This window comes from Condylostylus longicornis, unplaced genomic scaffold (assembly GCF_029603195.1).
Source record: "Condylostylus longicornis isolate FDR11 unplaced genomic scaffold, ASM2960319v2 ptg000027l, whole genome shotgun sequence".
In the NCBI taxonomy this organism is placed as follows: domain Eukaryota; kingdom Metazoa; phylum Arthropoda; class Insecta; order Diptera; family Dolichopodidae; genus Condylostylus; species Condylostylus longicornis.
The window spans coordinates 86713-230891 of record NW_026577996.1 but is presented as its reverse complement, the minus strand read 5'-3'; the positions used below and the strand labels follow the sequence as shown (position 1 = coordinate 230891).

The following is a 144179-nucleotide window of genomic DNA, read 5'->3' as shown; positions in this document are numbered from 1 at the left end:
TCAGAATCAGAAGAAAGAAATATACATTCTTCGATTGTTAAAAATTAAGATGAATTAAGTACATATAAAAGCTTTTACATGTATTATATATTATATAAAATTTATAAGACGAAAATAATCAAAAGTTACATAAATAGTTCAAATAATACTGGAAGCCACATAAGTAGGTAAAAACAAAAGGGAAAGTCTTCGAATGTGAAATCCCCGTTATATTTGTTGAGTAAAACATTATATTATGTTGAAACAAAAAAATTATTTATAATGAAAATTTTGTATATATCAAAATAGGATCAGAAGAGCATAATGAAAAGAATAATAAAAGTAAATTATGATAGCATCTAAATCTGTTGTTTAAAGTAAAAAAAATATGACACAGTTAAATCTTTTTAAATTAACTTTTTAATTTATTTAAAAACAAAGTTAAATAAATTAGACAAAGTAAAAAAACCTAAAAATCCTTAAAAATAATGATTTTTAATTTATAAATAAAATTAAATTAAAAAAACCAACAAAATAAAACAAAATTTAAAAGTAAAGCAAGAAAATATATATTATATCTTAAATTTTATCGAATCAAATTTATAAAACAAAAATCTTGTTTATCTTTAATTATCTTATTAGCGATCTTCAAAAGATAAGAAAAGGTCAAAAGCATCTTTTATCAACAGCCCACCTAAATTTTAATTAAATTTCAATTAAATTGAATTTGCTATGTTTTAAATCTATTTGTTTTTTAAGCCCGCAAAAAGTAGTAAAAACATACTTCTTTCTACATTATCTTAATAAATAATAAAATCTCGTATATAACGTATGTACATAATTTACGAAATACATAAGAAGGTATCACGAACATCTGATACCTTCTGATAAAAAACAGCAACACCAAACATAAAAAACGAATTTCCGTTATATTGCATACGTTGGCGTTAAATTGGTTTAGACTGATAGAAGAATAGAAAAAAAAGACGAAATTTGTAGTCGATCGATTTCTTCAAAAGGGTCGTAGTCATCATCAAGAAATATAAATCAAGAGAATCAAACAATAATAAAAATCAAGAGAACAAGAATAAACAATAAAAATCAGTTAAAAGACGAATTCATCTATACTCATATTAATATGAAAAAATAATAAAACTACTCTTTTCAAAAGAAGATTCTGAGAATAACCTAAACGAAAAAAAAACTTCTCATCAATAAAATCTTACGTGTGCTTATACATATTGTTAAATACAAATTTTTATTATTACTTGGAGTTTTTACTTTGTTTTGATGCCCTTTTGATTTCCTTCTTTCTTCTGTTGAAGCATAATAATTCATACTTGTTATATAGTCATATATGTACACATAATACAAATATTACAAAAAATATAAAGAATATTTCGAAATATACAAGAGCAAACAAAAATAAAAAAAACATAAAGACTGGCGTATAGATAAATGAAATATGTAGGCATTTTTAACTTTATTGAAAAGGCTCAAACTAACACAAAAAGGAAAAACTGAAACAAAACTGAATAATAAGAGTTTGTAAACTAACAGAGGAAAGGAATTAAAAGGATACATCTAACAAAAAAAACAAAGTCGTGCATTATAAAAAGTAGAAAAAAAATCGGAAGCATGTAAAAGGATATTCAAGTTTTTATATACGAGTTTTTTTATTTCGATTTTTCAATGTTTTTATATGCTGGAATTATGTTGACTGCTCATCTAATATGGAAAGAACATTAAAGAAAGAACATAATTCACAACAAAAAATTCTTTTGTTGAATTGGTGATGACCGCTAAACGTCGTGGTGATCAGTTAAGGGACTGCTCTGTAAAATTACCTTTGGATATTCTGTAAGTTTTCTTGCTATACATATTTATTTTTTTGCGAAATATTATAGATGTTTTTGCCTTCTGATAAGCACCCTGTAAATAACTGGAGAGGTAGAATAGAAACAAAGGTTTAGGGTGAAAAGCTCCAAAGTTCAAAGTTTAGGGTGAAAAGCTTCAAAGAACTGAATTAGAATTTTCGGGTCTAGAATAGGAGCCCGCAAACACGTTGTATGGGTTACCTCAAAAAGAAGCTTTAAAGAATTTTTAGCAAATATATTCAGATCGTCATATTGTTGGCTACTGTTCGTCTAATGAGCAGTTACTTAACAAAACGTAGATCCGCGGCTATACAAATATTTTTGAAGATACAGTTCTTAAAATTAGAATTATAAAGTTTTGAAATCTCTACTTTTAATGTGTATACAAAGCGTTGAAAGATTTGCAGTTCTAACCATAAGAGCTGCATTTTCAGAAATACCCAAACTAGTTAGAATATGAAGGTGGCATCGTTACAAAGGTAAAAATTAATAGATGTTTTTACTGTATTTTTATACCCGTACGAACGTATGTTCGAGGGGTATACTAAATTTGCCTTACCGTTTGTAACGCTAAGAAATAACGGTCTTAGACATAGACTCAAGTGTATGTTTTTGATCGGCGTCAAATTCTGCCAGAACCCTATTTAAATTGGACATGATCGGTTAAAGTTGTGGTATTGAAATTTCACACAAACGAATATATTAGTGGGGCCAATGTGTATGATAAAAGTCGTTGAAATTACTTGGCTCCTTCTGGTACCTGCCATACAACTTCAAAAGTTATTTGGCTATATCTCAGAAACTATAAAAGCTATGGTATTAAAATTTCACACAAGCGAATATATTAGTAGGGCTAATTTGTTTGATAAAATTCGTTAAAATTTCTTGGCTCCTTCTGGTAGCTGCCATACAACTTAAATAGTAGTTTGGCACACACAGTATTTTGAAAAACACACAGTACTGAAATTTTGCATAAATTAATATGGTAATACGGCAACTTAAAGTCATAGTCTGCCCCATAGTCAGTTATGGCATCTTTATTTGCACATAGGATAACAAATTCGTACGGGTATCACAGAGTTGACAAGGTCAACTATATTTTTTTTCTCGTTTTTAATGAAATTTATTTTTATTTATACATAGAACAGATCACATATGTACATATTTTATATTCTATCTAGGGACTGTCTCAAGAGTTATATACATAAATTCAAATGTACTCATTATATAGAAAAAAAAATCTGATGTGGTCAGCACATAACCGACCGCATTGTGCATTGTCTAGTTAAGTGAAAGTGTTACAGAATATTATAAAAATGTCTGTTAAATACTTCTTTGCAATTTTTAGGACATTAGTAAGCTTATAGTTAACATACTTAGAAAAATGTAAATTTGGCTCTTAGTAGAGTTTCGCTTTGTGCTACTCGAATTCCCTGAAATGCTCGCCAGTTAGTTTCGGTAACAACCAGAACTCAAATATCAAATTTCAAGAAATTCCATCAATTTGTTCTGTGGATATGGTGAAAAATGTAAAATCGGCCCGCAAATCAGTTCTCGAGCCCTGATCTTTCCAAAAAAGTTATATGTTCATTGCTTTAATAGTTTAATATGAGGAATTCATATATTAAATTTCAATGAAATCGGTTGATTATTTCTCTTTATATACACAAAAGTGTATATTTGGCCCGTAGTAAACGTCTAGTTGCCGATGCCTGATTTTTTCCAAAATATACGAATTTTTGCGGACGGTCGAGCTGAGCTTATATATAAAATTTCAAGTAAATCGGTTGAATATTTTCTTCAAAATGTTCAAAAATGTAAAACAGGCCCGCTAAAAAGTGCAGTTCCCGAGGCCTGATATATACCAAAAGTTGATCGATCCGTACCATGGTGGAAACAAACTTACATATAAAATTTCATCAAAATCGGTTCAGCCGAACTTGAGATACACGCGTGCACACACAGACCGACAGACCGACAGACCGACAGACGGACAGACGGACAGACCGACAGACCGACAGACCGACAGGTTGCTAAAAATAGTTTATTTACACTTCCCTACTATGGAGAAGTACGTTCCCACCGAAAACTCGATATGCAAAATTTGTTGCCATCACATAACCTACCTATTGTTTACACAATACGGTCGGTAAATATAGGCCAACTCTGTAAAGTTCTGCACATAATTTTTAAGGAATTGCATTGATTTGACGACATGATTATCATCTGGCACGTAAATTAATATATATGTATATATATATATATATATATATATATATATATATATATATATATATATATATATATATATATATATATATATATATATATATATACAGGGTGATTCAGAAAGGTATACAATAACATATACCATTGGTTAGAGGGTTGAAAATGGGTAAAACTTTTTTTCCGGAGTAGGTGCGAAATCTCAACGGTTTTCGAGATACAGGGCTTTTAACGAATTTTCACGAAATTTCTATAGTTATCTAAGCTTTTTTGATTATAACTTCCGTTCCGAAAAAGATAGGAGCTTCCTTTGTATTCAGAATTATATTTTTATTTTTAAACTCTTTTTTCCTAATTTTATTTATCTCTTAAATATTAAGAAATATTATGCTCATAAACTGCAAAACCAATATATAATTTTTTAATTATATATAGGAGGAGCTTCAAGCTACATTTTATTAGGGCCCTTAAATTCTTGACATAGAAATAGTTTTCGTGCTATATCTTCTGTACCATAAAAAATTTTCAGCACTTAGTGGCTTAAATTAAAGTTGGGGAGAGTGACCAAAATTCTGTAAAAAAAAATTCGAAGTTTCTAAAATTTTTCGAACGAAATTATCTGATTAGAAAAAACTGAAAAAATAAAAAAGGGGAAAAATTTGATTTTTCCTAAAGTTCGAACAATTGGTATTCCGAAAGTACACAAAATACATAATCAAGCAAGATGTTTATTTTAAGCCCTTCACAGGACCTTTTAGAAACTGTTTCTTGGAAGCTCCTATCTTTTTCGGAACGGAAGTTATAATCAAAAAAGCTTAGATAACTAGAAATTTCGTGAAAATTCGTTAAAATCCCTGTATCTCGAAAACCCTTGAGATTTCGCACCTACTCCGGAACAAAAGTTTTACCCATTTTCGACCCTCTAACCAATGGTATATGTTATTGTATACCTTTCTGAATCACAATGTATATATATATATATATATATATATATATATATATAATTAAAAAATTATATATTGGTTTTGCAGTTTATGAGCATAATATTTCTTAATATTTGAGAGATAAATAAAATTAGGAAAAAAGAGTTTAAAAATGAAAATATAATTCTGAATACAAAGGAATTGTTGAAATAAAGGATAATGTATGTATATATATATGTATATATATTACCTTAAATTGTATATAGATATGAATTTAGGTTCATGTGAAATATACATTAGGTGAAAGTGTTATAAATTCGAATCATGAGGATTTGATATGTCAGGGAATGATATCCGCCACAAGTTTAGCGCTTTTTATTTTAATGGTGAGGCTCAACGTGCCTTTGATACTCTGGAAATTCTCTTATCGTGCTATTTTGGCTTACTTGGATTATTTCGAACCTTTTCTAGTACACTAGTCAAACGCAAGTCATTCAGGCGTAGGTGCTATTTGATTCAAATTCCATTGATGTAACTAGTGTAACGGGTACAATTATTGACACTCTGAAAATTCGGTACAGTTATTGACAATCCAATTAATATAGCGCTTTTCCAGTATTTAGAATTATTAATTACAAAAATTAATTGTGGATTCTAATTATTTGGCATTTTCTTCATTTATTATACAATAAATTTAAATTAATTGGCAGGCTTTTAAATTTAAAAAATAAAAAAGAATATTGCAAATTTATTATAGGCAAAAAACATACTGAATTTTAGTAATTTTTAAAGTTGCTTCGATAATGCTAATGTAACTTGTGTATTTTTTGAATAAATAAGTTTTTAATTTTATGTTTATGAATTAAAAATTATAAAAAAATAATTATCTAAATACAGATAGATAAATATAGTTAAGATACTAGAAGTAATGAATTTAAGATAAGCTTTTTGTTTGTTTATAATTAATTTACAATAGTTATTTACAACAATTATTTTTAATTCATTCTATTTTAAGACAAAAACAATTTTAAAGACAAAAATTCCAGTAGTAATTGAAAATGAATTGTTTAATGAACTATATAAATTTAAAGTATTATATTTATAGCAGTGTAGTCCGGCACTGGTGTCGAAGCTCTCAGAGTTTGATTCAGAATAACCATAAAAGTCGCGAAACGATTGAAGCTAGAGAAACGTGTTGTTTGCGCCGGTATTTGGAGCTAACAAATCTCCATAACGGTAATGTTAAAGGTTGATGTCAGAAATTAACGAATTCTAGCAATAATTACTTAAACGTGAAATTTTGAGTTAAAAACAAAAAATTTTGCGAAAAGCGTTAATTACCTCAAAAACGTTAATAATCTCAACTAAGTTCGCTAATTTTTTTAGTTTTTATTATTATTTCGACATGCTACAACATCCTGTACAACATGGTGATACATAATTTTTATACCATACGTAGCGTTTGTCAAGTAAAGCAATAATTACATCAACAAATTTTTCCCTAAACAACTCCACAAAAATATCCGAAGACAGCTTTGACACCATTTTCTAACAACCCAGCACAGCAAATATAACAGATGTATCTATGTGCAATTTAAAATAAATGTTATTATTAACACTAATAAAAAATATAATGCGGACTTTTTATACAAATATGTATACATATGATATCCTTAACACTCATGTATAAGTGTATAAAATATATACATATGTACATTAAAAAACAAATATTTATACGTACATAGGGTACAATTAAATATTGTTATCTCAAGGACATACGTTTATTTATTCCTTGATTGACGTAAATAAAACTTATTTTTTAAATGTATTACGAGTACTATGAATTTTTTTTTTTTGAAATTATTAAAAGAGTAATATAATAAGTAATTTTGGTAGAAAAATAATAACAAACTTTGTATACATATATAAAGTTTACTTATTATATATACAGTAGTGCAATAATACAAAACATATTTTTAATAAATATGTAATGAATAAACACGTTGGAAAAATCGCAAATCACGAGAATCAATCCCTTGTTGTAATGTTTATTGTCGTTTATTTATGCAACTTTTATGATCACGTGATTAATTCATATTTAATTTTCATAAAATTTCTGTTATCAGGCAATGAACTCCTAACACTATTAGTTAAATTTATGAAGATTTATTTTTATATGGAAACATCACTGCAATTTTAATGCATTCTTTTGTCACTCTTTTCACACTTTTCTAAATAAATTTTTATGCAATTTTAATGAATTCTTTTGTCACTCTTTTGACATTTTTCTAAATAAAATTTGGAAAAAGTGTTTATTAATTTTACTCTGTCCGTTCGTCCGTGAAGATGTTTACGTAAATTCTAAACCAGTGAAGATAAACCTTCTCTAAAATTTAAAAACCACAAAACCCTAAAAATGCCATTTTTAGCACTTTTCCAAAAAATTTTTGAAAAAAAGTGCTTATTAATTTCACTCCGTCCATCCGTCTGTCCGTGTGTCTGTTTACAAAACTTCTACACCCTTGAAGATAGAAACCTGCAATATTATATGTACATAGATCTCTACTAAAAACTAATTTTCATGGAACATAATTTTTACCCATCTCCCCCCCTCTAAACGTTATACCCCCCAAAACCTTAACAGCTTTCAGACATTAATAAAGAGTTCATTTCGTTAAAAGAAAATTTTTTTCCACCTCCACCTCCTCTCAAGTTATCGCCTCTTTAAATTTGTAAAATTTGAATTTTCGGCGCTTTATGTTTGCAAAACTGTAAGGTTTTTCAAATTTTTATAAACGCAAAAAGCTAACGGTAAATTCCATGACATTAAAAAATATAATTATTTTTCTTAACTTACACAATTAACCCCCCAAAACCTTAACAGCTTTCAGACATTAATAAAGAGTTCATTTCGTTAAAAGAACATTTTTTTCCACCTCCACCTCCTTGAAACATTTTTTTCCTCCTTTTTTTCCACCTCCACTTGAAATAGTGTGGTAGGTATACATAGATGGTTTTTCAGAGCAGTATTTTCACTTGTTGAAGGGAAAAGGGCTACAATACAAACCATTGGTTTACCCAACTTTATTTAAATATTTATTGTAGCCAAACCATATTATGCTATTTTCAAATTTTTCAAACGCAAAAAAGTAGTGGCTGGCTTCATCTGGTTCGACATACCACATTTGAGCTCAAATACAAAATGGTTATTAAAATTTACTTTTATCTAAAATCTGTTTTTTACACATTTTTGATATTGTTTTTCTTCTAAGCCACAGGTTGTAGGAGTTTTAAATTTTAGCAGCCTTTCAACACTAATAAATAGTTCAATTCGTTAAAACAATTTTTTTCCACCTCTACTTCTCTTCACAATTTATCGCCTCCTGAAACTTGCAAAGTTCGAATATTTGGCTCCGTATACTGTGTAAATCGCAGGCTTTTTCAAATTTCTATTTATGCAGAAAGCTAAGGGTAGCTTTTTTTGCCTCATCCTAAATGTATGCGAGCTTTGAAATATTTTGACATACGAATGAAAATGTGTAGCATTAATAATGTAGTAGATTGTTTTTAAAGCAGCTTTTTTCTTGTAAAAGGGAATATGCTATAACACAAGCAATTTCGGTTTGGTTATAGCACTTATTACATTATAATTAAAGTTGGTTAAAACACCCAACTTTATTTATGATGTATTTTGTTAAGTCCTAGACACACTTGCAATCAATAAGGTGAGCGTTTTCAACAAATTTCTTGACAACAAATGTAAAGCTTGACAACAACGAAATTATAATGTAAAAAATATTAATATTTTGTGTACCACACTATTTCGATATCACTGCATATCAGTTTTAAAAATTATTCGTATATACGAGTCTGTTTACGTATACTCGTGTATACGAGCATTGGTATATACGAGTTTATGTGTGTATATATAAATTCCGTTTGCGTGTATATAAATACATATATATACATATTTTAAAATAGAAACACTTCCCCATATACTTGTCGTAATGTTGTTATATATTATGTACAATATGTTGTAAGTAAATATATAAATAGTTTTTTCCCATCTGGGTAATTGTTTTAATATATCCTTGGAGAATTGACAGAATCCAAGAAAATGTGGTTTATTATGGTTGCTATGTTACTCTTCATTATATTACTACATGTATACATATATTAAATAAGTAATATTTTTATGTATAAATATAATATATGTATAATATATAAGTATATATAAACATACATATACAGGGTGACTCACCAACAAGTTAGGAGCAATATACCATCGGGTAGAGGGTCGAAATGAGTAAAATTTTTCTTCGGAACATAGTGTTAGATTTAAACCGTTTCTGAGCTACAAGCATTTTAAGAAACTTGACTAGCACTTACTTGACCATCGAATTTAACGAATATGTTAACGCTTCTTTCAATTTTTTTCCTCCTTTTTTTCCACCTCCACTTGAAATAGTGTGGTAGGTATACATAGATGGTTTTTCAGAGCAGTATTTTCACTTGTTGAAGGGAAAAGGGCTACAATACAAACCATTGGTTTACCCAACTTTATTTAAATATTTATTGTAGCCAAACCATATTATGCTATTTTCAAATTTTTCAAACGCAAAAAAGTAGTGGCTGGCTTCATCTGGTTCGACATACCACATTTGAGCTCAAATACAAAATGGTTATTAAAATTTACTTTTATCTAAAATCTGTTTTTTACACATTTTTGATATTGTTTTTCTTCTAAGCCACAGGTTGTAGGAGTTTTAAATTTTAGCAGCCTTTCAACACTAATAAATAGTTCAATTCGTTAAAACAATTTTTTTCCACCTCTACTTCTCTTCACAATTTATCGCCTCCTGAAACTTGCAAAGTTCGAATATTTGGCTCCGTATACTGTGTAAATCGCAGGCTTTTTCAAATTTCTATTTATGCAGAAAGCTAAGGGTAGCTTTTTTTGCCTCATCCTAAATGTATGCGAGCTTTGAAATATTTTGACATACGAATGAAAATGTGTAGCATTAATAATGTAGTAGATTGTTTTTAAAGCAGCTTTTTTCTTGTAAAAGGGAATATGCTATAACACAAGCAATTTCGGTTTGGTTATAGCACTTATTACATTATAATTAAAGTTGGTTAAAACACCCAACTTTATTTATGATGTATTTTGTTAAGTCCTAGACACACTTGCAATCAATAAGGTGAGCGTTTTCAACAAATTTCTTGACAACAAATGTAAAGCTTGACAACAACGAAATTATAATGTAAAAAATATTAATATTTTGTGTACCACACTATTTCGATATCACTGCATATCAGTTTTAAAAATTATTCGTATATACGAGTCTGTTTACGTATACTCGTGTATACGAGCATTGGTATATACGAGTTTATGTGTGTATATATAAATTCCGTTTGCGTGTATATAAATACATATATATACATATTTTAAAATAGAAACACTTCCCCATATACTTGTCGTAATGTTGTTATATATTATGTACAATATGTTGTAAGTAAATATATAAATAGTTTTTTCCCATCTGGGTAATTGTTTTAATATATCCTTGGAGAATTGACAGAATCCAAGAAAATGTGGTTTATTATGGTTGCTATGTTACTCTTCATTATATTACTACATGTATACATATATTAAATAAGTAATATTTTTATGTATAAATATAATATATGTATAATATATAAGTATATATAAACATACATATACAGGGTGACTCACCAACAAGTTAGGAGCAATATACCATCGGGTAGAGGGTCGAAATGAGTAAAATTTTTCTTCGGAACATAGTGTTAGATTTAAACCGTTTCTGAGCTACAAGCATTTTAAGAAACTTGACTAGCACTTACTTGACCATCGAATTTAACGAATATGTTAACGCTTCTTTCAATTTTTTTCTTTTGCTTGTTCTGAATGTGTGCAATATTTGATATATATATTTTGGAATATGAATGAATGTAATTTAGGAATGAATGTAGAATAGATAGTAGATTACTTTAGAAGCACTCGAACAAGGGAAAAGCGCTGCTTTACAAATCTTTAGTTTGATCTAAGTTTATTAATGCATAAATCAAACCCAATAAGTAACAATACTCGTAAATGATTTTTTAAAGTGTTTGTAAAAAAATAATGTAATACATTATTTATAAATTTTAATGTAGTATTTATAAAATTTGAAAAAATTGTATATTAAAATATAAAACTTATAGAGTAAAATTAATGCACAAAACTCATTAGGTACATTTTGTTAATATAAGTATAATATTTTATAATAATAATAATAATGTCGTAATATCGTTCATATGGGTTTTTAACTCTTAAAAAAAAGCTATAAAGTTTTCATCGATTTTGTAGTCAAAACTTTTTTGTTTTTTAATTTTTTTATAATATTTTATTTAATTTTATTGCATTCTCTTTAGTCTTAATAAAAGGAAGGTACGTGTACGTAAAGCTTCCTAATCCAATTTGATTTTTGCAAAGATGACGTGTACCTGGGTAAATATATATATATATATCTACATATATGAACTTGATATTTAAATTAATTAAAATTTATGATTATAAAAAATAATACAAGAGTTTTGCATATACATATGTAATATATATGTATATGTATATGTACATACAAAAATTAAAAATATAAAAAAAAATCTGATACGAAAAAAAACTTCATCAGACGTCCGTCAGATGTATTTTGAAAATTTATTTTTATATGTAAAAGTTATTGGAAAATCGGCCGAAGGTTTAGTTGATAAATAAGAGTTAATGAATTCATCTCATCTCCAAAATAAATTGAGTTATAAATCAAGGCTTGTTCATTCGAAATTGAGATGATCTCGTTTGATACTGGTAAACAGATAACTCCCTAAAAATAGTTTATTTATCTCTATCGCAGAGAAACGGTCGGTTACAGGAAATTGCTGAATAAGGCATCTGAACAGTAATTTAGCATATATTATACTATAAAACTTTGAAAAAGTTTTAAGTTTCTTGAAATTTTATGTTTTCATTGATTTAAAAAAAACCCAAATTGGAAGCTACATATATTAGTTAAGACCAAATAGTACAGAGTATCTTTGTGGATTAAGTACATATTTTTATTATTTAGAAATAACGAACTTAAAATTAAAAGACAAAAGATTGTTTAATTAATTTCATTGTGTATTTTATTCTTATTCTGTTAATAATTTTACAAGTAAACTGTCAAAGAATACTTTTAATTATATTTTAAAAATTTTATAAGTAGCGCACTTTAATAAGAAAATTTGTTGAACAAAAAGTAATTGCTGCACTAAATATGAAATAAACATAAAAATTACATAAATTATAGAGGACTTTTACTTTTTTGATATTTATGTACATATAATTATAATTTATTTTAAATATCTTTTTGAAGTGGAAACTTCAATGAAACATTTTAATGAAAAAACGTATTTTTCAATATGAAATGTCACGCTTATAGTAAAAATATTGTTTTTTATAGTAAATCTCCGTTTTTTTTGTTTTTGCGAACAAAAATTCCAAATGTATTTGTTGAAAATTTCCAGATTATAATTGGATTTTATTTTAAGCTGGAACTCTTATTTAGTTTTTTTCAATATTTCCGAAATTGATGTAAAAAATAAATCGATTTTTTATTAAAATAAAAATATCTAAAGCCTACAAATATGTATATTATAGACTTTTATAAGTATATCTATCGTATATTTTAATCGTTTATTAAAATAACATAATAATGAAACACAAATTAAAATGTTCTTATTATTTATTTTATTCTATAAACAAAGAAAAAGCTCAGTAAATAAAACAGTTTCAGGTTTTAAAGCATTTTTTGATTAGATTTTTAATCTTAAAATAAATTCCGTTTTTTGCATAATTTGAAAATATCCGAAAATATTTTCAGTTCTTTTACAAAATTTCCTCTATATAACAGTTATTGTACGCTTGATTGAAAACTTGACCAGACAAATATCTTCTAAAATTTGTTTGTTTTCGTTTCTCTATCATAGTTTTTTTATATCTAAATTTTATTTAAAATTTAGAGAAAAACTTGTCACCAATAATACACGTATGGAAACAATTTCCCTGCTTGTTTAAGATACTTTAAGAAAGTTATTCAGAAAATGGAAACATAAAAAGCATTTCCTTTTGGTTTAATTTTTCTTTTAATTAAAAATTGTGGTATTCAGCTTTGTTAGTGTCGAAACAAAAAAAAATTATAATGGAGTTGATGAAAATGGATAAAAATTTTCATATGGTTTTCGTTAAATAAAAAACTTAATTTGAAAACCATTCTTTATGTTTGTTTTTTTTTTCTCATCAAACAAACAAAATCGTATCTTTTTTTTTACTTATTTATTTTTTATGCGCTAAAATAATTTAAAAACGAGAAAAAAATAGAGTTGACCTTGTCAACTCTGAGATACCCGTACGAATTTGTTATCCTATGTGCGAATAACTAATGTGCCATAACTAACTATGGGGCAGACTATGACTTTAAGTTGCCGTATTACCATATTAATTTATGCAAAATTTCAGTACTATGTGTTATTCAAAATACTGGTTGTGCCAAACTACTATTGATGTTGTTTGGCAGCTACCAGAAAGAGCCAAGAAATTTTAGTGAATTTTATCAAGCACATCGGCCCTACTAATATACTTACTTGTGTGAAATCTCAATATCACAGCTTTTATAGTTTCTGAGATATAGTCAAATAACTTTTGAAGTTGTATGGCAGGTACCAGAAGAAGCCAAGTAATTTCAACGACTTTTATGAGACACATTGGCCCTACTAATATATTCGTTTGTGTGAAATTTCAATACCATAGCTTTAATAGTTTCTGAAATATAGTCAAACAACTTTTGAAGCTGTATGGCAGGTACCAGAAGGAGCCAAGTAATTTCAACGACTTTTACCAGACACATCGGCCCTGCTAATATATTTACTTGTGTGAAATCTCAACATCACAGCTTTTATAGTTTCTGAGATATAGCCAAATAACTTTTGAAGTTGTATGGCAGGTACCAGAAGGAGCCAAGTAATTTCAACGACTTTTATGGGGCATATTGGCCCTACTAATATATTCGTTTGTGTAAAATTTCAATACCATAACTTTTATAGTTTCTGAGATATAGCCAAATAAATTTTGAAGTTGTATGGCAGCTACCCGAACCGGTACCCCGATCATGTCCAATTTAAATAGGGTTCTGTCACTTGCTACAATAAATCATTTGTGAAAATTTGGTGAACTTAGCTCAATTAGTTTTTGAGTTATCGTTGGGACGGACGGACGGACGGACGGACGGACGGACAGACAAAGCTAAATCAACTCAGAATTTCTTAGCGTTACAAACGGTAAGGCAAATTTAGTATACCCTTCGAACATACGTTCGTACGGGTATAAAAACAAAGCGGTGATGTGTGCTCGGTAAACTTTAGGGTAACAATTTTGAGTTAAATACTAATACTAGAAAATAAGCGTTATACAAAATGGTGAATATCTTTGAAAGATGAATATAAAAAAAGTGTTTAATTAAAGAGATGCGAATCCAGACAAGTAAAATTTACCAAAAAAAATTGGTAAAATGTTATAATAAAGCAAATATTTTATTGGAGGTGAAACATTACTAAGCCTTGGCACTTCATTTTATTTTTAATTTTATAATACAGATTCCACTGGATATAACTTTTGTAAAAATTAATTTTATAATAAATTCTTTACTTTTCGTTTAAATAAATAAGTAAAGAGATTTTATTTAAAATTTTATGCTTTAAAGCGAATAAAAACTATCTAATTGTCAGTTACTTAAGAGCTTCATCTATATATTTAAATTTTTTAGAATTGAATTTTTTTTGAATGCAGGTATAATTCAATCTCATCTTGGTAACATAAACGAAGGAAGTAATATGTTATCTAAAATTAAATACCTACTTAAAAACAGTTCGACACGACATAATAGCAATTTCTTTTAAAACTTTTTTCATAGTCAAAAGCAAAAGAAACAGTTAAACGATGTCAATATAAATTTATAGTGTATACACATATGTATATTACATATTTTTAAATTTATATATTTATATAAAAACAAAAAATAATAATTTGATTACTTTATTTTAATAGTACGTGAATAATAAAATTTCATCCACAGTTATAAAACGTGACCTGAGTCTGTAAAATATGTATATAAGGGAAAAAAGCGAATTCTAGACCTTTTCGAATTACTTTTTTTGTACGTATGTTTGTATTTAAAAAAAGTAAAGAAAAAAGGGGAATAAATTAGAATTAAGTTTGTCCAACTTTCGAATACCCTATTCGCATAAATTTACGATTCATAGTCTGGGTTTATAGCAAATAAATACAATTTCGCGAAATGTTGCATTCACATATTTGGTCATAATTATAAAATTAATTTTTAGTTTTAATATCGCTTGAGCTATAGTAGGGTTGATAAAAACAACTACCAAGCGCTACCTATTCTTAAGTGGTGATTTTAATTTTTTTAATTATTTTTTGAGCATAAGAATGTGTTCAGAAATTAACAAAAATATTGTATAGTATAGTTAAGAGATTTTTTTTTAAAATCGTGGCTGCTAACGTAATATTTCAAAATAAATTAAATAAATTTAGCAATAGATGTATGAGATGAACAATTATACATATTTATTTACAAATGTATTTATTTTTATTTAAGAGTAAGATTCATTAAAATATTGATATTTTTCCCTTAGTTGCAAATGAACAAACAAATTTTTCATATTTTCTATTAATAAATTTGTATACATAAGCGTTACATAAGTATATAATGTCTTATCTATATATTTATGTATATCCTTTGTACAAGCTTATATGTATCTATGCATATACATATGTGTGTGTGTATATGCTAACAAAAGATAAAAAAAACAATATTAAGCGAACAACAAAGCATCAAGGAGAAAAATTTACATTTTCAAAGCTTTCTTGAAATAAATTTCCATTTAAAAACGTAAAGAAAACACAAAAAACAAAATCAAAAATAAAAATGTTTTCAGAATTTTGTTTCTTAACAGAGCCCGTTAAATTCATGTGAGCCCGTATGCTTATTTACATACTGTTTCATTTTATTTCAGAGAAGTATGTATAAAGTAGGCCTGTGAGCCCACTCAATTTTATTATGACGCCCGCGAAAATACTACAAATTATTATTCAAATTGATAATTTTCAGTAAATAAAATAATTTTCCAAATTTAATATGATTAATGAAATTATTTTATTAATTATTTTTGAAGACATCGTTAAAATTAATTTAAAAAATAACAAAATGATAAGTTTGTAATACCCTGGCAATTTCCATATTTTACAAATAATTTAATTAAATTTTTGGTAAATTAAAAGTTTTTCTTTTTTGTTGCTATTATTACATATAGCACACTTATTTACGTCATTTATCGAAACATGAAAAAATACACTTACTATAAACTAATGTAATCTAGTCTTATTCACCATTTTTTTTAATCCGGTCATAGATCTGTAAAAGTTGTACATGTCTGTTCTATACAAACATACGTGCATATATTATATTAATATATATAATTTTTTTAGAAATAAATGTGTATTACTGCTATGCGGTACTCTTTTTAAAGATTTTCATGATTCCCTTTTTTATTTTCATTTATTGTTTTTCCTTCTTCAAATGATTTTCGTTTTCTCGTTAACAACTGAAAATACAAAACTTTTAAACGAAATTTTCTTTATAAAACCAAATAAGAAAGAAGTTTCTTCTTATTTTCCATTATTAGTAAATTTGTAAACTTTTTTATTTTCTCATTTGACCTTGTATGATTTCTCTGAAACTCCTCTGTAATATAATATAACGTAAATGACCATATATACCAATATTGTGATTTGATTGCCTCATATACACAGATACTTGCCTAGTTACAAATAACAATATGTAATATTTTATGTCGAATACGCAATGAAAAAAGAAACCAAAATAACACGACCTTTAATGTTCGCGAAAGTATATGGCATAAAGATAATGACTTTTTAGCACTTTTCCAAAAAATTTTTGAAAAAAAGTGGTTATTAGTTTCACTCTGTCCGTCCGTCCGTCCGTCCGTGTGTCTGTTTACAAAATTTCTACACCCTTGAAGATAGAAAGCTGAAATTTTGTATGTACATAGATCTTTACTAGAAACTTATTTCGTAGAACAAAATTTTTAACTATCTCCCCCTCTCTAGAAGTTATACCCCCTAAAAATGGTCTTTTTTAACTATTTTATACTAATAAGCTTGAAAGAGAAAGAGAAAAGAAAGAGGTGCTTTTAGAGATTACCACATAGTTCATTTCGTTAGAAGAAAATTTTTTTCCATCTCCACCCCCTCTCAAGTTATCGCCTTTTGAAATTTGTAAAATTTGAATTTTTGACACCTTATATTTCCGAAACCGCAAGCTTTTTCAAATTTCTATAAACACAAAAAGCTAACGGTAAATTCCATGACATAAAAAATATAATTATTTTTCTTAACTCACACAATTAACCCTTAAAATCGAGCATTATGTTAACCCCTCTTTATATTAATTTTTGCTTTATTTCAAAGACTGCATGTAAGCATCATCCTTAATATATGCAATCCTAGAAATAGCTTTGTATATGAATGAAAACAATTTTAATAGTGTGATAGGTATACATAGACTGTATTTAAAAGCAGAATTTTCACTTGTTGAAGGGAAAAGTGCTACAATACAAACCATTGGTTTGACCCAACTTTATTGTTATTTTATTCAAAGCCTGTGCATTGTCTTTTGCTGTGTTGTGAACATATTGCATATAATATGTTGAAATGTACTTATTTTTATACAGAGTGATTGGTTACAGTTTATAATAAGTCTTTGATAACGTTCACTTATAAAGAATCTAAAATTTTTAAAAACTAAATGTTAGAAAACTTGGGAATAACATATACTTATTTATAGATGAGCCTATAATAAGAGTCAAAAGTAAAGCTTTAATAATTTTTGGTTTGCTTTGAAATTGTACATCTTTTATAAACTGATTGCAATTTTTAGTTAACGCATTCAATTCGAACTGACGCAATAATTTAGTTGTGTAAAAGTGCGCTTAACTATTTCGTAATTATCCGACTTTATAACTGATATAGTCAGCACATAACTGACCGCAATGTGTATTGTCAAGTTGAGTGAAAGTGTTACAGAATATAATAAAAATGCTTGTTAAATACTTCTTTCCAATTTTTAGAGAATTACCTAGAACCAATTTTTAGAGCATTACCTAGGTATTAACATACCTAGAAAAATGTAAACCTGGCTCTTGGTAAACTTTCGTTTTGTGCTACCCGATTTCACTGACATGCTCGTCAGTAAGTTTCGACAACAGCCAGAATTCAAATATCAAATTTCAAGAAATTCCATCAATTCGTTCCATAGATATGGGAAAAAAATGTAAAATCGGCCCAAAGATCAGTTTTCGAGCCCTGATTTTCCAAAAAATTTATATATTTATTTCTTTGAAACCTCGAATTTAAATATTAAATTTCAATGAAATCGGTTGATTTATATACGCAAAAATGTATGTTTGGCTCATAGTAAACGTCCAGTTGCTGACACCTGATATGGACGAGCGAAGCTTATTTATGTAATTTTAAGAAAATGTGCTAAATATTTTCTTCATAATGATCAAAAATGTAAAACAAGCCCGCTATAAGGTGCAGTTCCCAAGGCCTGATACATCCCAATAGTTGATCACTCCGTGCCATGATCGAAATAAACTTACATATAAAATATTATCAAAATCGGTTCAGTCGAACTTGAGATACACGCGTGCACACACAGACCGACAGACTGACAGACAGGCAGATTGCTAACAATAGTTTATTTACACTTCCCTACGCTTTAGATGTATCATTATATACAATTGGCTGTGCTGGAGAAAAGAAAAGATTTGCTGAAGGTCGATTTTAACTTCCAATAAGATTTAATAATTCAATTTGGCTTTAGCCAAACTACTCTTTATGGTGTTTCAAGTTTTTATTTTGGCAAACTACATGTTATAATTATAACATAAGATTTCTTAGTATGGTGAGAAATTCTCTTTAAAATTTGTTTAGTTTTGTTGATTTTTTATTACTGAATACATTTTTTTTTTAAATTTATTGATTCGTTTATGTTTTATAAATTTAATAAGTATTCGAAATCCTTTTTATTTAATTTGTTATACGTACGAGTATAATCACGCAACTGGTATGTGAATTAATTTGCATTCTGAAAAAAATAATATGATGAAGCAATTAATGTTGAAAGAAGAAATTAAATTTAAACTATTCTAAAAATTTGTAGAATACATTATATATACTCTCTAAAATGACTTCGCCAAAAGACAACATTGCAAACCAAATTTCAAGCTACCAAATTTCGCATGTCGAGTTTAAGGTGGAAACTCATTTCTCCAATGTAGGTAAGCATAAATAAACTATTTTTAGAGAGATGTTAGTCGGTCTGTCTGTCTGTTGTCTGTCTGTAAGTCTGTCTGTGCAGATTAGTATTTGAAGTTCTTCTTATCTTATACAACACTTTAGAAATGCGGTCGGCTATGTGCCATGAACCACGTCACACTTTTATTTTGAAAAAAATTTGAAGTTTTTGTTCAACATTGATCGAGTGATTAAAAATATCTATCAATTCCATTATGATTTAATTCACATAACATTATTCACGATTGGAAGCACTTAACAAATGAAAAGTATCGAAGAATGTGTAGTTTATATGAATAATCTAAAAATTGAGATTTTCAAAAAGTCCTGAGCCACAAAGAATTTGTGTTGTGAAATACGTTGTTTGTATAGTTATAATCATTATTCATATACATATAAATATATACATAAATATATATATACATTTTATATTATTAAAATTCAACTAAATATTTATTTATTTTCAGATGGTTACCCAAATCTGCAATGAGGCCTGTAGGGCCAGATACAGCTCATTCCGACTGTATATTAGTCGTTGGTGTTTCCCGTCCTAAATTGGCAGCAGTATTTTTGACTGTTATGCTGATATCATTGTTTTTAACATTTCATGTATTATATGATAGTGCTGTATATAATATACAAGCAGCTCAAGCTGTATCCGAACAACATCGTTTGTCATTAATAACAAATCGTTTACCAGAAGTTGTTAACCCAGGTGATATGAGTCCAATTAATCATCCAATGGTGTTTCCAAATCGCGTACATTTTCCAAAAACAAGTAGAAGATTACCTCAAGTACGTACACCTATATTTTTTTTTAATTTAATGAACTTTAGTATGATTTAGTCACGATTTACTTGAGTGATCATTTTGTTTTTATTATGATTTTATTACATTTAAACTTACATTAATGTATTTATTTTATTATTACGAGGTTTAGTATTATGTAATTATTTTGAAAGTAAAATTTATGGAAAGGTTTTTTTTATAGACTAATATGTACATAATATTATTTAAATGTTGGTAATATTATAGGCAAAACGTGTGTCAATATGTACGTATATGAATTTGGTTTTTGTGTCTGAAGAATTAAATTAGAGTGGATTTCGTCAAACTTTCGATTAATTTTTCATAGCATACAAGAGTATATTTCCATATATACTTTCCATACGTGTGTATCTCAAGTATCTCCCTCTTTACTTTTGGAAGAAATCAGGCGTTAGCAACTGGATGTTTACTACGGGCCAAATATACATTTTTGCGTATATAAAGAGAAATCATCAACCGATTTCATTGAAATTTAATATTTAAATTTGGAAAGTTAAATACAATGAACATAAATTCTTTGGAACGATCAGGTCTCGGAAACCAAACTGTGGGCCAATTTTACATTTTTTACTATATCTACGGAACAAATTGATGGAATTTCATATCTGCGGAACGAACTGATGGAATATTTGAGCTCTGGTTGTTACCAGAAGTTACTGACAAACTTTTCGTATAATTCGGACGGCATAAAATGAAACTCTACTAAGAGCCAAATTCACATTTTTCTAGGTATGTTAACTAAAAGCTTAAAATTGTAAAGAAGTGTTTAAAACGCAATCTTCTGGAATACTTTTACTAATCTAGACAAAATACATTCCGGGCGGTTATGTGCTAATCACATCAGATGTTTTTTTGTTTGATGTCAGGGATCTTAAAATGAATAATAACTATACACATATTATGAAATGTTATAACATTACCTACGTTCGAATGTTCGTTTAAATGTATGTTCGAAAATAATAAAAGTTTGCAATTGTTTATAAACAAAAACTAGATAGTAGTTTGTAGGACATAAAAAGAAATAAATTAAACTGCATAATTCAAGGTGATCTTGAATGTAATTGCAATACTTATATAAAAAAATTTAAATTGTATATTTCGGAGCTAGTATTACTTGAATCATAAAACCAAGAAAAGTTAACAACTATTGCGAATTCTACCACTTTGATACGACTTCTCATTTCATTGAGACTTCTTTTCAATATTTGGAAGTTCCTTTCTATATTTAAGGTTTGATTAGCTATTTGGAATGTCAAATATTATTATATCGTATTTGTTTATGCCTGCCACATTATTGTCATCTTTCTATTTTCATTGTTGCCATCACTCTCTTTTTTCATCAACCTTCATTCTGCAGTTTTTTTTCAACCTTTGTTTTACATAAACACTTTTCATATTTTGTTCTTATTTACATTGGACAGAATTTGATATGTTTTCGTTTATATGAATTTAAAAATGTTTACAATTTTCATTGATTTACTGAAATTGAATTTCAATATTGTGTATATTTGCGTAACAAAAATAACATTATTATAGCGAATATATAGAATGTTCTTTCTTATAGGATATTTTTCTATTCTTTCGAAGAAATTGAGATTTTTTTTTCCTTTGTATGATGCTTTCTTTGAAAAATAAAAAAAAAGAAGAACAAAATAAATATCATAAACACTTTGCGAAATCCTTTTTAATATTCCATAAAAATAAATCCTTTTGTATAATAATATTTTGTTTAGTTGTATTTTTATTTTTTCAGATTTTTTGTGTATATTTTTCTTTGTTTGAGGGCAATCATAAGGACAACAGATTGTGCAAGAAATATATTGAAAGTTTTTGGAAATTTATTGAATGAGTTTTGATTTCCTTTTAAATTCGTTGCATTTGACGATTTATTCTTAAAAATATAAATGCTGTCAGACTATTTACATAATTTTCTAAAATTTTTCTGGAAAACTAATAAAAAACTTGTTATAGTTGTTTCATGTGTTCAAATATTACGTTATTTATATAGTATATAATATATAAATAACGTTGTATGGAAAGTTACGTTCGCATATTTAGAATTATTCCACTCTTATGTATTTATATATTATATATTTGGGATTTTATTACAAACTCATTAAATAAGAATATAAGACGATAAAGTTAGTTTCTTTAATATTCTTTTGAACTCAAATAAAAGGACCGCCACATTACTTTTCAAGTACAGAAAAGTTTTTAAGCACATTTCAAAAAATCTTTGAAAAAAAGTGCTTATAAGTTTCACTCTGTCCGTCCGTCCATCTGTCTGTCCGTCCATCTGTCTGTCCGTCCGATTAGAAAATTTTTGCACCCTTAAAGATAGAAAGATGAAACTTATTTCCGTAGAAGAAAATTTTTACCTATTTCAAATTTTCAAACTAAAAAATATCTGTAAACACCTATACGTACAAAGTTATTTATGATAAGTACAAATAAATTTCTTACAAAAGGATTATTAAAAGAAATTGATAGTGGTAGTATTCATTATTTTCATATACAAAGTTTCAAGTCTGGATCACTTTCTATAATATAGCACTTATCAGTTTGCTATTTGCAAGTTTGCATAAGAAGCGGCAAGTTTTCTTAAACTATAGTTCATGAAATTTAACCGAAAATTCTTTATTTGAACGCGACGTTTTTAATAAAAATTAAAAGAAAATTAGCAAGCAAAGCAATGTAACTAGCGTTTCTGTCTAATTTTTTAATTATTTTTTGGAAAAAGTGTTAAATGTTAGCCTGAAAAGAATTTGTTATAAGTACGAGTATATGCTCAACACTGAGATTTTAATATAAATATGAATACAGACATATTTTACAGATATTTTTAGTTTTATACATATTTTTAGTTTTATAATAAATACAGTGATGTGAATAAATATAGACTCAAGCAAATTTTTAAGTAAAAAGTTAAAATATTTTCGTCAATATCCATGTATCGAAAATTTAATTTTTTATACATACATACATAGATAAATTTATTCTTCTTTTTCAACAGGCACTCATTGTTGGCGTAAGAAAATGCGGTACAAGGGCACTTTTAGAAATGCTTTATCTACATCCGCGAATACAAAAAGCTGGCGGTGAAGTACATTTTTTTGACCGGGATGAAAATTATATGAAAGGGTTGGAATGGTATCGTAAAAAGATGCCCCATTCATTTCGAGGACAAATAACAATTGAAAAAAGTCCAAGCTATTTTGTATCACCAGAGGTAATTGAAATGATTGTATATTTGTTGAAAATAAGAAAAACATGAGAAAAAAAATAATTTTACTTGGTTTATTTCCAAGTAAATAATTTATTTGCATATTGAGAGTTCTATAGGAACGCATTTCTCCATTGTAGGGAAGTGCAAACAAACTATTTTTACCAACTTGTCGATCTGTCGGTATATGTGTGTACGCGTGTATCTTAGTTCGGCTGAACCGATTTTGATGAAATTTTATATGTAAGTTTATTTCGACTATGGCATGGATTGATCAACGGAACTTTACGGGCCAGTTTTACATTTTTGATCATTTTGAAGAAAATATTCAACAGATTTACTCGAAATTTCATATATATGCTTCATTCGCTTCATTTTTCACTTTTGGAAAAAATTAGGTGTCAGCAACTGGACGTTTACTATAGCCAAAAATTGAATTTTGACGTATATAAAGAGAAATAATCAACCGATTTTATTGAAATTTAATATTTAAATTGGAGGTGTTAAAACAATGAATCTATAAATTTTTAGGAAAGATCACAGCTCGAGAACTGATCTGGGGGCCAATTTTACATTTTTTACCATATCTACGGAACTTTTTGAGCTCTGATTGCTACGAAAAGTTACTGACGAATTTTTCATATAATTCGTTATCTAAAAGCTTATTAGTGTCCTTAAAATGGCAAAGAAGTGTTCAAAACGCATTTTCATAAGTTTCTGGAATAATTTTACTAATCTAAACAATATACAGTGCGGACGGTTATGTGCTGAACATATCAGATCTTTTTTTTCGTTTATTATATAAAAAACATAGACTTTTTTATGGGAAATCTGCTTTTCTATAATATGTTTTATTCATGTTATGGCAAAATATTTGTTTTTTTATCATCTTTCATCCTTTTTTATAAACATGTATTATATATCTATAGATATATATATATATATATATATATATATATATATATATACATATATATATACATATATTACAGTTTTAAATTGACACTTTTATAGAAATGGAAGAGCAATAGAATTTATTAGAATATTCATTAATACTTTATAACACAGTTTTATATGGTTACTATAAGCACTTGGTGTTCTAAAAATTTAGTTACATAAAGTATGGATTAAAAATATATGTATATAGTGTGTAAAATGTTTATAACTGATTAAATTGGTTTATTTTAAAATTCTCTTTAACATACAAACTAATTTTTTTGGAGTATGGGTAGACTTCATTTCCCTTTCCTTATAATCGTTGGTCGGAGTACCCAGGGACTATAAATGATTTGTAGTAATTTGTAAATATGTAGGTAATATATTAACGTGCCTAGAGTGTGGAGAGAAATCGGAGCAGTCTTTGGGCTAAAATCAGATAAAAAAAGTAATGACAGGACTTTTGGCCTTTAGTTTGTTCACTCCTCTAAAGTGCTAAAGGCTACAGGACTGCTGGTTCCGAAGCTATAATCGCTATATAAGCGATTCTAAGAGTTTTTTCTGATCACTGGTAATTCACAGATTTTGCCAATATATGATAATAGGGTGTAGCAAAAATATTTTTGAAGATATTTAAAAAAATCTGGCACTGGAAATTCACAAATTCTACCAATATATGATAATAAAACTTTTAACGCTTTTTCTGACTAAACTAGAAAAGATAGAGCGATTGAAAGTGTTTTTTGTGATCACTGGTAATTCACAGATTCTGCCAATACAGAATGGTTCCGAAGTTATAAGCATTTATTTATATGCAGCAAAAATTCGGTATCTTTTTTTTCAGGATGAGCAATGTATCGGATCATTGAAATAAACCAAAAAAAATTGAAAGACGTGTTTACATAATGCTCGAATTTAAGGGTAAACTGCTTGAGTTAAGAAAAATAATTATTTTTTTTAATGGAATGGGATCTATCTTTAGCTTTCTGCATTTATAGAAATTTGGAAACGTTTATAGTTTTAGGAACATAATTTGCTCAAAATTCAAATTTTACTAATCTCGTGTGGCAATAACTTTAGAGGGGGTGAAGGTGGAAAAAAACTTTTCTTCTAACGAAATAAACAATTTATTAGTGTCTTAAAGTTGCTAAAATTTACGACTCCTACAACCTATAGTGCAGAAGAAAAACGATATCAAAAATTTGGGAAAATCTAGTTTTAGGTAGCGGTAAATTTTGTTTTTCTAAAGTGCAAATAAAGCTCCGGTTTTTCTACAATAATTACTTTTTTAGGACGGAAATAAGTTTCTGGTAAAAATCTATGTACATATATATCCTTTCATTCGAAATTTCAGCTTTATAACTTCAAGGGTTCAAAAAAATCTTAGAAAAGTGCTAAAAATGTATAAGAAAAAAAAAATAAGGTCCCAAAATGCAGTGTTTGCTTTTAAGAGTGTTACTGGGAAACGTTACAGTGAGAGGTGCCGGTTTAATTTTTGTTTGTATAGACGTGTGGTTACGAGCACTCATACCTATTAAGTTAAAGAACAGAAAAAAGTGGTGAGAGAGTGATTAAACCTTATTATTTTTATTTAAATGAATTAGCCGTATGTTTTGAAATTCGCCTACGATTTTAACGCTTAACAACCTTATTATAAAATGCCCAACTTTTTTACATTTAAGGCAGAAAACAACAAAAAAAAATAAAAAAAGAGAATTTTCGATAATTTAGACATTTACTGAAAGTTCTAAATTAAATCCTAAAAGTCACGTTCTTACAAATGTAGGAGCTAAATGTTTTAGTTATGTTGATTTTTATGATAAGTCTAGTTATGTTTTATGATAATTATGTTTTATGTATTATTTAGTTATGTTTTATGATAAGTCTTATCATTATTAATTGTAAAACAGCACAAAAGGTCAAAAGAAAACTTATTCGAATAATTCTTCAATATTCAACATGTTTTAGCTCGTCTTTTAACTTATAACACGTTTGTAATAGTTACATAAAAGTTAAAAATTCCTTTAGGACTTAAAGCAGAAATTTGGTTTTATGGAATGCACTTCATATAAAGACTTAAGTTAAAACTAAATTATGGAAAATCCCCATAAGTAGTTATAATAACTGGAAAATATAAAAACGAGTCAAATGCATTAATAATTTGTAACATTGCATTCTGAAAATTTATAAATAGCATTACCAAAACTTCAAATTTGCTTTGCTTCTTCATATACATAAAAGCTTGAAACTATTGATTTTCTTAATATTCAGATATTGAACGTCCTCCAACATATTGTTTTATTTTTTTATATTTTCAGGAAGTCAATCTTTGTGTAAAAGTAAATAAATTTTTTTAACATACTAATGGAAAACAGTAATGCTTATTTAAGTCATTGAAAACCAACGATGAAGAAACACCGTTTCTCACTCATATTTTCTTGAATCCAAAGAATATCCAAAGTAATAAAATTTCATTACATTATAGTTTTTTAGAAAAAAGAAAGAAATGAAAGTCTAAAACGAAATTTGATGTTTTTTGTTTTCTTGATATTCTTTTCAATTTTCTTTTATTATTAGGTTAAATAATTTTTTTTTTTTAAATTTTCTACTTTAATTTTTCTACCTTATAGGAAATGTTATCACTTTTAAACTATTAAATTGCGCAAATAATAGTTTACATAAAAATTCTGTTTTATGTACACTATAATTTTTCCTTAAGAATTTATTTTAAAGATTTTGATGCATTGGCTGTGATACCGAAATCTTCCTATGCCTCTCCAAGATATAGGAACATTTTTACATAATATGGGTACAAACTTGTGTCCATTTTTATATCCATCCATACATATAAAAAAAAGGGTATAAATCTATAGATACGTCTGTGCAATATAACACAATATTATGTAGTTTTTGTATAAATCACTGCTCCCAGGGATGTTTTTATCTGGAGAATTCTGGCTTTTGTATACTTGTTATACGTACATGCACTTATATAATATATAAAAAAAAATATAAGAAATATTTAAAATGTTTTTCGTACTCTTGCTTAATAATGTTATGATAAAAACATCTTTTTATTTTATTTAAAAAAAATATAAATTCTAGTAATGTAATTCAGAAAAATATTTCAATTCATTACATTACGCTTTTTGAAATTGAAAACTTTTCATTTCGAGATTCTGGTAATCTCATTCTATCAGTATTCATTCCAGTTTGAGCCCAGTTTTTTTATTATGAGTCATAAAAATAATTTATACTGCAAATTTATTTTTTACTCTCCGTTGTACTCGACTTTAAAACTGAAATCTAAGGTTCTTTGTGTGAAAAAATAAAACTGCGATCGCAAATGTTTTCCATAATAAATAACACAAGTGGTTAATGGCTACTTATTTTCAATTGAAAAAGTCTTAAAGATAACTGAAAAATATTTTTTTTAATTACTTTTTAATCAAAAATTATCTTTTTTTTCAAATACCTATGTACGCCATTTTTCCAAAAAATTTCTCAGCTTTTTTCTTCACATGTCTCAAAAAAGAGAATTTCTCATTAAATTTAATCATTAACCTTGATATTTTTACTGACGTGATTAAAAAAGGATATATTTTGCGTGCCAAGACAAGCAAACATTTTTTATGGTACAAGTGTCTAAAAAATGGTACCATGAAAATGGTATATTTGGCAACCCTATTTATTTTTTATTCAAAAATTTTACTCTTTAATTCAGTACCTTCCATTCGGAAGACAAGAAAGGTTGGTTGTGTTAAAAATTGAAATTTTATTTTTAAACGCATTTTCAGCTGGAATTTATTAACCGATCTTTTTGAAAATTAAGTTTTAAATTAAATAAAGTCGGGTCAAACCAATGGTTTGTATTGTAGCACTTTTCCCTTTAACAAGTGAAAATACTGCTTTTAAATACAGTCTATGTATACCTACCACACTATTAAAATTATTTTCATTCATAAACGAAACTATTTTAGGATTGCATATATTTAGAATGAACGATTTATGCAGTCTTTGAAATAAAGCAAAAATTAATATAAAGAGGGGTTAACATAATGCTTGATTATTTAGGGTTAATTGCGTGAGTTAAAAAAAATGTTTATATTTTTTAATGTCATGAAATTTACAGTTAGCTTTTTGTGTTTATACAAATTTGAAAAAAACTTGCGGTTTCGAAAATATAAGGCGTCAAAAATTTTACAAATTTCAAGAGGCTAAATTTTGAGAGGGGGTGGAGATTACATTACTAGATGGAAAAAAAATTTTCTTCTAACGAATTAAAGTATTTATTAGTGTTTAAAAGCTGCTGAAATTTCAGGCTCCTACAGCCTGGGGTCTAGAAGAAAAACGACATCAAAAATTTGGAAAAAACGGATTTAAGATAACGGTAAATTTAAACGGCCATTTTGTTTTTTTTAAGTTTGGCTCTAGTATGCTGCCATAGAAGAAGTAAGACAGTGCTTTTCCACTTTTGCAAAATTTGGAAAATGTTTATAGTTAAATAGTTGAAAAATAGCATTTTTAGGGTTTTGGGGGGGGTATAACTTCTAGAGGGAGGGAGATACGTAAAAATTTTCTTCTACAGAAATAAGTTTCTAGTAAAGATCTATGTACATATAATCAGCTTTCTATCTTCAAGGGTGTAGAAGTTTTGTAAACAGACACACGGACGGACGTACGGACGGACAAAGTAAAACTAATAGGCACTTTTTTTCAAAAATTTTTTGGAAAAGTGCTAAAAAAGGATGTAGAATCAATAGAACTAAAAATATTAAGCAATATTTCCTTCACACAACTAATTTCCGATACCTCTTCCATTTAAACTTTATATAAATTAGGAATTTACTTTTGAGCTACTCTCTTGATGTGCATTTTTATATTATACTTATATATTATGTATTTGTAAGTATGTACACATATTCTTATTTAGATAAGAAAACAAATATTTTTCTCAAATGAAAAAAAATCTTTTTATTTTCTCTATTTACTTTTGTGGTAGAAAGTCCATTTGCCTTAAAACAAAATATTATTGAATACAAACATACATATATATACATAAGAATATATATGTGTACATTACCGCAACACTTACATATTACATGATATTAAATGCGCTTTTAGAATAGAAATGCGCTGTCTTTTGAACAGGAATACATTATTGGCAACTTTTGCGATACTATAAATAGAAGGTAGCTTACGTCTATAAAAGATCATTTTTATTTTAAACGAGAAAAAAAATAGAGTTGACCTTGTCAACTCTATTTAAATAAATAAATTCAAATAGATGTTCGTCCACTTTGTTTTGAGCGCATGCATTAATGTATTAGTTAAAATCCCCAGTATGAATTTTGTGATATTTGAAATTTTTCCAAAAATTTGAGTGCTATTTCTTTTGTATTTTGAATTCATTTATTAAGTTTAATATGCTTTTTTTTTGAAAAAGCTATTCCAGTGTACTATTTTGAACAACTAACGTTCTTGATTATCTGATATAGTATATTAAGCTGTAAAGGACGATATTTATTTACCAACTGCAGACACACTGTGTTGTATTTTTACCGACCGCATTGCATACAACAAGAGTAGTTATGGGACGGCAAAAATTTTGCATATCGAGTTTTCTGTGGGAACGCACTTTTCCGTGGTAGGGAAGTGTAAATAAACTATTTTTAGCAACCTGTCGGTCTGGGTGTACACGCACATATCTCAAGTTCGACTGAACCGATTTTGATGAAATTGTATATGTAAGTTTATTTCGACTATGGCACGGATTAAACAACTTTTGGACTTAACTAAATGGAAATTTCTTCATGCAACTGCAGAACAGATGGATGACGTCATCAAAGGAACGAGTTAAAGGCAGAAAAATTAATTAAAAAATTTTTCTCCTCGAACTGGACTCGAACCAGTGACCTACCGCTTTCCAGGCGGACGCTCTACCAACTGAGCTACAGAGGCATGAAGATATTGCTACATTACTTAATACTGTAATCCACATGATTATTAAGTATTTGTTTACATTGACTGTTACATACAATCTACTATCGAAACACACAATAACAAGAACATATATATTTATAGGTATTGTGCCTATTACACTAATTATATTATGAAATTTCCATTAAGTATTATTAGTGTAATAAGCACATTACTTATTAATTTCGCAACTATGATGTTGTATTAGCAAAAATTCGTAATACAACTTTTGGACCTTTTAACGGGCCTGTTTTACATTTTTAATCATTTCGAAGAAGATGTTCAACAGACTTGCTTATCTCCATTCGATCGTACGCGCAACCTCCTATCTTTTGGAAGAAATCTGGCCAGCAACGGGTATCTGGTTTGGCGAAATCAACCAATTTTATTGAAATTTAATACTTAAATTCGGGGTATTAAAACAATTAACCTATAAATTTTTTGGAAAGATCAGTGCTCGGAAACTGATCTGGGAGCCGATTTCACATTTTTACCATATCTACGTAACGAATGGATGGAATTTCTTGATATTTAATATTTGGGCTGTGGTTGTTAGCAGAAGTTACTGACCAACTTTTCGTATAATTCGTGCGGTGCAAAATGAAACTCTATTAAGAGCCAAATTCACATTTTTCCCGGTATGTTAGCTAAAAGCTTATTAGTGTCATAAAAGGCATTTTCATAATCTTCTGGAATACTTTTACTAATCTTGACAATATACTCGTACATTACGGTCGGTTATGTATTGATCACATCAGATTTTTTTTTATGCAGTGCGATTTTATTTTGTATTTTGTTTTGGTAACGCGAATGTTTTTATTATATTTTGATTGTGAAATTAAGAAAAACTTTAAATGCAATTTAAACTTCATTTTCAAAGTAGTAAGATTAATTTGTTGTCATGTATTCCCCGAAAATCGTATACCTTTGCCTTCATTAGGAAGTGGTGCGGCACTATTGCCAATTTTTTTCCTACTAAAGTATACTTCCCTCATAAGTGACATTTTGTTTTGTATTTTTAAAAATATACACAAAAGTTATCTTCATACGCTGAATATCGTTATTCCTAGAAAAGTCACTAGATTGTTTATAAATTATTTCAACTGTTTAATTTTAAATAAAAAAGGATAATATGCATATATGCATTATGTCATAAACTCCTATAATGTATGTAAAGATGCCTGTGATTACGTATACATAACATGAACATACAATTCCTGTATTATATGAATAATTCGAATACTCTGTTTATTTTAAAGGCCGCGTTTCACCATTTTAATTGTTTTTTTGTTTTATTATACCCTTTATTGATTATTGTATGCATAGTATTAAGTATATATTTTCAAAAAATAAAATTATGTTTAACATGTTTTGTTTTCTTTATTTTTCTTTATATAAACTAAAAGTATTTTTCTTTATTTAATAATCAAAGCGTGTTTCACTTACGTTTCTTTTACTATATATATGATAAAAGTTTACAAAAAGCAAAGTACAATATTAATGATAAAACTTTTTTAATCACACACATACCACTTAAAAAAATGAAAAAATGAAAAAATTAGGTTGATGATAAAATGTAATAAATAAAAATAATACATGTGAATTTACGAAATAATTATTTTAATTACGAAATCTGAACAAATATGATTGAAATTAGTACATGCATATTATGTTTAATAGGATATGTATGCGAGATTTTTTTTAATTTTAGAAAAAGATACCAAATACCTAAATGTTAAGATATATTTTATCTTAACTTTTACTTAGAAGTAACAGTGAAATATTAAATCAGCTATTAGAAAGGAAGTAATTAAAAGAAATTCTTCCATGAACTTTTTCTTACATATATTCTGGAATTTTTGATGTTTCTAATTAAATATAAAAAATATAGGTTAGGTATAGGTTTTCAGGTTACAACTTTATTTTTATGCAGGTAAATGTGTACATACCTGAAATCCGCAATAAATGTCTTTTTTTTTAGCAACCTAAGTCTTTTCCATAATATTTTCTAAAGTAGTTTTGAGATTAATGGTTATAAGAAAAGGGACTTGTGAATGAAATTTCTTTGTTTACTGCCTAACTAGACAATAGTTTTCATTATATAGTCAAAAGAAATGTAACAAAAATACGATTTGATTATTTATTTATTTGTTTATTCAAAATAACGTAAAAAGCTACAAGATTTAGATTCTTTTAATCATATACATACCTTAATGTGGTGCAGCAATATTAAATGTGCTATGTTAATATATTACATAGCTTAATATGGTGTATTATCTACTAAATCAAAATGAGAACAGATATAGTTGACCGTGTTAACTCTGTGATATTCGTACAAATAAATGGTTTTACATATCGGAGATAATTAACATACATTTTCATGCAACCTTTTGTTTGTTATATGGCTAGCGCTATTTTATACATACATATATGGTAGTTGCCATATAAACCTAAACAACTGGGGATTTTAACAGAAAATGATGGCTCCATCACAAAATTCCTTTGCTCACAATTTCAGGTTTGCACCCTCAATAGTTTTTGGGATATGAACAAACAGCTTAAACCGCCTTAACAAATACGCTGGAAAATTTTTGAGATATGGCTGAATAACTTTTGGAGTTGTATGACAGCTGTCATAAGGGCTCATGAATATAGCTGCCATTTTACGATAGCAAAATATCTATATGTTGACCAATTTTTAAGATATAGTCAAATAATTTTTCAAATTGTATTGCAGCTACCAGAAGGAGCCAAGCAATTTCAATGACTTTTATAAAACACAATATCCCTAATAATACATTCACTTGAGCAAAAGTTCGATACCATAGTCTGTATAATTTCTGAGATGTAGCCAAATTATTTTGAAGTTATACGACAGCTACATGAACCATTGCCTTGATCATGTCCAATTTAAATAGGGTTTCGGAATTTACTAGTGTTATTCATTTGTAAAAATATGGTGAACTTAGCTCATTTAGTTTTTGAGTCGCTTGGACTTATTATTATTATTTTCATTACTACTGTTATAGCTGTTATTATTATTACAATTATAATGATTCTTACTGTTATTATCAAGTTTTTTTTTACATATTTGCAATTTTTCCTTTTTTGTTTTGTACACTTTTTTTACTTTTGAGTCCTTTTAGTTACTTTAATATATTCTCGCTTATTTTAATACTCGTATGCATGTACAAGAGTACATATTATGTACGTTATAATTGCTGTTCGCATTGCTGCAATAAGGCAGGTTCTGTCGTCGAATTTTCGGTGGAAACGGAATTCTTGATGGTAAGGAAACTTATAAATAAAATACTTTTAGAAAGAAGTGACTATGTGACGGATTGATCAACTTTTGGGTAATGTCAGGCCGCGGAAACTGTACCTTTTTTCGGGTCGATTTTGAATTTTTGATCATTTTTAAAAAATTCTTCAACTGATTAACTTGAAATTTTACATATAAGCTTCGTCTAACAGAACGAGAAACCAACTAATTTTTGAAAGAAATCAGGAGCCAGTAAACGATTATTATTACGAGCTAAATTAACTTTTTTATGCATACAAAGGGAAATAACCAGCCAATCTCTGTGAAACTTAATATTTGAATCCAGGTTATTACAAAAGTTAGCTTATAAGTTTGGAAATATCAGGATTCGGGAACTGAACTTTCAGCATATCTAAGAAATTTATTAACGAAATTTAATGTTTGAATTCTGTTTTCTAAAGGAAACAACTGACGAAACAAACTTTTCAAGTTTTCATAAAGTGAACTTTCACATTTTTGGTTAACATAGCTAGAAAGCATTTTTCTAGCTATGTTAACCAAAAGCTTACTAACATTTAAAAGAAGTGTTTATAAAACATTTTCATAATCAAAAATAAATAATGCACCTAGCGGGCGGCTATGTGCTGATTACACCAATTTTTTTTCAGAAATTCTCATACTCTGACAACAAAAAAGAATGGAGATTGCTCTAATTGTCTTGAAAGGTTAAATAGTGTCATTCTCTGTATAGATGTCGAATCAAAATTCATAAATGCGATAGAAATCTCACACTCAGAAGAAGTTTACTTTTAGGTTTTGTAAGATTATTTTTACAAGCATTTACTGCGATTTAAGACTTTATTGAATAAAATAATTTAGGTTTTGTAAGATTATTTTTACAAGCATTTACTGCGATTTAAGACTTTATTGAATAAAATATTTTAAACGCAGTACTCGTTATTTTTGTACTTGTTTAATTACTACGAAAAACAAAAAATTTAATAAAATCCACAAAAACTTAGATTTTCATATTTAATTGTTTTTTTTTATATCATTTAATCTTTAAGGTACCAGAACGTGTACGAGCAATGAATGCAAGTATTAAACTTCTGTTAATAGTTCGAGAACCTGTTACAAGAGCTATATCCGATTATACGCAGCTGCGAAGTCATGCGACAACAGCATCTGTTCCACTAGCGGAAATACCTATTAGACAACAAATGCAACAACAGGAACATACCGTATTATCATCATTATCATTTCAATACTCACCAACAAACAACGATTTAGGTGACATAGATATAAGCAGCAATAACGTAAATGGAAATATACATAATGGTAGCGATACTAATGACAATAGTGGTAGTAGCAGTAATGGAAACAGCAATAGCATACGAAATAATTACATTCCTGTTACAAGTTACACGGCAAATGGATTCAACGGTGGTACCTACATATCCATACCCAGTTCAACCACATCATCTTCAACATCAACATCAGGTATATCAAAGTATGTATCATTTAATTTAATATTGACATTCTTCAAAGGTAGTACTGATAAACTATTTTGATTATTAGAACATTTGAAGAGTTAGCTATATTTCCAAATGGTACAGTAAATGAATCGTATCGGCCGTTAACTATATCAATGTACCATTTACATCTACACAGATGGCTAGAAGTCTTCCCTAGAGAACAGCTGTTGGTTGTCAATGGTGATTTATTGATTGACGATCCAGTATCACAACTTAAACGAATTGAATCATTTTTAGGCAAGTATTTTTTATTTTGCAATTTATTTTCAAATGCCAGACTATAATAAATTTTTCATTTTATGCATATAGTACTCGTACTTTTTTTAAAAGAATTTGAAAAAGAAAGAATGTACATAATATACAAAGAAATTATATTTTTTCTTGAATGAAGACTTATAATGTTCTGAAAGCATTTAATTTTAGTCACTCTTGAAATAGAGTTAATGCATTGTTATGTTAATATGTATTTATTTTTGTTCTAACATGACTCTTGTCCCATAGACGTTGTTTTAAAAAGACTCTTATACTTATATCAAATAGGTTTTATTAATTTTAAAGTTTTTGTTTTAAATTTGAAATTTTTTTTAGGTATCGAACATCGGATTAGCAGTAAGAATTTTTATTTTAATGAAACAAAAGGATTTTATTGTTTACGTTATGATAGTGGCGATAGATGTTTGCGTGAAACCAAAGGACGAAAGCATCCTCATGTCAATCCTTTAATAGTCTCGAAATTAAGAAAATTTTTTGCTGAATACAATCAAAAGTTTTATGAGTTAGTAGGTGAAGATTTAGGATGGCCAGAAGAATAGGAACTAATATAGTAATAATAAAACATTGACATATACTCTACATATCAATTTATATAATATTATATATAAGTATTTATCCCACATGTATACTTAATATGTGTGTAGATATAAAAAAATGCGAAACTGGTGATATTATACTATTACACTTATTAAAAAAAGTTACATTAGAAAATATTGCGTCGGCATGTATAGTTATGTAGATAAATATACATACACATATATTTCTAATATAATATAATATGTATTATTATTCAATTTCTTTTACACTTTTAATTGAAATTAAATTAAAAAAAATATATAAAGAAATTTGAATGCAAATCAACATAAGTATGTAAAAAATAAGATGAATTTAAAAAAATCGTATACCGTCGTTATGCTATGTTATATATTGTAAAAAATAACTGTAAGCTAAAAACTGAATGGTAATTATTATAATATAAAAAAAACAACAAAATTAAATCCGAAATATAAATAATGATGAATGAGGAGTAGAAAATATGAAACGTAGGTGCGTTAATATAAAATTATAATTTTTTATCTTTCATATTCATAAATGTCAAACTGCATGTGTCATTGTGTGTATGTAATATAATATACATAGGTCAGCGTACTAATATGTTTTAATACGTAATCATATTGTTAATTTAACTAATTATGATACAATACAAAAAAAATTGAAAGTAGGTAAAAAAATTAATAAACAGATAGAGGTAAAAATTTTATTTATTATACAAATTTGGTTTACGTAAGAAGATGCATATATACTTATATTATACGTTTTGAAATACAATTTAATATGTATTTATAATTCAAGAACAATTTATTAATTACGTTATGAATAAAGTATATGGACATTTTACATTATTTTTTTTGCTTTATTATTGAAATAAAGAAAAATTATTAAATGCTTTAAATTTTAAATGATTCAAACTTTAGTTCCTTTACATAATTATGTATATTTTCCACTTAGCATGCTTTATATAATTCTAAGTTTACTTAAATAGCATAACGTCTTTTAATGTACTTTTATCTGGACTCTTTAGCTTTAATAATGTTTTGAGGAATTATTTATTGTTTCATTTAAATTATATGAAGTGTGATATTGAAATCTCATTTAGTAAAAACATAATAATTAATATGCTACTGAATACATTTTGAAAATTATGTATTATCTATGAAATATAATTTTGAATGTATATTTAACTTATATTTGAATTAGAAAATTGAAAGTTGAAAAGTGTGAAAAATAGATTTATAATTTACAAATAATATTCACATTTTATATTCACATAATAAAAAAAAATATCCTCTAAAATTAACACAAAATAATAAAAGTCAATTTTACGAATTTAACGCAAATTTATGGTAAATTCGAAAATCTTGCACATTAATATATACACATATAAATATATAGCATACTCATATACATGTATACTGTAGTTCCTAAAACGTTTATTCAAAACCATTAGTGTTACTTAAAGTATACAAACATTCATTTTAAATTTCATTATTATTTTTATTTTCTATATAAATTTAATTATTCATTCTTAATTCAAAACAAATTTAATTTTTTTTATCTTTAATTTATTGTTTGATGTACTTTTAATTAATGTAACACTATACACTTTTAGTTTACATATATTTTTTCTTTTTTAACCCTTTAAAATATTTTTTAAATAACTTTTTGTGTCGCTCAATATCATTGGGTTTAATTGGGATAGTTAACTACATTAATACAAATTCTACTTTTGTGGATTTGTATACATATAATATATATATACATACATATATATATATATATATATATATATATATATATATATATATATGCATATACATAAATACAATATTATTATGTGTTATATATTTAATATTGAATCGGTGTCTTGAGGTTTCAATAAGCGAATTCGTCCAGTAATATTCTATATCCACATTCATACTGAAAAAAGATTTTTATACAATTGAAGCTTAATAATATTTGCTTAAAATTAATAAATTTTTTTTAACCAAATAATTTTAATTTCAAATATTGCAAGAAATTTATTTTGATATCATTATACATAATATCCTAACATGTTGTAATTATTATATGTGTTATAATTAATCAAAAGAAACTTAACGAATTATTTAAGTGCAAAAGTTTTTTCTTGTTCCTATATATATATATATATATATATATATATGTATATTATTTCATTCAAATCCAAATAACAAATAACGACAATCTTATTACTTTAACACATATCAATTATACATACATTTATACAAAGTAAAAAAGAAATACAGAATATTTACATGTACGTACCTGCATTTTATTTATATACAACATACTTATACAAAAATTGTTTTTCACTCAAATATGTTTATTAAATAGAAATTTGAAAATAAATAACGTAATTACTAAATTGCTCTTTATTAATTAAATTACAAAAAACATTTTTTTCTTTTTTTTTCATATACATAGGTAGCATTTTCCAACTTTTCTACTTTGTTTTTTGGTAGTAGAACTAAAATACCAAAATGTGAAATACTGTTAAAAAATACCTATTTAAAAAACTGTGTTAGTAATTATTTAAGTGGATTAAAATATGATACAGTCACTTCATATAGTTACTTGTGAAAACGTTTTTGTTGTATATTTATATGTAAAAATATATACATATTTATGTTATACGTATAAATTTGAATGTTTCGTACATATTGTATAATTTTTGCAAATTTCAAATAGAATATTTCATATCAATTAAAATAAATACTCTCCTGATTATATTTATTTCCATTGTTTACGTAATTTCGGTAATTAATTATGCAATTAACTACATTTGTGTACTAGCAAATGTTTAATATTTGAAAATCATTTTTAGGTAAAGGTAAACTATATTCGATAAATTTTTATTGAAAAAAAAATTGGGTACATTACATATTGTGCTAATTTTAAATCCTTATTCAAAAGAAATAAATAATCCATAAAGTTTAATAAATTTTACCAGAACATTATGATAAATCTAACATTTTTTTTTAATTGAATTGAATTTTTAATTTTTTGTCTAATCTATTCTATTGAGTATGATATTGCAATAAAAAAAAAAATTATAGTTATCATTAAATTCTCTATGATTTTATTAAACTTACGAATTTGAGCTGAATTTTCTTTTTTCATGTTAAAGATAATAAACAGAAATTTTATGAACTCTTTTTTAATATTGTGTATTAGAATTTAACAGTATTTCATTGCAATATGTTTTATTGTTATAATTTTTAAAATATCCTGGTTAAGTTACATTTCAAAGAAACAAAAAAAAAAACAAATTAACAACTTTATAGTCTGAATTAAATAAAATGATAACAAATCATAAAATCGAATACATATCAAATAAAATAAAAATAATTAACTTTATCAAATAAGCAATAAATATATGTACATATACAAAATTTCCAACAGGCAATTTACTTAAAATAAAAATTAATTACATGCATCTTATGATATGTGTGCACATTTTAGAATATACATATACAGCAAAACCAAAATTATTAACAAAAAAGAAAAGAAAGCATATCGAAAAGTATCAATTCTTAATTAATTTTTAAAATAAATTATATAACATAAAGATAAAAAAAGCAAAAAACCGGAACGGAACATATCAATATTTAATAATATAGTTTATTTAAATAATTATTTTAAGCATATAAATATATTATACATATATATGTAATAACTTAGTAAATTACAGAAAAATTAAATTAAAAAAATTCGTTTTGAAATCGTTAGATTATAAGTAATGAAATGAATGTGATTTTTAATATTAAAGGTAAAAAAAATAATAAAAAGCAAAAAAAAAACTGTAGAAAATTTAAAACACATAATAATACTTTACTTAAAAGTAGTACTAAAATTAATTAACTAAAAATCTCACTAACAACTAAGTTTTAGAAAATAAATCCTTTTCGTCTTTTAAATTGATTATTTATAACCAAAAAAATCATTAACTAAGAAAATAAAACAAAACTACTACGATTTACACTATAGTATTGAGAATGCGATAAAAATTTTATCAATAGTTAATAGAAATTTAAAAAGCTGTAGTGATGTCTGTTTCAAAATCATGTCAAATGTCTTTAATATTTAATGAAAATTGTTTGTTTTAAAAATATTTTTTGGAAATTGGTTTTGGAAATAGACTTCAACCCATTTCTGCAAAATTGCAATTATTCAAAATACATATACATATCAAAAAAATAAAATAAAACATATCGTTTTTGCATATTAACAAAAAAAATTATAATACAAATAAATATACAAAATATTACACTTATTTATTAATAATATTTCATAAACAAAAATATATAATACAAATAGGTCAAAAAATAGTGATTTTTTTTTAAGTATATAATAATATTATCAAAGTAAATTTAAATAAATTTTGTGAAAAATTGTTATTTATAATTGAAATAATAACATATCAGTAATTTTAAATGAATATTAGAAAAAAGGATTATAAATTATTTTAATTTTACAAAATTTTAGTAATTTGAGTATTTCTCATACTAAGTTTCATTGAAATCGAAATAAGATTTCTATTCAAATAACATGTTATAGTAAGTGCATTCTTTTTCTGAGAGCATTTTTCTCTTAACACATATATTAAACATTAATGGTTTTAAGTTTTACTTTTATAAAATGTTACGAAATTATTAAAAATATTAAATGAATTTATAAGTTAAAATTTTATTAAAATGATTTTTGGTTTGATTAATTTTATTATCAAAACAAAAAAAGTTGTTAAAATTTCATATTTTTCTAAAATTTTGTTAAATTATTGTTATTTTAATGTACTCCAAACTAAATTTATAGGAGCAGATTAAAATTTTTAGATGCATTAGTATTAAATAAACTATTAATATATTTTGTTTCTATCGATTTGTAATTCTCATCTTAAAACAATGATTTATATTTTTAAAATCGTTTTGACTATTTCATTTCAAAATAAAAGATAGAGTTGTGTTAACTATGTGATACTCCAACAAACGTTTTATAGACAAGGGTTTTGAAACGTTTTCTGTTAACATTTTATGAACTTTGTTCAAAATTTTTGATCAACCCATGCCACACCTAAAATAAAATCACTCAAATAGTTTATTTGTGCTTCCCAACCATGGAGTAGTGCTTAATATGGAAAATTTAGTACCACCACATAACCTACCTTATAGTATGCAATGCGGTCAGTAAAAATGTATTTTATGCCCATAAAATATATTATGTAAGCATTATCTAACAGATTAAGAACATTTAGCTCAATATTCAATATTAACGGAATAAGATTATTGTATTTTTATTTTAAGACTATTCGATTTTGGTTATACATATCTAATGTATTACATAATATGTTCAATTGTATTATAAACTCAAGTGTTTTGTCTAAATAAGGTATTTTTGCCTAAACAAAACCGGGATATTTACAGAACAATAATTCATCAACTTTACAAGATAATGTTAATTCTTTACATGTATGTTTATCTTATATTAAAATATTTTTTATTCGATTAAAATATATTAAACCTCCTACACGCACAAATCAACAGTATTTTTGAGAACCATATAATACAAGAATATATAAACTTACAAAAATTATTTTTATATGCATATAAACATATGCATAACATATTTTAACTGCTTACATGAATTTAGTTTGAAGTTCATTTGTAAAAATTCTCAAATTTTACGTACATACGAGTATGTATATCTATTAGTTTAAGAAAGCCTTAATTTATTAATCAAAATACAAACTATTTAAGATTTTTCATTTGTATTAAAAATATTGAAAAAGAAATTTTTTTAATAAATAAAAAAAAGTTCATATTGAATATATTTAAGCTGTAAAATTTAACCAAAAAATTAGTTTTTGTTAATAAAATCCATCATGATGATATTTGAATGTACATAACTATTTTTAATTTTGTTATAATAGGGAATTATAAATCAATTTCTTATTTAAATAATTTCGAAAAAAAAATTCACTTAGGTATGGTCTACACGCACATAAACTTATTATTTATTTATTTTGCGTAATTGGAGAATATTATCTAAATGTAACTATGCGTTTAGTTTTTTAAAGTTCATTGAAAAAATAACACAGTGAAGCGTTTACTTTGACTCAACTTCAGCAAAAGTTCAGCATACAAGCAAGAAAAACTTCATTGTAGAATAAAAAAGAAAAAACAGTTTTTATTATTATTTTATTTTTGCAAATTTAAATAATAATAAATTGTAGCAAAAAAAGTGAAAATTCAAGAATAAAAGATTATATATTAAAAAAGAAATAGATAGAATTTATGAAATTCTTAATGTTCATTAGTAGTTACCAATTTATATCAATTTAAACGGTTTTACTAACGCGATATTGATACTTTAACATAGATGTTATTTATGCTTACTTCTGTTTAAAATTTTTAAAAAGACCTTAAATTTCAATATGTATTAAACTTCGAAAACTACCCTATAAGAAAAATTATTTTCAAACTATAGTCATGATAGCTGAACAGTGTCACAATATTTTTAATCTAAACTAGCTTTTAAATGTTTTTAAATATATTTTTATAAACTGGTTTATAATAATCAATAATTTAAAAAGATAAAAACCCCATTAAATTAGCGAAACAACCACAAAAAAAGAGTAAACAAAATTCCACAATAAGTAGCAATAAAAGAGTTTTCAAATAAAAAACACCACCAGTTAATTACATAAGTTTTTAAATTAACAATATTTTTTAACCCAGAACACAAAAAAAAACAAAGAAAATTATTATAATACTGAAAATGAATACTACAAATATTATATTTTAAAAGAACTTTAGTTCTTTTAAAATATAATATTTGAAAATATTTTACTTAAAAGTAAATTTAAGTAAAAATGCAAACTTAAATTAAATTTAATAATACATAAAAAAAAATAAATTAAAATAAAATTTCTGAACAACGAATCGGTAATTTTTTTTTAGAAGCAAGCATTTTTTATAATTCATAGTTAAAATACAAATCCATATCAAAAACAATTAATATTGAAAAAAATAAAATAAGAGAACTAATAACGCAAGTATAATTAATATGTAGGTAAAAATATTGTTCTTTTTCAATATATATAAAAATATATGTACAAATAACAATACATATTATGTATAATTAATTAAATACTTATTTATATGTACATATAAATAAGTATTTAATTAATTAGTTAATTTAACTTTGATTTAATTCCAATTTTACAAAGGCATATTTAGTTATGAACTTAACTTTTTCTTGTAATTTAATTTTAAGAACTTTGTACAAACATTTAATTGTATTTAATTTAATCAAAAGCTCAATAGTTATTTAACACACAATTTTAAAAAATATTTGCTTTTTTATTCAATAATAAATTATGTAAAATATAAACTATATTACATTTTAAATTATAATATACAAATTTAATGAACTTCATCTGCCATACTTAGTTCCATTCCAGAAATTATTTGAGATGTGAATTAAACTATTTTTATACTTATATATCTACAATCATATATAATTATGTATATATAAGTATGTATATACGTGTACAAGAGGACAGCGTATTTTGAGATTATATACTGTCTGAAACAAATGTGTATATACATATACATAAGTATATATGTATATATTTTTAAAATAATTTTGTATAAATAAAATGCAAAATATACTATGATTTTTGGTATACATACACATATTTATAAAATAAATTAAGAAATTATAAAAACGAAATTAAATCAATTTAAAATAATAATATATTGAATAGTTTTCCACTTCTAAAATTTCTATGTGAGTGTAGTATTTATATTTGTATAATTAAACTTTAACAAAATTTTCTATACATAGATATTTATATATTTACTTCAAAAAAATTTATATGAATTTGCTCCTATACGTTACATACATGTTTATAACACAATGTTTATTCCTTTTAAATATTTTTGCTAAAATTTATAGTAAATTTATGAACTTATTGTCTTTTACTTTAAATATAATCGTTCATGACATTTAAAAATTTTTGTTTATTCAGTTACTGAATAATTTAATTCTTGTTCAGTTAAATAAAATTTTCTTTTATGATTTTAAAACTATTTATGCTTATAAAAACAAAATTTATGATGCCACTTGAAAATACATATTTTATGAAAACTAAAATGAGAAATGTTTGCATTTTTGATTAAGTTTAATTTATTTTTTTTAGATATACATTTTAACAAATTTAAATTATGCGAACAATATTATAAAACTGGTAACACTTTTTTATAAACGCTCTTAAAAAACTGTTTTTGGTAATTTAGTAAGATTTTTACTTATTCTTTCCTTTATAACAAGTTTTTATTGGTGTTATTGATAATTTTGAAATGATTGATTACTATGAAAATTACTTATATGATGATTTTTAAATTCAATATACATATTATATTTTCTAAATAAGAAATAGAAGTTAATTATTCAATATAACCTATAAATATATAAAACAAAACCTTTCGAATGTTAAAATATTATTTTAACAAATTCTTCTTCAACTTATATAAATATTGAAATTGTTAATAGTTAAACAAATTTTTTTACTAATTTCGAAATGTACATAATCATATATATTATAAATGTAATCAAAACTAAAAGATAAAAACTTTAAAAAAGTGAAATTTCATCCTCTATTCGTATACCTTTTGAATGTCTATTAATGTGAACAAAATAATATATAAAAAATATAGCAATTTTAATTTTATCGAATTCTCTGTGAAAATAATAAATAAATATAAAACAAATAATATTATAATTTTAAGCACCCTCTCTGATAACAGTATTTTCTAAATTATAATATCAATAATCAGATATGGTTATATAAACGTAATACATTTGTAAAAATACACACGAAAGTAATAGAAAAGAAAAAAAATTATACAATTATGCAAAGACAAAATATTTAATCTATATGAAACCATTTGTAACTATTTAATAAAAAAGAATAAAAATAATTATACTTGCTAAGAAATGAAAGTACGCCGAAAGATTAAGTATTTTTAACTGAGACTCCTGTTGACTAATTATTTATTTTAAGATTATCTAACATTTTGTATGATATATCATTACCTTTTTTATCCATAAGTTATTAACTGTATAACCAACTATTTATTTCAAAATGATAGAATTAATTTGTGTTTGCAAATTACTGCATGGAATATTGATATTTATTTCAAATTTAACAAAATTTTCAAAAAAAAAAAAGGAACTACGCAAATTTAAGAATAAAATAGGCTGAATGATGTTATATATAAGTAAAGTGAAATATAAATAATTCCAGGGTGTGTTTGAACTGGTGTTAAAGTATTACGTGGGGTGCTTCCTTTCAGGGAAATGTGGTGTTTGAACATCTAAGAACTGGCAGCTCCAATTTTACAAAAAATACCCGAATGAAAGGCAGTCGTAAATTGCAAAATGAAATATTCTATAAATATGCTTTGATCTAGATTCGTGTTTAATGGTTCTTATCCTAAACTTATTTTATTTCTTAAAAAATACATATTGTTTGCACATTCTATCTCAATTCGAAATATTTTGTATTTTAATTTAAAATGAAAAATTTTATTTAAAATGAAAAATTTTAATTATTTGCAGTTCAATTCATTTTAGTTAACTAGCATACAAAACATATACATAACCACCACTAATATATAACATAAAAACTTTACTTATTAAACAACATATCAGATATAGATATAATAATTATGTATGTATATTCTTATTACTAAAATTACACATCCTTAAATTCTCATTAACGTAATCACTATAGAAATTTCAGATTCTAATACAAATTTTCATAAACTTTAAAAAAAATACTTAAATCTAAGTAAATTAAAAGTAAATTTAATTTCTAAATAAATTTAATTTTAGAATTAAATTAAATATACAAGAAAAGAAATAGGTCTAAAAGAGTGTAAAGAGGGATGAAATATTTTTTTCAACACTTGTATAAGTTATTAATAAATTAAAAATTAGTTGATTTTGCTTACAATATCATAATTGTTTAACTTTTATATAAATGATAAAGATAAACTTGAATGTACCTTGAGTGCGAAAAATTATAAAGAAAATTATTTAGAAAATTTGATTTTAATAAAAAAAATATTAAAAAGATGAAAATTAAAAAAAATTCAAATAAATGTATTAAAATAAAACTACATAAATATACATATATGTGTGTTTTTAAATCTGTCTTTTTATAATGTTTGCAAACAATTTACACTTAGTTTACTAAGATTAAAAGTTTTCAATTTGAAATATTTAGCTTATTTGAAACCTTGATGATAAAATTTCGCCAAAAAGTCTGGCAACATAGAAAAAAAAACTTGCATAAAATCTGATAAAAAAAGCAGCAAGACCATTTTTATTTTCATATAGTTTATGTTTATTAAAAACTATTCTTAGTTGAATTAAATTTTCAAGCAAAAACTAGAATCAAATTATTTTTAAAGTAAAATTTTTGGTGATTTTGATTTTCTTTCTGTTGACGTTCTAAATAAAAAAAAAAATAAATTATTTTTTTTAGCTAAAATAAAGTTTACTTGATTTTTCTAACCAATTCTCTATTTCACTGTTAGCTATCAGTAGCATTTAAAATGAAGCTTAAATTGTATTAGTGGGCATAATAAAATCATACTTCCTTTACAAATAATATCAAAATATCGAAAGCAGTATTCGATTAGTCAAGTAGACAGTCGCTGTCTATCGGAATTCACAATAATATTATTATTATCCAGCTTCAATAATTATAATTAATGAATATAATTATTATCCAGCTTCAGCGTTACCTGGGCGTTAATTTATTTAAAATAATGTTATTTATATATTGATTATAGAAATATTGAATTAAGTGAAAGTGATTCTCAAGTGAAAATTCTGGCCTTTAGTTTAGAAATCTGGTCATCTGACTGGCTTTTGGAAAATCAGAAAAATCAGATATATCTGGGAGTATAGGGAGTACATTTCTTGAATTAAGTCGGCAGGAGCTATGGTTCCCAAGATATCAGAACTTCTTTAATAAGAGCTTATTGAAGTTTTTTATCAAAATCTATTAATAGGTTTTTTGAATCGTAATTATAATGTTATTGTGACGTTAACGCTATTCCAACAAAATTTAATTTTATACTTGCGTTTACATACAATAAGAATTAACAGTATTTAAATGCAAAATAATAAATGTAAATTCATAAATTTTCTCCACTTATAGATAAGTGTAATATTTTAAAGTAATTAACGTCAAATAATGTAACAATTACACCTACACAACAACACATGAATCAATTCTAATACAAATCAGCCACATTCTGATTATCCCATTAACTATTAAACACGAATAATACTAGGTACATGATGTGAAAATATGAAAGATTATGTCCGAGTATTGAGTAACCAGTATTCTTGATCTACGAGGAACTAGTTACTTCAAATCCTCGAAGTAACAAGTATTTAAATAAAAGTCGTATCTTGAAAATAAATATAGTGAAGCCCAAAACTTCAGGTAAGTCTCTTTCTTTGCTCTAAACATTGTCGGACGAAAATTGAAATTAAATGCCAAATTTTTTTTTTCTTGGAAAAATATGCTGCACTGATATAAATAGTAAACAAAGAAAATCAGCGTGAATTATGACTCTTGATTAAAAAATTAACTCTTGAGAAAAAAAAATAAAAAATACCTATTATTGTTTTCCTAATTTTTGCCTTGGGTTCGTAAAAAAAATCATATTATTATTATGTATGTGAGTATATAAAAATACATAATTTAATAAAAAGAAATGAACGTACGAAATCTATGTTAAATGCATATTCGATTCCACATACAAGGGTGTTTTCTTTTAATATGTTCAATTGTTCAAACATAAAAAAATCTTTGAAAAAGCTTTATTAACATTTTAATAAGTTTTTTTAAAGTTTTCTAATGTATTATGGGAAAAATATTTAACATTTTTTTTAACAAAATATAATGTTAAAGTATTAAAAAAGAATTGTACATTATTCACTTTACGTTGAATTTAAAATCAGAAAAAGCACAAAGTAAAGCTTTATTTTGTTGAACAGAATGCTAATGTACATAAATTAAAACTAACATTCTGTTAATTCTGTACAAATTTGTATCATACTTTCTGCAAAATATATATGGTTATTCTGTTCAAATGATTTTAAATAGAATAAAATAAATTTTAGTTGCAAACAAGTATTTGAGTGCACAAGTGAAGATAGTCGGAACACAATATTTTTTTTATTTAGAAAATTTTGAGATAATTATAAATTTTAATTTTTATTTCTATTGTTCAATATAAAACTAATTAAATAAAATGAGAAGGTGCATGAATAGTAAAAATTTTAATCTAATCTTGTTAAAGCATAATTTTTTTACAAAAATACTTAACTTTTCTTCAGTATCAAGTGGACAGGTAAGAAGAAAAGAGTATTACGTATGTTAAAGTATTTATGTACGCGTGAACGTAGTTCATTTTGTTAGAAGCTCATTTAGGAATCTGAAGGTACACATGTACCTAACCAGATAAATATAATTTTGGTATTTTATAATTCTGGCAATTTAGTAATTCTAAATTGTTATAAAGAACATATAACTTAATTTACTAGAGTGACAATTAAAGCATAAAAAATTCGATTTTTGCATAGTACCTACATGTTGTTATTTTTAAATTTTGTGTTTTTTTACTATTGCAAATTAATTGTTTTCAGCCCAGCTGATTTTGTTTTGGTATATTCTTAAAACATTTTGTAAAAGTTCTTTGTCAAAATTCCATATTCTTTGCAATTTTTTAATACAAATAATCCATTTCATGTATGTGTCTCGTCATTCGTCATTCTATGTATGTATGTGTCTACTAATTTATCCATAACATTATACTAAGCAAATAGAATATTTTTTTCTGTTTAATTACTTTTTTGTAATAATATGTCAAAGTTTATTATATTAAATTTTTCAGTATTATATTCAAATTTTGATCGTTGAGCTAAAGCTTCCACCTGAATTATGAAACCGTAACTCTAGCAGAATTTTTTCTACCTAACATGGTTTTTATGAAAATCAGTATCAAATCAATGATTTAACACAAATGTCAATTGAAAGGATATTTGGAAATTTGAATTTATTACTAATTCAAGAATTCAATGTGAGGAAAAGGAGAAAAAAGAAATACGTATAAAAGTTTTAATTTATAGTATATTATTTCCATACATCAACAACTATGAATGTATATTTAAATTGCCTTACATATACACACTTATATCCACAAAACTCAAAATTATTTCAATTTTAAATAAATTTCTTTACAAGATACATACATATATTTTTTTGTATAGATTAAGGTTAAATAAACATTGTATTTTCATTTATTTTGTGTTTTTTTAATTTTTCTAATATATTGATTATAAAACTAAGTCCGTACCGTATTTTAAAACAACATAGAAAAAACGATAAAATCCATCATGTTCTCAATAAATTATCAGGAAGTTTATGCTCGAATGTTCAAAATGCACAGCAATCAATTCTCAGTCAACTATGTGTTATGATGTTTATTCTTTTAATATAATTTCAGATCAACAGTAATGATGTACCGAGGATTGACGAGCAGTGGTTAAATGCAAAGCCATTCAATAAACTTCCAGGTCCTTCCAAATATGTATTTCCACTAACTTTCTTACCAGGAGGTACCTTCTAATATTTTTTTAATTCTTTGTTAATTTGGCACATACCAATAAATAAGTACCATTTTTAAATAAATTTAAGTAAATTTTCCATTTTTTAAAATACTTTTCTTAATTTTTTCCTTGTATTTTACTGAAATTAACTTATATGATCTTACAGCAATTTTTTTATTTTCACCGCACTCTCGAACTTAAAGGCGAATCACATTGAATTTTTAACGCTTGTAAAATCCATTTCTTTTTTTATTTAACAATATAATAAATTTAAAAAAATTAAAAGAACGCTATTTTTTTATGAATAATTGTTTCATTTAAACTTTAAACTTTAAAATAGGGAGCATGCATAACAAAACCCTCTTAGATGTTCATGCATTTATAAGAAAAAAATATGGCTCAATCAGCTTACTAAAGGGAAACTTCGGACAACCAGACGTCGTTTTTACATACAATCCTGAAGATTTTGAGAAAGTTTACAGAACCGAAGGTGTATGGCCGATGCGTATTGGTTTGGAAACATTTCAGCATTATCGTTTAAATAAAAGACCAGAAGTTTTTAAAGGAATTGGCGGTTTGGTTACAGAGTAATTATCGTTAAATTAATGCACAGATTTTGATTTTGTTTTGAAATTTAAATTTAAATTTATTTTAGGTTTTTACAATGCATCAATTTAGTATTTTTTTATATGTAGAAATTCATTTGTTTTTATTAACATATTTTTAATTTTAGGCAAGGAAAACCATGGCATGAAATTAGAACAAAAGTGAATCCAGTTTTAATGAAAACGCAAACAGTGAGACATTCTTTGCAACAAATCGATGAAATTGCTACTGAATTTTTGAACAAGTACGAATTATTTTTCTTATTGAAAATTGCAAACCAACTTCAATTTTATGACAGAAAAATATGACTTTTTTTGAAAATAATCTGTAGTAGGATAATATTAATTTGTTAGAATTTTTTCTTTGCTCTAGAATTCCTCAATTACGCAATCCAAAAACAATGGAAATGCCAAATAATTTTTTTGATGAAATAAAAAAGTGGTCATTTGAATCAATAAGCACTATAGCATTAAATCGTAGGTTAGATTTAATCAGGTCTAAAAACCCAGATCCGAAAGCACTTCGTTTAGCTAATGCAATGCAGACATTTTTTCAATTATCATTTGAATTCGATGTTTTGCCATCATTTTGGAAATATTATGAGACAAAAAAATTTAAAAAGCTGATGTCGACATTTGATGAAATAACATTAATAACAACAGACTATATCGAAAGAGCAATTTTAGATTTCAATACGAAATCAAACGAGGAAGCTAAAAGCGTATTAGAAAAGTTATTAGTACTTGATAAACAAATTGCCTTTATAATGGCTATGGATATGTTAATGGCAGGAATCGATACGGTAAGAAAATTCGAGAACTTATAAGTTTAAAATAAAGTAAAAACCAATTGATGATTGCAGACTTCTTCAACATTAACTACAGTCTTATACAATTTAGCTAAAAACCCTAGTAAACAAAATAAACTTAGAGAGGAAATAATGAAAATTTTTCCAGAAAAAGACTTTCAATGTACAGTACAAAATACAAAAAATATGCCATATTTAAGAGCTTGTATAAAAGAGGGGCTGAGAATAACACCTATTACACCTGGAAACTTTCGAATGACTGGACAAGATTTGGTTTTGAGCGGTTATCAAGTACCAAAAGGTACAGGTGTTATAATGGGTGTTATGGCTTTATCTAATGAAGAAAAATATTTTCCAAAAAGTCATGAATTCATACCAGAGCGGTGGTTAAAAGAGGAACCGTTTGCTTCTGCTAAAAAAACATCCAATCCATTTGTGTATTTACCATTTGGTTTCGGCCCAAGGACTTGTATAGGTAAAAGAATTGCTGAAATGGAGCTGGAAACACTTATATTAAAATTAATTCGAAATTATAAAATTTCTTGGGAGCAACCGGATTTAAAATACACAAGTAATTTAATTATCATTCCAGTATCACCCTTAAAATTTAAATTTGAGGAAATTTAGTTAATCTGATTTGATTTTGTAAGCTATCAATTGAGATCAATTTAAACAAATATAATCTTTAGTTTTTTGAAATTTTTATAATATTTATGAACGATATTTAGATCTTAAAATACAAAAATTTTCCTGAAAATTATGAGGTCGGGTTTAAGAACCAACTGTGTGTTAGTGTGAATCGAATAATATCGTTTTTATTAATTTAATACTAACTAACTTTTAAATTAGCTAGTAATTAAAAAATTTAAAGCTAACATTACTAAAAGAAAAGGAATTTGCAATGTTTGTAGACTAATTAGCCTTTGCATAATAAATTTGTAAAAAACCATTTTGCTTTTTTATTGAAAGAAAAGTCTTAATATGAAAATATTTTGATAAGTATTCAAAAACTGTGATAATTTAAAGAATTATTGTCTGGCCACTTTCTTCTACAAGCGAAATGAAGGATATTTATTATTACTATAAAAATATCAGAAGTAATTATAATTTTAATAAGAAACAATAGTGTTCTATACCACTATACTAGCATTTTATGACAGTGTTTGTATTATTGTTATAAGAAATATTATAGTGTGTTTAAGTGTAAGTACTTACAGATCGAAAGATGTAAGTCATTTTTAATTTTTATTGTAAAATCTAATCGATCAAAACAAAATAATAAGTATTGTAAAATGCAAAAACATTTGCCTTTAACATTTTATATTTAGAGCTTGTATATCTTTATAACTTTACGTCTAAGTATAATGAAAACGATTTATTTAAATAATTCTCTTACTACTATAATATTTTAAGCTTTACTCGTATCCAGCCTGTGCTATAAATGAAGATGGTAAAAAGGTATATTTTTGGAAAAAGAATTTTTGTGAAATGATCAAATCTTTAATAAAATAAAATTCGTTAGGTATGCAATAAGGACATTAGGTAACTTGTTCTATAAACAGTAAAAAATAACTAGAGGAAACAATTCCAAAATAGTGAAAACACTTTTTTAAAAAACAAATTTTTTTCATTTGAAAAGCAATACATATTTGAATATGTATATTTAAACAAATACGTATATTTGTTTAAATGTACATATTTCTCGTGCTCAACGCTTTATCAAAGTTGACTTTCTTCTATTGCGCAGCATACACACTTCTGTTAAAAGAAAGTCAGCTTTAAAGAAAGTGCGTATGTTGCGCACGAAATGTTAGCAAAATAATAAGTAAAGTGTTATTTTTTGAATTAAAGTAGTTTTTTTCTTCTTTTTAAAAAAGGTGTTTATGGAAAATATTCCGATTATTATCAATTGATTTTATAAAATCCTTTATGATTTTAAATTTTTTAAAACTCAAAGTTTAAAAAAAAACGCCTCCGTCATATTTTTATAAAATATGATTAATAAAAATATTTTCGTCTCAGTCACATATTTTTGTTAAAACTTTTTAGTAATCCCACAGTTCCAAATTTCAGTATAACTACAATTTGCTACTGATCCAAAATGTAATGCAAAAAACTATCACAATGCAGTATGCTCAAAAATGCATAACTTGAGTAGTTACTATGCAGAGAAAAACAGACAAAGCAACCAAAAGATTTGCTCATTTGGAATACATGTCAGAAAAATGTTAACAGTGCACCGCGACCAGAAAATATAGATCTATTGTGCTCCCCAACGACCAGGAGCGGGACAAAGCCCTATAACACTCGCTCGAGACCAACCCTCCTGATGAATTCGAGCAACTTTGAAGAGCCAGCAGACCGCAGCTCCGCCCGCGTGAGTACGTAGTTCCCCAGTACCTCTCTTGTCATTCCCTTAAAAGATCCTCGTCCTGTCCGCAACACATGCATACATCTGTCCGAGAACTCCTCGTCCTGTCCGCAAAACCTGCATACATCTTTACTTCCCAGTCCAAGCCTATTAAGGTGAGCCCTAAAGCGACAGTGCCCTGTCAAGACCCCTGTGAGAATTCTCACCTGATTCCTGCCGAGCCACATTATTTTCCTAAAGCGGCGCTGGTCATAATTTCCCAGAAGCTCCATAGCCTGTCGAAGCCCTGGAAGACACCTCCAGAGCTCCGAACGCCACCTCTCTATTTCCTTGCTTAGTTCTCCTCGAATCGTATGTGGTCCGATTCCGCAGAAGGGCTCTGGCCCAAAAAGAGGTGTGCCTGCTCGCCAACGAGTCCGCCGCCTCGTTTCCTTCTATGCACACCTGTATAGTGTGCAGACGCTCAAGCTTTCTTCTCCTAGTGAAGGGCATCAGGCTTTTCTTGCTAGGATTGAGTTTGAGTCCCACAGTGCCACACCAGGCCTGTGCCACCCGCAGGCCTCTTTGCACAACATCGCAAAGAGCCTTCTTAAACTTCCCCCTTGCGATGATAACAATACCATCAGCGTATGCTTGAACGCCTATATTCGGCGGCCAAGCACTTCAAGTAGGCCATCCACAACCAGACTCCACATCAGTGGTGAGAGGACATTAGAGGGCCAAGCTGCTCCTGCATATTCTTATTAAGAACAACAATAACTCCTCCAGGCCACGCTGCAGAAGTACTGGTGATATCCCATCCACTCCTGGAGCCTTAAAAGGCTGGAAATTGCCAATAACCCATCTCACCCTCTGATATGTAAAAATATCTGCCGCCCTTTTCCAATCCTCACGACATGGGGACCTACTTTCCCATGTCATCCGATTTTGGCCAAAATTACCGCCAGGAAAATGCGTCTCCAAAAGAAGAAGAGTCCTTTGCTCTTCATTCTCCGTGTAACTATCATCCGGCCTCCTCAGAGATGCCGCGATTAAAGCGTTGTCCTTTGCCAACGCCCTATGTAGCCTAACAGCCGTCGAAGTTTCCGTTATTCCTTCGCAAAAGGATCTGAAGCTTCTACGCCTGGCCCTGCGGATCTCCTTGTTTTAGGTGATCAATTTGTCCCATACCGGTCCCAGGTCCCTTCTCGTTTGGCTTTATTGAAAAGCCTGCGAACCTCACCCCTCATGTTCTATAACTTTCGGGTCCACCATGGTGCATCGCTTGCCACCCCCGAACTGCTAAGGAGACAGTCCGACTCAAATGACTCGACCATGGCCCTCCCAACCTCGTTAATTCCTCGACTATGGCTTCTGCCAGCCGGATTAATTCCTGCTGGCTCAGCATCGTCGAAGGGTATTCCCCCGACAGGACAGCTACCTTGACAGCTTTAGTAGCCACGGCGTAACTTGTCCCGGGCTCCGCTTGTGATGTGGAGGGTATGGGGTGCGTTCCCATTTCCTTTTTTTTGCCCAGTTCTTCTCCTTTTTGCCTGAGCATCTTGGGGTGTTAAGGACTCTCGTCCTCTTTTCCTTCTTTGAATTGACGGAGGAAGGTCTCCAGCCGGTCTCTTCCGATCCTCAGCTAGTTTCCTGGCCTCATCAGGGGATTTTTCCTGCTCCAGGAAACAAAGGTACCATCTGACACCGGCTCCGCTGAGTCCCCGACGTTTAGGGTCATCTAAGCCCCCAAGTTGGTCCAAAGGGGGCAAGTGGGGTTGTTTCCTACGGCTTATCTGTACTGCAGCTGTTGCAGAGGTCATAATGGAGGTTAGTCTCCATTTTCTCCTCAACACCACCCCTTCTTGTGCGATCGGCCTTGTCCCGATGAGCTCCTTCCTCAGGGGTTGTTAAATCGGTGTTCTCCCGAATTTTGACGGTCCTGTTCAGTTTCCTGTTTGTCTTGTTTTTGTTGTTTTGTTTGTTTATTTTCTCCATTTCCTAATCCCACGAGTAGCCAGGGTAAGGGTGGTCCACTACGTCAGAGTCCCGCATGACGCAGTAAGGTCATAATACTCCCTGAGGTGACTCGGTATCATGGAGACTCCGTTCGCGACAGCCAGTATACCCACCGGTTGCCAACTAATCCACTGGGCACAGGTCATGTAACACCACTGTAGTGGGGGTGGTGCTTATTGAAGATAGACCAGTGCCATTGCTTGCACCTCGCTCTCGATCTATTCGGCATGGTTGAACCTAACCGACACCACCATTGCAGCGTGCGCCGACACAGCTCTCGAGTTCATTGGCCCTACATAAGCCACCTAACCACGTCAAGGTAGAATCTCACGAAACGAGAAAGAAGCTTTAACATAATGGTTGAATTCGGCGGGTTAATAAATAAGTTAAGATAAATAATTTTATTAGCGACCGCATTGTGTAAAGGTAGGTATGTTCGGGGGGAAGCATAAATAAACTATTTTTAGATAGGTGTCGGTCTGTCTGTCTATCTGACCACATCAAATCTTTTTATAATACATTTTTTATAATACTTAAAATACATTTATTTTATATTGCTTTCAAAATTTTTATCACGCGAGCTGTTATTAACCTGCGTTAACATTAATAAATATATCTTTAACTATTATATATACTAATTTAATAATTCACTTAACACTTTAGTTTTTAGAAATTCTATGGGAGCTTGTGGTGTGTGCAGCGGCTTTTTAATTGCATTATTGTTGAAAAAATCTTATTTTTTTCCTTTTCCAAAAGAAAACGTTACGTTGTTTGTTTCTGCCGCAAGTTTTTAATTCAATTTCAATGAATACTAAACTCTTTTTTTAGTTTTATATTCAATTCATATTCAAACAATTTAAAAAACTATATCAGGGAGCCCTTGAAAAAATGTTCATTATTTTTTATTTCTCACAAATCATTAATCTATGTGCCATCCCATTTAATTTTTCTCTTATGCAAAGTTTAATATTGTTAAGGCTCAACTTTATTTCAAATCATCATTAATTTTAGAATTATTAAGTAATTGATGGTGAACGGTTCTGTATGAATTGATTTGAGTGAATGTATATTAATAATCATTAATTATTTAAAAATTAAAAAAAAAAAACAATCAAAAAATAATTAATAAAATTTACCGAACTTAAATTTTTATTAAAATATTACGTGATAAGAAACGAATTTATACTTATAATAGTTAACGAAATTTAAAAGGAAAAGAAATTGAAAAAAATAGTTATTTTTTACCTTTTAAAAATTTATGTGATTTTATATCAAATTAATTGAATGGAGAAATAATTATATAAATAAACCTTATTTTAGTTTTTATTTGGCGTTTTAAAACAATCAAAGAGGTTGATAACTAAAATAACACAACATTAAAAATAATTTTTTGGATTTAAATATACATGTACATATGTATATAGAAATTAAATAAAAGCTTTGAAAAAATTTCGTATAGTAAGTAATTTAAAAAATTTATTATTTAAATAAATTTCTTCTTTAATAAATTAATACATACACACACATTAAATAATTTGAATATTTTAAGGCAAATTTGTGCCATTTTTGTTAATTTATGTAGGTATACACATTTTAATTTTTTAACATTCAGGATAACTGTATAAAAAAATTCATAATTTCTTCTTTTTGTACAGTACGATACTTAAAGTCAAAAGAAAAAAATTAAGTTGTGTGCGATACAAATCACGTTGCTTGCATTATTTAAAAAAATGGCTGACATTTTCTGACATTTTCAAATAATGTAAATGGAAATTGAATAATAAGAAAAATGAAACCGAAATGAAATTAAAACCGTCAAAGTTTAGTGATAAACTTTTGCTCCTTATTTTTTTGATATCTCAATGATTTATTTATTTTCTTTTATTTAATTTTAGATTTGCTAAAGTAAAACAAAATTATGATTACAGAAAAAAAGTCTTAAAAATATAAGTATTTTTTTTAATGAGCTCCAACAATTGTATAGAACGAAACTGTATTTTTATAAATGTTAATAAAATATTAATTGCAAACATGAGAAAAATATGAAAAGCGCTATAGTTTGAATTATTTAAACTTTGCATGAAATCTTTCAGAAGCTTTATAATCCGTACAGCCTTTTTTTCACAAAAGGTACCTGAAATCTAACAAATATATTTTTTTGACCCATTAAAATTATGATTAAACTTAATGTAACTTTGAAATCGCTAGGCAAAACATTATACATTCGTACTAAAAGTTATGCACAAAACTTTTGCAATAAGTTTTATGATAGTTGTTTTCATCCTTAAAATTTGTTTCCTTAAATTGTACAAATAGGAGTGTAAAATATAACAATCTTATAGTTCACATAGGTTAAAGTTTAAGGAAAATTTAAAGGTCTTTTACTGTTAAAAACTTAATAATACTGAACACTAAAACTATGAAGTGGTATATGTTTGTATTTGAAACATGTTTTATATATGGTTATACATATACATATAAATACTTTTATGTTGTAAGCATTTTATTATTTTATTGTTGCCAATGTAAACAACCAAAACTTTGCCATTCAGTATTTTTACAATATAGACACATTTTATGTAGATCGACCCCAATTATATTTATTCAACCCCAATCTGAAAACAAAAGAGAACTAATAGCTATTTAAAAACTTATAAATAATTTTTGATTAATTTAACATAATGTATGAGTTTAATGACATTTACTTCTATTACTTAAGTTTTTTTCTAAAAATCTTGAATATATGTATATCCTAAATGCACCCCTTCCCTTTGTATATAAAATGTATTGGCAATACTTTAGTACATACAATCAATATCATTTTATAAATCATTCCTATAATGCACAAATGTAATAAAATAAATCTTTATACTTTTGACATATGATTAGTAAATGTGTATATACTTATGTATTTTTTTTCCGAAATGTTATCACAATAAATAAATTTAAAAATAAAATTGATATACCATTTTTTCAATCCCTGAAAATTGCTTAGAAATTTAAAAATTAACAAATGTTATTTAATAAAAAAAATTTAATTTTCAAAAACCTTCACCCTGACATTCAAAGTTTTATTTTGTTCACTAACGGAAATATTTAAATATGAATATACATACATATGTACCTATGTACATGCAAATATAATGTATAATGGTAAATTTTAGGCAGACACTAAATTGGATGGAGTGAAAACTTACAAAGTATGTATTATGTAGTCAGAAATATTCTCTATCATATTTGATATAATATTTTGGCCAAAAATGTTTTACATTTTAAAGCCCTGGAAATGAAATTCCAAAATTTTTAAGCATATGTATATTATATTGTACATATATTATAATATCAGATTAAAAATGACAAGTATGTTTCATGACATTATGTGAAATGACATGTTGTGATTTGAAACAATAGTGATGAAAATTTTATTTTTTATAATGTATAATTCTTAAATATTAAAAATAAAGAACTCTTATTAGAATTCTTTTAATTAAAAGAATTCATAAAAAATTATTAGCGTAGCTTGTAATTAATATGAAATCATGATTAAAAATTAGTTTTTTTTACATACTTTTTATGCAAATCTTCAAAGGAACTGTATTTTTGTACATACATATATCAGTAATAAAAATTAACAATAATTACAGGGGCTTACACATATAATTTTTTTTAACCTCATATCCATTTTGTAAATATTTTAATTATTTATCTTTAAATATTTTTCATTTTTTCTATAAATCTGCAATGAAATAAATTGCATAATATTATAAGTACATATAAACAAGTAAGATACAAGAAAAACGACTTTATACAACATCATATACAACATCTGAATATACATAATTGTATGCATATAATTATGTATGTAAATTTTAACCATTTAGAAAACAACTTTTCCTACATTTTTGTGTGTTTCCATATACATAGTTTTGACTTGGTAACTAGACTTGGCAATCAAATATTAACAGAAAGTAAAAAACAATACTCATCGTTTAAAATACAAAAATTCCAAATAATGACATAAATAACTAAAATCTATTTTTGCAACATTACGGCGAGTATAATTACATATATTCATATACATATACATATACTTATATTCTAATTAATTAAAGCACAAACTATTATATATAAAATGCTTCTTATCATCGTAGACATTTTGGTTGAATTTATGGTGGATACTATACAAAAAAAATTGTTTTTTTTTTTTTGCTAAATACACTTGCACCTCGCTTTATATCTTATCACAAAATTATTGAAAAATATAATAATTCTTTTAAAAATAATATTAAATAATTTTCGTATGTTCATAAGCATATTTATAGTATAATACTTGTATAGCAGTAAATAAATATGTATATATAATATAATAAGGTTTAAAGTTCAATTATAAGGTATTCGTCATTTTAATATAAAAGAGAAGACATAATAATTACAGAGAGCACAAAAACATTAGTTGCGTTTGAAGATTTTTATGTATAGATTGATATACATGGGTACATAATATGTTTTATAAATTGAGTACGTAAAGCAATTGATGTGCTTATACATATGTATACAGCCACTCATTAACCGAAAACATTTTATTTTTTTTTGTCTGAAAGTATGGTAGACGTCTGAAGGTTTATAAGATCATCGTTTATAAATCTTATGATCATCTTATTACTTATGTATGTACATACGTACGTATTATGTTTGTGTATACCGTTCAACAATTTTATAATATAAGTTTTAGATTTTGTTTTATTTAAACATTTTAAATTGCGATAATAATTGAAAAAAAACTATCTTAATGAAACAATTGCAAAAATTTAATTATTGAAAAACAACGATGACTTAAAGAGGAACAAAGTTTGAATTTAATTTGATAGGTAATATAAAGAATTAATCAATTTACTTACATTAATTACTATAATGTAGGTACGTACATATGCCGAAAACAAAAGGTCTTACTGACATATTTACAACGTTTAGATATTTTAAAAGTTTTTCCATTACTGATAAACAAAAAAACTGTATAAAATATTTATTTTATAATATTGTAATATTTAAATTTATAAAATAGTTTTTGTTACAAAAACATATGTACATGATAGTATACAAGTAATTCTACTTTAAAAGCTCTGTATGAAATTTGCCGTTCTATCTTGAAGAACCTGAAATATCGATAAACCTCACATCAGCTTGATTTCATAATAAACATTAAATAGTTATTTACCTTTCTAAATGAAATGAATTTCCCATTCCATGCCAATCATAATCCCATACTGTATATAACTCCGGATACATACTTATGTATACAAAACATTACTTAAAATCATAAATTCAAATAAAAAAAAATTTGAAAATGTATTCTTTTTACTTTGGATTTGACGGGCATATAATTAAGTTTTTTGTTTTACGGGCATTTTGATAGTTTGGTTTTTATGGGTACTTTTTTAGATAGCATATAATACGTAGTTCTATTTAATTATCGGATTCCAAGAAAAAAATCTGATGTAATTAGTATACGTATACATATATCTGACCGCGCACTGAAACAAAATTGTGAAAATGTCCGTTGAACATTTCTTTCAAATTTTAAGGACACTAGTAAGCTCCTAATTAACATACCTAAACAAAGATAGACTTAGCCCGTAATAAATGTTTAATGTTGCCCGTAGAATGTTTTCTTAAAAATGATCAGAAATATAAAGTCGTTTTTTAGTAAACGTCAGTTTCCGAAGCCTAACACATTCCAAAATTTGAACAATCTCTGATATGACCAAAGTAAACTCTTATATCTATATGTAAATTTCCATCCAAATCGGGTCTACCAAAATTTAGATATGTACATGAGTTTTCACATGTAGACACGCCAAAAAACCAACATGCCATCATTTCGTTAAAATAGTTTATTTAGACTTCTTTATGGAGGAGAAGTGTATTTCCATCGAAAAATCGAATTGCGAAATTCCGTGCCATCATATTACCTTCCTTATTGTATGCAATGCAATGAAATAGTAGGCATTTACAAAAATTAACTAAACGTTTTTCTCAATAAAGTTATTGAGAGTGATCTTTTACCGCTTGCTTTGCTTGTAGAAACTGTTAAATAAATTTTTAACAAGTTCCAGAAAGTATTAATTTTGAATCGAACACAATCTATTTGCAGCGTAGTAAGGACTCGATAGGCGGGAGACTCAATGGTATTTACACAAATCGAAACGCGTGGATGTGGATGCATAAGCATAGGAATGGTCTTCCCATGTTTACGCGGCCGTAACGGTACGGGTATAAAAATTAAAAAATTAATTTTTGGGCTTTAAAAATAACGTGTCCGTATTCAATATTCGATGGCATTCACACAATTTTATTCAATTAAACTAACTTCGTAAAAGTGTTCAATAATGTTGTTTTAATAAGCCGTAAAAAAATTAATTTTGATAATACGCAAATTTTTTAATACCATAAATGCAGATGCATAATATATACATGTATATGTGTATATACCTTCATACATATTATATAAAGTTGTAGGCTTACAAATTTATTTAACAAGTGATTTCACTAAAAGTGCTTTTCAAAGGTTATCTTTAAATGTTTACTATTCAAACAGTTCCCATTTCAATATTTACTATAGTATAAATATCGTTATCACTTTAAACTTAACCAAGCAATTAATAAACATTAGACAAGCAAATTTGTGTTATCAATATGTCTAATAAAATATTTTTTTTTATTTGTATTTTATTTAAAAGCGTTTAGCAAAAAAATCTAATTTAGTCCAAAAATAGAAGTTCCTTGAGCATTTTGTAGTTAAGTATCTTAAAAAAATGTCAGTAGTCCAAAGGAAATCAACAAAACATCAAGAAAAAACATCATCAACATTATCAGGAACGAAACAAAAAGGTGTTCAAGTAAAAATGAGTACAGCTAAAACAGTAAGCGAAACAATTGATGATACATCTGCAACAACGTCGGGGTCTTCAAATAATATCTATGATAAAATTTACAGTTTGGTTGGTAAAGGTGCATCTACAATTGTTGGTCAATTTACAATTGAAAAAGTAGATAATTTACTTACTATTGTGGAAAAAACAGCAAAGTGGAGTCTTCCTGAAGGTGAAACAATTAGAAAAAACTTTTTAATATTTTATTTCATTGAGTTTTCCTTTATAAATTTTTTATGAAATGAATGTAAAATTTTAAAAATATTTTATTTAGGTTCAAACAGTTCAGAAAATGTAAAAGATAACAAACCATCGAAACTTGAAAGACCCTGCGGATGGGTATCATTTTTATTTTTGATTGTTACATTAAGATGCGCTCGTGTGGGCTTATCGTTTGGTTCAATTATGATCGGTAATGAACCAGTTACGCCCCAAACAATGGTTAACTTTTTACAAACGCGGCGAAGAAAACTACGTGCTATAAAATATCAAGGTTTAAAATCATTACGCAATAAACAAAGAGCAAATGAAGAACGGCCAAAACGTACAGGAATTATGGAGCAATTAACTTCTATTTTTAATTTAGCAATTTGTCAACCAGGTACATTTATTAATTGTAATAACCAAAACCTATCATCAGTTGCATCAGCTGCTACTTCTACAACAGCTACCAACAGCGCAAGAATTGTAAAAAACGAAAAAAACACCAATAATACTGGCGAAGACAATGTTAAAAATGTAAGATTTTCAATTTTTAAAGAAATTTAAAATACGCAATGCAAAACTTATTTATTATGGTTATTAGTTCAAATTTTAAACAAAATATATACATATGTGTATTTAGGTGATCGCATCCAATAACGTACAAAAAGTTGAAGCACAAAAATATTCAGAAGAAGACGATGATAGAGTAAACGAATGTGATAGTGATGAAGATCTTCACTGCACCCAACTTCTCGATAAGTATGGCGATAAAAGCAGTGATTTTGATGATCCAGATTATACTCCAAGTGCTGAAGATGGAGAAGCAGAATCCTCAGAAATAGATGAAGACAGTGATGATGTTGATATTGATAAAGGAGTTTCTGATGATGATACGATTAATTATGAATTTTTGTCCCAAGAGGTAAGTATTTCTCAAATGGTTTTTGGATATATTTGTATGTATTCTTTCATTAAAGCAAATTTTTGAGTTTTTTCTTTAAAACATTAGTATGAAGTAGCGCCTTCAAATCAATTAATGATCTATTCAATGTCTTTAAACCGTTATAACAGTTTTAGCTATTATATTTTTTATATATGTACTTGCCTTTGGTATTTCGTACGTGATTCCTTAAAATAGTTAAATTTAAATTGAGTTTCGGCTTCCAAATTATTAATATTTAAAAAATATTAAATAAGAACGCTTCAAATGAAAGTGTATGAAAGGTTATTTAAAAACTAGTAATGTTACAAAATAAATCCTTAAGTACCAAATTCTTAAAAAATCAATAAGTGCATATTCTTAGTGTATTTTTTTTTTTGCACATACACACATATATATAATACTTAGATTTGATTTTTTATGTTTGCTTATTAAATAATATTCATTAATTTGTTTTTTTTTTTATAATTTAAGAAACTAAAAAATCTTTCGGGAACACATTCAACTGAAACAAAAGACGAAACCTCAACAATTGAAAATACAATGCATAAAGAGAATGGACCGTTAACTTTGAGCTACGGAGCTGACGATAATGGGGGTAATGAAAAAATAAATGTACCATCAGGAAATGAAACTAATGAATCGGAAAAACAAATGAATTCATCGTCATCATCACCATCCATACTGCCACTTAGAACGTCTCCAACGCTATCAGATTCAAGTCCTACAAAATCAACTGCAATTAATCCAGTTCGCGTTTCAGCAAAAATTGGTAATGGAGTTGTTCATCCTTAAAAATAATAATCATTTTTTTACTGAATTTTTTTTTGTAAATTTATCATTTGATTTCCAAATATGAAAATATCAAAAATGAAAAAACTTACTTTTGAAGTTTTGTCATACTTCCATTTTGTTTACATTCACCACAATATTTTTTTTTAAATATTTTTGATAATTTTTGTATGAAAACAAACAAAACTGATGGTTATTTTTTTAATTTTTTAATCATTGATCATTTTTTATATATTTTTTTGTCAGTTCATTGTTATTATTATAATCTGTTCTTATTAAATTTCTTCTTAATTAAGGTTTGTTTTATAATTTATCTTTTTCGAGTAATATAAATTATAGATAATATTTTTTTTATTATTATTTTTATTCTATTTTTGAGGGGAGCACTTTGAACAGGGATATTACATATTTTGTTATTTGTTTTGTTATTTGTTTGTCATTTCCGCTTTCTAATACGCATATCATTGTCAAAGTTGTGAGTAGTCTTAATTTCAATATTTTTGAAAAATATGACACCTACACGGTTATTAGAAAAGCCACTGTAAAGTATTGAATTAATATTCAAAAAATTCTTCAATGGTTGATAATTTTTCCGAAATATAATTTTTTTCTAGGTGTATGAAAAGAAAACTCCCTTTTATTCGAATTAAATTCGGATTTTATTCAAATTATTAAAGAATTATAAGAAAATCAGCTTTGATAAAATGCGTATGTAGCGCACGAAATATATTAGCAAAAATAAAAAGTATTTATTTGCGAATAAAAGGGAGTTTTCTTTTCATATACCTAAAAAAAATTTGAATTAGTAATTACTTTTATCAAAGTAATTGTTAAAAAAATATGAAATAAATATAAGTATAATTTTATATCATAAAAGGTTAGCTATAACATAATATCCAAAACTAAAATTTTGTTTAAAAAGTAAAGTAAATCTTCAAATGCTTGTCATTTCAACAAAACTAAATGAAATGTTATCCTTTTATTTGTTAAATAGTGTATTTACGCTAATTTTTAATTTATTTTACTACTCCTACAATTCAGAATTAAGATAAAATTTTAAATAAAAATAGTTTTTTTTTATAGTCAATATAATTGAAAATTAGAGTAAAAACTAATGCCATATATACATATCTATCAGACCTCCAACCTGAAATTATTTACCGAAATATTGAATCGGCAAAAAATAAAACAAAAACAATTTTTATGTTTTATGTTTTCGAAGTATGCCGATTGAAATATTTTTTTCATTTTTTTGTGAAATTTTTGAGTAATCTTTATAATTTTCATTTTATTTAGTAAAGTTTTAATAATTATAGGTTATAATTATTATTTTTTTGTTTTTTTCTTCAACTTTATTTCTTATTCAAAAATATTACTCTCCAATTCAGTACCCTTCCATTTGGAAGACAAGAAAGGTTGTCTGCGCTAATAATTGCAATTTTTATTTAAATGCATTTTTCAGATGGAATTTACTAACTGATTTTTTTAAAATATAAATTTTAAATTTAAAAAATATGTGGAATCAGTAGGGACAAAAATATTGATAAATTTCTTTCACATAAATAAATTCCGATACCGCTTCCATTAAAACTCTATATAAATTTGGAATTTATTTTTGATTTGCTCTCTATGCTAAATGGCCTGATAGATATATGTATTTGGCATTAGTAAAAACTATTATGCTGCTTTAAGTGATCTTTATTTTAAATCAAATAAAATTTTAAAATCATTCGATTTCCAAATGGATTTATTACGACTTCGTAATTTTAACTTTATAAATGCAAAAGTACCTTTACAGCTTTTATTAAATCGCTCAACAAATATGCATGGCAAATTGCACGTAAAATCGTTTGTTTTTATTATTGTCATTTTATATTACCTACATAACTAGGTATTATGTATTCGCCAACACATATCACTTACGCTTCATGTTTTTGTGAAAAACGTGCATAAACTAAAACGCATTTCCAAAATAGATTATGAAAAATGGTTTCCTGTTTTTGTGTCTTGTAACGCATTTTTAGTGTTTTTAGAAATTGGAATTTCTAAATTTTCTTAAAATAGTTGCACGTATTAATATGATTTTAGCTCAAAATTGCAATAATAAAGGAGATGATGAAATATATGAAAATTTTTATGACCCTGTAGATGTTTATGATTATGATATTCAGAGAGGTAATAAATGTGATTTCTAATATATGTAGATGTTTTTTAAATACGTAAGTTACATATGTATATATATACATATTTGGTGTCATTTATTAAGTGTGTTTAATATACTTACTTTGTTTTTCTATTCTTAGGTCTTCGGGTTAGATGCCAAGATTTAGCAAGATTATCATACGGTGAAGAGTGTTTTTTCAGTCCAGTAGGTGTGTTTGATTTTATATTCATAAAAAAAAACAATTATTGCAAATTTTTCAATTTTATGAATTTTAAACACTTTAACGTAAAAATATTTGCACAATGTCTAATACAAATTTCTTATGATTTTATAAATACATTTATAAATCAACTAAGCAGTAATTATAAAAATTTTGAATTAAATTCTTTCCCACAATGTTAAGAGCGTCACAATCTCTGTTCAAAACGACAGAAATTTTATGTATAAGCGCACTAATTATCAATCATTGCATTTTCTAAAAGTTACGTACATATGTACATATTATTGTTTCGCTGACTTATTGAAATTGTAAAACAAGTGTTATCATTTCACGAGCGCTAGGCAAATGCTTACACTGGAGTATTGTTTTAACTCGAATTAACACTGAATATTAAAAATTACAAAAAATTTTTTGAAATTTTCGAAAATTTATATAAAATTATTTTCACAATAAAAAAATTCCTGTAAATTTTTTTCCTTTTCATTCAATTTGCATACGAAAAACAAACGACTTTCATTGAAATCTTGCAAACTTTTGTTTTTAAATTGAAAGATTAGTTACATTTTTGTTTAACTTTTTCTATCACTTTTGATTTCAATAAAATTGAGCCGTAGAATATGTAAATCAGGGCCGAATTGAGATCTATAAATGTTAACAAATTAAACTATTTTCTATTTCGTCTTATATGTTTACGTATGTATGTACATATTCGTTTAAGTGTTAAGGAATAATAGTAATGCAATTCGTATTCTCTTATGCCGTACGAGAAGTGAAAACTTCGAAAGATACAATGAGACAAAAAAGTATTAGAAGGTTATAATCGCCCAAAAACTGGTCTATCGTTGAGTATTTACATATTATGTATGCATTTTTGAAAAAACAATGAGAGTTATTAGAAAAATTAGTAAATATTACAAAGCATCGTTTATTAACATACGTATGTGTTAAAACATAGAATATTTAGTACAAATTTTTTTAATGAAATCATTGAATCATTCTTAAATTTTACCTCAAAAAAATTATTATGTTCAACTAGATTTTAGTACTGCATTGGTTCGTCTTAATTGAATTCTTTCCAAATTTGCTGATAAATCATAGTGATTTTGTTGTTACAGTCGAATTATTCCAATTAGATAACTGAAAAGAAACAAAAGTTTTAAAAATTACATCGCAATTTTTTGTTCTAATTTAATTTAATAAAAATTAAAATTTTAAAATGATTACACAGGATGATTATAAACATATTCGTATATTATCTTTTGTACTTTAGGATCACCTTTGGTGCATGATGGACCATTGAATAATTACATGCAATCATCACAATTACCAGAAGTTGTAATAAATAGTGCGCCTCCAACTTCTATAACTGAAAATGTTGTACCAGATCGGGCAATAATAAACAGTATGTAGAAAAATCACTTACTTTCTTTTTCAATTTTGTTAACCTTTTCGAGGAATATGCTTTAATGCACAATAAATACAATTTTTTGATAATAAGGACTTTGAAAGGTTTAAAATCAATATTGTATAAACCAATGAAAATATCAAGGTCAATCAAAAGTTAAATTAATAATTGGAAAGTCAACATTTATGTTTTATATAACACAACAATATCTGTTAGACGTTTTCGAAGATATAACAGTTTTTTCGAAAATAATTAAAATATAATTTGTGAAATAACAATTGTAACATTTGAATAATTTTTTTATTGTTTACCAAGTTTTCTTTTTACCTGTTTTTCTTTTTATCTGTTAGCGCATGCCATATACTTATCTCTTATCTTTCGCTTTTTTTCTAAAAAGGAAAAGAAGCAAATTAAAGCTACTAAATTTAAGAGAATGACAAGTATATGGAAAAAGCGTTAATTGAAGATTTCAAACAAATTTAAAGTTTTCGTTTGAAATAAACAAAAATGAAATTTAAACTTCCGTCATAATAAAACTTAAAAAAACAAAGAAATTCAAATGTTTTTATTACCCGAACCATGAGAGATAAGCTCCTAAATAGTTTATTTTACCCATTTTTAAAAACCCTTAATTTAAACTTCCATTGGACTTAATAACTTCCCTAGTTTAGAAAATATAGCTCTGCAAAAATTACCTCTGAAGGTTCTCATCTTTCTTCACGGACCTTCGACCAAAGTGGTAGGTTATTCCTCTTCTCAGTTTTGTAATATTAATTCTTTATATTATTATGATAAAAATTTGGATGAACCTTAATATTATAATATGTATGTATGTAAGAAAAAATTAATACCTAATTTTAAATGTTGTATTTATAATTTAGCCATATAGCCTAAATTTTCTTTTTAAACATCCGCTTTAGTTCTTTTACTACGTCAAATGTTTTGAACCAAAAGTTTCTTGCGAAATTTTAAACTATGACGTTGTGAAGCTAATGAACAGATTTGTCCGAGCAACGCATATACTACAAAAGCATGAAAATCATTTATGAATACTAATGCAAATGTCATGAATTTCAAATATAATAAAAATTTCATTAGGAAAAGGTTAAAACAATTGAAAATTTTAAACATTATATGTACATACACGCACGTACATATGTATATAAATTAATTTTTAGATATTTTTATTTGTAGCTAATGAAATGTTAACAAATGAAAGAATGAAAGTTAACACTGAGTCCATTAAAGGGAATGTAAACAATTTAAAATCACAAAATAATCATGTGCCAACAAATCAACAAAATAAAAAAAATCATTACAATAATTACAAGCATAATAGGGGAAGGAAATTATATTAGAATTTTGTTTTTATATTTATATACATACTGATTATATATATATTATATTTACATGCATGTGAAAATGAAAATATGTATATATATTTATATATGTATATAAAAATATATTTTTATACAGACAATAATATTATTAACTTTGTTACAAATTATTTAATTAAAATATAGTTATATTAAAAATAATTCTTAATTTACCTACTGTAATTCTATTTAACCTAACGCTAATTAATAAATTTATAAAATTTTTATTATAATTGTCTATTTAATCAACAAAAATATTTTATAAAAAATATGTGCATATATTTTTTTTCAATCAAATTTTCAAGCACATATTCTCTTTTTAGTACTTAATAAAAACAATATAAAGTTTTATGCTTAAAAATATAATTTACAGATATTATCGGATGTAAAAGTCGATTATACATTTTGCGTAATCGTTGAGTATTAACCTTATTTAACTATCTGGATCTTCTAATTTTCAAACAAATAATCTCGTAGAAAAAATAATAAAATAATTTTGTTTTAAATAAATAGAAAAATATAAAATATATACGAATTAAAAGGGGACACTCGGGTTTGAACCGGGGACCTCTCGATCTGCAGTCGAATGCTCTACCACTGAGCTATATCCCCATTTAATATAATTTCGTTAAAAATTATTTTAACAAAATTATAAAGTTTCTCTTTATAAATTAAAATCAAAATAAGAGAAAGCTTTTGATTTAAAAAATAGTAAAGTGATCGGTAATCTCTGATATGAGTTTAACTTTTATTTTTCTAAATAACAATATTTTGATGTGTTTAGTTTAAACATAAAAAATATACTCTGTACAAGCAAACGCTTTTTTTGAGAAATTAATAAATAAACAAATAAATAGGAAGTTGGAACTTGCCTTATGTTATAATCGAAGCAAAACAAATTACATATTACAATTGCGTATTTTATTAACTTATATCTAAATAAAATTTTTAGTGAACGTACTTGAGCACAGATATATGCATACAAATTATACAGGGTGAATCAGTAAAAAGTACAATATTATACATCATTGTTTTTTCGGAGTTTTTCGGAGTACCATGAGAATTTAAAATTTCAAATTAATTGGAATTCTTCCATTTTGTATTTTTTTAGTATTATTTATCGCCACAATTTCGTGTGAAATTTTTAGAAACTTAAAATTAAATTTTAAATTTAAATTAAATTTTTAAAAGTGAAAAAATCTTATGATGGTTTAAAAGGTTTTATTAAATTTAAGTTTTTATTAAAATTTAATATTTTTTCTGTTTCTGTACCTCACTTGACCGTTTAGAACATACCAGGATTTTGTCCACGTTACCCTATTTGACTATATTTATGAATCTTTAAATTTCGCTTTCTTAGGACCTATTTTTGGGCTTCAACCCTCACAGGTAGAACAGCGATTTTCAGAGAGGATCTTCACGTAAAAGTTTAGAACACGGTAACCCACTTGAACATATTTAGGACCTTCAATTTTTGCTTCCTAGGACTTATTTTGGCGCCTGAACCTTTGTAGAATTGATTTTCAGAGACGTACTTTATCTATACTATAAGAAATTGATTTGATTTGTAGAGAATGCCGAGAGCTTTTTAACAGTATCGTACTTAACTACATTCAGAAGCTTTTAGTTTATTTTGGCAAAAAAGGGACTGGAAGGGCTTTTTGGCCCCAGAAAAGCTTTTTGGAGCCAATAGGATTGAAGCTGTCAACGAGATCTTTCCAACAACCTTTTCACAGCTCATCTGTTCGATAGGTTATTGAAGAGTTGAGTTATTAGAGTTTAAAAGTTCTAAAAAATTCAGTTATATCTGATTTCCGAACATATAAATAAGAAATGAAGTCAATGAAAACGTAGTGACGTAGTAATAATAAAGTAGCGCATTTAAAAACATGTAAATTATAGGAAAATAGGTACACATCTATGGCGTACATTTTCCCTCGCTCAATAACTCATATTAGTACTTGTAAAATTGAAAATTAGAAGGTAACTCTTTAACTTTTTGTATACAAACATTGGTGTATGGTGAGTGATTGCATTTAAAGAATGTGTTTGGAGAAAAAAAATGTATTTTGAAGTAAACCTTAATGCATTACTGCGTCTCATAACTGAGAAAAAGCAAAACAATTTCTGTTACATAAAATTCCAAAAATATTTAGCGGGCAGAGTAGTAAGGCATAAAATTAAAAATAACGCTGTATATCTGCAACGTTTTATGTATTTATGGATATCAAAAGTGAGTAATGAAATGAAATTTAAGAAGTGTTGTTAATTTTACTACAATTGTATTTTACTACATTTTGGCATTTCGTACTACTATACTACTACCAAGCCATTTTTACTACTTTTTTGCCTTTATAAAGAAAATGTCATTGTTTGTTACTTAAACAATGACAATGACGTTGTTGTATTGTTACAGAAACCACTTGCGCAACAAAAAAAAAGTTAAATTTAAAACCCATCGCGAAAGAGACGGCTAACGTTGAAATTTCATATTAATGAAAACTCGCAATTGTTATTTTTAATATGAAGTATTAAACCGAAGTTTTGAAAGCGGGTACATTAAAGATATAAGCTTATTGAAATTTGTTTTGAATATAATTCAGTAAAATCGTAAAAAAAGTCGTTTCAAAGCTATAAATGTAATCAATATTTACGCCAGATAATTTATAATTATAAAAATAAATATAAATTAATAATATATATTATTAAAAATGAATATACTTCGTTCAACACCTTTGCAATTCATATGTTTATTCTTATTACATGTTTATTCCATTTTGTCTTCTGTTAATTCATTACAAAATTCGGTTCCAAACTTGTTGTTCTTAGAATTTAAAAAATTGGGAAAAAATATAATTATTTACATAAACGAAATTTGGTTTCAAATCAATTTTAAACAAAAATGAATTCGCAAAGCGTGTGTCAGTTTATGAATGACACATTTTTTAATAAGGTTTTTATCTTTTATACAAATGTACTTTCCATAAAAAGGTTAATGGAGATCTAAAAATATTTTTTGTTATGTAAAGTTTTTTTTTTTAAAATTCAAAATTATTTTCCAAAAAAAGTTTATTTTGCTAATGTTTAAGTTCGCGCTTTACACACTTGATAATGAATTGACAGTAACCAGATCAAACTGACATTAAAAAAAAACAACAAAAAAAATGCACCTACCGTAAACATCACTACGTTGTGTACTTCATTTGGGTGACTTGATTGTACAAGCACGGATATAAACACATTTTTGCACCAAGCAATTCCTGCTACGCATCTATTTAATCAGATGGCTTAGTTTTTGTTTGGTGTTAAGAATAACTCCAAATACTACGCTAAAGCTCTCCATACTACTTTTTTAAAGACAAAATGCTACTGAAAAACAAGTTGAAATTAACAACACTGCATAAATAGGCAACAGTGTTCCCACTTGGTAAAAACAAAATGTATCCAATTTCGAGGAAAAAATGTATCCAAAATGTATCCAACCTCATAAAGTAGAATTTTTATACCAAGCCGTCCTATTGTTGGTTTTTTTATTTATAGTAAATTCTTTAAGAAATCACATACAACTTCTATTATATTTTAAATGTGAAAGTTAAGGTCAGAAAAAACATATGCATATATGCCTTCTATTGTAGTTGAACTATGTGCTAAAGACAATTCACCATTAAAACGGAAAAATTTTAAAAAATATGTACAGCCAATGCATTTTCTATTACAACTAGCTTACTAGCTTCTTGTATAAATGTTCTAGATTTGAATACAGGAAGAGGCAGAGAGACTCATTTAATAAAGCAGATTTCTTACTTTCTTCTAGTAAACTCGGAAATCTGCTTAGAAAGGCCAGCAAAATAACGCTTTTTAAAGATAAAGCAATTTCGCGTTTTAATATTAGCAGCATTTTACAGTTTTGTAACATTTATTTAGTGTTTGAGAAATAAATGTATCCATATTTCAGCAAAATTTTGAAATGTAGCCAATTTCGGCATTTCAGCAAATTTGAGTATCTTTGTATCCAAGCTAAATTTAAAGCAAAAAATGTATCCAAATGGATACAATTGTATCCAAGTGGGAACGCTGATAGGCAAAACATGTCACAAAAGCTTTCTCTTCTCAATTTAATGTTCGGTACAGTGCTGCCAAATGTACCGACAAAACTTATCCAATTATTATACTAAGTCGTCTTATTTTATACAAATAAACTCAAAAATAATATTAATATCCTTTATTCAACAATGTGAGTTTCGTTATTTATAGTAAGTTCTTTAAGAAATCAAACGCAATTTCTATTGCATTTTAAAAGTTATGGTCAGAAAATATATGTTCTGTAGCTGTTGAACTATGCGATAAAATCGATTCACCATGAAAACGGACAAATTTTATTTAGTCAGCAAATAACAATTTTTTGAAGATAAACCAATTTCGCGATTTATTATCATTAGCACTTTTGTAACATTTATTTAGTGTTCGAGAGAGAAATGTATCCATATTTCAGCAAAATTTTAAAATGTAGCCAATTTCTACGTTTTAGCAAATTAGAGTATCTTTGTGTCCAAACTAAATTTTAAAGCAAAACTGTATCCAAATGGATACAATTGTATTCAAGTGGGAACGCTGGTTGCAGTACTATTTTAATTTTTTAGTATTAAAAATCAAAAAGTAAACAATAAATAAATTAAAATCTTTTGACATACTGACAAGTGACACTACAATGGATTTTGTAGTAGCATTTGACGAATTTTATATTATGTACATATGTGTTTGCGTAAATTTTCAACACCTTGCGCATCATTATTAAAAAGGTATATTTAAAATAATTAAAATATATAAAATAACAAGACATCAATAATAAAACATCAAATTAGGTGAAATATTTATAAAAATTTCCAATTGGTTTATGCAAAAAACTTGCTACTCTATGCTTTGTTTTATTTTTTATTAAATCATATTATAATTGGTTATAATATGGAAAACATGAAAAAATAATGAATAAATGCCAGAAATGTTCAAACGCTTTTTTTGAATACTATTTCCCAGATTTTTCTTATAAAACAATGAAAAGCAAATATGTAAAGCTTTATGAGATTACTTCATTAAGGTGAATTTTTAAATTAAGCAAACACAGCTTTCGGAGATATTAAGAGAATTAATTTTGCAAATTTAATTTTTAAATACACTTTATAATGATGACGTATTGAAGTATAATAATCCACAAAATCTTATACTTAAAAAAATAAAAAATTCGAGAGAATTTGTTTTAAGTTCTTTTTCTGCTATATTTATTTCCTTTTACACTATATGTATTTTTACTTTCCTAGTAGGTAATTGGTAAATTATATTCATGGACATATATGTATGTATATAATAAACATAAGTGTGTATGAAAACAGAAATTCAAAACATGGAAATTAAGCTTAAAAGAAATAAGAATATCAATATACAGTATAACAAATTGCGGTAGAAGTTAGAAAAGCGAGATAAAAGCAAAGAATAAAATGTGCGATTTATATACATATACACTCCTTTATACATATGCAATTATGTGTATAGATGTATATATCTGCTTATATATTATCCCTTTTTTTGTGTATGAATGATATTGTTCATAAACTCATTGAATTTAGTCTCCGAGAATAACTGTCAGAAGACGGTACTAATCACCGGTTAATATTTTTCAAAATATTTCATCAAAATATTTTTTATTTTATAGTATTAAATATTATATTATAAGAGAATATAAAACTTTCAAAAATAGTCCTATTGTTTTCATAATATAATTGTAATAAGAAAAAAAATTAAAATATCTTCAATTAGAATTTTATACCTATCTATATTTACTTCCTAATTTAACTAAATTAAAATTTATTGTAAAAAAATCATTAATATTATTCTTTTTTAACACTTATTCGATATATGTAAGTACATAATGTGTATTTTTTAATATACCTACATAACGTTGTATGTATATTGGCTTTTACCATGACGACCTAGAGCTATAGAAAAATGATTTAAAATTGACCAATTATGCCATTTGGATATACTAAAAATAATATTTTCGTCTCATTTCTTGTGCATAGAATTTCAACTGTACATAGATATTGTACAGATATGTAAATATATGTACATTTTATCCTATTTGCGAAAATATGTTTCAAAAATAGTTAGATATACAAAATTCACATATTTACTTTTGACAATTAGAATGGTTTTTACAACAAAAATTAAAAACTAGAGTACATAAGGCGCGTGATAGTAAATAAGAAATTAATATTTTATGTTCTGACTGTTTTTTTTCAGTCTATTTTAAAGTTATTGCTTTCAAATTCGTTATTCTCTTGTTATACTTGGATTTTTCTATTTATCTTACTACTTTTAATCAAAAAAAATGTTCGTCAAATTTTACATTTCGTCTATTTTCAAATTTTTTTTCTTTGCTCTTATACGTATTAATCGAAAAAAATATAAAAAAGTAATAAGAAAAACGTTTATGTAAAAATAAGAAAAATATTAAAAACAAGAAATGCTTAAGGATTTTTTGCATAAGTGCTTTGAAGTTTGAAAATTTGTTCTAGATTTTATGTGAAAACGAAAATCTTTTGTTTAGTGACATGTTTTTGTTTAGAATTTTTTTTGTTTTAAAAAAAGATACGTACATATTTTTGAAAATAACTACATACATACATGTGCACGTTTTATAATTGAATTGAATAAGTAACATAGTTACCTATAAATAATAAATATTGCTTTTATTTAAAAAAATCCATAGTATAGTTAGGTTCTTAAACGGTCTGTTTACATATTATAAGTACACAAAGTAAATAAGTAAGCAAAAGCATAATATATGCACATAGTATAATTATTGTATACATATAAAAATATAACGACCAGGAATTTAAAGTGTGATTTATTAATATAAAAATAATTTAAATCATTCATATTATACATTATAATTTGCAAATACCGTAATTTTTATTTACATACATACTTAATTGTACATACATACGTTACATTACGTAAAGTGTGTGAACCTCAAATATACATATTGGTTTTATAAATCTACAAAATTAAAATATATAAGTATGTAGATATGTGGCTGTTCCTTTAGAAAACGGTAACAACAATACCTTTTTATATAAAAATATAATTCGAATTAACCAATTTCGATTAAACTTCTAGGAAGGCAATTAAAAAAAAAAATTGGTTTTATTTGAGAAGTTTTAATATTATTTTCTATTTAAGTTTATTTAATAATGATTCTATTTAAGTTTATAAAACTATTGGTACATCAGAAACAAGTAATGTTTTAATTCGAAACACAACGCAGGCTTTCCTTGTAACATAAGTACGTTAGTACACAAAACTATCTGAAAATTAAAATACGAAAATTACAAAAAATTGCTTTATATTACAAATTTCAATTATTATCTCGTTCTTGTTGTAATAAAACGTTAATCCAATACCGGACTGAATACAATAGTTTTATTGTACATATGTACATATGTAGCATGTACATGCGTACATACACCCTTTTACATTATGAATTCTAATCGTTTCTTTTTTTATATGTGTGTGTTTGTACATATACATACATATAACAGAAAAAAAAATGGTAATATGTATACGAATTGTATTTTCACAATATACACATTATAATGTGGATATTTTCTGCAAGGATAACATTTTTTTGCCAATTATCTATAAGTAATATAATATTTCATAACTTAAACAATTTTTATAAACGTAAAACCCCGGTAGCTAAAATTAAAAATTTAAAGAAAAAAACTCGCATATCGTCAATAATAATCAAAAAATTGAAAAAAACTGAAAAATTGGACTGTGTTTGGAATTACAGAATTACAATTTGAAATTTAGAAACCCAAATATAAGTAACTTATATTGTATAACATTAAAAGTTTAAAATCTTTGGTTAAAGTCAATGTTAATAAGTCAAAAAGTATGTAGATTTGAAGACAAAAGATTGATTATCAATAAAAATGAAAATGGCAAGAAAACATTTTGTTTCAGTACTTATAATGTGTAGTTTATAAATTAAATTGTCAGATGAATGATGAGATCTAATGTCAATCATGATAGACTTCTATTTCCTCCTTCCTTGGGTCGATTAAATTGAAATTAATCGGAAAAGTCGTTAAGTTACATGCAATTGGTTTATTTAAATATGGTTCAAATAAATGTGGGGTAAAAAAATTTATCCATATATACGCGCACGTTATATAAAACTGTTTAATTTTAATGATTTTAACGATTCTTAAATGCAAAAGTGAAGCAACAAAAGAAGAAAACACATAAATACAGGTTGATTCAGTAATAAGTACCATAATATATACATTTATTTAGGGCATCAGAACTACGTGTCAAATCTCAACGGTTTGCGAGGTACAGGGATTTTAAATTCACTAAATTTCAAATATTAATCTAGTTCTTAATACGTTGCTTTCATGTCCTATATTAGTTCTTTCAAAAACCTATATTAGCTTCTTTGTTTTACGGTAGGGAAGCTTCATTGTTTTTTCCATTGTCTGTAAGTTATTATGTAGTAATTTACTGTAATTACATGCAATTATTTTAACGTTAATGCAAAAATTTATTGACTGTAAAACTTAAAACAAAACTTTATAAAATAAAAGTGTATGCTTTAGTTTACATAAAGACTTCACTGCAAGGATTTTGAAGATCTAAAACTCAATTGCTATGTGCACATAAGTATATTATATGTACATGCATTTTTTTATGTTTAAATCGATCGTTTAAATGATGATTTTATCGTTTAAATGTTGTTTTTTTATGTTTGTGTCGTATACACGTATATCGATTAAGTAAATTTTATGTATTCAAATAAATAGAAGCAGATTCAATATATATTTATAATAAGTTTTATTCAAATAAAATATTCCATATAAAAATTTATATTAAATATTCGGCATTTATTTAAAAATTTATGGCATTACAAGAACTCGAAAGATTCTACAAAAATTATGAAATTAAATAATAATAAATAATAATATTTACAACTTTGTAAGCTAAAGTGAAGAATCTGACCGATGTTGCAGCGGCTATGGCACCGGTCTGCTAACGGACAGGCTTCAGGCTAAAACCCGTGTCAGATCACTATAGCAATTATGCTCAATGTTATAAGATTTAATATACTTACAATATTATAAAATATTAATATAAAATTAATTACCCATGTTTCTATAATATTCGATATTGTAAATAAACAAAAATAAATCACAAATATCAATAACCTTCAATATTTAGTATGAAACAACCACGTGTTTAATTCCAATGATCTGTTAAACTTATGCTTGACTATAAGTTAAGTGGAAAGTTCTGATCATGCCAGTAAAACCTGTTAAAAGTGTTTAAAAAACATGCGAACAGTGCATATTTCATACATTTCATACAAATTTCTTGTTATACATATGTATGTACATAACGTACTAAACTAAAAAATATTTGTAAATGTTATGTTTGTATGAAAAATGTATGGAAAATACATTTTTCGCATGCTTTTAAACACATTTAACACGTTTTACTGGCGAAATTATGAAGGATAGAGGAAAATGTTATATGGATTAGCTTTTAGTTCTCATCGTAGTGTATCGAAAAAAAAAAACAAAAAAAAAATAATAACAAAAGTTTTCGAGAAATTTCGAGTTCTTTAAAAAAACCAAAAATTCTGACTTTGACGAACTTTATCTCGGAAACTTTGGCTCAGATCAAATTGATTGAATTATAAATGAATTATCAGATGAAATTGATTGACTAAAAGTAAAGAGCAAATAAAATAAAAGCCCGATGGTTGCTATGTGTCGTATATGGTTCCGGAGCTATAAGCATTTATTTATATGCAGGTACAAAAAATCTGGTATTTTTTTAAAGGCTGTAGCTCAAAAACGAGAATATCTGTTTCACCACCCATACAATTTTTTGCCAGGAATTGATTATTTGCTAGAAAGGTTTATATCTATTTTAGGATAACTAGCTAGATACATTTTTGCGTGTTCTTCTAATTTGGCCGTAAATGTTTTAATAGTATCTACATGCTTATATACGAAAATATTTCAGTGCGAAATAAAATAATATAAGAGAATATTCTGTAAGGATAATATCGAAATTTTCCAAAAATTAAATTATTAAGTTATTAAAAATCAAATTATAATTAAAATAAAATTACATTCGAAAATATGAAATTAAAATTAGCAACTACTGCAATCTAAAGCCTAAAATTTTTATATAAGTTTTATCATTTTGCCAAAATTTGGTATGAATTCATAAATAAGTAAAATTTACTTACTCAATTTCTATTGTATACCAGCTTATGCTTTCATCGAACCTTCAAAATGTAAAATGTAATTGAATTTTTAAAAAAAAATGTAAATGAAAGTGAATTAATTAAAATAAATTTTTAAAGGTTGGCAAATCTACATAAAAGAGAAAAAAGTAATGGTAACAAATATTTACAAATATTTATAAAATAACATTGTAAAATTTCCATAATATATATGTGTGTAAGTGTATACCCAGTGTAAATATATGTATGTATCTATATATCATTAGAAATTACAACAATTATAATTAGAGCAATGGCTTGTACCTTTACAAAAAGAATGTTGTTTGTTTTTGCAAGAACGAATTTATAAATTATTTAAAAAAAAAGTATGGAAATATGAAGAAAATCTTATATAAATATATATTTTTAAATATTTACATAAATTTTTTTTTCTGTTTATTCAAATTTTTTAAAAGATTTTCAAAATTTATATTGAAAATAAAAATATTAAGATGTGTTTAAAATGAATTGAAATAAATAATAAAATGATTCTAATAAATGTGATTCAAACATAGTTTAGCACTAACTTGTGGAAAATTGCGAATGAAATTAAAAAAAAAGTTTCAAAAAATTGATAAGGCAAAAAACATCAAAATGGTCTTATAAACTAAGTAAACACCATAAAAACCTATAATATTATCAGCGCATCAATAAAACCTCGAGCTAAAAAATGGATACTTCAAAATCAAAAAGTAATTATACACTTTTTTATTATTACCGTTACCGTTGTATTTTCTTTTCAGGTATTTATTCCGCTTATTGCGGACGAATATAAATGCTTTTTATGCTTATAAGAGATGATTTCGTCTTTATTTAGTCATTAGACTATGTATTCTATTTTTATATATTCTTTACAAAACTCTTGAAAAAAGAGATTTGTTTTTCGTCATAAGAGATTTGTTTATGAAAATGATTTTCTTAAAGTTATAATGAGATTGTAAAACACCGATAATATTTATATAAAACTAAGGTTCACAAAATGAATTTCCTTTCTAATGAATATGATTTTGTAACGGAACATAGCGTCCGGAAAGTATTTAATTTAATTTAAAAACTCAAAAATTTAAATCAATCTTTTATCAGTAATGAACAAAAGTTTATGAGTGTGATGCTTTTTTCAAGAGTTTTGTAAAGAATATATAAAAAAAGAATAGTTTAATGACTATAGAAAAAAAATATTTCTTAAAAAGCGATAAATAAGTACTTTAAAGCGAATAATATTAAACGCTTCACGAGATTGAATAACATTAGTTAAACATTTAAATACTATTGTAAAACTATATGATTTCTTTATTTCTCTCTAGAATGTGTAAAACGGCTTTGTGCTTGTAAAGTAAACAGGATTTACACAATTAATTTTTTTATTTCAATAACTCATATAATAATACAACTTCTTTTAATGCCACTGTCAATATTTCAATGAAACATAAAATAATATTGAAAATACATAGTTTTTAAAAATACTTGAATTTTATTTATTTCCTGATTATGTATTGCATTATTTTTGTACATAGTATATGTATGCCACAAATTGACAGGTTCTTGAAATTTTTAGCACTCCATGATAACTATTACTTTTTCCACGTTTATTTCTTTTGTTTTTATTTATATATTTATATACTCTGTATGTACTTACATATATATGTATATATGTATATGTATTTGATGATTATTTATATACATGTACCTTTTTGTTTATTCATATATTACTTTATTATCATTCGAAACCTAAAGGATTTTTTGTAGTCATTGTCCTAAATAAATTCAAATTTCGTTAAATAAAGGAATATAATAAATTTTACATAAATTTTATCCTATTAAATATTTCAATGTCAAATAGCTATCTATGTACTTAGGAGAAAGAGTTATTTTGTAAATTTTAAGGTTGTTTACGAATGTATTGCACTTCATACAATCTAGTCAATTACATTACTATTTTTCTCCGAAAACTCCTAATAGCATTTGTGTGTTCGGTCCTGATCGCACTTCGCACTAGTTTATCTATCAAAAATTTAGTCTTGTTAAATCCACCCAAGATTAGCATTTCGTACTAAATTTAAAGTAAATAAACAAGTTGAAGTAAATAAAAAAAGTATTTTAATAAAAAAAGTTAATATTTAAATAAAACAAAACGAGTATTCACTAAGTCGTAATGCAATAAGGAGAAAGGTGGTATGATATTTAAAATAATATAAACTGATTAAGTATGAAAATCTTATTTTACTCCACTTAATTTTTTCCCACTCAACAACTTTTAATGAATAAAACTGCCATTTTACTATATTTTATTTTGCAAAATTTCAGTACTGTAGGTTAAACAGTTTTCAAGATATAGCCAAATAAATTTTCAAGTTGTATGGTATATCAAGCACTATTGCAACAAAACTATATTAGTTTGTACATTTTTTAAATGTCACAAATTTTTAGACCGGAAATTCTCAAAATACTAGTGTGAAGTATAAATGTGAAGTGCTGATATGATACCTTCGTAAACAACATATGTATAAGTTTACGAACTTTGGAAAAGCTTACAGTTTCGGAAATTTAAGGTGCCGAAAATTCAAATTTTACAAATTTTGAGAAATTATAACTTGAGAAATAAATTATTTATTAATATCTAAAAGCTGTTAAAATTCCAGACTAATACAACTTATTATTTAGATCAGTGATGCGGAAAGTGGTTCATATGAACTCCCAAGGTCCATGAAGACCTGCTAGCGGAACCCGTTCTGATATCGTTAAAATATAAAACTGTTTATTTAAATTTCTGACATCGTTTTTCTTATAGATCTAGATCATAAGTTCCCAAACTTTTTTCTGTCGTAGACCCCTTGTCGGGTTTTTCAATTTTTGATAGACCCCCTGCGACTTTCTTTGATAGATGTAAATTTCTAATAGTATTTTACTCGGTATTAGGGCGGCCAGATATACAAAAAATTAATTTATCTTGCTCGATTCTTACAGATTTTTTTGATTTTTTAAGCATTCTTTGTGATTTATTATTTATTATTTAGTATGTCTTTAAAAGCGATCTAGTCTATCAAGACTAGATTTTGATAATTATTTTTTTGCTTTCTTTTCAGTTTCGTTTTAAATCCAATTTCTTATTCGAAAATTTTACTCTTTAATTTAGTACCTTACCCTTTCATTTGGAAGACAGAAAAGGTTGACTACGTTAATAATTACAATTTTTTTTTCTTTAAATGCATTTTTATACCCGTTCCATAAAATTATATCATTATTCATTACATAAAAGATATGTATGTTTTGATGACCTCACCTTTGTTAACTTTATAATCTATATACACACATAATATTTATCATAATAAATACATGGATAAATACGGTAATATATGACACGTATGTATATATTTACAATTATATTATATATAATCAGAGCTGTCGTTTGGCTCCGATTTGAAAATTGTCCCCGGCCCCTTCTTTTGTATTTTCGCTCCGATTTTTTTTTTTGCTCAGATTTTAATTATTTTTGAAAAAAAAATTTCAGTTAAAAATATAATTTTTAAATAAAAATAAAACTTTTTTTTGCAATATTTAAAAATTTGTTGACAAAACCTTAACTAACAAAATTGTATACATATACCTTTTTCTGCTAATTCAAAAACTGCACCTATCTTATTGTAGTCAAGTTAATCAATTAGTCAGTTAAAGTGTCAAAAAGCCAAACTTAGGATTATTCGTCGACGTCAACAGAGGAAATATGTTTGTATAGAATTTTTTTAATAAACGATAATATTGCAATTTTGACATTTTAATTTAAGTTGACCGAGTATATTGTTGAAAACTTGAAAAATTTATTCAAAGATACCTCAAAGATTTTGAATTTAAAAGAATTATTTAAAAATATTGATGCGAACATCTAGGAACCAAGTTGTGATCCTATTTAAACTTATAGTATGAAAATCTGAAGCACATATTTTTTTCTATTTAAACTACGCTTTTCTATTTAAACTACGCTTTGTCAACACCTACCTATAAGGGAATGGGTAATGCGGTAAACATATGATGAGAAAAGAAAAGTCATAATCATTTAAACTTAAAAAAAGAATAAACGTATATAAAGTTTCATGTAAAAAATATCGTTAAAAGTTTTGAAATATTTCTGCTCCTCACCCAAAAAATCAAACGACAGCTCTGTATATAATACAGAAATTGTAACCAAATTTACGATAAAAATAAATAACGTATACAAAGAGAAAAAGAAAAAAAAATACAAAAAAGGAAACGAAAAAAGAGTATTCTCAATTTCTATAGACAGTGCTGCCAAATAGATTAGACCAAATATTTTTTAATTTTTTTTTAAAAATTCCTCGTTTTAAAGAATCGATAAAAGCAATCTTCTCGAGATTTTCAATTGATCGTACAAAGTGTGTCAAGTACAAGTATTAAGTGCGTACAAATTTTGCTCACAAATTTAATTATAATTCATTGTTTAAAATGATTATAAAAATACTTTTAGAAATTTTTTGACTAAATAAAATCAACAAGGAAGTTTAATTCATGAATGAATCTTATTCATAACTCAATCATGATCCATACGAAATAAAATTATGCTCAAAGGTAAGAACAAAATGATTTCTATGATTAAAAAAATCGAATAGAAAAAATTTTGTCTGGAGAATATCCATTATAGCTTCTAAACTTTTATAGCTAGAGCAAAATTGTGTTCGAAAACTTTTTTGTCAATTACAAAAACTAATGTATTTCGAAGTTGTAAAAGTAGGATGTAGAATATCAATAAAAACAAATATAGTGGGCTTTTTGAGGTAATACGTTAGGATTTTTTTTTTTAGAATTTTCTGCTTTCAATTCAAAGTCTTGCGTTTGATCGGCTATTACCTGAAAATAGTAAGTCTGGCTCCTATCATCGGTACACTATTATGTGGGTCTATCAATTGAAACTGTATAGTAGCTAGATTTCAATATGAATGTATTCTTGTGGAGCTTCATACTAAACATTCTATTCGTAAGTAGTTCAAAGATTTTTATATTTCGTGATGTAAAATTCAAGACTATTTCTAATCAACTACAATAGCTATTATTGGGCCGGTACATGGATATATATATTTTTATATTTTGTACGTTAATGGCAACATGATTTAATTTTAAATTTTCCTTGCTACATTAAGTTAATTATTTATGTAGGGTAATATAAACATCCATGTTTTAATTTTGTTTCAATATTTTCAAACATATTTGCATTTAGCGCGGTTCGCGCTGGGGGTTTCTAGTCTTATATATAAAACAAACGCAAATTGTAATGTACATATGTAGTTATACTTTTATGGTAAACAAAAAAAATAAATACATAAGAAAACAGAAGCGAAAAAAATTGTATTCTCTCTCGATTCTCATAATGTTGTAGAGAGTTATTTATCAGCGCTGCCAAAAGATTTATCTTCAAAATGAAGGTTTTTTTGGTCATATTTTTTGTGCAGAACTTTAAAACAGAATTTTTAAAATTTTTAAATTTTTCATACAAAGATATCTTCAAAATTAAGGTTTTTTAATGCAACTGAAGTTTCCAAAATGGTAATTTTTTGCACCTTTTATTATATTTTCCAAATTTCACAAGAAACATTTTGATCGAAAAGTCAACTCAATATGCAACCATGGTAGTGCTACTTCGATGCTTCGATGAACCTTCAAAATGAAGATGTTATTTAAAAAAAATTAAGATGTTTGGGCTAATCTATTTGGCAGTACTACTTATGTATAATGTATATCGTATAAAGTAAATACTATACACTTCTCTGCACAATTTTTTAGTTTTCATTTGTATTATATTTTATGTTCTCACAAGTTGAATAAGACGGCTATGCACAGCACTACCATGTTGATTTTACAGAAAATCTGAAAAATTCCGCTAAAAACCTGAAATAACAAGAGACTTAAAAGGAAAAAAAACGAGCTTAAATTCTTATAACAAAATGAGACTTTTATATATAATTTAAGTAACATATTTTATTGTCTTTTAATCAATAAATGTTTAATAGAATAAAACAAAAAAAAAATCATTTCACTTTTAAAAACGCTTAACATACCCCATGTTTATCAAAAAATATTCTTATTACAATTGAATTTTCAAAAATGCCTAACAATTTAAATGCTTAACTAAATTGTTTCCAAACCAAATTGAATACCGTCCATAAGACTGACGGTCATTTTCCACAGAAAAACCATTCAAGCTATGAAAATGAAATATCCTAAATGGTATTGCATAAAAATTATGCTAAAATATTCCACTTGAAAAAAAAATATTTCATTTCATATTCCGAAATTAACTGGCGAGCTTTTCAGGGAATTCGGATGGAATAGAACGAAACTCTACTGAGGGCAAAATTTACATTTTTTGGGTATGTTAACTAAAAGCTGACTATCGCTTGAAAAATTGAAAAGAAGTGTTTAAAAGCCATTTTTATAATCTTCGGTAACACTTTCACTTAACTAGACAATACACATTGTGGTCGGTTATGTGCTGACTACATCATTTTTTCTTATTTATAAGATGGATTTGTTATAAAAACGGAAAATGTGTACCGTGATAGTGGAAATTGAGTTAAACTTTGGGTTATGATTAATATATTATATAACATAATTAACGATTTTTTTAATAGAATCACCATAGTTTTATTTGTTAAATTTAATAAAAATAAAATGGCTTTTTTCAGGGCTAAATAAACAAAAAAACATATTATATGTATAAGTTTATTTCTGAACACATATTACCTATAAAAATAAATACATACTTTTCATGTTAAAGGACATTTTGACATTTTTTGAAGATAAAAACATTATTTAGAAAAAAATTGTGAAAATCCTTCTAGAGTAAAAATAAAAGCAAAATATTTTTCACTTTTATAGTGGAATTTTTTTTTTAAAATATGCATTTTTCGAGAACATATTGCACTGTGGAATAAAATATTTCACTTTGGCAACACTGACTATAACATAAATGTAAATAATGTAGTAGATACTTACATACATACATGTTTAACTAGCCTCTTTTAGTTTTTCACTTTCATTACAAAAAATCATTATGTATTTCTGTCAGCCGTGGTTTTTCACAATATTTTTTTCTAAATAAAACAGAAACAATTTTTGTATATACATACGTATGTATTTTCAAAGTGTTTATAAAAAGTTTTTTTTAACATTTATCTGAAATACATAGTTACATATTACTAATATGTATGTGTGAATTGTTATATATGTATATATGTAATTATTCATATATTGTATTTATTTCGTCGAAATTTATTATGTATGTATTTAAAAAATGAAAATATGAGTTGCAAATTATGACTACTACATTATTTTTTGCAGAAAAAACTGCCATATTACTTTTGTAGCAATATCTAAATTTACTATTACTATTAAATTGGATGTTGGAATTTGAATATTTCTGCAATATAATAAAAAGTTAAAACTTTTATTTAATTTATTATTCGTTTGAGTTATTTATTTTACATTTACAATTTTAATAAAATGGCATCACTGTTTCACAATCATATATGAATCTTTTGCGTTCTCTATTTTGTTTTCCATTCAAACGTACTCTTATTAAGTGGGGGTTAAAAAATATGGCATTGATACAAAAATTATTTTTTTGTATAAATGTTGATAGTTTCTCTGTATTAATGATAATATTCTCACGTTTAAATGAGTTTTTAACAATGCTCAGTAAAACAATACAAAAAGAGAAAAAAATTCGCAAAAGCTATTAAAATTTTTGAGAAAAAATTGGATTTATTTTGATAAAAAATTTAATTCGATGTTGAAACTTAAAATTTCTTTAGTACGTCACAGTGTTTGTGTTGTGTGTATAAATTAAATAATAAATATACTAGTTTGTTTTACAAATTAAACGTTTTCATGACTAATGATGACAATATTGTATGTACACCGATGTAATCAGTAATATGAACCGGAAAGAAATTTCGATGTAAGAAAAAGTTCAGTCGTAGCTAAATTAAAATTTTTGGTTAAATTAAAATGTATTTCCACAAGTGCATATGTATGTATCTTTATACATAGTGAAAATTGTAATAATATTACATAGTATTAAAATTCTAACATATTATTCTATATCAAATAAGATAATATATACTTTTTATACCCTGCACTTCGTGAAGGGTATATTCACTTTGGTATATAGTTTGTAACCACTTGATGGAGTTGTCTCCAGTATAGACATACATATATACATATATGTATATATTCTTACTCAGCGTAAAATTCTGCGTTGATTTAGCCATGTCCGTCCCTCCGCCCGATCGCACGATAACTCAAAAACGAATGACGCAATCGGTACCAAACTTTCACAAGTTGTTGCTTTTGTACAAACGACGGCCGCTATTGTAATTAGGCGAATTCAAAAAACGGGTTCGGGTAGCTGCCGTACAACTCAAGGAGGTGTTTTTAAATATTTCACAAACTATTAGAGGTATTAATATCAAATTTTGTGCAAGTCTGTCCAATTATGTTTTACATATACTTATTTTGAAAATTTTAATGGAACGGCTGCACTGGTTCGGAAAGCTGCCATACAACTCCGAATGTTTGTTTTAAATATTTGGAAAAATAATAAAGCTAGATTTATGAAACTCGGCAAGCGTGTGTCCAATTTCAGGACATAAATATATTTCTGAAGTTTTGGTGGAATTGCTTGACAGGTTCGGGTAGCCGCCATACAACTCCGAAAGTTAATTTTAAATATTAGGAAAAAAAATTATAGTTAGATTCATAAAACTTGGCAGCTGTGTGTCCTATTTTAGGTTAAATATATTTCTGAAGTTTTGGTGGAATTGCTTGACAGGTTCGGATAGCCGCCATACAACTCCGCAAGTTAATTTTAAATATTTGGAAAAATATTAAAGCAAGATTCATAAAACTTGGTAGTCGTGTTCGATTTCAGGTCAGATATATTTCTGAAGTTTTAGTGGAATTGCTTGACAGGTTCGGGTAGCCGCCATACAACTCCGCAAGTTAATTTTAAATATTTGGAAAAATATTAAAGCTAGATTCATGAAACTCGGCAGTCGTATTCGATTTCAGGTCAGATATATTTCTGAAGTTTTAGTGGAATTGCTTGACAGGCTCGGGTAGCCGCCATACAACTCCGCAAGTTAATTTTAAATATTTGGAAAAATATTAAGGCTAGATTCATGAAACTCGGTCCAAAAACAACAAAATATTTCAAAAACAAATTTTTAAACTCAGATTGTCAAAGTGCTGGGTATTATTCAGTCGGTTTATTTCGACGGAAACGCTTTTACTTGTTCTAATTTCAATTAGTATCAATTAGCACTGAATAAGTTCATTTATCTAGTTTTAAATGTTTTTAAACGTGCGTTTCACTTTTATGAAAATAACCATCATGAAAATTTAAATATGAAACGTAGAAATAATATGTGCAGATGTTTCAGTTTTAACTTGAAACGGTAAAAAAACAACAATACATTTTCATTGCAAAAGTGTATAACATATCTACATTTCAATGCCTTCTTAGAAAATTTTATGATCTTGATATCTAGTTTGCTAGAAAAATTTATGGAATAATTAGTTAGTTATAATGTTCTTAGAGGATTTTTTTTTAAAACTGCTGAAAAAATTCAATTTTTTCTTGCATTACAAAGCGCCCTTAGAGGATTTCATTTTTTCTATATAATTGAAATAATTTTAGCGCTTTACTATAAGAAGTATTGAAATATGTTTATGTTATATAAAGGTAAAAATTATTTCCACTTTGAGCAAAAATATTACGAGCCATCATTTTGTTTACAATGAAGAAATATGCTTTTCGAAATGGTTTATGGACACTTAAGACATGCGTTTTTTCAGTTTCAGTGCATTTTTTTTAATGCAGTAATAAGAAATGTTTATTAAAAATCAGTTTCCTTTTACAAAATAGAATTCTACACATAATGCATGTTCTACAAGTATAGTTAAGAGTGTGTCCACGATTGATTTGGGTAATTAAGAAATCCGCAAAACGAAAGCAAGTAATTATATTCTTGCAATTAAATCTTAATGTATTTTATTTACAGAGTGAACTTGTAGTTCAATAGTACTTTCAACTCGAAGAATAAAAGTAATAACCATTAATTCAGCGTAAGATATAAGCTTGTATATACATCTACATACCAATACATATTTACTTAGCATTACATATTATGTACTACACTCTTCACTGTATAATAGTATGTTAGTACAAAAGGAACCAATCGATTTGACTTATTTTTATAGTTCATTGCGTAAATCTCTATTATCGTTTCAAATAAACAAGAAAAAAAAAATTTCAAGGATATTATAAGTATTCTTTCATGATCCGATTGATTACAACCTATAAAAGAATATCCTTCTTTTACCTAAAATATGTGCCAAACCATTTTTGAAAGAGAATATAGATTTCAAAAAAGATCGCTATAAATCGTAATATATACATACATGTATATGTATGGGATGTATCATAAAATATAATATAACATAATATATATAATATGTATGTATGTAAATAATAAGTAAGAATGTATATCCACAGAGTACATCAAGAGTTTTTTAAAATTATAGAAAAAATCACGTAAAATATGATATGTTTTTCTCAGAACATCTGTTTATTAGCTATTTACATGTTATACTACATGAATATAGAAAAAATTAGACCTTAAACTTTCAAAAAGCATACTTTTAACTCACATGCTTTATTGTGTATTTTCCAAGTCCTAAATATCTACTTCTAACAATAACCTCAACGGATTACATGTTCCTAATTTTAATCATCATTATGTATACATCTTTAGTATTTATGCAGGTTCATAGAAAAAATTGCTCAACTTCGGATGGAGGGAATAAAGCTCGGACGTCTGCGAAACGGTTCAATGGACTAAACAAAAACCATTTAAAAAATTTTATATGACAAATATCTGGCAAATATCATTGTACTATTCGCAACTTTTTATCATAACTAATTAATATGCCTACCCAATGTAATACTAATGGTTGGTGTCTGACTTACCATGTTTGAGCAAAAACTGCTTAAACACGAAATTTTTTGTAAAAGAAACCTATTAATTTTTTAAAAGGTTTATTTATTTCATAAATATCTTCGTTATTTTTTATTTTTCGAAGCACTACATCCGTTCTTTTTAAATTATACATAATTTTCATGTCACACGTAAAATTTGTTAAAAAAATGTCAGCTTAAAGAAAAATGTAAGTGAAATCTTAAATTTTGTAATAAAAATATAAAAGAAAAACATTTGGAATAGTACATCAGCTACCCAAAATTGTCAAACCATGCCAAAAACCTTTAATAATATATGTGACCTATGTATAATTGGACACCTGAATCTATGCCAAATCCAAATGATCCAAATCTTATGAACCTATATTTATTATTTTACCGAATACTTAAAATTAGCTTTTGGAGTATTATGGCCGCTACCTGAACCTGTCAAGTCATTCCATAAAAACCTCGAGTATATATCTGGGCTATAATTGGACACGCGACTGTTAAATTTAATGCAGCTAGATTTATTACTATTAAGATCTTTAGAACATATGTAGAATATAATTGGACATATGTATGTATATTTATAATATACATTTCATATCTATAACTTTATTAATTTTTGAAATTTTTAAAATAATCTCTTTGAGTTGTATGGCAGCTACCCGAACCCAATGTCCGAATTATTCCAATTGTCCTTGGAACAAAAGAAGCAACTTGTGAATGTTTGGTATTTGCTTTATTTGTTTTTGTGTTTACGTGCGATCGGATGAACGGACGGACATGTCTAGATCAATGCAGAATTTTACGCTGCGCAAGAATATATAACATTATCCATACCGCAGATGACTCAAGTGGTTATAAACTCCGTACCAAAGTTGATATACCCTTCACGGAGGTGCAGGGTATAATAAAAGTACAGAGTACAGTATAACATTGTATATTTCCTACACATATACCGGCGTATATATATTAGACATATCTAAAAAAGATGAAAGAATGTGAATTTTATGTCGATATGGATTGTGTTTTCCATATCGACATTTAAATTACAGATTATGTATAAATCTATATTTAAAATTGTGTAATTGAATGTTAATTTTTGGCTACCACTATATTGCAAGCAATCTTTGTTTCCGTCAACATTCTATGTAAAAGTAAGAAAATATTTTTTTTTTTAACATTTATATTTTAGATGTGCAAAAAGTAACAATATAATGTGGTAGTTTCTATGATGTTGTACTTCTGCTTTTATTATTCTCGTTCTTCAACGACCGTGTTGCATATAATAGAAGAGGATATTTTTAGAAGGAAGTAGACCTGTCGGTCTGTGTGTGAACGCGCGTATTTCAAGTTCTTCTGAACATTTTGATGAAATTTTATAAATAAATTTATTTTGGCTGTGTCACGGGTTGATCAACTTTTAGGATTTATCGAAACTAATTGTAGAACTTTTTAGGGGATTCGGATGTTCCAATTTTGTCGTTATATTGTTTTAAAAGGCATTTTTGTAATCTTCCGCAGCACTTTAACTAAACTGTGAAATTTTTTCTCTAGAAAATGTAATAACCATATCAAAGTTTTTTTATTTATTGACATGTGAATGTCATCAAATGGTGTATAAAAATTCAAAGTGCGTATAAAGATGTTGATAAAAATGTTCTTGTTGTCTGTAGTAACGTAAGTTTTATGTCCAAAATAATTAATGTTCACAATGTCAGTTGAGTTCAAATTTGTATGCTAAGAAGAAAATTTATGTATATATATAAACAAACTTTATAAACTTAAGCGGGCGTTAGTTCTGCCACAAATTATGAAAACAAACATTTTACAAACTTCATTTTCAATTATTTAAACTTTATTGCACTAAAACTTTAATACTGTATTATTTTTTTTATAGTTGTAAATTTTTTCAGTGAACTTTTTTAAATTTTTGGTTAAATTTTTAGTAACAATTTTTTTCCTTTCTTTTTCACATTTCAGCAAATCAAATCGCATTTTCGACTATTGTTATTATGATATTGGAAAAGTTTAAAAAATTTACCTAAAAAAATCGTTAAAAATTAACTTAAATTAAATTTTTATTAATTTCATTTAAATAGAAATTTAAAATGTAGAACACTATCTTTAAATAGTTAATTAGAAAACATATGTAGTTAAAAAAATTTAAAACTAAAATTTTTCCATTTCATTTAAAATTCTTTCTTAATTTTATAATATGCACATTTTTCATATAACTTACACGAGACTATTTACTTTATTTAATTATTTTCCATAGCAATTTTAATTAGCTTAATTAAAAATTTTGTAGGTATTTCTTATTAAATAACGTAAAATTACCATGCAACATTAAAAAATCAATTATTGCGATTATGTTATTTTTTAAAAAATTATGTTAAAATCTCATTTTACGGGAAAAAATATAGAGAAATCTTACAACATATTCATAATTATAAATTCCTGCCGAAATAACACAAATAAGTTCATATTACAAAATAAATAAATTATTTTATACACTTAAAAAATGAATGAATTAATACATGCCACAAATACTTGTGCCTCGAGAGGCAGTATATGTAGTAGAACAGGTAGTAGTGCCGACAGTGCTGGGGGTGTTGGTAGCGGTGAAGAACCAGTTCCTATTGAAAGAACAAGCAGTATAGCAATGAGTGCTTCAGCAAGTGGTCAAGATAGTAGCGATCAAAAAGATTCGCCAAAATTAAGGAGTAAGTAACAGTAAATGTTTATGTAGAGTAGAATATTTCTGTTGTTACACATTCTATATAATATATATCTCATCTAAAACAACATAAGATTTTCGTTAATATGGCAAATTTATAATTTTAAAATATAAAAGAAAATCTGATGTATTCAGCACATAACCGACCGCAATGTATATTGCCTATTTTAGTCAAAGTGTTACAGAAGATTATAAAACCAGTCATACATAATAAGTTCACAAGTTAGTTTCGGTAACAACCAGAACTCATATATGAAATTTCCAGAAATTTCACCTATCCGTTTAGTTCGGTTTCCGAGCCCAAATTTTTTTAATACCTTGAATTTAAATATTAAACTTCGAGAAAATTGGTTGATAATTTCTGTAAAATCGACCCGCGAAAAGATCCAGTTTCCGGGCTTGATATATCCCTAAACTCGGTCAATCCGTGTCTATAGCCAAAATACACTCACATATAAAATTTCAACAAAATCGGTTCAACCGAACTTGAGATACACTGGGGCACACACAGCCCGACACACCGACATGTCTCTAAAAAGTATAACTAGCCAAAAAGTAGTTCTACTCTCTGTTTACATCACACTAATAGAATCACTCACCAATTTTTATATACAAAAAATTCCCTTAGCTAAGAGTTAGGTGGAATGCCTTTTTATTTTCAGTTTTATACACATAAGAATTTTTGGGAGAGGGAAAGATTACGCAATAGATGTCTACCTGTTTGATGTATATTTAATGTAATAAAATATATAAACTATGAATTTTTTGTTTATACATATTTCAATTTTGTCTTTAAAAATTTAAAACAAATATTTCTTATGAATATACATATGTATGTACATATGTACATAAATACATACGTATCGGTAATACGCATTTTGTTTATATATTGCTTAATTTCTATACCCACGTCTACATTGCGGCTTGACGTGAAATCAGCTCGAAACTCAAGCTGCGTTTTTACTATGTTATCTTAAAAGTCCGAAACAAAGTTTAGCTATTAAATTTCAAATCATTATTAACATTTCAAGTCAAGTAAGTGACTTGAGTGAGGCTTCAAGTCAAGTAATATTTAAAAGGTTCTGACATATTTTGTAAATCAATTAACACTGACATTGGGTCCGTATTATACAAGTTTATTAACTTCATTTTTGCCGTGCCAGTCTTGCTTCTTACTGCTTAAAGCCTTATACTTTAGAATCGTGCTTTGTTCTTGTATGTTGTCTAAATGTCCGGGATTAAAACTATGACTTTTATATAAGACAGTTACTTTAACCGGCTAACGTTGATCGCCTCATATATCTTGAAATTTTAGTCATTTCGTGCGTGAAATATTTGCAGATCCACATTTGTACATCCACATTGATATATAAATTTAATAAAATTAAGAAATGGCAGCATCTCTAAATGAATCAGCATCCATTGAAACAAGATATGGCAGCATCAATAGCTTAGCTTAACTACAACGACGTTTATTGAGTAGGATATTATATACTGGTTCGAAGATCCGCGTATGGTATTTCTATATGAGGCTTTTGTTTAGTTTTGTTCACAATAACGAATCGTTCTTTTTTAATTATACTATATGTACATCAAAACTATTACGGGACATCAATATGTATTATAAACTCTTTGTCTCCTCTTAAAATAATACTTATTTATTTAATCTGCGGTTCTAAATAAATTTTCTGATATTAAAAGTTTTTTCTTCTTAACTTCTGCTCTTTTTGTTTTTTAAGATCACATTGTTAAAATATAGCTTTCGTTAAATGATGCAAAATGGCACATTACGATCTAATTGTACGCACGTTTGTTCTGGTAAGTATTAGCAAATATTGTCACAATATGTGTTAGTATCAAAGCAAAAAAAAAAACAAATTAAAGGTGTGTTTATGGCACGAGGAGTGTGGTTTCATAATAAGGAATTAACAAATTGTTTTGGGAATATTTTTAATATCTTTTAATTTGCGTGTTACGAGTACTCTTGGGTTACATTATGGCACTTATCATAAATTAATAACGTCAGCAAACATTTCTTTAATAATTATATCTTTCATATATACATATATATGGTATGTTTTTAATTACATTTTATTTCAAGTAAATTAAATATGAAAGAAAAGTACAATTTTTTATAAGATAACATCCTTATAACCAGTAATATAGATAACCATTTAAATTTCGCTTTTTATAAAACCACCCTATATATAATTACATATGTATACATATTGCTATGAAAAAGGGTATAAATTTTAGGCTTTTTGATAAATTTTTTTTTATTTTATACATTCCTTTTTTTTGAAGTTTAGTTTAAAAAACTGGTTAAAAATGCTGATTAGAACAAAGCACATTGATAGACCAATATTGCTAACTATAGTGTTTAATTAAATTTACATTTAACATATTTAAATAAAAATCCAATACACGTAATAGTTACGTAATACATACAAGTTGCTCAATTTCTTCCTTATTAATTGTTAATTTTAAATTAATGATGTAATTTATAACTATATCATTGAAGAAAGGTATTACTTTTTCATTTTAATGCTATTCAAAAATAAAAAAACACAGTTAATCCGAATTGTAATTTGGCTACAAATTAAAAGTACTTAGTAAAGTTTTATTTATTTAATAAGAATTGTACGTCTTTTAATATTATATTTTTCTTCGAAATATATTGCCACGTCTAAAACAAGTTGCTCTTCAAATAAATTTACCCGAGTTCAATAGTTATGTTTATTCATCAATAAAAATTCTATTAACATATATTTTTGGTAGGTGTGTAATAATTATTCCAATAAAAGTACTCTAATAACAATGATAAAACTAGAAAAGATTAATATAAGAGTAAAACATTTTCGGTTTATTGAACTATGTATATGCAAATAGAAATTAAATTTTTTATGCTTCAAATATTTTGAACGTATTACACATGCCCTACTAGTAGTATACACTTTGTCATATACTCGTATGTATACAATTAATTATACTGTTTATTATATTTTTTAACTGCAAAAACAGCTTCTAATATAATAAGTTTAAAATCAAAATAAATTCATTCTTGTTTAATAAAGCTCTAAAACAAGTCTAAAACAAGTTGCTCTTCAAATAAATTTACCCGAGTTCAATAGTTATGTTTATTCATCAATAAAAATTCTATTAACATATATTTTTGGTAGGTGTGTAATAATTATTCCAATAAAAGTACTCTAATAACAATGATAAAACTAGAAAAGATTAATATAAGAGTAAAACATTTTCGGTTTATTGAACTACATATATGCAAATAGAAATTAAATTTTTTATGCTTCAAATATTTTGAACGTATTACACTTGCCCTATTAGTAGTATACACTTTGTCATATACTCGTATGTATACAATTAATTATACTGTTTATTATATTTTTTAACTGCAAAAACAGCTTCTAATATAATAAGTTTAAAATCAAAATAAATTCATTCTTGTTTAATAAAGCTAAAATTATTTAAAGTTGAAGAAGTTATAAGAAATGTAGACGAAAATATAAGGAGTATATTTTCATGTTAATAGAATTACAATATACATATTACAGTCGTAAAACGAAAAGATGTATACCTTGCTTGCAAATAAAGTTATTGCAGTATTAAAAATATCGAAGACGTGTGAATAAAGTTAGGTCAAATTAATGCTTTCTAAAGTAGCACTTTTCAGATAAACAAATAGATAAATATTTTCATCTATAGAAATTACTTTCTTGTAAATAGCAGGTAAATAGGTTTCTAGTAAACAGGTTCACGGATGAACGCACAGACGAACAGACGGACAGGATGAAAGTAACACATACTTTTTTCAAATATTTTTTGGAAAAGTTGTAAAAAGAAGAAAAAAACAAAATACGTATGATGAACTACATTTTTTCCAGATATTTTTAAAAATATTTTTAGCCAGTAATCAGTATACGTTAATTAGTCTTTTAAAACGGTCGCACTATCAAAGAGATAAATAATCAACACAAAAAAATTAAGAGATAACAAAAAGCTGTTTTTAAAAAGTAATAACTATACATGTCATTTATAAAAATGAAATTTTTAAATATTTTCTTTATCGTTCAAATAATTGCAATCAATAATTTGTTAGTAAGTTAATCATTTAATTAAGTACTTACTTTTGCGTTGATTTCTGGTTTAAGTTTAAGATTAAAATTGCTAATTTTAACATGTATGTAATATATAACGTATAATGTAATAATAAGAAAATTTTATTATATGCATACATACATAGATTGAGGCAACTGTCAACGATATATTAAGAAAGCACTTAACCAAAGAGCAATTGCATCAACTTGAGTTGAAATTAAACGATTTAGAAATAAAAGTGAATAATTTAACAACCGAAGCTCTTAAGAAAGGCATTAACAATGAAGCAGGAATATGTGCTTATAACGAGTTAAAATTAGAACATGCTGGAAAAAAATCCGTTGAACGTGCACAATTGTGTATTGAAGAAAGGACAGATAAATTTAAAAATGTTTCAAGTTTCAACAATTTTGAAAATCTTTTTAATATCGTGAACGAATGTTTAGCGAGATCAGAAGATATCGAAAAGAAAATTATTACTATGTTTTTGAATTGCGATGAATCGCACAATGTTTTCGATAAATAATTAAGTTAAAATTGTACACAATTTATTGATTTAAAAATTTATAAGTACAAAATAATAAAAAATCTGATGTGGTTGGCACATAGCTGACCGCAATGTGTATTGTCTAGTTAAGTGGAAATGTTACAGAATATTATAAAAATGTCTGTTAAATAATTCTTTTCAATTTTTAGGACATTAGTAAGCTTATAGTTAACATACCTAGAAAAATGTTGATTTGATATTTTGCTTTGTGCTACCCGAATTCCCTGAAATGCTCGCCAGTTAGTTTCGGTAACAACCGGAACTCAAATATCAAATTTCAAGAAATTCCGTCAATTCGCTCCGTAGATATGGTGAAAAATGTAAAATCGACCCGCGGATCAGTTTTCGAGCCCTGATCTTTCCAAAAAATTTATATTCATTGTTTTAGTACGAAGAATTCAAATATTAAATTTTAATGAAATCAGTTAATTATTTCTCTTTATATACGCAAAAATGTATATTTGACCCGTAGTAAACGTCTAGTTGCTGACGTCTAGTTCCAAAAGTGAGAAGCTTTCGCGGACGGTCGAGCGAAGCTTATATATGAAATTCCAAGCAAATCGGTTGAATATTTCCTTTAAAATGGTCAAAAATGTAAAACAGGCTCGCTAAAAAGTGCAGTTTCCGAGGCCTGATATATCCCAAAAGTTGATTAATCCGTGCCGTGGTCGAAATAAACTTACATATAAAATTTCATCGAAATCGGTTCAGCCGAACTTGAGATACACGCGTGCACATACAGACCGACAGACCGACGAGACCGACAACCAACAGGTTGCTAAAAATAGTTTACCTACACTTGCCCTACTATGGAGAAGTGCATTCCCACCAAAAACTCGATATGCAAGATTTGTTGCCATAACATAACCTACCTATTGTATACACAATACGGTCGGTAATAATAATTAATAAGAAGATGATCTTGACTTTTTTTATTTTTTTTTTAAAGTGTGACTATAATATGTCATTAACCATTTTGATTGAATTGGTCGATTTATAAGAGATGGTATTCATTTAAGATTAAAAAGCATCTATAAAACTGATACAATTAAAACGCAAACGCCTTTCATTGCTTAAACCTTACAAATCATTATGCACAACCCTACTCTATATCACAAAGACTTATATATCGAAATCAAAAATCTTCGTATACCTCACAAAGAGCTATAAAATTTCATTTTATAACCTCAATATTTTTAAATATATCTTAAAAATTTGAAATCATATAGAAACTTTTATGCGAACACTTCATTTAATTTAAATTTACTTAAATTTGATGCAATCAATATTTTGACATTGCAAATAAATTTTTGATTTTGTTTTTGTTTGTCTCCAAGTATTATAGGTTTTTGACATATAAGGCGGATAACCATAGTCATTGAATTCCAAAATTTACTAAAAATAGTTATGAGACATCCAATTTTTATAGCCGTTGATAATAACGAACTAATCACTGTGCGCCGTAAGCAATATATGCAAATCAAACTTTTATATAATTTAATTTAAAAATTTTAGCGTATTATTTAGTAATTATTAATTGGTTTTGTTGTGTTGCCCTAAAATGCATTCATTTTTTTAAATTAAAATTACACTTAAAATAAATTTACCAAAATAAATAAAACAAAAAATTATCGTGAAATAAACCTGATACGCTTTTAACTTAATTTAAAATTTTAATTTATATATCAAGTTCCCATTATTTTTTTAATTCATTAAATTAGGATTGATATGAGTGAACTTATTGAATATGTATTTTTTTTCATACCACAGTCCATAACAAAGGCATTGTTTTCGGATCACGTTTAACTACTCAATATTGTAACAGAACATTTTATTCTTCGAGGTATACAAAAAAAATTTTTTATATCTGCACAAACATATGTTCCAAGGGTATACAAAATTTATATTACCGTCTGTATGCTAAGTAATATTGGGCTGAGATGTAGATTCAAGTATACGTTTTTGATCAGAGTCGAATTCTGAGTAGATTTAGCTTTGTCTGCCTGTCCCAATGAAAACTCAAAAACTAATTGAACTAAAATCAACAAATTTTCACAAATGATTTATTATAGTAAATGCCAGAACCCTATTTAAATTGGCTATGATCGAGGAACTGGTTCAAGTAGCTGCCATACAACTTCCAATTTTATTTGGTTATATCTCAGAAACTATAAAAGATGTGGTATTGATATTTCACACAAGTAGGTTTATTAGTAGCGCCAATGTGTTTGACAAAAGTTGTTGAAATTGCTTGGCTCCTATTGTTAGCTAAAATGCAAGTAGAAAAGCTATTTTGCATTATCTCAGAAATTATTACACATAGGCCATCTAGGGCCGTTGTGGCACCACCGGATCTCATCTTCTTTTCCGCTCATCATTCGAACCAACGTGAACTTCTCACAAATCGGTCAAGATCCCTGATATTTATATCCGCTAGGTCCGCAACGTAACCGAACATGTAAGACCAACAAATTTCTGCCTGGAGTTCGCCAGTGCCGGACATAAGCGCAGGAGGTGGGTCACCGTTTCCTGCCCTCCCTCGTCGAAGCAGGTCCCACAAAGATTGTTTGCGGCCCGGCCAGTCCTTCTCTTAAGCTCATCTGCCTTACACTTCTCCGGAGCATCACTGTGTTCGGGAACCCAAACCAAATTATCTCGAACTGCCTAGCCATCTCATTGAGGGACGAATTGCACTCCAAGACCGTTCTGGATGTACAGACCTCAGATTCCAAAGCCCTAACTGTGGCCTGGCTATCCGTGAAGATACTGTTGTTACCGGCAGATACCGACTGCCGCCAAGCCAGCGCAGAACCTCCCAAATCGCTTGAAAGATACTGCAGTGATCCGGTAGACGAAAGGAGAGCCCAACATGCAATTGCTTAGAATAGATTACCACACCTTCCCTGTGGTCAAGTTTAGATCCGTCCGTGTAAAAATGGACGGACTAGCCCTAGATATCGCCTCCGTTCAGCCAGGTCTGCCTCGGTGGAATCAAAGTACCACTACCTGTCCAAGAACGGAAGCATGTCCTCTCGTGCCACGTGTCCACTGAGATGCGGCCTTTAGTCGTAATTGGGGTCTGAGGCCCAACGTTTATTCTGCATCATCTAGGCGCAACTCCAAAAGGACCCCCCGAGATCCAGATGCATGCTATGGTCGTTTGTCAGATCAGCCCCATCCAGCATTTCTGCTTCTGATGAAAGCGGAGTCTGAGTAGCCGACTCTTCAGCAGCCTTCGTGCTGTCGCCGACTGCGGGCCCTCTTTCTGGGATTGGTCCTCAGTCGTCCTCCGACTTCTGGGTTCCCTCCATTTATGTGTCAGTTTTTTACATTTTCAGGGTTATGGAGGAGAACCCAACATTTAGAACAAAGTTCTGTCTGGAGTGGAGCAAGCGATTCCTTGTTCAGTATGATAAGGGCTTGTCTGTAGTTACTCTTCTTCTTTTCTAGTTTGTCCACCCTCGAGTTAGCGGTGGACAAGTTGGAATTGCCTAGCTGAATCATCTTTAGGATGGTTTCCATGTTCGACGGCTCAGCTGAGATCTGGGTACGAGCTCGCGATCGTTGCGAGCCTCGCGCAGGGTCAAAGCTCCCCTATTTTTGCTATTGCCTTCTCATAAAAGTCCAAGACAGAGGCCACGAGCTTGACGTATCTCTGATGCCAACCTTGGTCTCTGCGAGAGAGTTTGGGTTCTCTTTCGTGATCTGGGGAAAGCTTGCCCTAAGTCGACTCTCCACCTTCCGCCTGTTTTCTGCTAAAATCATGCAATCATTTTTTGCCTGGTCTACTACTGCAACAATTAGATGATCCTTCAGGATTTCATTATACGGCCTTGCCTTTGAGGGTTTGTTCGGCGGCCTGGGCCTCTTCCTTAACCAGGTGGTTCCCCCGTGGAGCGTTGCCGTTTAAGCGTTGCTCTTTGCCCAGCTTTTCGTTATGTGGACCTTTCTTAGTCCAACCTATATTTTTCAGGAATGTGGCTAATTTTTCCCTGTAAACTTTTCCCTGCTTCGAGGACGTGATTGATGTTGGCGTCCTTTGTTTGCTCTGGGTAATCTGAGTGACTGCATCCAATGAGCTGCTAGGCCTGACTGAGTCATAGCTTCGTGCACGGCAGCCTGGTCTCGATTTAAACCGTTGCTTCACCTTTAAGATAGCGCCAGTGCTTTGCGCATCTTTGTTGCCTCCAATTTTAGTACTAAATTTGCGTTCAGCGAAATCTCAGCTTTACTGCACGGAATTGGCTTTGCAAAATTTCTTTCCGACTTTTTATGAGTGCCGGACTCATTGTTGTTTTTATTTTTATACTTCTTCATAATAGTTCTACGAATTGCGGAGAAAGGAAGTTCATCTAGGCAGAGATCCGCTGAACCTAGATAAGGCTAAATAATTTGGAGGGCGCCAGGTATGCTCCGTTCGCAACTGGACTATTTGTCTGGGCCCCCAGGCAGGTTGATTATCGGCACGGGTCATACGACGACTTAATCCGGCCCAGGGGAGTTTGGAATGATAGGATTTGCTAGGAGGGATATTTTTGGGAAAAGTTTGATTATCTCTTGGTTTCAGGTTTCATCTGGGGATGAATCCCGAAATTCCTTAATCCTACTTGGCTTCTACACCGTGGCGAGGTAAATAATCGCGCAGAAGAATTTGTGTGATAAACTACTTTGAAATTTCTTGACTCCTTGTATTAGCTGCCATACAACTTCATAGTAGTTTTGCCATATCTTAGAAAATATTGAAAACACAGCATTGAATTTCTGCTTAAATTAATATGGTAATACGGCAACTTTAAGTCATAATCTGCCACATATTCAGCTATAGCATATTTGCTCGCACATAGGATAACAAATTCGTACGGGTATCACAGAGCTGACACGGTCAACTTTATTTGTTCTCGTTTATATTTACTTTCCTAATTTATTATTAAATGTCCATTGAATAACAGGGAAACGTCGCCGTGTTAAGCTAGTTCTACTCTAGGCAAAAACGGCCATTTTTTACAAACTATGACTGAATGGCCAAGCTCTTAGTCGAGTTGATTCAATTATGGAACTGGGTGTTTGCTTCGATAGCAAGTTATCATTTATAAACCACTATAATCATATCATATGCAGATCAAGCTCGATGTTAGATTTCAAAAAAGTTTAATGATCCTTATGTCTTAAAATCACTCTACACATACTTGGTCCGCCCTCTTGAATATGCTTCACAAGTATGGTCACCTTATTAAGATATACATATTAATAGGATTGAGTCTAGTCAAAAAAATTTTTTGAGGTTCGCACTGCGCCTTCTTCCTTGGGAAGACCCCATCATTCTTCCACCTTACGAGCACAGACTCAAATTAATTGACCTACCCACATTGGGTAAAAGACGTGACGTCGCGGATTTGTTACTTATTTTTCAGCTTATGAAAACTGACTTAATCTTCCCCGGCATTTTAATTGTGATTAATTCCAACCTGAGGTCTCGTTCCCCGAATCTTTTCATGGTTCCTTTTCATAGGACCAATTATGGGAAACATGAACCTGTCAGCAGAATGCTGCGTTTATACAACAAACACAAACACAGACTTGACTTTTCACTGAAGAAAGACACGATGAAAAAGCTTCTATTTACTTATAGTTAAGTATAACCCTTTGCTTTATTTTAACAAATTCTTGTTTTAGCTTTTCATTGTTTATATGCATATTTAATGGAATATTACTATTAATAAGTTTTATTTTGTATATTTTTAAATTTAATTTTTAAGTGAAAAATTTGTTCTGTCTAAAAAATATGTATCTGCATATGCATTCTTTAATTTTAAGTTATGTAAAATGTTTGGGCTAAACATAAATAAATAAATATGTATATACTTAATAATTAATTTTGTTAGAAAAAATGTTTTCCCACGCTCACCCCCTCTTAAGTTATCGCCCCTCATAATTTGAAAAGTTTGAGTTTTTGACTTCTCATATTTCCCAAAAAATAAAAAAAATATTTACTCTTTTAAATTTCTATTTATGCAGAAAGCTAACGGTAAAGTATCCCATTAAAAAATATAATTATGTATTTTCCTTAACTTATTCAATTTACCCTCTTTGTTTTATTTCAAAGATTGCATACATTGTTCTTCTGAATGTAGTCTAATTTTAATAATGTAGTACATAGATAGATTGTATTTTAAAGAAGTATTTTACTACTTTAAAAGTAGTACTTTACTAGTATGAACCGAGAAATGCTACATTATAAATCATTGGTTTGACCCAACTTTATTTAATTCCAGTACAAGTTGTATATTATCATAACAGTAAATTTAAAATTTTTTGGGTTTTATATCATCCTATGCGAAGAATGATAATTTTATACGTGGCACATATGTATATGAGCTTATAATATAAATAGTAAAAACTTTTAATACATGTATTTTTTCATTCTTTTACCGTGACATTTATTCTCTTAAATTAAATTGTCATAAAAAATGCAAAAAAAAAAATATTATTTTAACATAATATTGCCCCTTAAAGGGACAAAAAAAATGCAGAATTATAATTCTATTTACAGAAAAAATTAAGTAAAGAAACAAAATCTGTTTCCGTATAGGGTGTTTCGCATATGTTTGAAAATAATTTCAGGGATGATTTTTTATTACAACTGCCAGCAGAAACTGTATGGGGGCGAGACATACTTGAGCGATAGTCTATTGAAAAAATTTGGCAAAAAATATGCATTTTTGTATGTTTTTGAACACATTTAACACGTTTTACTGGCAAAACTATTCGAGATGGAGGAAAATATTACATGGGTGAACTTTTACATCTCGTAGCGCATCGAAAAAAAAAAACAAATAACAAAAATTTTCGATAAACTTCAGTTTTGTAAAAAAAAAAAAACAAAAATAATAATGAAAAAAAAAATCTGATTTAGATGAGCTGTACCTCGAAATCAAAGTCAGAACTTCTCAGAAATCAAAATAATTGTAGGACCAAAAATAAAGAACAATTAATCGCCTGTAAAAACAAGCTAATGATAAGTCTATGTTGTATGATTCCGAAGTTATAAGCATTTATCTGTATGCAGGAAAAGTCCGGTAAATTTTTTTCCAATAGGCTGTAGCTCGAAAACCAGTATATCTGCACTCGCTCCTTCAAAACCAACACTTTCAATTTTTCAGATGCTTGCTTGAGCAATTTTTCACTGAAAATTGTTCAAACAATTGTCCCTGATATTATTTACCACCCTATGCGAAACACTCTGTATACATTTATTATCCAGAATAGAGAATATTCTAGAATTAAATACATAGACGTAGTCTTATTATACCATAAATATTTAATTGTATGAAGACCTTTTAATACTTCGTTTTTATCTTAGCTTTTTTTTACCATTTTCCTTTTCATATGATCTTGGAAAAAATGTAACATTCTTTTCTTAAAGCTTGAAAATTCAAACAAAATAATATAGAAAATGTAGATGCCAAAAACTAAATACAAATACATACATATTGTATAAATATGAAAATAAAAATAGCAAAAAGCAAAAAAATTGCGTGAGACCACGTATTATAATAATATAATATAAACTTAAAAAGTAACCCTTGTATCAAATCTATTGAAAAGTAAAGAATAAATTTCGAATACGTACGAGTATACTATGTTCAATAAAAACAAAGTTAAAAAAATTTAATTGATTGCTGTGCTGCAACTCCATGTAAAATTTGAAGTCAATCAGATTTGTAGAAATAACTTAAAAATCGTTTAGAAAATCCCAAACAACAAATGTGAGTTAATTCAAGCTTTGTAAAAAGAACATACAGAACTTTCGTTGTTTATTAAAAGAGAGTAAGCAAAAAGCAAAAATTGATTGCTTAAGGAATATTTTCTAATTCATTTTTGTTCAACACCTGAAGTATATTTTGTTTTTTAAAAATATTTTCTCGGAAATTTTAGAGAAGACTTTAAATATTAATTACATTAATACTAATAAACAAAAGCTTTCAAAGAGCTTTTGAAATTAACATTATTTTATTTTATTCGTAACATACTTAAATGACAAATACGTATAACATGTATTTTATATTTGTACCCGTAGAAAATCCAATCATTGGACACTTTTTTACTGACCACATTGTGGTCAGTATTCAGTTTTCGGTGGGAATGCACTTCTTCATGATATGGAAGTGCAAATAAACTATTTTTAGAAACCTGTCGGCCTGAGTGTTCATACATGTATCTCAAGTTCGACTGAACCAATTTTGATGAAATTTTATATGTAAGTTTATTTCGACTATCGCATGGATTCATCAACTTTTGGAATAATCAGAACCCGACAACTGGACTTTTTAGCAGGCTTGTTTTACATTTTTGATCATTTTGAGGGGAATGGTTAAGGGATTTACTTGAAATTTCATACATATATAAGCTTCATCTGAAGGTAGGCAAGGAATTCATTCTAAATAAGAATCAAATGAAAACTTATGGCGCGAAATCTTGCCTGTACAATTGGTAATATTCACTGTGTGTGCGTGCCGAAAATTTAAAATTTATTTTTTTTAATTTTCATATGCACTTTCAACTCAATAAAATATAAAGAAGTTCATACCTTAAGAGCAAAATATTTATTTTACAATATTCAATTTTATTTTTCACATTTAATATCCTTTCTTTGTGAAGAACACGCCTCGTTGAAAAGACAAAAAATACATATTTGTTACACTTTCGCATTCAAAGTTTTCAAAAATTTTTACGATTGTTTTCATGTTTCTTTTACTATTGTTTTTGTTGTTATTATTCCTTCCATCGTTTTTATACCCGAACGAACGTATGTTCGAAGGGTGTATTAAATATGCCATACCGTTTATAACGCTAAGAAATAATGATCGATGTCTGTCCGTCCGTCTATCCCAACGATAGCTCAAAAACTAATTGAGCTGAATTCACTAAATTTTTACGAATGATTTATAATAGTAAATTCCAGAACCCTATTTAAATTGGATATGATCGGGGTACTGGATCGGGGTACTACCGTGTAGCTGCCATACAACTTCAAAATTTATTTCACTATATCTTAGAAACTATAAAAGGTGTGATATTGAAATTTCACATAAGCGAATACATTCGTAGGGCCAATGTGTTTGATAGAAGTCGTTGAAATTGCTTGGCTCCTTCTGGTAGCTGCAGTACAACTTCTATAGTAGTTTGGCCATATCTTATAAAAAATATTGAAAACCGATTACTGAAATTTTGCATAAATTAATATGGCAATATCGCAACATAAAGTCATAGTCTGTCCCACAGTCAGCTATGACATATTTACTAGCACATAGGATAGCAAATTCGTACGGGTATCACAGAGTTGACACGATCAACTCTATTGTTTCTCATTCTTTTTATTATTCAGTCATTTTTATGTCGTCTTTTTATTCTTGTTATTTTACTTTTTTTATATAATTTTTCGTATAAAAAATCTTTTACTTGTGCAAACACAATATTAGTTTACAGTTAATTTCCAACCGGAACAGATACTATAAACAAATATTTCTTATTTTGGTATTTAAGATATTACAAATATTTCTTATTTTGGCAATAAACAAATCTTTCTTATTTTGGTATTTTAAGTGACAAAAAAAAAAAGAAAATTTTGTACTGAAACTATAAAATCGTTTTTTTTTTATATTATTCAAATTTTTAAAGCAAAAAAAAAGAAAAAATTATGATATTGTAACAGAGACCGTTAATATAAACACAAATCATATACATATGTAGAATATGTGCATGTATGTATGTATACATGTGCTAATGTGTTATTCTAATGTGCTAATGTGCCTTCGAGGAATTTTATGAGTAGTTACAGCGCCGCCTAGTTACATTTACAAATAAAATAACAACGTACATAAATAATTTGTGAAAATGCTAACTTAAAAAATAAAGATTAATGGATTTGTCATAACGTTTTTCTGTGCAACTTGATTTCAATTATGATTTATTTTAATTCTTTCTATTTCGTGTGTTTTGTTTTTTGTACAATAAATGAATGCACCTATGTAAATCAGAAATTATAATGAAAGCTGAATATAGATAGCACTGGTTACAAATTCATTTTTTTTATTATATTTCGATTTTACCTTGTATTTGCTGTTGTTAAAAATTAAATCGGTTTACGAATAATTTTAGTTGTTTTTAGCCTATTTTAATAAGTTGATTTTTGCCCTTACTTTTCTTTATTATCGTTTTTATAATTTTCGTGATTTCATTAAGAATGTTTTTAATATTTATACTGTTTAATATGAATAATGAAATAAAAGCAAAAACAATATTATACAAGAATAAAATTAATATATAATAAGAGCAAATATAATTATACGAGTACAAAAATCTGTTTCAGCTTAAAAACAGTTTAATTTTGAAAAAATAAATTATAAGGAATCTAAAAAGGGTAATAATATTTTAAAATAATATTAATAAAATAAAAGGAAAACTAAGTAGTTTAACCAATAATATTTTAAGAAAAAATAGCAATAATATGAAACTGAATTGCTGCTCAAAAAAATCATCACAAAAAACTAAAAATAAAAAGTTTAAACGTTTAAATAATCAGCAACAAGTAAAATTGCCTTTTACAAAATTCAATGGTAAATTTGTTTATGTATTAAAAGGCCTTAAAAATATTTAATTGATTACACTGCCTTAAAAATATTTAAGTTTTCATCTAATCAATGCAAATTAAAATCTAGTTAAATAGTTTTTTTTAGAAAAATTTCAATTGAAATTGATGAAATTATTTTTATTATTTTTAACTAATACCACAATTATACAAAATAAAGTGGCATACACCTCTTTTCTCACATACAAAATCTATACTTTTTTTTTTAAATTTTTTAAGTTTATAGTGTTTTTTAATTAAATATTATTTTGCAAACAATAATTTACTTAAACTTTTAAATAAGAGTGCGGCTTTGTATTTTTGTTTTTTGGTTTCTATTTATTTCAGTTTGCTTAGGAAAACACATTTAAACTGCAAAAAAAAAAAATTAAAATTATATTATATATACGTTATATTAGCCCAAATAGAATTCAACCTATTTTTCAAACATTTTTATATACATATTATGTTTTTACAATTTGTTTAAATTAAATCAAGTTACAAAGGTGAGCTTTTTATTCAGTCATCAGTATTATATTATTAACGTAGTAACATTGTTAACAATTTATAAAAGACAAATTTACTTATATTTAAATGGAATCAAACTTCAATATTCAAAAGAGTAATATATACTAATGTATACACCTTCAATATTTAAAAAATGACTTACAGTGGTTAACTTACAGTACAATGTAAGGTGGTTAACTTACAGTACATTACAGTAGTATGACTTTATTTATATAAGCAATTCTGTATTATTTTAATTTATCAAACGGAATCATACAAGTGGTATACTGTTTTTAATTTATTAATAATTGTATTTATTATATTACAAAAATATATATAATGATGTTAACAGACAAAGCTATAATTTATAACGTATGATGGATGCAGTTATGATCATTGTTTTTAAAAGTTCATTTTTGTAAAAAGAAAATTATGTTTATTGTTTACTCTGTTTTATGTGTTAATCTAAACCAATAAATAAAAAAAGATTTTTTTATACTTTAAAAGCATAGGATTACTCTCATCAAAAAACCGAAGAAAATACAAAATTAAATTTAAGAATTTTTTTTTGTTAAACAAACTTTAATAAAGTTAGATTGAACTAATGGTCTGTGTAGTAGAACTTTTCCCTTCAATATACTGCTTTTGACAACATCGAATTATTTTATTAAAATTGCTTTCATTTATATACCAAACAATTTTAAAGATTGCATACATTTAGGATGCAAAAAATAATTGAAAAAATTTAAAGAGACGTTAATATAGTGCACCAAATCGAAAGTTTATTGCGTGAGTTAAGAAAAATAATAATATTTTTTGGTGGCATGGCGTTTGCCGTTAGCTCTTTGCATTTATAGAAGTTTTGGAAAGCATGCCTTTCCGGAATTTTAAAAATTTCGAGAGGCAATAACTTGAGAAAAGGTGGAGGATGAAAAAAAAATTTCTTTCCATTCATGCCGTTAAAAACTATAATTATTTTACTTAACTCACGCAATTAACAACTAAAATCGTGCATTATGTTAACGCCTCTTTAAATTTGCTTTTCTTTCAAATTGTTCATTCTAAATGTATGAAGGCTTTTTTTAAAAACTATCATTTTCCACTAAAATAACTTAATATTGAAAAAATTCTACAATTTGATACCACATAAGCCAAATTTGGACGAAATCCACGATTATATTCCTTAATAAATTGTTATTATATTTTTCTTTAAAATTATGCTTTATATTCATAATATAATTATTTTTAAGTTCTAAATTGTTAATTTGGAATGTAATAAATTTTTAATTCTAACTCTGAATCTTAATTTTTAAACTTTATTTTTAGTTAAGTAATTTCTATTTATTTTCCGAAATCATTATTGTCTGCAATTCTTATTTTGACAAAAATATACAAACTTATATGCAATAATGAAAGAATTTACTCTGGAATATGCATGGAACCCTAAACAATTTGTACATGAGTTAATATCATAGTCATCGATTTATTTTATCTAATCTGTTGTCAAATTTGGTTTATAGTTAATTGTTAATGTAATATCTGTTAAAAATTTGTAAATTTCTTAAGTAATGTCTATATAAATCGTCTATTGAAAATTTATTTCTACTTTTGGTTTTATTGAGTATTTATGAGAGAAAAAATTTGTTCTAGATTTGGTGATTACACTGGCAATGACTATATAGGCTAAATTACTTTAATAATAGATATTTTATAAAATTATCATATAAAGTAGCATAGTTCTGATGTCAAGTGAATCGAAAAATTTGGCAAACTTAAAAAAATGTGGCATTTTGGATAAATTATATTTTTCTTTCGAAAACAATCTGTAATCTTGAAGATTGTGTAAAAGCTCTTGAACTACTATCTTTGAATTTCTTTCATAATTTAATTCATATCGAATTTCTCATTATATGTAAGCTATGATGTAACCATTAAAATATTTTTGATCCCGATCTTTTCTGCCTCACTTATAAATCTTTATTTGTTCGAGAAAATTATTCAACATTTTCGAAAAATTAAAATTTTTTTCTCAAACACACGCACGCTTACTCTTTGTCTTAAAAAAGTAGTTTACATAATTCTCTGTGTATAACATTCCATATATGTATCTTATAAACATATTTACTTAGTCTCTAAAAAATCTAGGTCATCTTATTTTATTTGAACTTAATATAGTTTTTTTTAAGAAACTTATAATCTTATAATATTCAACAGTCAGCCGTTTCTTTAGGAATTCTTAGGGACATTCTATTAAAAAAAACTTTTTAAATAAAAGTATAGAAGAAAAAGTATACATTATTAGGTTTTATTCAATTTTACATAATTTTTCTTCGCCGTATGAAATATTGTTTCTTTTTTGTGAAACTTTTATAAATTTTCCATATATTTTTGTTCAGGTATTATGATTTACCTGATTTGAAATTAATTTCAAATAATTTATCGATTTTTCTATTTTCTTTAAATATTTTGCTGATTATCATTTACATATTTTAATTATACAGAGAACATTGAAATTGATGTCAAAATTTTATCATTCAAGTTAATGTTAAAATTTTATAAAAATTTAAGTATAAATGAATTATGAACGAAGTGTAAATGTTTAATTGATTTAATCTGATAAAGCCCAGGATTTGCATAAATATTGTGCATAGTACAATACAAAATTCATGTTGAAATTGAAATAAAATTTGATGGTTCTGAAACCATCAGCCTGAAACCAACATCAAAAGTATTTTTGATCAAAGGTTACACGTTTTCTGTTGGTAACTTCCAATAGAATGATAACTTCGGAAGGTTGTAGCTAGATGATTGATGTCTAAAATACTTAAAGATGATTTATCTTGATAGGTATTTAACCATCTACAAGTATATTCATATCTTGGTAGAATATAGTATGGCAAACAAATCTAATCCTTAAGATAATTCGATAAATCTTTAATATTAATAAGCAGTTTACGTAAAACTTTTCGCAATAACTTTTATGAATCATTCATTTTTTTAAGTACATTATTTTTGTACATTTTTTTATTGTAGGTGTAATAATATAAAAATCAATATCAATGATAACGTTACAAATATTATGTTTGTAGATGTATTTCAAAATGAATATATTTGCAATATATGTTTATTTCGTATAAAAAGTTTAAAAAGAAAATTGAGATCGAATATTTGTTATTATTTTTCTTTTTTGTTTGATATGAATGGAAGAAAGAGTTTATGTTATAAGGAATCGAATTCAACTCCAATTTTTGTTTCTAAAACTAATAACATGTTCTTAAGTATTGAAAATAGTAAGTTACAAAGTTAAAAAAGTTAATTTGCCCTTTAGAAGAGGTTCACATTATCCCATGTGAAAAGTTAGTCTCAGTTACTTTCGGTAACTCAAATATTTAACTTAAAGAAACTCCCTCAATCATAGTTCCATAGATATGATAAAACAAGTGATATCGATCCTTAGTTTGGTTTCCGAGACCTGATATTTTACTCACTTTTAAATATTAACTTTCAAGTAATTCGGCAGATTATTTCTCTGTATACAGGGTGTTTCGCAAAAGGCGGCGATTTAATCAATATCCAGAAAAAACGTATAGGGAGGGGTGGTTCGAGCTACAGTCTGTTCAAAAAGATACTTGTTTTTTTTTGTATATAAATAAATGTTTACAGTTTTGGAACCATGCTTTATAGAATAACCATCGGAGGCTTGTTTTACAGATAATTTATTGCTCTTACAATTAAGTCAGATTTTTTGCTCTTACTCGTGGAAGCCACATTTTTTGTTTTTTTTTTTTAATTTTCTTTAAAAAAAATACAAATTTTTCGAAAATTTGTGTTATCTTTTTTATTTCGATGCGATGCGAATTAAATATATTGTAATGGAAAAGGTTATCAAAAATGAAATTAATATTATATTATTATTGTCTTTGAAATTATTATTATATTATTAATGATAATAACAATTTATTTTTCATTTTATCAAAATTAGGTAAAAAGTTCGAATGTATGAAAGCAAAAGAGTTTGAAATTTCATGTATGAATGTACACATGTATGTTCCTGGTACAGTAGATACACAGTATCAGGTTGTGACATAGAAATAAAGTAATTTATAAAAAAATTGTATGCATACTGATTAATATTTAATGAAATATAATTATTACCGGTTCATGGGAAATATGTTCTAAATTTATTAAGATTGAAATAAAAATTAAAATTTAAAGATAATTTCTTTATTTTATTTATTAATAAATATTAATTACAAATGCTTAACACTAAAAATTTTTTGTTTTATATCAAATTGTTTTATAGTTTTATTAAAACTTTTTATTATGTAGTACATTCCAATTCTAATATACAGTTTAATGAAACATGTTTTGTCTTCTCACAACATTCATAGTTGAAATTTTTTTTTAAGTGCTCATATACATTAAATGAATTATTCATTTATTCATTGTGTTTTATATTCTAAATTTTTTTCTGTACAAATATCATTAAAAAGTTCAATAAAAGTGTTTTCTAAATTCTTTAAATTATACATGAAATTCTTGGATGGTTTATAAAAAACTGAAAAATATTTTTTTTTCAAAACTATTTAAAATTTTTTTTAATATTATACGTCTTTTTAAAATTTATTTTCATTATTTTTCAAAATTATATTATATAAATTATAATAATTTTTTTTAAACACTTTTTTCCGCTTCGCGTTTATAATATGAATACACCTTTTTTGCCACCTTGTACTGGAATAAGTTACAAAAATAAAACTCCCGCCTTTAAAATTCTTATTATTTTTTCCTATACTTTATACAGGGCAAAATAAATTACTCCCGCTTTTAAAAATACATTATAAAAAAACAGGTAGACATCTATTGCGTACTCTTTCCCTCTCCCAAAAATTCTTATGTGTATAAAAATGAAAATAAGAAGATATTAACTCTTAGCTAAGGGAATTTTTTGTATACAAATATTGGTGAGTGATTGCATTATTGTGATGTAAACGGAGAGTCGAACTACTTATTAATAGATATACTTTGCTTAAGACTTACCACAACCCGAACCACGCGCACAACAGAACAATTCATGGAGTACTGGAAAATGAAACACACCCAGAAGGTGCCGCGTTGGTCCTTTCAACTAAGAACTTAAAAGCACTGCAGGTAGAGCTCGAACCAAACAATCAAGCCCAGGAACCACCTCAAGTGTATATAAATTATATTGACACCACCCTAACCACACACAACAAATCGGCCACTAGCAATAACGCCTATCTACAGCTGCACAGGGAATTACAAGAACGCCATCACTGCCATAATAATATATATACCGACGCATCTAAAAGCGACCTGGAGTTAGGCGTAGCAATATAAAACTAACATCATGAATTCTACAACTTACCTGCAACGACATCAATATTTGAAGGGGAGCGTGAAACGTTACTTCGAGCCGTGAAATGGGTAAATGAAACAAAACAGAAAACCATAATATGGACCGACAACTTAGCAGCCTTAAAGCAGATCAAAAACACAACCAATCCAATACGGCTCGCAAAAGAAGAACCTTGTTGTACGAAGGTAGAGGCGAGATCAGAGTGGCGTAGGCATGTTGATATAGCCGGCAACGAGCTAGCGGATACGAAGGCCAGAAGGGCCATCAGGGCACAAACTTTTTCAGACATACCAGCCATCCTTACACACTCTACTCGACAACTCAAAATCATGAACGCGGCAAACGCCCAAAGAAACTGGCAACAAGTAAGAACAATTACCGCGCAAATACCCAAAAAAGTTGCGGATATATGAATCACAATAGACACGAAGCGCCACTCCGGGGTCAATATTACAAGGCTCCGCCTGGGATGTACTATGTTCTACCATGGACATCACTTTACGGGCGCGAACAGACTAATGCGCACAACATGCGGAATCCCATACACGGTCGAACAAATACTAACAATCTGCAAAATAACCAAAACGAACTGGAAGAATATCAATATCACCCCGAATTCAAATGGGACAAAGTGAAATTCTACTAAAAACCAAATTTACATTTTTTCTAGATATTTTAACTAAAAGCTTACTAGTGTCCTTCAAATTCTAAAGATGTAAACAAATTTCATAATCTTCTGTATCACTTTCATTAAACTAAACAATATACATTGCGGTTATGTGCATACCACTCAAAGTTTTTCAATTGAATAATAATTATATAGTCTGTCACAACAAATTCGTACGGGTATTACAGAGTTGATACGGTCAACTCAATTTTTCTTATTTAATTCAAAATTGGATTTTTTAGAAAACTATGTGTACGATAGAATTAAACAAGTATTGGTGTTACTCTTGACTTAATTTATTGTCGCATTTCGCACGAATTCTTAAATACTGGTTAAATAAATCGAAACGGTTAAAACTTTTAAGGCTTACTGAAAACATTTGTTTTTGTTAAATTTTTAATATTTAAATATCTAAATATCAATTTAATGTTTATAAGAATTGATTGTACGAGGATAAGTTTAAAAGCAATCAAATATCAACTGACTACTTCTGATAAAAATTTTATTGTTCATATGAAAAAACACATTATTTTAGAATTTTTAGTAAAACATTATTTTAGAATAGGGAAAACATTATTATAGAAAGTTGATTTCCCAAATGACATTTATATTACATAATATGTATATATATATAAACGTATTATATAATATATTTTGTTTGCAATACACAATATCCGCATTTATCACATGCACTAGTATTGTCTGCAAACCTTAATATACCCATGGGTGTACAGAGGGCAGATCAAAGGGCTGTCAGCTAGAGATGCAAGTTTTATATTTTGCTTCGTTTAATCTTAAAAATAGAAAATAAAAAATATTTTTATTATTAACAAAACAAAAAGAATAAAACAAAATTAAAATTCGTATTTTAAAATAACACAAAAATTGTTTTATTTAGCTTTATTATTATTTTATGAATAATAATAATTACAAAACTAATCATTTATATTTTAGAAATTTTTATTTTACAGTATGTCCTAAAGCTATATTATTTTATATACATATGTCCTAAAAGATCCCCCATTTAAAAGTGTTCGATTACATATTCTATTATTTTTTCACCGAAAAACTTTTACTTTGCGAAATTTGAAAAAATTGAGGCTGCAGGAATTATAAACACGTTTAAACACAGGCTGCAGGAATTATAAACAATATATGGAACACGTCCCCTGCATATTCCATGTGAATTTTTTTTTACAATATATGTGTTCCATATATTGTAAAAAAAAATTCCGGGTTCATACCAGCATCGATTTTTTATTTTTCTATTTGAAATGCTGATGTCTGCAAACGTAATGTTGGCTTTGTTAGGAGACTGAATTCAATCTGCCAAAACAATATTATGTAAGACATATAAACGTCAAAAAAAGCATAAAATAATAGGCTTCTGGATATTATATTATTTACTGTGAATTTAAAATTTTTTCTTCCATTTGATATTTACCGTAAAATATTGAACGTTTTTTGAAATTAATTCTATAAATATTTTTTCTTCAATTTACAATAGAACGATCCCGCCTAAATGATATAACACGGCATTTAAGTAAATCAGCTTCCGAGTTAAATGGACATGAGTGTAATGTAGATTCACCCACAAGCTCACCACAACGTGCCAAAAGCGCAGCTGCCACATCCACAGGGGTTATAGCAAAAACTCATGGATTTTTCAGTACGTTACGAAATAAATGGTCAAGAGCACGCAGTCGAGAGCGTTTAGGTCGTAAATCACCGAATGATTTTTTAGAAAGTACGGATTATGCAGCTGATTATAGTTCAGAAAATAGCACACCAGCAAATAGTCCACGTCATAGAGCAACAACTTTAGGTGCATCATCATTAGCTAGGGAAAATAAAACGATTAGTGAAGCTTCAATTAACAACGAATCATTTGAACAAGAATTTGGTAATATGACTGATCCTACTAGTGGTATTAGTCGAACAGCTTTAGAATATTTAGCAGTAAGTACTTATACTTTTAAGCATTATCAATGAAACAGGGTGTTTCGCATTAGATGGCAAATAATATCTGTAGTAGATGGCTACTCTACTCTTACTCTATGTTGCATGGCTCCCCATTTATAAACATGGTTCCGAATTTACAGTCTATCGTGTTAACTTAAAACGAAAAGACCTGCTAATAAAAAAAAATCATGTTAATTTTACAGTATTAATTGCTTATAAAACAATAATTCTCAATCGGGCGGTTAATATTTAATTTTATGTTACAGGCAAAATCCCTGGCATAGTACAGAATTGTATTGAATAAAAGTGTGCCGCGGCACCAGTTACCACTGTGCTGGTGACTTACAAGAACTTTTCTATCTACAAATGAAATATTATAAAAAGTGCCAAAACACATAAAAACATTTGAAACTTTACCAAAACACGAGTAATTCATTAAAAATACTGTCATATTAGTGTTTGAAACCCAAAATAATTTAATTATTTTGAATAAAAACAATAAAAATAATCCTTATTCATAATTAAAGATACGTTCGACACAAAATTTTAAATATTTTTTTGCACTTTTTTTTGAAAGGGGTTCAATGGGGATCCTTTTTGACAACGTCAAAATTGGTTTCCAATTTTTGAACAATATGAAACTTAATAATAACAAGACATTTTGACAACGTCAAACTTGGGAGTTAAAAATCTTAATTGGAATCAACTATCTAAACCAAAATAAATAAAATCTCGCAAAATAAATAGATAAACGTCAAGAAAGATAATAAATTAGCAAGTCGCAATACTAATATTGTCCGTACTTATTCTAATATAAATTTGGGTCTTGTGTATTCGAAAACAAGTTTAACAAAGGAGTGTAATAGACGTGGTAGGACAAAATAGGTTCGAGTCCCTTCGTTCACTTGAAGGTGACATACCAATCACAGCAGAACATAATGAAGGTGTCAACACTTGCAAAGGAACTTTCTTCTGCAGCGATTTAATCTTAATGTCTGATGAGGAAGTGCTCCAGAAACTCAAGGAAAAAATAACATTTCAAAAATCTGTCGATACAAAAAAAAGGGCAGACGTTGATAGATGCACAAAGGAAGTGTACTCAGGTTTGATCCAGGCTTCGAATGCCTTGAATCACCGAAGGAAATCAGGGTGGGTTTCCTTATAAAACCAGTAGGAAAATACTACACGGCACCCATGAGGTGCAGTATGTGCCAAAAACTTGGACACAAATATAAGCATTGCAAAATCACTACTCCAATTCGCGGACAATGCAACAAAGAAAAACCTGGGACACCTGAAGAACATCCATTAATCTGCGACCCAATAAAATGTACAAAATTCGCCAACTCGCCTAGCGACGACCACCACCCAGCCAGCGCACGGGACTGTCTCTCATACTTACGCGAAAAGGAAGCAATAAAAATAGCCACCGACTGTAAAATTGCCAAAAAAAAGCCTACATAAAAATCCCAAAACACATGCCGATGGCCATAGACGCAAACATCACCTTTGCACAAATTTCCACACAAAAAGCAAACAAAATTAACAGCAACCCAACAACACAAACGACGACAATAAAAATAATACACACACCAAGCAACAAAAATAATAATACCACAGAAAACATAACCGCCAAAAAAAGCGCAAGCTTAAGCGTTATGAATAACCAACCCATACAGCCAACCAATGCAAACATACAACCAACAACATTACCCACTACACATTTAAACAAACCAACAAGCAATTCACAAGCAACACACACCAATCAGCAACCAACCTCTGCCGCCACGGAATCACTAAACAAACACGATTACACACCAAACACAGCAAAATCATCTGACGCTACAGAAATACTTGCATGCACAGAAGACAAAAAAACAAAAAAATGTGTCACAAGATCGGGCCTAAAGAACCTGGAAACTAGTGTCTTCGCCCAAAGAATAGCAAAAACAAAAATCTCCGAAAGTAAAACCCCAACAATCACAGCCAGCACCAAGGCCCATGTAAAAGAGTTAAAAAAAATAAACATAGAAATGCTCCCTAAAATTCAAAACAAAAAAATCAGCAAAGACACACGTGACCCTTTTGATGATAGTGATGACTCGAATAACGAAAATGCTATGCAAACATAAAAACCACAACTAGATCAAACAAATACCAAATGAATTCTACACCAATGATCGCCAAACAGAACAACACCACACACCAAAATCATGGAATAATCCAATACAACATCCAAAGGCTTGAAATATCCAACCATATATAGACCTTCTGATACAGAAACATGAACCCCTAGTTATACGTCTTCAAGAAACGAACACGGGCAAGAATCCCAAGAAGCACAGACAATCCTATAAAAATTACAACTGTGTCTTGCATCCCACAAAATACCAAAATGGTGGGGGGGTCGGATTCCTTGTGGATAAAAGCCTTTCCTTCAAGGTCATACCGACACAAGCAAAAGAAGACATTATAGCCATAAAACTCTTTCTGCCAGGCATCCCGAAAGAAGTGACGTTAATTAACATCTACGTGCATCCGACAAGTCCCATCAACTTCAAAATCATAAAAGAAGTCATCAAAAGCGCCTCTGTGCCATATCTCCTGCTGGGAGACAACAAGAATGGGGTGACCACACAAACAAGATTGGTTAGAAGATTGGTTAGAAAGTAGACAGGATCTTTGCCTGATAAATGAGGGATCATCCACTTTTATCAGCAACAGAGGATCGTTTATATGTCCCGACATCACTATAGCTCACAACAGAATAGCCGATCTTTTAACCTGGCACGCTATAAACAACTCCAAGGGTGCCGACCACTATCGAATCTTGATCAACTTACCAGCTAAAAACAACCGAGAGAAACGCGCTAAAAGGATCTTCTTGGAGGGCAGGGCTAACTGGATAGACAAACAAAGGCAATCCCACGGGAAGAATGATCCTCTGCAAGGCAGCCAAATCTACACAGAGCTGCCAAAAGTACTAGACAAAATTTCTGCAGAATATGAAAATTTGGTAGAAGTGGAGCCCCCCCACACTGTACCACCAGTAAAGGTTACCGCACCCCAGGAGGAACCGGACCCAATTATAATTGGCACGAGCGAAATATTACATGCATGGCGGAAGCCGAAAGGGAAAACACCAGGCCCAAATGGAATAACATATAAAATGCTCATAAACGCGGGACCAGTCTTCCTGAGCAGGTACAAATATCAAGCGGACAACATAATAAACTCAGGCGTCATTCCCCTTTCATGGAAATTAGCATAACTGTACCCATTTCGCAAGCCGGGACAAGAACCTCTACTACCCCAAAATTATCGCTTTATATCGCTTAGAAATCGAGCGCTAAGAAGCCAATAATAGAAAGACACCTGAAACCTAAAATACACGGTTTCAGGAGAGGCAAAGGAGCCACCACCATTCTCCAAGTACTGGATTATATAGCTCAGGATGCAGTCCAAGAAAAAGGACATGTAGGCATAATATCGTGTGATCTGCCAAAAGCATTTGATAAGATCCCACCGGCATCTGTAATCAAAAGTTTAGAGAAATGGGGAACGGAGAAAAGGCTTTTGGGCTACATAAGCAATCTTCTACAAAACAGAGCAGCACGGAACGGAGAAAAGACTGTGGGGCTACATAAGCAATCTGCTACAAAACAGAGCAGCATACATTGAAATCAGCAGTCCAGGAGATCAAGAGGGGCACACCCCAAGGTTCACCACTTTCCACCTATCTCTTTAACGCCTACATCAACTCCCTTCCAGTAGAATTGAACAAAATAAGGGCATCACTGCTCAAGTGTACGCAGATAACGTAATACTAGCTGCAAGAGGAAGCAGCACAACCAGACGTTTGAACATCAACGAGGCACTCAAAATCATGACCAGCTGAACCAAAGCGAATGGGGGAAACTTCGACGCATCCAAAACAGAAGCAGTCCATATGTGCAGAAGCTGTCCGTCCATACATTTAACGCACGAAGGCAAGCTTATTGGTTATTATGAAAAAATAAAGATCCTGGGAATTACATTCCAAAGCAGCGATAAATACAGCAAATACATAGAAGAACTCAATGCCAACTTAAAACGAGTCATTGGCTTGCTAAAATTTCTTTGCAGAAGACGTTTTGGACCACCACCCGAAACTGCATATAAAATTGCCAGAGCACTAATAATGGGGAGAATTGACTATGATCTACCTATCTACGGGTTTTCAGCAAAATGTCATATGAACAAGCTAAAGATATCAATAAACGAGGCAGCGGGAGAGGCACAGAATAGTTCATGGAATACTGGAAAATGAAACACACCCAGAAGGTGCCGCGTTGGTCCTTTCAACTAAGAACTTAAAAGCACTGCAGGTAGAGCTCGAACCAAACAATCAAGCCCAGGAACCAGCTCAAGTGTATATAAATTATATTGACACCACCCTAGCCACACACAACAAATCGACCACTATCAATAACGCTTATCTTCAGCTGCACAGGGAAGAAAGCCATCAGTGCCATAACAATATATACACCGACGCATCTAAAAGCGAGCTGGAGGTAGGCCTAGCAATCTAAAACTAACATCATAGAATGCTACAACTTACCTCCAACGACATCAGTATTTGAAGGTGAGCGTGAAGCGATACTTCGAGCCGTGAAATGTACAAATGAGACACAACAGAAAAGAAAGACTAAGTTGTCAATCCCTTAATATCGACCGCCAACTTAGCAGCCTTAAAGCAGATCAAAAACACAAATAACCACTCCAATACGGCTCGCAAAATAAGAACCTTGTTGTATGAAGGCAGAGGCCACATCAGACTGGCGTGGTTGCCCGGGCATGTTATTATAACCGGCAACGAGCTAGCGGATACGGAGGCCAGAAGGGCCATTAGGGCACAAACTTTTTCACACATACCAGCCATCCTTACACACTCTACTCGACAACTCAAAATCATGATCGAGGCAAACGGCCAAAGAAAATTACAACAACTAAGAACAAATACACAAAAAAGTTGTGACACGAAGCGCCACTCCGGGGTTAATATTACAAGGCCTGGGATGTACTATGTTCTACCATGGACATCACTTTACGGATTAAACTGGAAGAATATCAATATCACCCCGGTAGAAGTTCTGCGACAGAAGGCACGCAACCTATGGAACAACATCTGATGTACATCACAAATCAGCAATAGCAGCACGCAATATCATCATCTATTCATGCTTTATACGTTAACAACTGACTTCATGCAATCTCACCATACTTAGATAAACTTTGTAACTCGACCCACACACCTTTGGTGCAGGGTCCGACGAATTGCGGCTGACATTACATCTACAGCCACAATTAATAAAAATAAAAAATAAAAAAATATAAGCATTATAAGAAATACCCTTTTTTCAACATGCTGTACCTCAAAAACACGTGTAGCTGCAGTTCGAAAACGCGTATATCTGAACCTTTTCCCCTTCACCATCCCATTTTTTTTAAGAAAATTTTTCAAATAGCCATCCCTAAAATTATTTACCAGCTTATGCAAAACATCTTTTATCACGAAAGTATTAAAGTTTATTAAAAATTTCAAGGGAGAAGAGAAAAAACGAAAACATGAATCACAGTTACGTCAATATGTATTTTTTCAACTACGAATTCATTTAAAGCATGGTTCAAATTTAGTTGCTATGGATAAAAGTGGCACTAGTGACCCCTACGTAAAATTTAAAATTGGTGGTCGGGTATTACATAAATCAAAAACAATTAGTCGGGATTTAAATCCAATATGGGATGAAGTATTTTTTGTACCAATTGAAGATCCATTTATGCCAATTGTTATTAAAGTTTTTGATTATGATTGGGGACTTCAAGACGATTTTATGGGTTCAGCAAAAATAGATTTAACAATTTTAGAATTAGGAAAATGTGAAGAATTAACAATAAAATTAGAAGATGATGACAGGCCACAGATTGATTTAGGTGAAATACATTTAACTGCAACTTTATGGCCACGTAGTCAAGAAGACAAGGAATTGGTAAGCTATTCGGTTTGATTTATTAAAAATCATCATTTTTAGTACATATATTATTACAAAAATATATACTTAGCATATTTAAATATTATACGTAGTTTGTTTTTTACATAACTAACTCTTTCTTTTGTTTTAAATGCATATTCCTTTAAGTCAAGGGATTGCATTATGTTAAAAAACGAATAATACAATAATAATATACTATATTTAATTTTTGTACTCAATTTAGCCAGTGAATATAAATCCGGGAAAAACTGTATTTGATCTAGAAAAGGTTTTTATACCAGAATACTTTGTCTTTTAATGCTTTAAAATTTTGTTAGTTTGAACACGCTTAAAAGATAAGATTAAAAGAAAGTATTATAAAAATATTTTGCATCATTTGAAAAAAACACTACATCATCACAAAAATTTGTACTGAATTGAAAAAAAAATTCACGCGGCAGCTTTTAATAAAAAATTGAATTTTACAATTAAAATGTATTTTTATAACAAAACATACATAATTATATAATTACTCATATGTACATATTATTATTTAATGTAACACTAAAATTTGATTCATACTGATGTATGTGTATTCAATAAAATAAAATACTCAAAATATTTCGTAAAACTGTGATATTAATTTTTTTATTTTATTTAAAAATAATTAGCATTACCAAAAACATCAAAGACTTTCGGAAGTATCAAAAAAGCTCAAATCACAAATATGGAATTCTGTAGTAACCATTGTTTTAGTAAAAGCTAGAGATCTGCCGACACAAGATGATGGAAGTAAACTAAACGAAGCTCACTTAAAATTTAGGTAATTATTTAGACAACGGTAGTTAGCCAAGTTTTTGTTTCAAGCTTATTTCAAGCTACGGAAACGAATTTAATTTATCAAATATATATGTAATAAAACCTTTACCTCATTAAAATACCGTAATATATCATACATAATTATACATTACTTTTTACTGAAAATTTCACTTTCTTAATAATTTAATGACATATTACACTTAATTACAAAATGTAAATTACTCAATTAAAAATTAAATTATAAATCATATGATTGTAGGTTAGGTAATGAAAAATATAAAAGTAAAACAACATGGTCCGAAAGGTGGCTGGAGCAATTTGACTTACATTTATTTGACGAAGATCAAATACTTGAGCTACAACTATGGAATAAAAATATTTGTTACGGTAGAGCTGTTCTTGATTTATCTAATAGAGCAAGAGAAACTACACACAGCATATGGATACCTTTCGAAGATTGTTGTGGGGAAGTACTTTTAATGTTAACTATAAGTGGCACAACAGCATCAGAAACTATTAGCGACTTAACTTCATATAAGGAAAGTCCTGAATTAAAACAGAACTTAAAAGAACGTTATCAGATACGAAGATCATTTACAAACCTTAGAGATGTTGGACATTTAACTGTTAAGGTTTATGGTGCAAATGGTTTAGCTGCAGCTGATTTAGGGGGAAAGTCGGATCCATTTTGCGTTTTAGAATTAACTAATGCTCGATTACAAACACAAACGGAATATAAAACTTTAACACCAAATTGGAATAAAATTTTTACATTGTAAATATGTTGCTGTTTTTTTCGTAACCATAATTTTTTCATTAAAATTTACTTTATCTTTCATAGCAATGTTAAAGATATAACATCGGTTTTGGAAGTTACAGTCTATGATGAAGATCGAGATCACAAAGTAGAATTTTTGGGAAAAGTAGAAGTACCTCTATTAAAAATCAAAAATGGTGCTAAAAGATGGTATGTTCTTAAAAATAAAGATATGGTTGCAAGAGCTAAAGGCAATAACCCTCAGGTAAATGAAAATAATTTATTTCATGAGAAAAAGTTTTTTTAAACTAGCAAAAGATTTTTCTACATTATTATATTTTATTAATTAACGTATTAGAAATATGATCTAAGCCTAAAAATAAAATTGTATAAATATATTTCTAAGTATACAAGTATTAAAAACCCCTTTAGTGTGTAATTAAAAATTTTGCTTTTGTTAAATAGAGCCAAACATGTTAAATTTTATTAACATGCTTTTAGACAAAGAAAATTTTTATAAGGTGGCCGATTACACAAACATACATATGCTTTCTTCACATTATATATCTGGCTAAATAATATGTAGTTAATCATTTATTCTGTATCAAAAAGTATATAGTCTATGTGAAAATAATTATCTTTCTTGCTTAAATCATAAAAATGTTCATTAATTTTTTTTTATATAGGAACGCTGGATATACATAATATTAAATGTATATGCAAATATTAAATTTTTTTCAACTTTCATGTAGTTTATGGAGATAAATTTCGAAATTTTCTTTCGAATTCAATTTAATGAAACCTCTTTCGGGTAATCAATATACTATGTATAATATAATGAAATTTATATTTTTTTGTTAATTTATTAAAGAGCAGTGTTATATTTTTTCAGATTCTCTTAGAAATGTATGTGGTATGGAATCCAATACGTGCTATGGTACAAGTTATACAGCCTAAAGAAGAAAAGTTAATTAGTCAAGATAAGAAATTTAAACGTCAAATATTCCTACAAAATTTTAATCGTTTTAAGACAATAGTAATGAACGTTTTGGCTGCATTTCGATATATTCAGTAAGATGACTTCATTTAATTAACTTTGTATTAAAATCAATATTAAATAAAAAATATTTCAGAAGCTGTTTCGAATGGGAATCACCTATTCGTTCATTAATAGCTTTAATAATGTACGTTCTTTTATGTTTATATGGTACTTTGGATACAATTCCAGCAATATTGGTCTGTCTAATACTTAAGTAAGTTCATTTTTTCTTGTATTTTGAAATTGTTATTCTTATTATTATACGGAAAACTTCATTCACATTTCATTCATTGACAAGCGTTTTATTCATTTCATTCTGCTTTCCTTCATACACGTATGATCGTTTGTTCGAAGGTTATTATAAATTGGCCTTACCGTTTGTAGCAATAAAAAATAAAGCTCTGAGATGATCATGACAGACATTATCTGTCCGTTTGTTCATCCATCCCAATGATAACACAAAATCTAACTTCGCTAAACTCACCAAATTTTCAGAAATGATTCACAATAGCAAATGTCAGAATCCTATTCAAATTGGATGTGATTGAGGTAGTAGTTGGAATAGCTGTCTTACAACTTTAAACGTTAATTGACTATATCTCAAAAACTATTAAAGCTTTAATATGGAGCTTTTGCAGATATAAAAATATTATTGGGGTTGTTGTATGGTATTAAAATCGTTGAAATTTTATATTCCATTAATTATTTTTTTCGCAAAAGCAATTTGTACTTAAATACTCTGTATAAAGTGTGAAGATATGAATTAATAAAAAAGATTCGGTCAATTTAAAAGATGATATATGTATTTATCGATATAATTATTGAATTTAAACTTTTTTTACATTTTAAAAAGAAATTAAAAAAAATGGTGGCCAAAATATTAAATTATTAAAATATTTTTAATAATTTAATTCAAATGATGTTATTGAAATTTATATCTTGAGCCGCACAGAAAAATTATTAAAAGAGCGGGTTAAATATACTACACTTATAACACGAATCAATTAACATTCACCTAAATGTATGCATATTTTATAAAACAGTTCAACGAAACAAAATTCCGTGTTGAAACTTGTTCAATTCAAATCATGAATAAAAATTTTAATTTGTGTTAAATGCATAAATATCATAATTTTAATGCATAAATAGCATAATAATCATAAATTTTAATTTACTATAACGTAGAAATTGGTTTATACGCTGGTTAACTGGAACAAACCGAGATTGTTTTGACTATGATGAAGCATTCATAGTTGATGATGATGATGACGATGATAAGGAGAAGGGTGGTGAGAAGAGATCAATTAAAGAAAAATTACACGCAATACAAGAAGTATCACAAAGTGTACAAAACACAATCGGATATTTAGCTTCCGTTGGTGAACGAACGAAAAAGTAAGAATTAAAGTAACGATTTTATAACTATAAAATTCATCATATTTTTTGAATAAGTGTTTGGTGACAGAAACTAGAAATTTACCGTACTCCTTACTTCTTGTTTGGAGAAATGAAGCAACGTTGTAATGAAGCAACATTCATAGTTTTAAAAAACTAAAAGTTTAAAAACTTGTTTGTTTTTTTACTAAAAGTCTTTTAGGAAAAAACAAGCATTTTCAATGGCTGCCACATGGAATAGAGAAAAAATATTCTGTGCTTCCTTTCTGCAGTAGGTTTCCAGCAGCTGTAATAAAGTTTTAAATTCAATTGTAAATTTTGTTTTGTCAAAAATTTCTTAAACTTTTTTTTAAATATAATGATATTTATTCCTTAGTTTCATATTTTGTTTTAAATTTTATAATTATCTTTTATAATGTAGTATTTAATAAGTTTTTAAAATTTTAGTACATTTTATTTTGCCGTCCCAGAATTAACCTGGTTAGCATGTATATCCTTAGTAGCTGTATCAATAGTTTTACATTTTATACCAATACGAATTTTATTACTAATATGGGGTCTGTATAAATTTGGTCGACGAATAATAAGGCCAAATATTGTTCCAAATAATGAGGTTTTGGACTTCCTTTCAAGAGTACCAGATGATATTGAAATCGTAAGTTTATTAGAAAATAAGTTTTTAACAACACTATAAGAGAATGTTTAAAAAATATATTTAACTTTGAATTTTTTTATTACTTGCTATAATGTAAGTAAAAAGAATAAATATTTATTATGTCTTGTAGGTCATAAATAATATCAAAATCCTTTGCAGAAGACACAATTTTGTGTTATTAAGGTTTTTCAGAATCATTCCGTATCAAAAAAGATAAATTAAAAAATAATATTTTGTCCAAAAAAAGGCACACAAAGTTTAATTTGTTAATCTTCAATTATAATAAATAGAATATTTGAATACATCATATATAGAATTTTTTCAATGAAGTTGATTTTCGAATCAAAAAGTGGAATTTTTTAAAATATATTCTCAAAATACAAGACTAATAACATTATTAAGGTTTTGAATTCACGTTGAACATATACTCAAATTTATTTTCAACACTATAATTTTAATTAACTTGACAAAATTTATTTAAATTGTAATTTATATTTTTAGATTCATTACCGTGAACTTCCATCAAACACAACTGACTCACAACGCTTAAATATGAAACGTAAACAAAAACCTTCCTAGTCCATCGATAGCGACAAGTCACTTTATAACATTTCGGTATCACATCAACATATACCATACCCTCAAATTGTAAATAAATCTATAAAGAACGTTTCTAATTATTTTAAAACAAGCACTGAGAATATCAAACTCAATAAATTTAGAATAAGAAGTTATAGAAAGCATAGCAAAGATGATCTCGGTTAATATTAAAAAAATAACAATGTACAGAGTGTTTGCATAAGATAGCAAATAATTTCAGCATGATTAAGATATACTTGTTTCCGAGCTACAGCCAGAAAAAAAATCCAGCTTTGTCCTGCATGTAAATAAAAGCTTACAACTTCGGAACAATACGTTACAGAGTAACTATGGAAGTCTTGTTTTGATAACTCAGATAAGATTACAGATAAGATTGCTCTTTTCTTTCGATCTTCAAATCAATTATATTTGAGCCATAAATTTCAAGATAAAGTTCTTCAAAGTTAGAATTTTTGTTTTCTTTTCTAAACTCGAAATTTGTCAAAAATTTGTAACATTTTTGTTTTTGTTCTTCGATGTGCTACAATAAAAGCTAAAAGTTAATCAATATAACATTTTCCTCTATCCCTCATAATTTTGTCAGTAAAACGTGTTAAATCCGTTTTAAAACCATACGAAAAATGCTTAGAGAAAAATACTATATGGGTTACCTTTTAGCTCTCATTGTAGCGCATTGAAAAAAAAGAAAATAACACAAATTTTTGGGCAATATTGAGTTTTTAAAAAAAAAAAAATCTGGTACTTTTTTCAACGTACTGTAGCTCTAAAACGAGTATATCTGCATCCACCCTCCTCTTTTATTTTTTTGCGGGAAATTAATCGAAGGAATATCCCTGAAATAATTTGCCACCTTATGCTAAACCCTCTGTAAAAATCCTTGAAATAAATAGAATAATATAGAATTATTAAGCCCTAATATCCAAATGTACGAAGTTAAAAAATTATTAAGTATATAAATATATTATATTTATTCACTTGTAAAATACAATAGCCATATTTAAAAAATTTGATTTAAAGTTAATATACCGAAAAATTATTAATATTTTTGTATATTGTTGTTAAAATACTTTATCTTAAACGCTCATAAAATTTCATTACTTAAACTAAAGAATTATTGGCGGCCAGTATTTACTTCAGTTCTTGTATTAGCAAATTTACATAAATTAAAGTTACAAAATGAATAAAAAATTTCAAAAAACGTCACAGTTATAAAAACATTTAAAAAAACGTATTTTCAGTTAAAATTGCAAGACAGAAACTTTCAAGGAAAATTTTATTGCTATTTTATTGAAATATAAAAGTATTTATATTTTATATCAAAACTTTAAATATAAAAATTTTCAAGTTAAATATAAAATAATTTTAAAAGCTATTAAAAACCGGTGGCACATATTATTTTAGACATTGTATATTTATATGCAAAAAATTATTCTTAATCTATTTGTATACAATTAACTTTTTCAAAATAATATCAAAAATAGCATACTTAAAACTCTAAAATTGTAACAAGTAAAAAAAATTAGATCGAATTAAAACGAATACGAGAAAGAAATTAATACATGTAATATTTAATTAAAGAAAAATCAAAATTACAATATATGTTTAAATTTTTTTAAAAATCACTTAATAAAATTCAAATGTGTAATGACAAATTCAATGGTCAAAAATATTATTTAACTATTAATAAAATTATATATTAATATGTATATATACATATTAAAAAAATATTTAATTTTTACTATCGTTACAATTACTGTAATTGTTTTTAATATATTAATGTTATACATTATGAAAACCAAAACCATTATAAATTGTTAATACATGTTTTTATACCGTTTATTAATAACTAAATTGATTTGCTTGCAAATTTTTATAATAAATTAATTAAGTTTGAATAAATTTCATTGTATAAAAAAGAAAAGTTGCTTGTAATTTTTGTGATATATTCATATTATATAAGAAAATTTAAAATAAAAAAATTTACAAAATAAAATCAAAAATTATAAGTTTTATAAAATAATTAAAAAAATAATAAAAGTTTAATATTGCTAGTTTGCACATTTTCAAAAAATTTCAATATAAAATTTATAAAATAAATATGTATAAAAAATAAAATTTTTAACACCGAATTCTTTTATAAAACTTAAATGACTATAACAATTATATTACTTATAATTAATATTAAAAATTTTTTGTACAAATTTAAAATATCTCTTATTTCAAAGAAAATAGTTCGTACAATATTTATTATTTTCGTTTAGAGTTCAAATACAATTTAATAAAATTGAAACATTATTTAAAACTTGATTTAATGTTTTTTCACAATTATATAATTATGATAATGCTATAGATTACAATTAACTGCTAATATTATGAATGATTATTTTTTGTAGTACAAGCTAAGTTATGCTAAAATTTATTAATTTCATACCTAGAATAAAATTATGGTAAAATATTCCTGCAAATGAAAATTCACATCTTCTATTTGAAAGTGTCTCAAATCAAGCAAAAAATTTTTTGAAAGCTATTTTTTAGCGACTTATAAAGTACAACTTACAACACTTGCTTAAATCGTTTCCTATAGGATTGGTCGCTTATAAATTGTAACGTATTATAAATATGCTGAAACTAATAATTTTTATTTCGTAAAAAATTTCGATATTTTCATTAAGAGCTTTTACTTTTTAATTTGATATTTTAATTTGTTTTTCGTATCTCTAAGTATAAAAAAGTTACAATAGCGAAATAAAAAGTTAACTATTCTAAAAGTTGTTCTATTTCTTTAAAACTTATACTAAACTTAACTAAAAAAGCAAAATTATTTTCAATAATTTCAGCGAACTCAACATAATTAAAAAAAATTTGTTAAGATAACGATTACATACATAATTACCTACATGATTTTGTTTTATGTATAAATGGAAAATAACGTCATTTTGAAATTTCAAGAAAAAAAAAGCTTTGTAAATAAAACTAAAAATATGAAATATGTAGAATAATCTTTACTATTGAAACTAATAGCGAACATTTCATTTATTCGTCAGGTCACCAAATCATTTTCGGAATTTATAAAATTTATTCCGAATTAAAGCATATATGTATTTGTTCTTTTTTTTAAGTATTCCCATTTTATTTAGTAGTATGATTTCGAAAGCCATCTTTTTTTTTTCTTCTTCACTCCTAGAAGGAGCATAAGGCTAGTGCATGATATCATAGACAGTCATGCCCTAGTTTCATTACATCATAGTTTTTTTTTTGCGAAAGGCATCTAGAAATATTCTAATTAGCTACACCATTTTATTTTTTCTAATACGCTTAAATTTTTAAAAATGCATTTTTCTAGCGAATTAACCAATCCTTTTTTTTCAATTTCAATATTCAAATAATATGCAGAATTACCAAAATTAAAAATATTACATACAAACTTTTCTGCACACAAATAACTTCTAAATTCTAACATTAAAAATTATTTTTTATTTATCTTCTGAGCTTGGAGGCCTGAAAGATATATGTATCTCTCATTAATAAAAACAATCACTATTACGAATGTAAGGCAATTACAGGGTATATTACTTAATTAGGTCAAAACGGAATATGTATTATTATAAGAGAACAAATTTCATTAAAAAAATCAATTTTTAAAAATTCAATGTGCGTGGAATTTATCTTCTATGCTTTATTTTTAGACTGTCGACAAACTGATATTAATTATTTTAAGAGAAATTTTAATTTCTTACGTATATGTATGTATTATGTAACTAAATTAAATGCTTTTCTTTTAGGTCTATATTATATTTTTAAATTTTCGTTTTAAATACTTTAAAAACAAAATAAATTTATAATCCGAAATTTATTTTTTTCATTTATACGTTGTAAAGCTTATAAAAATTTGTACTAAATAGCACAAATCCTCTATATACTAAATAGTAATTTTACAATACAAACATGTGTTTTAAATTTAATATTTAGTACATATATAGATTCATATACTTTTCTGCGTTCTATATATACATGAATATAATAGATAACTTTAAATAATGTGGTCATAACTCGTACATATTATAGGTATCGACATTTATGGATATGTACATATGTATTTGAGAATTAAAATAATTTCATTTGAAAGGATGATTGATAAAGCTTTATTTTTTTCTCTATTTAAATTTTTTGGTGGGTTTTAGGTTAATATTCAAACAAATTAATATATTTTTAGTCTAAAATTAAAAATATCATTCATCAAGTGAATAAAATGCTCCTATTGCTTAATTTTTTTATATTAATTTTTCACATTATGTATATGTATGTGCTATAATATTATGTAAAATGTCAAAATACTTATTGTTAAACAACTAAGAATTTTATTTTAATATTAATATCTATGTAAATAATACATAAGTAATAACTAATTATGTATGTAATTTATTCATTTTTTAAATCTCAACAATGTAATTAAATTCTTTATTCTTATATCATAATATAATTATGATAATAATTAAAATAATAATTTTTGCATAATGAATATGCAAAAAATGAAAAGTAAATATTTTTAAGCAAAAGTGTTATAAGAAAAAAAATACAATTAAAAAAACATTGAAGTACCTTTTAAAAAGTCTTAATTTACAAAGAATGTAACAAATAATTAACAGAATGTAAGCTTATGAAATACATCCTAGGCCATTAAATTTTCTTAAGTTCGACCGAAATAACAACAACATTCAACCTTAAAGACAAAATTAACTGAAATTACTTTACAAATTAAAATTATTTTTATTCTGAGAAACCTTCACAAAAATTCATCAGTAAGACTTCTTGATATTTTTAATGACTCAGTCTAATTAGACTTCAATTACTTTACTACTTATGAATACTATAAAATTTTGTATATCGAATTTTCTTCATGGTAGGAAAGTATAGAAAAATATAAGTCTGATGACCTGGTGCGTGAAAGCATGTGTCTCAAGTCCGGCATTTAAAAATGCATTTTTAATTTGAATCCGATTTTTTTAAATTGAGCGTTAAATGTTCAGATAATCATCCACATTAAAATAAAACCTTCGAAAATTTTTTTAAATTTCTTAAGTACAATTCGACCCACACACCTTTGGTGAAGGATCCGGCGGGTTGCGGCTGGCATTACATGGGCAGCCACAATTAATAAAAATTAAAAAAATCCAAAGTACACTAAAATTTTGAAGAAAAATTTTCGAACTTTTACTTAAGAAACTTGAAGATAACCTGCTATTGCTTGTTTGAGTATCCTGAAAAACCTTCGGCTATATCAACATTATCTACCATTAATTTTATTAGAAATTCAAATTGTTATCTTTTTTGTTTTTTAAAATATAAAATCGTCAATTATCAATATAAAAATTAGTAGAGTAAAATTTTTACTACAATACTAATTAAATAATTTTTGTTATTACTTAATTTGCCGATTTTTCCATTTTATTTATACATTTAACCTAGGAAAGCTCTGACGTGATGGTCCACCGAGTGCAAATATTGCGGTGATAAAAAATGACTATCACGTATGAAAAGTTTTACAGAAAGAGCACACGTGATAATTTTGATATCTGCCAGCACGTCAAGATTGGTACCACTTTTAATTATCACGTCTACGACTACTAAAATAATACAGAGGCGTTATAACATCACTTCATGCGATATTTGTAAGCGACACGACTACCAGAATATGGGTGAATAACAGAGTGAAAAATATTACAGGCTATATTTCAAATAAATTTGGATATTATTTTTGATTAACTCTCTCATGGCCTTTTTGATATACATTCATATGTATATGGCATTAGTTTCCACGTTTATATAAAAGTAAATATGTTTCCAGTTTTATTTAATTATTAAAAAACTTATAACAATACCGAAATAACTTCAACATTCATTTTAAAATATAAAGTAGAACAAACGTATGTAAAATAAAAATCAATAACAAGTAATTGACTTACTCGAAATTTGATAAATTTTCTTGGCCAATGGTGTATTTTAAATTTTTTAAGCACAAGTTTTATATAATTTTGTTAAATGAATGTTTGTGATATTTTTTAGAAAGTAAGCAAAAAAAAATATTGAACATAATACTTACATGTAAACTTAATATACATACTTACTTAGCTATATGTATGTATATTAAATTAAAAAAAAAAATATTTTCTTAATTTTATATTAATTTTAAATTTACATTACAAACATATTTTAAAATCAGTTCCACGATTAACATATACATATGTAACTATAATGTGAATTTATATAAAATTTCTACAGTATAGTCTTTAAACGCATTTTCATATGTACATATATTGAAAATATTATAAATAGTTGGATTTTTAAATACCCGATTAGTGAAATGAAATAAAGCAGTAAGGAAAGGAACTATAAAAAAAACGATTCACTTTAGTCATAAGCTAAACCAAATATCATTTGAAACATTATTTATTAAAATTAAAATATGTTACGGTTTTAACATATTTAATTTTTAATATAGTGCTAAATATTAATCTGAATGTTTTTCAAAACTCGTGCTAAGTTTTTTTATTCAACTTACCGAACACTTATTAAATAATTTAAATTCAAACGTCACTCCTATTTAAAAAAAAAAAATAATTGATGTGACAGAGCAATAGTTGAAATATTTTAATTATGTTTACAGCTTTATTTCAAATCACTGTCATTTAAAGTTTTTTACAAAATCACCTGTTTCGAAACCAATAAAAGTTTTTATAATAATAAATAATGCACAAAAACGAATATTTCAATTAATAAAATATAGATAATTACATTAGAATTTTCAATTTCCTTGTACATATGTACCCAATTGAATTTTGTTATAGAAAATAACCAAATTCAATTAGGTACATATAAATATATAAATGTGTACTCTACCCACCTCTCATTCCATTTCTTACTAAAGATAAAATTTTAAAATTATCTACATATATATTTATGATTACTTTTGTTGAAAATTATTTGATATAAAATGAATTACTAGTATTTTAAAAAAAATATATTTTTTGTAAAATAATACATATGTAGCTATATTGATTTGATTTTTTTAAATATTTGAACTTTATTCAGGACGACTAGTAAATAAAAAAAATTGTCACAAGAAATCTTTTTATTTAAAAACAAAATTTCCAAATTGTAGTTAATAAAAGACATTATAAATAAAAGGTATCATAAGAAATTGTAAAAGACAAAATCTAAACCATATCCTTGCAACATTCAAATTTTTGGTTTTATAGAGCAATATAAAAGTTTTAGAGATTCGATATATAAACACGATGCTCTTTTTCCAAACAAATTGCTTTATATGAAATAATGCCCTAAATTTGTTATTTTATCATCATCCCAATGCCCGTAATCAGTTCCTGTTCGTAGTGAGTTAACTCATCACAACTTATATTAATTTAATATCAACATATTAAATTAAGTTTTTAAACCACGTTTACCATTGAAGGCTTGTAAAAATTTTTAATTCTTTTGTTTAATTATATATTTTTCATTTAACTATACATATGTATATAATTTTCAAAATAATAGAAAATTAATTCGAAATTATTTTTTTTACTTAATACAAAAAAATAGAAAGAAAACCCAGTAAAAATATGCAAAAATAGTGGAACCTTTTTAACACGAACTCCCGTATTACGAAATTCTCCTAACTACAAACTGTTTTGTTGCTTTTGCATCATAACCTTAAAGCGCCATATATCGAAATTGTACGTAAAACAACCCGTCAACATGATAATTGCCTGAATCCTAAATTAGCGAATTCGAATTCTCTTTAAAACGAAATTTTACTCAAAACCGAACAATTTTAATTGAAACAGTCTAGCATAATACGAAATTTTTTGTTCGCATATTCTGCGATCGCATAACATTTTTTTCTAATACACAACGTAAACAAATATTAAATTGGAAAAAGCCGTTTTGTCTTTAAAATTACATTTGATTAATTTGATTATCATGGATTAAATTATTAATACGTATTTTATTTCTATACCTCAACGCGACTTCTTTCTAACACGAGCTAATTTTACGAAAAAAGGAACAGTCGCAAGACCATCTGTATTAACTCAATTCATAACCGAAAACAAAACCTCTTTAACATGCAATACACTATGCACATACATAATATACATATTATTATGTACATACATACATAATACATTGCTACCTTGTATATACTATAGATATACATACGTTTATTCTCTAGCTTCAAACATTTATACAAATGTATTTATATAAATACATATTATATACGTACATACATAAACACACAAACGTAGAAACACTGGCATTGCACTAGTTCCACTTGTGCGTATGTACATACATATTTATATTTTAAAGATATCGTAATTTGGTTCTTCTTTTAAAAGTTTGACCTTCAAACTGATATTCCAAATTTCTTTTTCGTAAATTTTATTTTTAGTCAAATAAAAGAAAAAAAACCAAAACTTACATTTCAATTAATTTTAGTATGAAAAGAAAAATAACAATAGGAAAAAATGTAACGAAAGAGTTTATTAATGAAAATAAAAGTTGTTTCTCTTAGTCCACATGAATGTATCCATAGGAATGTAATTATGTATGCAAGTGTGTATGTACGAATTTAAACCAGTCAGTTAACAATACAAAACAAAATAATCCAAAGAAAAATGAAAACCTTAAACCGGTAATAGCGGTGAACATTTTGGCGGTAATAATAATGTAATTTTAATTTTGTCTCTGGTGAAAGTTACAAAAATAAAACAAAAAAGTATGCGATATCTCACCATAAAATTGAAATGTGAAAAGATTCATAAAGAAATTAGTTTTTATTTTTATTTTTTTTACATCCGGATTGAGTATAATAAAAATCAATAAGAAAAGCCAAATAATAATCAAAACAAAAATAAGAGCAAAAGTTCGTATATAAAAATTTTGATAAACTGAATCCCGAATTGCAATAATAAAAAAATTTCTTAACGTACCTATAGTCAAAAAAATCAATCTATTTTTAATATGTATGTACTATTATATAGTTTCATCGAGGAATATTATAACAATTATAGTGAAAGTGAACAAAGTGCAGAAAGTTCAGTATTAGATCAATTTAAATCATTAAATTTTGAAATTATTTAATAATATTTGTGTACTTATATGCTACGTATGAATGACAAAAAAAGACAATAAAATATAATATAATATAGTACGCAGTGTAGTTCAACGGTCGAATAATTTTGAATCTTTTTTCGTACCTGCATACTAATGTACGTACGTTTGTGCATAATACACATATTTAGATATACAGCAAACTTCAAATAAATTTTTACTCGCAATGATAAAATCAACTGGTTTGTTTCTTCATATATTCAAATGGAATGTTGAATGATTTTATATAAATATGTACTATATAAATTATATATATGTATGAACATATGTATGTATATAATTTTGTACTGTATAAATTTCAACATATATAAATTTTGTAAACAGCAAACTTGATACAACCAAATATTTCTAGATCATGATTACATTCATATGTATATGTGGTATACTGGTTTCAATTAAAATAAAATGTAATATATGTGTCACCATCGAATTTAAGAGAACTAAATATTATTTTTATACACGTACGAACGTATGTTCGAAGTTCAAATAATGGTCTGAGAATAGACTCAAGTATATAACGTCCGTCCGTCCGCCCGTCCCAATGATAGCTCAAAAACTAATTGAGCTAAGTTCACCGAATTTCCACAATTGATTTACTGTAGGGAATGCAGAAGCCTATTTAAATTAAATATGATTTAGGTACTAGTTTAGGTAGCTCCCATATAACTCCAAAATTTGTCTGGTCATACCTTAAAAATTATTAAAGGTATAGTTTTGACAATTACATTATTGGGGCTGCTGTCGATGGTCAAAACAAATCGACTGACTTTTGATAAAAGTCGTTGAAATTTCTTAACACGGTTCCTGAGAGAAACATGTTAGATGTAAATAATGTATATGTACATTGTTTATTCATATTGTATATCCCAAAAGTACCCAAACAAAAAGGAAAGAATCTTCGAACTAAAAAATTAAAATGGAAATTTTTTTTTATTTTTATTTATTTTTATTTATCTACTTAAAAAATAAAATATTTATCTATAGCATATTTGAGGGCACCAGAGGCATCCATGTTCGGTGTTTATGGAATCGAATTGAGATACGAATTTTTTTAAGTAATTTTTTTTCTGATTATTTAATCGGTTTTTCACACATATAGTTAAAAGAATTCAGTACCATTTACCGCACACATACTTTAAAAAATTCAGTAATTTAAGAAACAACAATACATTGTACATATATTGCAGCATCTTAAAAAGTTAGTAAATCAAAAAAAAACTTACAAGTCCCTGTATCACAGGTGAAATCCTTAAATTTAAAGAAAAAATAATTAAAAAAGCTTTAAAATTTTCGGCCTTAGCTTACTACGCTTTTGTTGCGTAGTGATGACCTAAGGCTTATTCAACTTAAAACAAAACGAAAATTAATATAAATATTAAGTTGAAAATAAATTGACTGAAACAATAAATTGGCACAAGTGATTCAATTTAATAAACGAGATCTACAAATTTTTCAGGCATCATTAATATTATATAAAGTACTTATGTATATGTGTCACACATAATTCGCAAAAAATAAACTGTTCAAAATACATACATTTTACTATTTGAATCCGCGAATTTACTCATATTTGGATATATAATCACAGTAATTTTTTTAATCCTAATTGTACGATCTACTGAAATGCATACATATTCACTTTTTACATTGAAAACTTGTAGGAAATATTCCAAACTGTGTCAGAATTTAAGCAACTTAAATTTATGCAACACGTGTTTCGCAATTATACACAATTTTTTAAGCCCCAAGTAAAACTAAATATTTTTAAAGACTTTTCATATTTTTCATAATATTTATACTATTATTGGCTAAAATATGTAGTGTTAAAACCAGATATGACACCTTCAATCTAATTTCAAAATTTTATGATTATATTGTAGGTCATTTAATTAATAATAATTTTTTATATTATCCATTAATTATATTTTACAAGATGGTTTGTTAAAATATTAAAAGATTTCACGTAATTAAAAATATTGAAAAGAAAGGATGTGTTTAGGTACCAGATTTTTGAATTTTTACAAGGCGAAAATCTAAAATTTTTACTTAATATAATAATTGATTAGATTGGTAAATAGATGTTAAAAAATGCAATAAAACAAAATGGAATTCAATGTGTTACCAGATCGTAATGCATTCTAATTAAACCTCTAAAGATCTGCATAATTTAATGATCTTTTGTACATGCCTTTTTTACGAGAATAATAAATCATACAAAATAAATTTTTCCTACCGTCTTTAAAGTTTTTCAGAAAAAGCAAATGAATAGAAGAAATTAATAATTATTCAATAATCATTTTTTTTTTAAAACTTGAATATCTTCTTATAGTACAAAATACTGAAAAAAATTAAAAAAATACAACCGAAACAATAAAAAAAGCCGTAAACATCATTTCGCTTATTTAACTACTTATAATTACAATAAACTGGTCAGTTATTAAAAAGTTTACATTTATAAAATTAAAAAAACCAAAAGACCAGATATTTGTTTTAAAATTTTAAACCATTTAATATTGAGTAGAAAAATTCTGCTTTTCTCTTTTAATTTTTTTTTATTTGTAAGGTAATGACTTGTTCCAAATGAAGTTTCTTCATATGTACATCTGAAAATTTATATAATAAACGTTACATGTATATGAACTAAATTATTTTAAACTGAATTCGTGATGTAGGAAATCGAAATTACCTATAAAGGATTACTTAACTCCTGAATAAGATATGCACAAAAAAAAACCTGCTTTCGAGGCGTACGACTCACCATTATTATTTTAATATTTTCTTATGCATAATAAAAATTTTTACTTAAATATCGTATTAGACTTTAAAAAATAATCTGGTTTGATTATTAGACATTTTTAAGAAAAATAAAGTTGAGTCAAATCAATGTTTTGTAATGTAGCACTTTTCCGTTCAAAAAATGCAGGTCCTGATTTTGAAAACAATCTAGCTATGTACGACATTATTAGAATAACTTTCATTCATATACGAATATATTTCAAATATTACATATGTACATTCAGGATGTGTAATGTGTGCTATCTATAAATTAAAAAAAAACGAGAAAAAATAGAGTTGACCGTGTGTTCTCAATATTTTCTAAGATATGGCCAAACTATTATTGAAGTTGTATGGCAACTACCAGACAGAGCCAAGCAATTTCAACGAATTTTATCGAATACATTGGCTCTACTAATATATTCGCTTGTGTGAAATTTCAAGATCACGGCTGTTATAGTTTCTGAGGTATAGCCAAATAACTTTTGAAGTTGTATGGCAGCCACCAGAAGGAGCCAAGCAATTTCAACAACTCTCATCAAACACATTGGCCCTACTAATATATTCGCTTGTGTAAAATTTCAATACCATAGCTTTTAAAGTTTCTGAGATACAATAGAAATAACTTTTGAGGTTGCATGGTAGTTAACAGAAGGAGCCGAGCAATTTCAGCAACTCTCAACAAAAACATTCGCTCTACTAATATATTTACTTGTGCGAAATTTCAATACCAAAGATTTAAAAGTTTCTAAGATATAGTCAAATAAATTTTGAAGTTGTGTGGCAGCTACCCGAATCAGTACCCCGATGATGTCCAATTTAAATAGGGCTCAGACATTTACTATAATGAATTTGTGAAAATTTGATGAACTTATCTCAATTAATTTTTGAGTTATCGTTGGAACGAATATACAGACGGACAGACAAAACTAAATCGACTCAGAATTCGACGCTAATCAAAAACATATACTTAAGTCTACATCTTAGACCATTATTTCTTACCGTTACAAACGGTAAGGCAAATTTATACCTTTCGAGCATACTTTCGTACGGGTATTAACATTAACATAATACTCGAATTTAAGTTGTAATTCCGCGATGGACAGACGAACGGACGGACAGACGGGCGGGTGGACAAGGGGACGGACGGAATGAAACTGACAAGCGTTTTTTTTCCAATTTTTTTTGGAAAAGTGCTAAAAAAACAAAAAGTTAAAAGATAAGAAAATTCGCAAGCTTAAAATTATCTAAATTGAATAATAAAAAGCGTTTTTCTAGTATGCAACAAAAATTGTTTTTAATGAAGTGAGAATACCAAACGAATGAAAAATGTGACTACATACCTACATTTACGTAACTTATTTTTTTTAAAAAGATACTACCGGTCTCATTACAAATTTGTGAATTTTTCTGTTTATTTTCGATTAAATGTGAAAATGTATAACTATACCCGTACGAACGTATGTTCGAAGGGTGCACTAAATTTGGCTTACTGTAATGCTAAGAAATATTGGTCTGAGATATAAACTCAAGTATATCTTTTTGATCAGAGTCAAATTCGGAGTCGATTTAGCTTTGTCCGTTCGTCCGTCCCAACGATAACTCGAAAACTAATTGAGCTTAGTTCACCAAATTTTCACAATTGATTTATTAGAGTAAATTCCAGAACCCTATTTAAATTGAATATGATCGGACCATTAGTTCTGCCCTACAACTTTGTTTGTTTGTTTTGTTTGTTTTGTTTATTTGTAATCTCAATGAGCTGGTGAGCTCGCATAGAGTTTATAATACATATTTTGTTTATATACAATATTTATGGTATTATTTACAATTTTACTAAGTTAATGTTAAGGTTATAAAAATTAAATTCAAGAAAAAACAAAGAAAAAGCTAAAATTTGACTATATACAAAAAAATGTAAGCTGCAATGCAATTAATAAGATAAGAAATATTAAAATATACTATAATACAAAGAATTTATGAAATGAAAAAAAAAAAATTAATAAGCAAAATAATCTTAAAGACAATTATACAAAATACAAAATATTTAAAACTTTAAAATTTATTTGACTATATCTCAGAAACTATAAAAGCTGCGGTATTGAAATTTCACGCAAGCGATTATATTAATAGGGCATATGTGTTTCATAAAAGTCGTTGAAATTTCTTGGCTCCTTCTGGTAGCTGTCATACAACTTCAAAAGTTATTTGACTATATTCAGAAACTATAAAAGCTGTGGTGTTAAAATTTCACGTAAGCGAATATATTAGTAGGACCAATGCGTTTGATGAGAGTCGTTGAAATTTTTTGGCTCTTTCTGGTAGCTACCATACAAGTTCAAAGTTATTTGGCTATATATCTTAGAAAATATTGAAAACACGCAGTACTGAAATTTTGCATAAATTAATGTGGTAATACAACAACTTAAAGTCAGAATATGTCCCATAGTCGGTTATGGCATATTTATTCGCACATAGGATAACATATTCGTACAGGTATCACAGAGTTTATTTTTCCTCGTTTTTCAGTTTCTTTAATTTGTTTAATATTTTTTGCTTAAAATTCTAATTGCATTTATGAATTACTTATTAATTGGAAAAAACTTTAATTACAATAAATTTTCTTAAATTTATGTCCTGCTGATTTAAAACAAAAATCCGAAAAGTTAACACGCTAGAGAACGCAAAGTTTTTTAATTATAACACAAGGACTTTACAAAAACTAACAATATATTAGGACATTAGGCTAATAAAGAAGTAAAAAACAATTTAAAAAAAACGTCTTCATTTTTCATTCAATTCAAATTACTTAGTAAATTATATAAAAAAATAAAGATTAAGAGATTATCAAAGTTCATAAATACTGTAAGATATATAAGGCAATAAGTATTTTATAGAGCAGATCATTATTTACGTACATAATTTGGAAGTTCTTACAATATGTTTTTAATAATAAATTTTGATTTTTTTGCAGTTTTGCTTTTCATGTTCCAGTATCTCACTATCGAGAAACTTCTCGAACAACATTATTAGTATAATTTTTTGGATTTGATAACAGGCCTCTGGTATATCATACAACTTGACACAACGAATTTTTTTTCTTTTGTAGCACGTCACCAGGAACAACAATATTGAATATGTAATTGTTAACATTCCGTCGGAAATATGCGATAAAACGGCTCAAAATTAGACCTTTTTAGTAGATTACATAAAACCCAATCAACTTCTCTAAATGCTTAAAAAATCATTTTTTTGTTATTTATCATTATATAATCCTAATTTTAATGCACACATTGGTCTCATTTTCAAATTCTTTTGTTATATTATAGCAGTACAGCATTATTTAGTTTTATTAAATTTGAATTTTGATCAGAAATATAATATAATTAATTCCTAACACTGAGAGAAGTTA

General features: G+C 27.1%; 5 protein-coding genes and 2 non-coding genes across 19 annotated transcripts in view; 5 read left to right on the top strand and 2 right to left on the bottom strand.

The window, feature by feature from the left end:
- Positions 1-36967, top strand: part of LOC129607393 (heparan sulfate glucosamine 3-O-sulfotransferase 5) — a 60719-nt gene extending 23752 nt beyond the window's left edge. For all 8 annotated transcript variants that reach the window (XM_055518382.1, XM_055518383.1, XM_055518381.1 and 5 more), the window contains 6 exons: positions 1-1839; positions 19964-20291; positions 23338-23553; positions 34792-35234; positions 35303-35496; positions 35848-36967. The exon at positions 1-1839 is cut by the window's left edge and continues 283 nt beyond it. In XM_055518382.1, the coding sequence (XP_055374357.1) occupies positions 1775-1839; positions 19964-20291; positions 23338-23553; positions 34792-35234; positions 35303-35496; positions 35848-36071 (1470 nt within the window). In that variant the 5' untranslated portion in view covers positions 1-1774 and the 3' untranslated portion in view covers positions 36072-36967. The remainder of the gene's footprint in view (positions 1840-19963; positions 20292-23337; positions 23554-34791; positions 35235-35302; positions 35497-35847) is intronic.
- Trnas-gga (transfer RNA serine (anticodon GGA)) lies at positions 30372-30444 on the bottom strand. The gene has a single exon. It is a non-coding gene; the product is annotated as a tRNA-Ser (tRNA).
- Positions 36968-48331: 11364 nt separating the features above from the next.
- Positions 48332-52169, top strand: LOC129607591 (probable cytochrome P450 12b2, mitochondrial). Its single transcript, XM_055518685.1, has 6 exons — positions 48332-48548; positions 49704-49815; positions 50147-50393; positions 50540-50656; positions 50785-51214; positions 51275-52169. The coding sequence occupies exons 1-6, from the start codon at positions 48450-48452 to the stop codon at positions 51845-51847; spliced, it is 1578 nt and encodes a 525-aa protein (XP_055374660.1). The 5' UTR covers positions 48332-48449; the 3' UTR covers positions 51848-52169.
- Positions 52170-56623: 4454 nt separating this feature from the next.
- Positions 56624-69823, top strand: LOC129607557 (suppressor of Mek1). Of its 4 annotated transcripts, XM_055518611.1 has the most exons (10): positions 56624-56849; positions 56910-57047; positions 62327-62690; positions 62793-63256; positions 63363-63644; positions 64137-64434; positions 66543-66629; positions 66758-66826; positions 68109-68240; positions 69438-69823. In XM_055518611.1, exons 3-10 carry the CDS (start codon positions 62402-62404, stop codon positions 69599-69601), a joined length of 1785 nt encoding a protein of 594 aa, XP_055374586.1. In that variant the 5' UTR covers positions 56624-56849; positions 56910-57047; positions 62327-62401; the 3' UTR covers positions 69602-69823. The 4 variants fall into 4 exon arrangements, with proteins under 4 accessions (XP_055374586.1, XP_055374588.1, XP_055374587.1 ...); XM_055518613.1 differs by having other exon boundaries at positions 56624-57047; positions 69422-69557; XM_055518612.1 differs by lacking the exon at positions 66543-66629 and having other exon boundaries at positions 56624-57047.
- A 336-nt stretch (positions 69824-70159) lies between these two features.
- Positions 70160-70231, bottom strand: Trnac-gca (transfer RNA cysteine (anticodon GCA)). Its single transcript has one exon. It is a non-coding gene; the product is annotated as a tRNA-Cys (tRNA).
- Positions 70232-80419: 10188 nt separating this feature from the next.
- On the top strand, positions 80420-130363 carry LOC129607556 (multiple C2 and transmembrane domain-containing protein). 3 transcript variants are annotated; one of them, XM_055518608.1, is made up of 11 exons: positions 80420-80662; positions 117094-117545; positions 123134-123577; positions 124231-124382; positions 124638-125153; positions 125220-125400; positions 126028-126206; positions 126269-126388; positions 127360-127569; positions 128017-128224; positions 128726-130363. In XM_055518608.1, exons 1-11 carry the CDS (start codon positions 80641-80643, stop codon positions 128801-128803), a joined length of 2562 nt encoding a protein of 853 aa, XP_055374583.1. In that variant the 5' UTR covers positions 80420-80640; the 3' UTR covers positions 128804-130363. The 3 variants fall into 3 exon arrangements, with proteins under 3 accessions (XP_055374583.1, XP_055374582.1, XP_055374584.1); XM_055518607.1 differs by lacking the exon at positions 80420-80662 and adding an exon at positions 93433-93728; XM_055518609.1 differs by lacking the exons at positions 80420-80662; positions 128017-128224 and adding an exon at positions 93433-93728.
- LOC129607558 (uncharacterized) lies at positions 97713-98484 on the top strand. The gene is made up of 2 exons (XM_055518615.1): positions 97713-97858; positions 98004-98484. The coding sequence occupies exons 1-2, from the start codon at positions 97787-97789 to the stop codon at positions 98382-98384; spliced, it is 453 nt and encodes a 150-aa protein (XP_055374590.1). The 5' UTR covers positions 97713-97786; the 3' UTR covers positions 98385-98484.
- Positions 130364-144179: the final 13816 nt, after the last annotated feature.

What these genes read in the sequence shown, in the direction of transcription:
- LOC129607556 (XM_055518607.1), top strand. Translation starts at nt 93,527, where the DNA reads ATGAATGAATTAATACATGCCACAAATACTTGTGCCTCGAGAGGCAGT. An exon ending in GAAGCTCACTTAAAATTTAG is followed by an intron (nt 124,383 to 124,637) that starts GTAATTATTTAG and finishes ATATGATTGTAG; the next exon opens with GTTAGGTAATGAAAAATATA. An exon ending in TACCAGATGATATTGAAATC is followed by an intron (nt 128,225 to 128,725) that starts GTAAGTTTATTA and finishes TTATATTTTTAG; the next exon opens with ATTCATTACCGTGAACTTCC.
- LOC129607591 (XM_055518685.1), top strand. Translation starts at nt 48,450, where the DNA reads ATGAGAAGGTGCATGAATAGTAAAAATTTTAATCTAATCTTGTTAAAG. An exon ending in ACTAACTTTCTTACCAGGAG is followed by an intron (nt 49,816 to 50,146) that starts GTACCTTCTAAT and finishes ACTTTAAAATAG; the next exon opens with GGAGCATGCATAACAAAACC. An exon ending in GCTACTGAATTTTTGAACAA is followed by an intron (nt 50,657 to 50,784) that starts GTACGAATTATT and finishes TCTTTGCTCTAG; the next exon opens with AATTCCTCAATTACGCAATC.
- LOC129607557 (XM_055518611.1), top strand. Translation starts at nt 62,402, where the DNA reads ATGTCAGTAGTCCAAAGGAAATCAACAAAACATCAAGAAAAAACATCA. An exon ending in ATGAATTTTTGTCCCAAGAG is followed by an intron (nt 63,645 to 64,136) that starts GTAAGTATTTCT and finishes TTATAATTTAAG; the next exon opens with AAACTAAAAAATCTTTCGGG. An exon ending in TGATTATGATATTCAGAGAG is followed by an intron (nt 66,630 to 66,757) that starts GTAATAAATGTG and finishes TTCTATTCTTAG; the next exon opens with GTCTTCGGGTTAGATGCCAA.
- LOC129607558 (XM_055518615.1), top strand. Translation starts at nt 97,787, where the DNA reads ATGTCATTTATAAAAATGAAATTTTTAAATATTTTCTTTATCGTTCAA. An exon ending in TTGCAATCAATAATTTGTTA is followed by an intron (nt 97,859 to 98,003) that starts GTAAGTTAATCA and finishes ATACATACATAG; the next exon opens with ATTGAGGCAACTGTCAACGA.